Here is a 123017-nt window from a genome sequence, read left to right on the forward strand (position 1 = left end):
GGCTTACAGCTGAACCTTGGTGTAATCCAACTAAGATAGGAAAATCTCTTGTGTCCCCTCCCACTGTGCGCACAATAGTAATTGCTCCTTCATACATGTCTTTCAATACTTGTATGTACCTAATAGATATCCCATTTTGTTCTAACACTCTCCATAAGATATCTTTTAGAACACTATCATAAGCCTTCTCCAAATCAATAAAAACCATGTGTAAATCTTTTCTCATATCTCCATATTTCTTCATCAAGCTTTTAATGAGAAAGATCGCTTCCATAATTGAACGATCGGGCATGAAGCCAAATTGATTGGGAGAGATAGAAGTATCATGACGTAGTTGATGTTCCATAACTCTCTCCCACAACTTTATAGTATGGCTCATGAGTTTAATTCCCCTATAGTTTGAGCAACTATGTATGTCTCCCTTATTTTTATTATACTCATGTAAAATAATATTATACTCATATAAAATAATTGATACCTCTATTAATATGTGACAATTCGTTAAAAAAAAATAATTCATTTCGTCAAATTATGACTTTAGTAATCAATTGTATTAATAATTTATTTTATTAATGTATTGACTTGAATATATTAAAATATATTTTGCTTAATATAAATAAATTTATCATTATGAAAATTTTACATTAAATATTTCTTTCATTATAAATATTATTATTTAAAATCTAAAATTTCAGTTAAAAATTTTAATTCTTTTAGAAAAATACTACATGTGTAATTTGATTTGATTTATTTTAATAATTATTTATAAAATATTTTAAGTTACAAATTACAATAATATATTATTATTGTTGTTTAAGACATTGTTAATTATATAATTATATTAATACAATACTAATTAAGTCTTAACTCAATCCTTGTTGAATCTTAAATTTTTAAATTTTCATATTCATTGGTCCAATTATTATGTCAAATTTAAAAATCTTGATTAGAATAAATTCTTAGCAAAAGCTAGATATCTCTTAAAATTTTTGTTATAATTACAAGTAATCTTGAGCGTTGTTATATCAAGAATCGAAAATAGATCATCATCAAATATTAAATTTGTTTATTCAAATTTAATGGCACTTCACAAATTATCATATTGGAAAAAGAAAATACTTCTTATATAAAATTAATATGACTATAAAATTCAAAATTTGATTAATAAAAGATCAAAATCCATTTGCCAATAACTAAAGATACAATAAATTATTCCATAGAATATATGGCTATTTTATGAAATTCTCAATATATTCCATAGATTATGGGAGAAAAAAAAAACATATTATAGTTACAATCATTTTAGATTTATAAAATAATTATTTTAGTTATTGTGCTTGCTTTTGCAATATGGAACCCAATTTTATATTATCTTGTTTGTCAAACAAAGCATGTCAATGAATTTTCTATGAACTTACATCAACCCTTCATGCAATATTCATGTAACAAATATATATTCTTTCCTTGTATAAAAATAGACTTATTTTAATATTTTTTAAAAAATATAATTAATATTATTGAAATAATAAATTTTATTTCTTTTCTAATATATATTTTTAATAGGTGTAAATATATATAAATTAAGATTCATTTAATGCATTATATTGGTATAAAAAATTACAATTTTAATAATAAATACATCAATTATAAAAATTGTAGCTTTTATACTAGGAGTGCATTAAGTGAATCCTTGAAACTGCAAAGAGTGTATTAGATGAATCTTATTTGGTATATATTTGCACCCATTAAAAAAAGTTCCAATACATCATTCACTCAATTAAAAATTAAATAATTTATATTATAAAATTATTTTTAAAATTAATGAACTTTATTTTTTCAATTTATATTAAATAAGGACATATTAATAAATTAATAAATAAACAATTATTTTTAAAAAAAGTGATTTTTAATTAAAAAAAATGAGCTTATTGATGGATGAAGTATATAATAACCCATGCTTCAAATCATTTTTTTAACAGTATTTTAAGCTCATTCTAATCAAAGTAAACTTTAAATATTAATTTTTTTTTTAAATATGGCGATTAAAAGTAGAAAATAACTTAGTTTATCATAGAAAAAATTCTTGAATAATATTTGTTCATATATTATGTAAAAAACAAAAATAAAGCCTCAGTGGTACTATAATTTCCTTATTTTTTTAATTAATTTTTTTAATTAATACTAAGAATCTTAAAAAATTAAAAAAAGGGCAGTAACTGACATGAACTCTACTTGTTGAGGAAAGTTTACATATACCGTTACATATATTTATTGTCTAAATTGATGACATCATATAGGCTAATTTTCAATGACAGATTCAAGAAGAATTAGCAGGGGTGATCAACCCCTTAAAATTTTAAATTTTAATTGGAAGTAGGTTGAATATGAATATATTTTTAATAAATTCTCATATTTTATTCATTAAAAAAAATTTTATTATAATTTTAAAATATTTATACTTCTTTATTAACCCAATTAAATAAAAAAAATTAATTTGTCTATATTCTAAAAAATTTTAAAAAAATTGGCACAACTAAAATAAAAAATTAATGGCTTATATTTTTTGAAATTTTTTAGGTAATAAAAATAAATTATAAAAATGCTCAAATTGTGAGTGAAATATATTAAAAGACATCTAAATTTAAATGTTATATTTATTATTGACTTCTTATATTTAATGTAAAATAATTGGTGTCTGGCCCTAAATTTAAATTTTACATCTGTCATTGCTCACTCATAGTTGCTTGAAAATCATCTTTTAAATTTTTAAAATTTTAATTGGAAGTTGGTTGAATATGAGTATATTTTTAATATACTCTCATATTTAGTCCATTGAAAAAAATTTTCAGTATAAGTTTAAAATGTTTATACTTGTTTATTAACCAAATTAAATAAAAAAAATTTAATCAGTCTATATTCTAAAAAATTTTAAAAGAAAAATTTTTGGCCCAACTAAAATAAAAAATTAATGACTTGCATTTTTTGAATTTTCTTTTAAGTAATAAAAATAAATTATAAAAATATTCAAATTGTAAGTAAAATATATTAAAAAAATAACTAAATTTAAATATTATATTTATTGTTGGCTTCTTATATTTAAATGCAAAACAAATTGTGTTTATCACTGGCTCCTTAAGTTTAAATCTTGCATTTGTCATTGCTCATCTTGATATTCATGATTGATTGAAAATTATTTTATCCATCAATTAAGTTAAGACAAAAATCTTCAAGAAACTTGATAGACACAATTGTTTGAAAATTATATTGCCTACAAGGAAGGATTTTCAACAAATTGGGAAGATAATTCTTTTTAAAAGTTAAGAAATCCCACTCAGAGTATAGAAACAAAAGCTATATAAAACTCTCACTACCGTGGAAAAAGAACTAAACAAATACATGAAAAAATCTATGAATATAAAATAATTATCTTTATTAATTAAAATAAATAAATAGAAAAAGACAAAGGGTAGCCCTCTTGCAAAGAGAAAGGAAAATGGGACGTCTATAAAAGAAGCAATTGTTTAACATGAGTGCCACTTTTAAATCTACATCTCAGGTGCCTCTATGGCCTCAAATTTTATTTACATTTTACAATCATATAGTCTGATCATATTAAATATGAGATTTTATTTCTATTTAATTATTATTCCTTTCAAAGTTATTGTGTATTTACAAATCTAATAAAATATAGTATTGATTATCTTCTTATTAATTACTATCATATAAATTCACTATATCGTTATATCTAATATTAAATTATTTGGTTATATGTAATATTCCATCTATAGTCTGATCATATTAAATATGAGATTTTATTTCTATTTAATTATTATTGTAACACCCCTATATGCATAATCTAATATATTTCATTGTTTCGGTGACCGGTGTCGGTCCAGACAATTAAGAGGATTAGAACTATGTTTAAGACTCCTAGAAAAGCCTTGAATAAAAATTAATAGTGATTACCAGTTAGTTAAGTATAAACAAGAAAAACAAAGCATAAAAAGTTAAATGAGCCGAGGGTCACAGCGATGGGTGACCTTCATGGGAAGTGACTGCGAGGTCAGTCCTAACCTTACTTTTGAACGGGAAATTGTGACACTGCGGTCCTAAGGACTATTGCGAACCTAGTGGAAAAAAGAAAATCATAGAAAATAGTTGATAAGTAGGTCAAATAATTAGGTCAGGACTCCGGAAGAAATACTGGATTATTTGCAAACCAGATCAAACCAGCAAGGGGCAATTTGGTCAATTCAACCCTAGAGGTGACTCCTGACCTAACTATCCAATAAAATAGGAGAAATGAAAATTTCAGAATAGAAAATTAAATTAAAGACACAAGGAAAAATAAAAGAAAAAGAAAAAGAAAAAGAAAAGAAAATGAAATTAAGGACATCATGTTGTGACCGCACCCATGACATCATAAATAAAAATTATTTAATTATAATTTGACGAAGTCAAAAATAAGACATAAAAACATGAAATTAAAAAATAATTTTTTCATTTCGTTCAACCTCATGGACGGCACCATCTCCATTCTCTCTCTCTTGTTTTTTTTGTCCTCCATTAAAGCTTGATTTCAAGCTTTTCAAACCCCCAAATTAGCCATAAAATCCCTCAAATTTTTAAATAAACCTTGCTCTTGCAACTTGAGAAGGAGAATTGAAGAAGAAATTTTGAAGAAAAGAGAAAGGATTTGAAGATTTGAAAAGTGCCAAGTGAGGTTAGTATTTATTCTTCAATTTCTCTTTATCTTATGATTTAAATACTTAAGTGAAGTTGGAATTTGATGAAAAATTGAAATTAAATGACAAGAAAATGGACCATATGGAATTTGGCCAGCCTTGTGAACTTGAGGAAATGGTGTGTTTCATGTTAATTAATCATGCAATTAAGTTCAATTGAGTATGTATGTGTGAATACCACACTTTGATTGCATGAATTGAGCAATTTAGAAAATTAGGATTCTTGAGTTCTTGAAGTTGGAGGAAAAATTGGAGGAAATAGTCAATTGATGTAAATAATTTTAATGGACGTTATAAATGGTCAATTAGGACCATTTGTGATGTGTTTGAATTGGTAGGAACAAAATACAATTTGGATTGGAGTGGGGTCCTAATCTGGCAGTTTGACCTAGATCTCTTTCAAGGATCAAAATTGAAATTTTACCAATCCAATTGGTGTGAGGCTAATTGGGAATGAAAATAAATATATAATGACACATTTTTCATGTAGAAACTATGCCCAGAAAATTGCATTAACATAGTGAACAATTAGGTCAAACCCAAGTGTTGTGCACTGCCACTATACAAAAATGACCAATCATAACTTGGGCTAGACAGGTCCAAATGACCTGATTTTTGTAGCATTGGAAAGGTATGACATAGCACTACAACTTTCATAAAGAAACACCAACCCAAATTCTGCCCATAACCAAGTGAAATTACCACCGAAAGTTAGTTGTCCAAAACTGCCATAACCAATAAAGTGCTCAAAAATTCTGGATAACACCAATCCAGCCAGCCTTAGGAAAATAGCCATAACTTGGGCTACAAAACTCCAAATGGAGTGATTCAAAAAGAGAATTAAATATAACACAATAAGAAATAACTTTGATGAAGAACACTTAGCTAAATTTCCACAATAACTAGACCAATGAAACAGTGCAAAATAGGGCACCAAAACTGAAAAATTGAGTTTTATCTTAGGAGACCTAGAAATTAAAATGACAATCTAAACCAATAAATTAGGCATCCAAAATATGGTATGTGGGTGTAATTGGAATTCACATACTTATTAAGCATAAGAAAGTCAACAATTTGACCGGAATAGTACCATGAATAGTAATTCTGAAATGCAAAGTTTAGAAAATACCAATTTAGGCCTATGTAGAGATACAATTAAATAAGTATGAAATAAATTATTAGATTTATTAGATTTATTATGAGATAAGATACTAAAATACTATAAATTGCGTGTTTCAACTAAAGAAGACCTGGAAAAGGATAAGGCAAATTGAGTCAAGGCCTAGAGGTGACTCACATCAGATTTGTGCATAAAAATTTTTAAATTATAGTTTTCACAATGAAAATTGATTTGTTATACATTGTGAATGTGTTTTGTTCATTATGAATTTCGAGAATGTTGTGTTGCCTATTTTACAATGGAAATTTGGAATGAAAATTATTTATTAATTTGTATGAATAATATGGTTTTGAATTTAGTTTTGACCTTGGGAATTTTATTTGAGAATTTGTGTGTTGCCTACTTTAGAAATAGAGATTTGAAATGAAGTTTGTTTGATTGTTGTATCAATTATATTTGAACATTATAGTTTTAAATTGATTTTGATTCACACTTGGCATGACAGTCCCTTACTGTGTTCCTCCTCCACTTGTGGGGTTAAGTTTGATATTTTAACATTTTCCTCCCTCTCTGGCTTGCCAGTCTGAGGTGAGTTTGGATGAGTACTCATTAGCTAGCTAGCCACTTCCCTCATTGATTTCGATTAGTGGGGTGAGTTTACCTTGTCATAGTGTACAACATGGTATGTTTGGAAATTTTGTGTCATGGCCTAAGTTGTGTTATTGATTGGTAACACTGTGTTTATTAAATTGTTTGATCAAATTTGTATTATATTGAGCTTTAAAAATTGTGAAATATTTAAATTGTGATTTGTTATAAATGTGATTTAGAAATTGTGAAATATAATTGTGTAATATTTAAATTATGATTTGACAATAAATGGTTTATGTTCAGCTTTTTAAATTTTATTGTAAACCACTTAGTAAAATTTACTCAGTGATGGCTTTATTTTGCTGTCGTAGATAGGGAAAAGGACATAACAGTAAAGTGAGCTGCTGCAGAAATAGGGGAGCACAGTTTGAAGATTTTGTATGGGTATTTATTTATACCCTTGTAAATTTGACTTGATGTAAATAATCTTTTGTTCATATGTATCTAAGTAGTTAGATGAGCAGTTGTGCATTAAAGTTTGTAATAATGTTTTTTTTTTTATTTTCCTTTTGTAAATTAAGACTTGTGTAGGTAAATTTAATTTAATGCAATGTTTATGAATTTATTGAATTATTTTGAAAAAAATTTTGAGTTATAAATTTTGAATTAAAATTTGGTTGAATTGTATTGATTTGAGAATATATCGGCGGTTGGGGTTGAGAAATGAAATTATTGGAAGTGTTTTCATAGGTTTTGAAGAACTAGTTTTTCTCAATTATAGACGGCATTCTGCCGAAATTTTTATAAAATTTGCAGAAACTTTAAGTTGATTGAAAATTTGATATGTGGTCTAACTTCAAATAAAAGTTTTTTAATTCCTACCAAAAGTGCTTGCCACCTTCAAAAGAAGTAAAATTGTTTTAAAATCCTTTGTAGTGTATTTAATGGGTTATCAGTAGGCGAAGTTCTATAATTCATTAAATATACTAGGGGATCATGTTATGCTTTACAAAGGGGTAAGGTGTGACAATTATTCCTTTGAAAGTTATTGTGTATTTACAAATATAATAAAATATAGTATTGATTATCATCTTATTAATTACTATCATATAAATTCACTATATCGTTATATCTAATATTAAATTATTTGGTTATATGTAATATTCCATTTATATTCTGTATGACTTAAATTAGGTATTTCATCGATTAAGGGTTTTTTTTTTTTAATTCTAACATAGTGTAAATTAAAACTATAATAATGATGGGTACAATTCATCTCCGCCTAAGTAGTTTGTGCTTAGCCGGTCCCAAGTCCGAATAAAGGAGGAGAGTTACGATAGGTGACAACCAGCGTAAAAATTTTGTCACACCTCATGATATGGATTCAAATGATATAAACGTTGGGGCGTTCTCTACTTACGACGTGCTACATCGAAGCCCATATATAGTGAGAAATATGCAAGGGTGTAGGGCATTCACCGAAAGCGACACGCCATGCCAGCATCCGGGTTTGGTGTTAAATGAGCAAGGGTTCCCACATCATGGACGAGTGTGGGTAAAGAAGTTAGTCCATAGGATAGATAGTAAAACAAAACACAAAATAGGCATAGAGAATAATAGAAAATATCATAGAAGGAGATCAATTAGGAAGGAACAGGATAGGAGGAGAATCAAGGTTGATACTTGAAATGTTGGATCACTTACAGGAAAATTAATGGAGCTTGTGGATACCTTGAAAAGGAGAAGGGTGAATATTACTTACATTCAGGAGACTAAATGGGTAGGAGACAAAAGCAAGGAAGTGGGTAATTTAGGGTACAAACTGTGATTTATCAGAAAGGAGAGAAACAAGAACGAAGTGGGAATAATCATAGACAGGACATTGAAAGATGCTGTAATAGCTATGAAAAGAGTAGGAGATAGAATTATACCAGTAAAGCTAGTACTAGAAGGAGAAACAATAAATGCAGTTAATGCTTATTCCCCACAAATAGGACTAGATAGTGAGAGTAAACAAAGGTACCGAATGAAGAGAATGTTTTCATCGGTGGAGATTTGAATGGACATGTAGGAAGTGATATGCAAGGTTATGAGAATATCCATGGAGGTTTTGGTTTTGGCAGACGAAATGAGGAGGAAAAAAGTATCCTGGATTTTACTGTGGCATACTACTTAATATTAGCAAATACCTACTTTATAAAAAGAGAGTCACATTTAGTGACTTTTAAAAGTGGGCAACATAGAAGCCAAATTGACTTCCTATTAACTAGGAAGACAAATAAAACTATATGCAAAGATTGCAAGGTCATTTTAGGAGAGGCTTTAACAAGTCAACATCGGTTAGTAGTCTTAGATGTTAAATTTAGGAACAATTCAAATAAGGTTAGAAGAAATAGTGTAGCTCAAACAAGATGGTGGGACTTCAAAGGAGTAAAGCAAGTGAAGTTCAAAAATGAGCTTCTTGAGTCCGAAGCATGGAAGCTGGATATGGAGGCCAATGATATGTGGATACAAATGACATCAAAGATTAGAGAAGTAGCTAGAAAAGTACTTGGAGAGTCTAGAGGACATGGACCACCCTCAAAAGAGAGATAATGATGGAATGAGGAAGTACAAAAGGCAATGAAAAGAAAGAGAGAATGGTATAAGAAATTACCTAAGTGTGATAATAATGAGGCATACGAACAGTATAAGATAGCAAACAAAGAGGCAAAAAAGGTAGTTAGTCAAGCAAGAGCGCAGGAATTTGAAAAGTTATATAAGAAACTTGAAACTAAAGAAGGGGAGAAAAATATTTATAGATTAGCAAGGAGGAGAGAAAAGAAATGTCAAGATCTTAATCAAGTTAGGTGCATTAAAGATAAAGAAGGAAAAGTGTTGGTGAAAGATGAGGACATTAAAGAAATATGGAGAAATTATTTTGTTGATCTCTTTAACAATAGTCAAAGTGGTAATAGCGTGAATATAGACTACAGAGAAGTAGAAAAGAATGTGAATTATACTAGAAGGATTAGATCTTTAGAAGTAAAGAAAACACTTAATAGAATGAAAGTGGGTAAAGCCTGTAGACCCGATGGAATACCAATTGAAGTATGGAAGTATTTGGGAGATATGGAAGTGGCACGGTTAACTAAATTATTTAATAAGATTCTAAACTCAAAGAAAATACTTGATAAATGGAGGAGAAGTATTTTAATACCTATTTTTAAAAATAAGGGAGACATACAGAGTTGCTCAAACTACAGGGGAATTAAACTCATGAGCCATATTATGAAGTTGTGGGAGAGAGTTGTGGAACATCGACTACGTCATGACACTTCTATCTCTCTCAATCAATTTGGCTTCATGCCCAGTCATTCAACTATGGATGCGATCTTTCTCATTAGAAGCTTGATGGAGAAATATAGAGATGTGAAGAAAGATCTACACATGGTTTTTATCGATTTAGAGAAGGCTTATGATAGTGTTCCAAGAGATATCTTATGGAGAGTCTTAGAATAAAAGAGGATATCTATTAAATACATACAAGTATTAAAAGATATGTATGAAGAAGCAACTATTATTGTGCGCACAGTGAGACGGGACACAAGAGATTTTTCTATTTCAATTGGATTACACCAAGGTTCAGCTGCAAGCCCTTACCTTTTTACATTAGTTTTAGATGAATTGATGAAACATATACAAGAGAGTATTCCTTGGTGTATGATGTTTGCAGATGATATAATTCTAATAGATGAGATGCGAAAAGGAGTTAATAGAAAGCTAGAGCTTTAGAGAATTACTATAGAGTCAAAGGGTTTTAAGTTAAGTAGAATGAAGACATAACAAATGCATTGCAAGTTCAGTGAACGCCGAACTGGTGATAGGGAAAGAGTTAGTTTCGATGGAGTGGTACTACCCCAAAGTAATCACTTCAAATATCTTGGCTCAAATCTTCAAGTAGATGGAGAATGTAAGGAGGATGTTAGTTATAGGATTAAAGCCGGATGATTGAAGTGAAGAAGTACTACGGAAGTTTTATGTGATCGTAAGATTCCCAATAAGTTGAAAAGAAAATTTTACCATACAGCCATACGACCAACCATGTTATATGGTAGTGAGTGTTGGGCACTGAAGGAGTCATATGTGACTAAGATAAGTGTCACGACCCAACCTATGGGCCGGACCGGCACTAGGACCTGGGCCAGCCTAAAGCCCCCGAGGCCCGTAGTAAGCCTAACTGTTCATTTACCCAATTCTAAGGCCCATTTGAGCCCAATTTCAAGAAAACAAATGGACAGAGTCCGGCCATAAAATGGACTTTCCAACAGGGAGTTTTCGACTCACCAGACCTGTAAACACAATATATAGTCAATTGGGGAGCTCAGCTCATCCTCCACATACTCATCAGCATAAAAATAAATGGGAGCTCAGCTCCCTCATCCAATCCATCAAACATGCATAGCATATTAAGTTTACAGGTCCCAAATAATAATTTAGTTTACAGACCCAAATCAAATAAACATTTCTAACACATGCGGAATTTCTAAGATTTAACCAGTTTATACAAACATTAGTAATCGACCTGCGAGGGAGAAAGCAGGTTAACCTCAAAAAATATCCTCCTGTGGCCTGTAAAAATTTTTGAACAAGAGTGAGCGTTCGACTCAGAGAGTAAAATATCAATTTTAACCATAATCTCTATAACTATCTAAAACTAATGCACCCTGTAGAGTGAAATGCAACATCAACATCATTTTCAAATCATAACATCAAAAAGGTAATTTGGAGCACTCACACACCCTGTAGTATCAATCATAACATATGGGAGCTGATCCCTATCTGACTCTCTTAAATCCAACCCAGTGTCGTGAATTACTCAAGCTCGGACTTCCACTTAATAACCAAATTGAGGGTCCCAGTGAATTACTCAAGCCGTGACTACCCCTCGAAGGATCGGGTCCCAGTGAATTACTCAAGCCGTGACTGCCCCGTCCTATCCATAGTCCACACCACATCACACGCACGCCAACGCACGCACACTGCTCCAAATTACCACAACAACATCCATGGCACATCAACAGTTATGAATGCAACATAAATCGTGCCTAGAGTTTAACTACATAAATATATGCATATAAGTGATGCATGGGCATGCTTGAACATATAATAATATCGAAATTACAATTAAAATTAATATTCTACTCACAGTACACCGTCGACTATTGTGGTCTTTGGATGCGAGAAAAATAGTGACCTCGATCACCTAATAATTAAATTATAAATTTATTAGTACTAAGTTAAGATAAAACTCTAAAGAGGCAATAGATGACCTAATTCATGCAGAAAATCGTGAGTTTCCCTATACAGGACCTACCCAACCTGCAAAGAGGCTCAAATAACACTTCTAAATTCTCAATTCCCACAATCACATCTCATCAATATCACATGGCCCCTCCTGGGCCCTCCAAATCAGATAATACTCAAAATCTTAAAAATTACGTTTTAGTCCCTATAATCGACATTTTGCAAAAATCCACTCAAACATGCTCTGAAAATTCTAAAATTTTGCCCCGCGGTCCTTAATAATATTATAAGACTATTGCAAAAGGAATTATAATTTTTCGATCATCCACGAATATTTTATGAATTTTATTCTAAATCGATATTCGTCGAAAATGAGCAACTTGGAGTTCGGGTTTACCTATGCCAATTCTGACACCTGGAACGCGTCCAGAACGTCTGAAAATGCTAGGATTGACTGTAATATTGACCGTGTTCTGGGACGGGCCGTCGGGTAGCCGGATCTGGCTGAAAATGCAGTCCCGACGCCGGTGAGCTATCCTCGATCCGATCGCACCTAAATTAAGTCCAAATTTTGTTAATAATTATCATAAAATTATTTTTAAATTTTAGAAATCGAAAAAGTTCGAAAATCTCACCAAGCGATCTGGACCGTCCGATTATCGCCTTTTTCAAACGGTGTCCGATCGGAGCGGGACCAGTCCTATCTCGAAGATCTCGTCGTCCTGAGTCCATCGGTGGCCTCGGATTTCCGATCCGACGGTCGGATCGTCGGAAAAGTGGCCGGAAAGCTACTGCCGTCACTTTCTCTCTCCTCTTTCTCTCTCTTCGAAACTCGCCGGAAACTCCACCATTCCGGGCATGGCTGGTCGGAAAATGGAGCTGGGTTCGTGGGGGGTTGGTGGCACCTTGGATCGCCGGCGTTGGTGGCCGGAATCGGCCGGAAAACGGCCCGCTTCTCTCTCTCTCTCTTCTTTCTTTCCTTCCCTTTCTTCTCTCTCTTTCTCTTCCTCCCTGCTTTCTTTGCCATGGTGTCGCCGCCGACACCGTCGGAGGTGGGGAGTGCCAGTGCCTCGCCGTGGTGCCGAGTCTGAACGAGAGGAGAAGGTGAGGAGAGGGTGACGGGAGAGAAAAAATGGGAAATTTGCGTTTTTTTTTTTTTTTTTTTTTTTTTTTTAACTTCTAATTACACAATTAGTCCCCCAACTTTTCAGGGGTTTACAATTAGGTCCAAAATAATCTTTTATTATGTTAAAATTTGATAAAATTCTAATAATGATAAAAATAAATATAGTATAGGAAAAATTTAATTATTTTATTCTCATTTACCAAATTAACTCTAATTTATTTATTTATTTATTATTATTATTATTGTTTTAAATTTTTTGGGTTGTTACAATAAGAGTTGCAGAAATGAGAATATTAAGGTAGATGAGTGGTCATACTAGACTAAATAAAATCCGTATTGAGAGTATTAGAGAAAATGTAGGAGTAGTGCCAATTGAGGATAAGTTGAGAGAAGGGAGATTGAGGTGGTTTGGTCATGTGAAGCGTAGACATACGGAGGCTCCAGTTAGACAAGCAGAGCATATTAGGTTAGGGGATAGAAAGAAAAAAATAAGTAGACCTAAACTGACTTGGAGGAGAGTAGTACAACATGACCTATAAGCATTACACATTTCCGAGGATTTAACCTAAAATTGTTTAGAATGGAGAAAGAAAATCTATATAGCCTACCCCAAATTCTTGGGATAAAAGCTTGGTTGAGTTGAATGATTGGTACAATTCAAACACAGTTTAAATTTCCCAAGCTTAATCTATTTAAATTATATAATATATATTTATTTTTTCATATATATATATATATATAAATTATTTATTCAATTAATTTAAATTATATAGTAGTCATATAAAATAATTAATAACCATTAGTATGTTGCAATGGAAAAAAAATTTCATTCATTTCATCAATAATCAATTTATAGTTTTATTAATTAACGTATCAATAGTTTTATTATTAATATATTAACTTTATTTATTGAATTTTTTTACTAATTATGAAAGTATAAAATTTACTATACACTTGCTATATATTAAATATATTAAAATATATTTTATTAATATGAATAAATTTATCATTATGAAAGTTTTATTCTTAATATTTCTTCTATTATAAAATTATTATCTAAAATTTCAATTAGAAATTTCAAAATATTTTTTGAAAATATTATATATATAAATTTTAATTTGATTTATTTTAATAATTATTTATAAAATATTTTAAATTGCTAATTAAAATAATACATTATTATTCTTGTTTAAGAGATTATTAATTTTATAATAAATTATTAATTTATATTAATAGTGTACTAATTAAATCTTAACTTAATTCTTATTAAATCTTAAAATTTTAATTCTTTATATTCATCAGTTTAATGAATGAGTCAAATTTAAAAACCTTCATCAAAATAAATTCTTAACTAAAGTTAGGTATCCCTTAAAAAGTTTATTTGTAATTAAAAGAACCTTAGAGTATTGTTACATCAAGAATTAAAAATAGAAAGTCATTAAATGTTAAATTCATTTATTGAAATCTAATTAGCCACACTTCACAAATTATCCACATTGAACAGGAAAATACTTGTATAAAATAATATGGCCTTAAATATATCATCATATTCTTATCAACTTAATAATAGAATTTTTAACAAAATATAAATGGATCTTTTCTATTACACATAAATATATTATGTAAACGGAAAAATAAAAATACCTTTTAATTAATAAAACATGTACAAAATACATACTAAATGATATACTCTTGGGCATACTACTAATAAAAAGTAGTTAAAAATTATAAAAATTTTCATCTACCAATATTAAATATCAAAACTTAATAAATACCCTATAAAATAAAATTATTAATTTTAAATATAAAATAGAATAAAAATAAAAAAGTAAAATAAAATTATTAATTTGGATGGGCTGAAATATTTATTTATATTATGAATTTGAATCATAAAATAAGTCAAGATTAAATCTTTAAAGAGTAATTGCACTTGAATAGTAATTAAAAAAATTAGTCTAAGATAGGGACAACATCAATCCATTTAAGGAGGCAACATTAATTCATATAAATAGATCCTTAAGAAATTTTTTAGGTTTGGAGGGCACATGGCCCAGTTTGCCCCCCTCCCCTCCCCTTTTAAATCCGTCACTGAATACCAAAGAAGTTGATTGTATGTTTTCTTATTGGCGTATATTTTCATTTTTCTTTTTAATTTATCAATTCTGTTAGTTCAAAAATTTCAATGAGATTGATTTTAATAATAATAATAAAATTTTAATAAAATTAATCTAATAATATATAGGATTTATTTGATATTAATTTTGATTGCTTTTAATATGCAAAGGGACCAAGAATTGTATAAGAACAATAATATAATGCTTAAAACATCTTAAGATGATTAGAAGAGACTGAAGATACTTCAAAGTACTTAAAGTTTTAAGGGCTTTTTTTTTTTAATATTTTTAATGTTCTCAAATTTTATGCACATTGATAGAGAGAAAATGACCTATACAAATATATATATATATATATATATATATATATATATATATATATATATATATATATATATATATAGGTTTGGATATGATTTTGTGTAAATAGGCTTATTTTAACTGGGCTTGAACCTCTAATCTTGTGCTTATCAATGATGTCCATAGAAATGCAGGAAAAAGTGGTCTGATTGAAATCAATTGGTGGATACAGATACAATCATGTTGTCAGCAGATTGGTAATTCAGAGTACCTCAAACCATATCTGTTTAAGTAAAGTGAAACACTTTCCTCTTTTTCTTTTTGTTATGAAGTGAGAAAAAGGGAAGACATTCACTTTGGAGCAGAGCATATCCAAATGGAAACCCATGTACATTAGCCGCTTACAGGTAACTGGCTTTGGTGTTTTAAATTGTTCCAACACTAATGCCAAAAAAGTCCTTCTTCTTGTATTGATGATCATGTTTGACGCTCATGCTTGGGAAATTTAATCGTAAATAGAAATTTTGAATGTATTTATTTATTTTTTATAGTGTTGAAAATGCAAACTGGAAACAAATTCGGATGTGTTCAAATAATATACGAATAATAATAATTAAATTTAAAATGAATACATAGAGCAAGTGATAATCGAATTTATTCATTTTTGCATACTTTGGCGGGGAAAGGGTTTGGCTTTTGGGTCGTCTCATCTAGCTGCACACATAGTGTTCGTCGAAATTACTGTCTTAACAGCGTATTAACAAACCCATTTGGTGATCAGGATAATTTTGGAACTGATAAGAACTTACAGAAGCATTGCCCATTAATCCTCTGTAGCCTTTTTGTTTTAACTTATCATGTATGGGGCTAGAGAGACGCTTTTCCTGTGTTGAAGGGGATTGCATACTCTGTCTCGTGATGGCCCCTCAGAAACCTTGAAGAGAAGGATTTTGAATTGGAGAAGATGAGGAAAAAGAAGAATCCCAATACAGACGAGTTATGTGTGAGGTCCCTGAATCAAAATCGTTCCTTGACAAAGCAACTATGCCGATGATTCTCCCTGTTGTTGGTACTGCGCTCTTTGCAAAGCTCCTCATGATGGTATTACCCTTCTTGGCTTTAAATCATGCATGCTTCTTAACTTCAACATTCCCTCCCCTTTTTTAGGAGCTCTTACCCTTATTTGCATATAATCTGATGTTACTTTAATACTATAATTTTACTTTGCTACAATTTTATTGTGTTATGCGCCAAATAAAACCGGCATGTCATTGTTCTTTAGGATTTAGGTTTTGGTAGTCTCTTACAATGCACAATAATTCATGTTTGAGGACCTAAAACTTGAAATCAATTTGCTTAAACACTACCAAGGATATGAGTTGTAGAATTCTACAGGAAAAACCAATTAAATTCTATAATCAGACTGCAACTAAACACTGTACTGTCATTTATAGGTTTGATTTCTATGTCTTAGACATAATCTATGTTATTTTCATGTGTTTTTGTTTCTTTTGTCCCCCTAAACAAATGAAGTGTACATGTTCCCTAGGCATGCATACCATTAAGTTTTTATGTTATGTGCACTGAAAATAGATCTTTCCTTTCTTGCTATTTTGATTTAGTTTTCAGAGTTTTATACTTCATTTGGTGATTTGTTTGATTTAATTTTGTGCAATTGCAGCATGACTCCTCAAAACAAGAAGAAATGATTGAACGCGAAAAAAATAATGCTCCTCCGGGTCAAGGCACTGTTAGGATGCTTACACGTGAGGAATGGGAGGAGATTTGAGAGGTCAGGCCAAGGACTCCTTTTGAATCCAAGCTTGCTCATCCAAATGCAAAAGTAAGGGCAGGGGAACTATTGCACATGGTGAGGCATTTTTCTTTTATTACTTCATCTTCTTTCTAATTGAATTTTGACTATTTTGTAAACCTAACAGTACCCCCTATCTTTGTAAATTTGGAATTTTGACTATTCTGTTTCAAATAGATATACCAAGTCACTGCCATTTTAAACTAACACCGGAATATAATAATGAAAGAAGGCAATCTAGAATGTTGATAGGTGTAACATTTGCAAATGATGGCTATTCCTATGTTTTTGATAGACGTCTTGCCTGGTCTTTTTCCTTTGAGTTGTGTTTACGGACTCTCTCTTCTGGCCTTTCAAGAGATGTAATTAGGTGATTGTATCTGCCTTGAAGCAGGCTTTGAGCATAAGTTTTTGGATATAGCAATCTCACTCTATTTCTTACCCTAGATGTAAATGTCCTACCCTTGCAATAAATTGAGGTGACTGCTTCTTTAACCTGATTTGTTTTGGAACTACTTGGTATCATTCTTTTGTGTCAATACCCTAACAGAGGCTCACTTCTTGCATCACAAGCTTCAATAACTTTACTGATTATCTCAACACTTCATACATGCTTATGTTCCTGTCTTCTTGAGACAGGCAGACAGTGGCCTCCCATGATAGATTTTCTTGTCAGGAATCAGTGCATTAAACAATGTTTGATCTCGTTAATCTGACAATATATACTGCCATCCTTTTTCCAGAAGGAGATTCTGAGAACTGTTCGGCTTTTCATTTTATGCATGCTAAGCTTCATTCTTGGTGCTTTTCCCTTGTTTTCTCATACATTGCCACTGGTGCTAATGTGTGATGCTTTCTTCTTGTCTGCAGCAAGATTTGAAGGATTGGACAGTTGATGTGAGTGCAGATGCATTCACAAGTGTTGAAGAAAGTGTAATGCAATTCATGACTACTTGTGCATCAAAAGTACAGGGATAAAAAGAAAACACTGCCATTATTCTGAGCATCATTCATCAAAGCCTTAATTATTTTTTATTTCTATATACATGATTGCAATGGTTTATGCTTATTATTAGTTAAAGAATGGGTTGAACGCTTTCTTTTACCCTGAAACTTTTCATGAAAAGTCACTTAAAAGTTAAAACATGCACAAGTACCGTACATGCATCCATTAATGTGAGTAAAATTATCTGGCATCCTATTGTCTAGGAACTGTGGATGTGTCCCTTAACAACATTTTACTTGCCAAGGCAAGTTTTAATCCACAGCTACACCTCTCATATTACTGCATAGAAATGTCTTTGGAATCAAACTAGTTATAGAATGCATTGCTTTGTGTATAACAGGACCTGAACATTCACAATTAGCCTACAATATTTGCTTTTCTTAAAAGAACTTTGCAAGGTACATCAACTCATTATGACAATCGCCATATGTTTTATTCACTTTTTATATTTAATTTATAAAGTATTTATAATTATAATTTATTCATTTAATTTTATAATTATATCTTTAATAAGTCAATCACTTTTTATATCTCTCTACTCATTTTCTTTAATTATAAATTGAAAATGAACTTTGCCCCAGGAATCATTATAAAGTTTACCAAATTGTGTTTGTGTTTGTGTTTGTGACTTTGACTATTGACAAATGATTATTAGATTATTGATTCAACATGGGTTTATCATAGCCTATAATTTGGGTGTGAATTAATTTTGGGGGCCATGTGTCTTTATATGTAGACTAATGTTGTCCTATCTGCGATACAATAGGTAGCATTGACTAATCTATATATAACGCAGAAAGTATTTATGTAGTCCTATTATGTTATGTGACACTTTTTTTTTTCTTTTAAGAATTTCTCACATATTACTTTTTATAAATGAGTGAATAAGTTTCTTTTAATTTAATTGTTTAATTTTTTTTAATTATTAAAGAGTTTACTACATATCACCTTCCATAAATGAGTGTATAATTTTTCTTTTATACTAATTATTTAATTATTTTTTTCTTTGTTTTAATAATATTATTGTTGATATTACTACATTAATTTTTATGATTTAAGTTATTATTTTCTTTAAAATTTCATTTTTAAAAATTAAGACTTCTGTGATTAAATACATTGTTTAAAAATTTTTTATATTAATTTTTTTTTATAAATTTATTTATGCAAAATATTATTTGTCACATGTTACCCTTGATAAGGAATAAATGCATATCTCTTTTTTATGCTAATTATTTATTTTTTTTATTTTTCTTTTAATTAGCATTATTATTGATATTACTATCTTATATTTTATGATTTAAATTATTACTTTTTAAAAAAATTTGATTTTTTAAAAATTAAAGCTTTGTAACTAAATGCATTATTTAAAAAATTTTATATTACTTTTTTTTATAAATTTTTTATATAAAAATATTATTTATCATATGTCATCATCCAAAAAATAGAGTGTATAACTCTCTTTTACGCTAATTATTTAATTTTTTCTATTTTTTTAATTATCATTATTATTGACTATCTTAATTAATTTTTTTATGATTTAAATTATTATTTTTCTAAAAATTAATTTTTAAAAAATTAAGATCTTTACAATAAACACATTATTAAAAAAAATTATATTGCCTTTTTTTATAAATTTATTTATATAAAAATATTATATATTAATTTATACTTCACTTTTTATTTTATTTTTAATTAATGAAATATTTTTCCTTTTTATATAAAAAAAATTATTATAAGTTATTCCATATTGATTAAATAATAGATATGAACTTCCCATTTCAAACCTATATATCTTTATTTTTGCACAGAATTTTGCCTCATTGTTACAATATTATCTCCTTAAATACCTCCTATGTTAAAACTATTTACATATAATTAATGTATAATTTACATAATATTATTTAAATAATCCTATATTATTACACTCAAAAAATATTATTTAATTACACGTTCAACTCTCAAAATTTTTACAATTAGTTTTAAACATTACAAAATAGTAAATAATAAAATGTATTAATTGATAATTGATTGTAATTTTTTAAATTGAAGTATTTATTTATTTATTTAAATGGAAAATTTTATATTTATTTATTTTGCCTGTTCCAAAGTTGGTAATTATCGTGCAATCTTAAGAGGAGCTTTCTATAAAAGCAAAAGGAAAAAAATTTTTTTTTTTCTATAATTATAATATTAAATTAATAATAATAAAAAAAATTCCACAGCAGTTGCATACCCCGACAAACAGTATATATATATAGCCATGTCCATGTAAAGACAATAGCAAATGGGCTCTCAGGAAGTTCTTTGTTGCACTGTAAGCTGCTGTTTGCTGTTTGCTGTTTGCTTCTGCTCTCAAAATTTAAGGTAAAGCTAAGTTAAGCATATATTCATTTCATTTCACGCTTATGCTCCCTGCTGTTTCATCTGGGAAAGTGAGTGAATGTCTGCTTGATCTTGGGATATCTTTCATTCTTCCTCCTTTGGTATGTGTTTATTTTCTTTAATATTTTAGTTTTTCTTTAAATTATTTAAGTTATATTTAAAGATATCACTATAGAATTCCACTATTTGATTTTATAATTGCCTGTTTGACATTCAAGTTGGGTGCTAAAACTGTTTTTCAATAAAAAAATAAAAATCACCATTTTAGATGTTATTAAAAAAAATTTTAAAAAAATTATTTTATTATTTTAATATTTTTATAATTAAAATTTATAAAATTTAATTTTAAATTATTTTTTAATGCTCTCAAACTAATTTATTTAAAAAAAAGTGAAATTTTAACCGTTATTCCAACAATAATGTTAAATATTTGTGCATTGCGCAATATTTTTAAAATTATACTTTTTAATAATTTTATTTTTTAATTTATTTTAAGATATATAATTTTTAAATTTTTATAATAAAATAAATATAAAAAATTTAACAAACATTAAAAAGAAAATTTATAAAAATTTAAAAATTAAACAGAAAATAATTAAGTAAACATAAAATTTGAGATAACAATGTCTATAATAAAAATATTAAAAAAATAAAATGAAAATTAAATAATTAACATAAAAAATAATATTTACTATAATTATAAAATATAACTATCTCTATATGATAAAAAAAATTTATTTACATGATAACATCATAAAAAAAAATCTGCTTTATATAAATAGATAAATTAATAAAATAAAGTAACTATCTTTATTATAATATTAATTGTTATTCAATTATCATAATTATTATTATTATTTAAAATTAAAAAATAATTTAACTTAATATTATAATTATAGCTAAAATTTAATAAAAACATAAAACTATATCTTTATGAATTTAATTTAATATTTTCACGATTATATATTTAATGACTATCATGATGATGCTTTTATATTTTTTTAATTTTGTTCATTTGTTTTATATTTAAATTATATATGTTAATTAATTTAATTTTTCATAGAAAATAGATTCCAAAAAGTGATAAGAAATTAAAAATATGTAAAGATTACAAATAAAGTATTAAAACTATAAATTTTAATAGTCAAATTGTATAAATAAATGTTAAAAATAATTTTAATAAAAAATAAATAATAAAATTTAAATTAAATATATAAAAAAAATTAATTTCTATTGAATTTGTATATAACACAAGTTAATTTTCTTGATAACATGCTGGTAATATTTAACTTACTGAAAATTTAAGGGTAATTTTTAATAATATTCCCTCAAATTTGAAAATTATTTTACTTTTGTCTCTCACCTTTACCTAGTTACTACAAAATTTTTAAATTTTAATTTTATTTTATAAAAATATTTCTAAAAAATAAAATTATCATTTTACCTCTCTCAAAAAAAAAATCATCATTTTTCTCTTTTTTCTTTCTTTTTTTTCATTTTTATCTTTATGATAAAATTAATTAATAATTATTTATTAATAAAATTATTTATTTTAATTAATTATTAATTAAAAGATAAATCTGTAACAACCCAAAATAATAATAATAATAATAATAATAATAAATTTCATTACATTAAAATTATTGCAGTAATTTATTTTACATTTTTTTTACTTTCTCATAATTAAACTAAATATAAAATTATATTAAATAAATTATAAACATACATCATAAATTTACATTCTTAAAACTATTTTTTTTTAAATTACTTTTTTGGAAAAATAATTTTTCATAAAAAATTCAATTTCGGCAACTAAATTTCTATAAGTATATAAAAATAAAAGTATTTGTGCATTAAATTAATGCGAAATTGGAAAAGAAAATAACCTATGAGAACAAGAAATTTATAGAATCAAATCGCCAGTTCATAGTTTCTTTATTAGCAAATGTTACCCTAATTATCTAAAAAATAAAATATTTTTTAATTAGCTCATAATTTTCTATTTAAATGTAAATAAGTCTAATTTTTCTAAAATAATTAAAATGTTGAAATTTGTAATTTTTAATAATAAAATAATAATATATTTTTATTAAAAATTATTATTTTTATATAAAAATATAAATGTAATTAGAAAATTGTTATTTTAATTTTTTTTGTTAAAAATTATGCTTATTTAAATTTTAAAAAAAATATTATGAATTAATTGAGGAAAAATTTAAAGATGAATAGGTCAATTTTTTTTTTTCATTTAAAAAATTTCCCCTTTTGACTAATATGGTTTCAAGCCTCAATGCCAAGCCGTTCTGCATTTTCTAAAGGCGAAAATTATCTTTATATTTTAATAAAATTAATTATTTAATTTTTTATTTTTAAAATTATATTATTTAATTTTTATATTTTATATTTTTAAATTATTTAATTTTTCTATTAAAATTTAATGAGATAAAACATAAAAATTAAATAATATATTAAATTACTTATTTTTAGGAGTTCCATATTTTTAGAGATTGAAATAACTATTTATCAATTAATAAAATATATTATTATTTTTAAATATAATAATTAATTTATTAAATATTTTTATTTTAAAATTTTATATAAAAAATTAATTACCAAGACAATTAATAAAGGTTGACGGCAGTTAAAATAATTAACTACTGCTAGAAGGTTAAAAGGTCAGATACTGCCAAACAGAGTCAAATAGATAGTTTGGTTAAAATGAAGGACTAAAATGGTAATGTATCCTTTCCATTCACAGCTAACGTCCTCCAGCTTCAAAATACAACAGACGCTGCCCCAAAGCTTTTGCTGCGAAATCCCGGTTGGAGGATGGAGGGTTTGGTTTCACCTAAGGTTTCCCTCAGGACTACTTTCTATCATGGGCCAAACTTCTCAATCAGACGCCCAATGAACCTTTCTAAATTGAATCGTTTCTCTGTTGCTTCCATTCGAGCTCAACAGGTTAGTTTACAGACATTTGTTTCATTGCTTAATTCTTTTGTTAAACCTTGAAATTTTTTGGGATGAATGAATAGGTTTTTGATAACTGATTGGATTTTGTAGCCGGAGACCAAGGATGGTGCGGCTATGGTGTCCGCCGTGAGGGAGGAGGCAAATGCCCTCCAAATGAAGGAGTGGGAAGTGGATATGCTCCAAAACGAGGTGGCTTCTAGTCAGGGGATTAGAATTAGGAGGCGTCCACCGACAGGGCCACCTTTGCACTACGTTGGACCCTTTGAGTTTCGCATACAGAACGAGGGAAATACCCCCAGGAATATCCTCGAGAAAATCATATGGCATAAGGACATGGAAGTCTCCCAAGTAATTCTTCTTAAAGTTTTGTTCTTTTTTTCCCCTTTTTGTAAAATTATCTTTTGGAGATGATGTTGATTTTTTTTTGTTCATTTTTGTTGCAGTTAAAAGAGAGAAGGCCTCTCCACGCGCTGAAGAAATCTCTCGAGAATGCTCCGCCTTCTAGAGATTTTACTGGAGCTCTGAAGGAGGCTAATCTTCGAACTGGCCTTCCTGGGTTGATTGCTGAAGTGAAGAAGGCTTCTCCTAGCAGAGGAATCCTAAGAGAGGACTTTGATCCGGTAAATATTCTTTTTTATTTTTGGGTTGCTCCTGTAATTGCATTTTTTATAATTTTGTTGGGCTAATTTTGATATCATGGGTTTTCAACAAGAACTTGACCCCAAACCAATATTTAATCTTTACAGATATTGCCTTAAGTTTGATCTCACCTGCTTACATTATTCTCATACCCCATAAATTCTTTTTGTGGAAACATCTTGGGCTGTTTTCTTATGCTGGTTCCTGCTTTTGTTGCCATTTTATCTGGCGTTAGTAAATGGCTTACGATTTTACTCATCTCTATCATGTTTACTTCACCTCACTTAGTATGCATGAGTCCTTTCAAACTCATCTCATAAATTTTCTGGCTCTGTATTAATGATGCAAGAACTTCTTAATGAGCAAGGAAAAGTTTGAATTTGAATTATTGCTCCCACCTCTTTCCCCCAAATCCCTAGCGATCTCCCCCTTCCTCAACACACACACAAAAGAGACCCCTAGATTAAGGCCTTCATATCTTGCATTTCGATCCATACTCATATCTTGGCTCTATTAAGTTGGATGCAACAGCACTGCAGCTGGCTTCAGGAATCCGGAGTATGAATAGACTTAAATTAGGGCTTTTGTCTATGAGTATGCCACCTTTGTGGTTCCCTATTTTGTTTTTTTATATTTTCTGAGTATGATTAATTTATTTTATTGCAATGCTGCTTCTTTTCCAACAAATCCTTCTATGCTGAAATTTCATACCAGAAATTGAACTGATTTTTTGCACATGGCTTGACTAGGTGGTGATCATTCAGTTCTTTTCCTTTTGAATAGTTATGTTTTTGAATTGTTATGTTATTCCATCATGAATCTGATTGTTTCTTATTATAGGTTGAAATTGCACAATCTTATGAGAGAGGTGGCGCTGCATGTCTCAGTGTTTTGACTGATGAAAAGTATTTTAAGGTAAACATGCCATCACCTGGACATTCTTTTCTTGTGCATGCATCGTGTTTTTCTTTTCTTTTCTTTTCATTTTATTTGTCGAATATTCAGATAACATAGCAAATTCAACTTGGTAACTTCTTCTGACTTGCTTTTGTTTTATAATTAAGGGGAGCTTTGAAAATCTGGAGGCAATAAGGCAGGCAGGAGTAAAGGTCTGAATTTTTTTTATATGTGTACAATTTGTTCCAAATGCTTTGTTTATTGATGGAAATTGTAAAATATAATTCTAATGCTAATTGTAAAATATAATTCTAATGCTATCAATTGATGCAGTGCCCACTACTGTGCAAAGAATTTGTTATAGATGCGTGGCAGATCTACTATGCCCGAATTAAAGGTGCAGATGCGATTCTTTTAATTGCTGCTGTATTGCCTGATCTTGACATCAGATACATGGTCAAAATCTGCAAAATGCTTGGTTTGGCAGCACTTGTTGAGGTTTGAACAATGCTTCTTTTGTCATCATTAAGTTTCCCCATTGATTTTTGTAGAACATATTTAAAGTTGCTTTTTGTTTTTTCCCTTTCCTTTCTTACTTTCAAATTTATTAAGAACTGGGTGCTTTTTACTAAAACTACTGGCTTCTGTTTTATGAAAAACATCTTTAGCTGATTTTCAATTTCTGTCTAATTATGAACTTGATAGTTGTTCTCGCTTTTTATTAAAATGTTGGGGAAATTAAACTGTGTATCAATTTAATGCAAAAACCAAATTTATTCTGGATCTCATAAGCACATATGTTGACTTTAGCTGTGGGTTTGGAGGTGGCTTAAGAAAAATTGTTACCTATAATGACCATTTTTAAGTAAAATTGTCATATGCAAAGACAACTTTGCATGTGGAAAATTGTTACCTCATGGTGATTTTCATTGCTCATGCAAATCAACAGCCCATATTAAGCTGGTCTTTTGCATTGTAATCCTAGCAATTGCCTGCATGTGGCCCAGTTGGACAAAGAAGATACTATAACTGCAAAAGTCACTTGTCATTAGGCTAAACACGGTCCTTAATGAATTCAAAAGACCATGCCTCATCTTTTGTTAATAGTATTAAGTACAATTTCTTTTTTTTAGCGTTAAAAAAAAAATTCTAACTCAAGTTCTACCGTTCTAGAAATAAGATATGATAGTTGTTGGTTGCCATTTGTACTGTTCAGAGAAATTGCCATGCATCAAATTAACTTGGCCAGGGTGAATAGGCAAATATCACAACCCAAATTGTTGCTTGGGATGATAGTTTGTTGCTGGAATTGTCATCCTACTAGGAATTATCTTGCAAGAACTTGTCATCCTAATTAATGACTTCAAATGCTTTGTAATCTCCTGATTGGCTTGATCTATTGGCTCCAGCCAACACCACGTGGTAAAAAAATACTGATGTTGAGCAAGCTTTGATACCAATTGATGTAGAATCAGGGGAACAAGGGGAAACAAACTCTCAAAGGGTAGACAAACACATTCACAAAAGGTAGAAAACACATTTTCTATAGAAACAAATTCTCAAAAAAAGAAGAAATGCAAATCCTTAAATCTTATTAATTGTCAACAATCAACATCAATATCATAATAATCTCTAATAAAATACCTAGAAGAGACAGGTATTTACAATAGAATGTTAATTCTATTACTACTAGGATTTGGAATCCTTAAACAAGAAAACCCTAATCAAATATTAATTACGAATACTAAACCAATATGAAGTACGAATGCTAAAATAAACTCATACTTCCTAAATAAAGTGAAATACTTGTTCCTAATTGAATTTCCTAAATAATAGAGATATAAAATTCCTAATTTTACAATGAACCATTAAATTAACATAATTGCTACACTAATTTTTTTTTTTTTTTAAATTCTAAACTAAGTCTTCTTGGACTGCATTAAATATCCTAGATTTGATGCATCATTTTGAGAAGATAAAAAGGGTGATAATTAGAGAAATTTAAAACTAAGCCTTGATTTGTGCTTCTACACATTGGCATAGCTTGTCTATGTTGATACTGAGTTTTAGTTTGACAATATTTTGTCATAAGTTTTACTTAGTTTGTGGCTCCAGTCATCTTATATTCTGTCCACCATGACAAGTTTCTTAGTTCCATAACAACAAAAATTAAGTCTTAATCCCAAATTAATTGGGGTCGGCAAGTTTCTTAGTTCCACCAAAATAAAAAAAATTATTTACTCATTGTTTGGAGTATGACCACTACTGTTGCTTCTGCTGTTTATCCATAGGTGCACGATGAGAGGGAAATGGATCGTGTGCTTGGAATAGAGGGGATTGAGCTAATTGGTATCAACAATCGAAATCTTGGTAAGCTTTTTCTGCATCTGTAAATTGGCTTTTTGTTATGGAAGTTGTGATCTCACTTGCAGCTTCTTTTACTTCTGCTTGTACTCAGAAACATTTGAGGTTGATATCAGTAACACAAGGAAGCTTCTTGAAGGAGAGCGAGGTCAACTTATCCGACAAAAAGACATAATTGTAAGTGTGTATTTACAGGATGAATTGGTATTCACTAAAATTGATGTGCTATTCCTTTGCACATGACCTTCTTGTGGTTAGAGCAAGAATGTGCACTCAATTGCTCACATGATCTCATGAACTACTGTTTTTCTTGTCTTGTTGGATTTTCAGGTAGTTGGGGAATCTGGGCTGTTTACTCCTGATGACATTGCTTATGTACAAGAAGCTGGTGTGAAAGCAGTAAGCTCCACAAACTCAAAACTTTGCTAGATAAGAAGTTCTGCTCATAGAAGCAATGGATCCCTCATTTGAAACCAAAATGCATTTCTTTGCCGTTTCATGCACTTCGTGAAAACATATGAATTTGAACTGATAATAATATCTTATCCATGCCAAACCTCAACTGCAGAAATTCCACTAGAATTTTGCATGAACATAATAATGAACTACGAAATCTATGTTGCAAAGTTCATAATGGATCCATGTCTTGTTTTTGTATTTCAGGTTTTGGTTGGGGAGTCAATTGTGAAACAAAGTGACCCTGGCAAGGGAATAACTGGACTTTTTGGTAAAGAAATTTCATTGAGTTGAAAATAGGAAGTTTATACAGCATCCTTACTGTGACTGGCATAGAGTGAAGCCAAATTCAGGCACCCATTCCTGCATCTTTGTCTCCGGCCTTCCCTTCATTTTCTTTCTACAGTTAAGATTCCCAAAAATGAACTATTAGCAAAGCTTGCTTTCTTTTATCTAAAAAAATGTTGTGTTTTCTCTAAACTCGGTATAAAAAGCTAGTGATATTGAAATAGAATTCTGAATGGTAGTGCAATGATTTAATATATTAAATTATGTATTCCAGTGTGAAAGAAAATTAATCTTTTTTTTTATTGATTACCCTTTGATTAAGGTTTAAATTTATAATTCTATAATTTGATGATAACTCTAATATTATTAAATTAAAATTCATTGGTAATAATCCCTCCTATTAAGCATGAGAAAGTTATTTTTCCTCTAATGAGAAAAGGAGGAAATTTATTAAATGAAAAAAATTACAAGGTTCACAACCCATAAACAATAGACTTAATTACATGACTCCAATTCAAGTCCAAAAAAAGGCAGAACTCAAAGCCCCAAAACATAAAACCCGAAACCTTTCCATTAGCAATCAGCAGAGATGACCATCTACTGGCAGAGAAAATCCAAAGGGGAAATCACATCCTTGCTTGAGAACAAGCCATGAAGGGAAGATCCAACAGTACCAAACTAGATGCAAACTCCTTGGTTAGAGCTTAGTCTCCTCAAACCAAACTAACCACCCCAAAGGAACGAGGGAGTCATGCAACAAAGCCACAGTATTGTAAAAGTTTTATGATCGACAATCAATTTTCACTGAAGTGAAAAGTGATGAGTTACTACTTTAATTTTAAAAAAAAATTAAAAAAAATCTATTTATTTTGAAAAATTTTGAAAAAATTGTTTATCACTTCTCATCTAGAGATCTAGATTCAGAGTCCTTATACGTGTGAGGAGAGTTTGATGTGCCATTATACTAAGATCTTGAATTTTCAAGGTACCACTACGTCGGAGACCAATCGCAAAGCTAACACGTCTATAGAGATATACATGTTCAAATCTTTGATAACCCTCAAACATTCCTCGATGACTGAAATCTTTTCATTTTCCATCTTTTCCTTCCCTTTATCTACCCTGAACGACCTATACATCATTTCTCTCATCAATGGGTATTATGAGCCAGTGAGCTGTGGAGTTGATATAAGAGGCATGACTGTTGGGTTAGAGACCGAGATATAATATTCAATATATAGAAAAGTCTGATTATAAGACAAATTGATTGGATGAGACATGATTGGGAAAAATGAAATATTTGCTTGAGACATTAGAGTATTAAGGGTGGCTTAGGTAATAGTAGCAACAGTCTAATCAATGTTAACTTGATTTGCACTCGGAGGACGAAAAGCAAAGGATGACAAGGTTTGGTCTTGAGATCGCTGGGCACTCGCATCTCCGATCATTGTTGGTGGGACACTTTCAGAAGTATTTGGATCACGATGAGGAATTGTTGTTTCTTTGTTCATCAATTTAAACACTTGCTCTTTTAATTCTAAAACTTGTCCTTGTAAGTTTTGAGCCTGTCTTGCTCTTCCATCATTATCTTTCTTACACAAACGCGGGTTAAGTAAACTCTCATTATATGCTAGACTGTTTTATCATATTTCCTTTAAATCTAGTAATATTAAGAATTTTTCCTGAATAAAAACATGCATGTGTTAATTCAATATATTATCAGCTTAGCTGTCATGTCATTTTTTGCAAAAGGGTTATTTGAATCATTAATACAATGGCATCTTTCAACAGTTGAACCATATGATGAATGAAAAGAACATATATGCGTCCATGATACTTGTTATTCATTCATTCTCTCCAATCAGAATATTAGAGCAAAAGCTTGAAATTCCATTGTATTAATAATCATCACTTTAGTTGCTCATAATTTGGAAATAAAGAAAAGCAAGCTAAGGCCTAGGCTCTGGGAGACTTTGCAAGATCCTATGGCACTTCTTCAAATATTCATACAACCTCTCCTCTATCTACATTCTCCTTTAGTTCTAGATAGTGGCGTCAGGCGTGATGCTCTTTTTCAGCTTTTTCTTAGGCACATTCTTTCAAACTGTCAGCGATCAACTGAGATTGTCCATCATATTTAATCTGTTTCTCATGCAGTTCATGTTTATATTTGTCCACTAACATCATTTGATGATTAAGTTCTTCTTACAACATGTTATTCTGTAACCCAGCTTCTTTTACTTTCCTTTGAAGAACTGATTTCCCTCTCTCCCACTGACATTTACCTTCTTTGTATTCCGTTTTGATTGCCCACATTTCATCTCTAAACCTCTTTCTTTACATTCTTTCTAGCTTGCTGGGAATCTTGTATTAATTTATCTCTTTCTGCCTTTAGTTGCTTAATTTGATCCTGCAACTATTGGTTTTCATGATCTAATTTTTGAAAATAAACATCTTGTCTGGCTTTGACTTCCTCAAAATAATCTTCAACAATGTTTTCACGGGGAGTTTTATTCTCAGGACCCATCAAACTAGGAACATCATATCCTATATCTCTCTTTTTCCTCTGCATGGGATAACCTTCTGTTATGCTGGGCCCTCTAGTTTCGCCGTTTAGGATGACTTTTTCCCATGATTGATGTATCTTTTTTAGCTCATCTTTCTTTCCCTCTTCCTTATAATAAAAATGCATTTCAGAAAACCCTTTCGTTTGAGGAATGAACTGAGTTGAAACAAATTGACGCATAACCAACGCAGTTGAGTAGCCACTACATCCGGTAACTCCCATCAAGGGCATAAATTGAAAATTGTTAGTTTTGAACATACATGGTTCATTTGAGCGCCACAACTTCTTCCGACAATAAATTGTGCTGTTAAAACTCAAAATCCTTTCTATCCACTTGTTTTCATCCTGGTCTTCTTGCTTCAGGCTTAGTTGTACCATATTATCAATAATTGATTGGTCAGAAAACCAAGTTAATGTCCTTGTCTCTTGCGGCAAAATGTGACTCAGCAACCATAGATACAACAACTGACAACATCCATTCAAACTACCATTTCCTTTTGTTCGGCAGTAAGATAACGTTAACAAGGTCTTTCCAAGGATGGCTGGAATGGGGTTTATTTTATGAACTTCCATGCTGTGAAATAATTTTAATACAGTATGGCTGAACCTATCGCGCGGTCCTGAAAGCAGAATTAATCCATAAATACCCAAAGCTAAGACCTTCATTGCTGATTCGAACTTTCCTTTCTCCATGTGATCCTGAAAGATTTGCTCCATATATTTCCAAGACCATCCATGGGATTCACACCTATTAGCTTCCCTTTCTTTCACTGCTTGGGATGGAATATCCATTACATAAGCAAATTGCTTCCAAGTTCTCTTGTTATCCAAATGCAAATAGACCAAATTTGGAGCTTTATAAGGAATTTGGAGTAGTGTCTGATATTCCTCTATGGCAGGGGTTGTATCAATGTCATTAAAGGACAAGACTATATCTGGGAATCCATAGAGAAATCACTGCCTTCAAAGCTGTATCATGAATTCTGACCTTTAAAATAGTTGCAATCTTCCCATAATTGGCCTCAAATGCTACTTGTGAATACTTCGAAAGCATATCCCAACAACTGGTTAGACTTGCTAGGTTCACTGGTCTTATCTCACTCTTTGGGCCATCAAATGGATGAGATGCCCCAATATCAACATTAATAGTTCCTTCAATGGCCTGTTAAGATTCTGTGATCCAAATTAGTTCATTCCATCATTGGAGATTCTGTTCCTTTAGTGAGGTTTCATGGGCCGACGGGCTTGAAGATGCCATTATAATGACTCTCGTTCACCCTTTGCAAACAAATGACTTGTAATGCCTGAATTTAAAAAAAAAAAAAAAAAATATATATATATATATATATATATATATATATATATATATATATACATACATTACAAAATAATTGATAAAAGTATATAAAAGAGTCTTGTTATTGAGACTTCGTGAAAATCTATTCTCACAAGAGTTAATATCAATGCATGTACTACCATCATTATTTAACTCGAGTAACTTTGAGCCATACTATCAAGTTTGAAGACTATTTAGACATCTATCAAAGTAGGAAGATGTTTAGACCACTTTAGATAGTAGAGCTCAAAACCACTTAAAAAAAATTATGTGAGAGTGCCTTAGTATTCGTTGCTCGGACTACAAGTCAGGAGGTGTCACACCTCTATCCATGATTGAAGTGATGACAAATAAAAATAAGGGAGAAAAAAGTATGTCCCTTTTTTCATAATAGGAAGACCTGTCTAATTTTAATGACATGCTATCTAATGGGATTGTTTTATCCTTGAAAGTGGATAAAAAAAACTTTTGATTATTGTGTAGGATTTTGGCTTTGGGGCTTTTGATTATTGTCAGTACACCATAATACTGACAGGGAGACCTAAGGGTATCACAGTATATGAAACAAGTTACAACCTGAGTAAAAGTCCTCGCGAATATTGATGGGGAAATCCACACGACCTTCTCCTACTTCCTAGAGGGTAAAGGAAATAGCCCAAGTATAGAGCTCAAGTGTGTAAGGACATTATATAAGTGATAGGTATGTGAAGGACAAACCAAGTGATAGGCGTATGAAGGGACATACCAACCACTTCCCTTTCAGGGGGAACCATAACTATACACAACCAATCACAACCCAAAAGCAAGCATCCAAACAATAATCATACAACAAAATAATTGCTAATAAAGAAAGGTAACATAAAACAAAGAAAATCATAGCAAAAATTTATGCAATTTATTTTGAAAACTAAGCACAATTTAGTAAATTTGATCAAACACAAGAAACAGTCATATTTTATAAGTTAAAGTCCACAATTATTGGCATTATTTTATAGGGACACAAGATTAAATTCACCCTTAGACTTCTGGATCAGAAGTCTTGGTTTCTAATCCCCAATGGAGTCACCAAGTTATTGCAAAAGTTTTGTACTCGTCAAGCAATTCTCACCAAAGTAGAAAGTGAAAAGTCACCATTTTAATTTTGAATAAAATTAAAGAAAACCTAATTACTTTGAAGAATTTTAGAAAAAATTATTTACCACTTCTAATCTAGAGATTCAAATTCGGCATCCTTGTACGTGTGAGCAAGGTGTTAGGCACCCTATATCATCCCTAAAAGAGTAAGTGGATTTAATAGCGTGCTCAAAATAAATTAATATCAATAATCTTAAATGGAGTTTAAATTATGATGTTAATTTCTTGTGTTTGTTCAGAAAAAAAAAGGGTAAAATGCATCAATTTAGGAACACTTTTAAAATGAATTATTATGAATTTAGGGTTACATCCTTCCCAATTAGTGGCCTAATTCAGAAGAATGTGTCAATTAATACTTAAAGAGTTTAACATGTTAATTGGTGGCCCCCTTAAGGTCTCATCATGGGTAAAACCAATGATCTTAAATTCATAATAATTCAAATTTTTAAAATTATGACCAATAATTTTAAAAAAATATATGTTTTTACTAGCAGAAAATTTGACAAAGTATCCCTCGTAAATTGAACGTTTTCCAAATTCAATCAAAACATAACCTGTATAGAACTGCAGTCCTAGCCCATACAAATATTTCACATTAAATATCAATCGAAAATCCAATTCAGGTTCTACTAAGTTGATCTTAGGTTTTAACTCGAGGTACTTTAATAGAAAAGGGAGCACAAGTTACCTTATAGTTTTATGGGTAGATCATTTCAATTGAAAAAAAAAAAAAATCAATCAACATGTAGCATCACATAAGTAATTATTAAGTCTATGATTTTTATTTGTAAATTCTATTAATATGAATTTTAATTTAATCTATCCCAAGTTAGTGGAAAAATTTGGGATAGACCATAAATTATTGCTTGGAGAGCCGAATTAACCAATGGGTGGTCTCCCTTAACCAAGTTGAGTCTCATCATTAACAATAATTGATGAACAGTTAAAATTCATATTAATTTTATTCATTGAGAAAATGAAATTATTGGTAATCAAAATAAAATTAAAAATTAGATCAAAATTTGATAAATTAAATAAAAATTGATAAATCAAATTAATAGGAATCTCAATTTAATCTGTCCCAAATCAGTGGCCTAATTTAAGATAGACCAACAATTATTGTCTGAAGAGTTTAATTGATTAATGGGTAGCCCCCTTAACCCATTAGAGTCTCATCATTAACAATAACTAATAAACACCTAAAATCCAAATTAATTTGATTTATTGAGAAAATAAAATTATTGGTAATCGAAATAAAACTCAATGATTAAATCAAAATTAAACTAAAATTGATAATTAAGTTAATAGGGATCTCAATTTAATCTATCCCAAATTAATGGTTTAATTTAAGATAGACCACAATTATTGTCTAAAGAGTCTAATTGATTAATGTGTGACCCCCTTAACCATTAGAGTCTCATCGTTAATAATAACCAATGAACAATTTAAAAACCAAACTAATTTAATTTAAAGGAAAATAAAATAAACTAATGAAATTTAACTTTTATTCTTTATGTACTGCTTTAAAAAAAAAAAAAAAAAAAAAAAAAAAAAAAACTTCATGTTATAAATCTACAAAAATTAGACTACATAAAATAAAACTAGGGGCCTTGCATAAGAGAACCTATCACACCCAAGGGTTTAAATGCAATCATACTTATTCACTGCACCTACAAATCTTAGCAAATCTATCATTGAACCTTAGATGAAAGGTCAATTAACTAGATTCTAAGAAAACTGTTTACATTTGAAACAACCATAAGAATTAGACTTTGAGCTATGTATACAAAACTTGTTCAAACCTTTAATGACAGAAAAGAGTAGCATAATAGAATACATATTTCATTTTTTGGCAAACAGATATTCCATTGAGAGATGTCACAACCTTCAAGCTCAAATAAAATCAAATAAACCATTATATCAAACCTTCAAGCTCAAAAAAGGGAGAGAAATACAAGCTTCAAGCTCAAATAAACCATTCTAAATAAAATCAAATATGCCAGGCCAAATCTAATATCTGAATGAAATGCCCATGACAAATTTCTGGTGAATGCATGAAAGAATGCTAACAAAACAAGCTGTGAAGCCATTATATCGTAAAAAAAATAAAGAACAAATTTAGTTCAATTGACAGATAAATACTCATAGAAGAATGCAGATTCACAAACCTATTATCAGCAATCAATCCAAAACACGTTCATAGTGAGACAAAGACTAAAAGTACAACCAACAAAACAGACGCAGGAGTAAAAAGAAGCCCAATTTCTCAAAAGTAAAACAAGGCCAATGATAAATCCACCCAATTTATGCCACAAAAGGACCAACAGTAGTCCCAGTTGCCAATATTAAAAAAAAAAATGAAATAGAATAGACAAATCAACAAACAATAAAACTTAACTGAAACAGATACCAGCTAAAACCATTTCAATAAATAATGAATGGGAACCTCTGTTAGCAGCATACAAAATAAAAAGTAAAGTATGTGACAGAAATGCATTTCCTGTACAATAGAGGCCCAAGTTACAATTGATTCAATCCAAACAGAGGAAATAAACTCCACAGATTGAAAAGTTAATGCTAACCAACAAATGAAGCTTGATCCTATAAGCAACAAATCAAGGTTGTTCAGAAACCACATAAATGTCAGTTTTCAATATCAACAAAGAGAGGGATAAAACTATTCTACAAAGAAAACTTATTCTACTTCATTTTCATTAACTATAACTAGTCTAAACTTGAGAAAAACAAAGGTATGGTCATTGATCAACGGAGAAAACAAATCCCATTTTTACGAGATATTCAAATACTACATTTGTAGAAATGTAGTTGAACAAACAGGTATAGTTCACCTATCCAGGAACCAAGAATCAACAAAGATGGATCAAAACATTATTATTTTTTTTAATCAATAAACCAACGGCTAGAAAACTCCACCAAAATAACATTTTAGATCAACAAATTAATTAATCAGAAAATGAAGACCCCCAATAAAATCATAGGGCTTGGGCTGAACCATTCAATCAAGTATTGAACATATGCACACCGAAAAGTCCAATCACACCATTTAGCAAGAAATCAATCACCAAAAACCCATTAGGAAACCATTCATCAATTAAATAACAGTACCAGTATTTTAAGGCAAATATAAAAGGAAAAGCACAAGGTTCAATCATTACCCACGTTATTCTGAATTTCAAACGAGAGAAGGGAGGAATCAGTTGGCCGAAATGGAACTGTAGGGACGGAAGGTGCTGCAAAGTTAGATTAATATGAGACCCTGCTTGTGATAAGAGTGAGAGGAGCTAAGCGAGCAGTGGCGCTAGCGAGATATTGTGTGGATTCTGCTTGGCCTGAGAATATGGTGAAGCGACCTGCGTGAGTCTTTGCAGGTATGGGGATTGTGGATTCTGTGTCGTGTAGAGTGAGGTAATTTCCACAATGAAGCCCAAAATAGAGAAAGTGTTGATCCTGTTGCGGACAATGAAAATGAGTAAACTGAAAACGGAGAAAATTTGGTTGGGGAAATGCAGTGTATCATCTAGAGATAGAAAGAGGAGGTGAGACCAAAGTAGCGTCGTGGGTAGAGGACCCTGTTCTGGCCGAACGATAAGGAAAAGTAATGGTGAAATTGGATTCACTTTGTCAGGTGGGTGGGTTTTGTTAAACCAGGAAAGAAGGCAGTCTCTATGAAACGGCTGAAGAAAATGTGTTTCAGAAGTACTCTCTTTTTTTTACCCTAAAATGAAGGGTTAGAATTTAAGAAAAAGATGGAGATTGGAATAAAAAAAAATAAATTTTATTTTTATTTTTTTTTAAATATTAAATCTAATGGTAACAAAAAATAAAGAGATTAAGAATGAAGGGTTTTGATTAAATTAAGATTATCTTGTTTTTTTTTGTTTCTTTTTGATCAAATGGTCAAGAATTTATCCTTATAAATAAATCAAGGGTTGAGATTAAATTTTATAAAATTAGGGGTTATGATTGATTTGGGACTTTTTTTTAATTAAATTATATTAATTTTAATCTAAAGTTAAAAATTAAATCTCTAAGAGAAATTAAGGATTAGGATTGATTTAGGACTTTTTTTATTTTATTACTTTTTAATTCTAAAGGTCTAGATATATTTTTACAAAATTATTTTAACTACCTCTTAATTTAAGAGTCTAAAATTGAACCTTAAGAAAATGAATGGCTAAAATCACTTTATACTAATTTTTATCATTTTCATCTTTTGGTTTAAATTTATTCTTACAAAAAAGAAATGAATGGATTGAATTAATTTATACAAATTCACTTTAACCAATTTTAATCCAATGAGTGAAAATAAATCCTTAGAAAAATTAAAGGTTATGATTGATTTGTATCAAATTTGTTTTTATTCTCCTAAATCTAATGGTTAAGAAATAAAGTTAAAATGAAATTAAGAGTATGGATTAAAAGCAATAATTTTGTCATCTTTCTAATTTTTTAAAAATAAAATCATAAATCTAATGATTGAAAATAAATCTTTATAAAATTGATGGTCAAGATTAAAAACTTTTTTCATTCATTTTTTTAAAATTAAATTAAAAAAAATAGAGTTAAGATGAAAGCGGAATGAAAATCTAATAAAAAAAATTAAATAAGTTAGAGAATTAAAAATTAAAATTAAAACTAAAATCAAAATATGAAATAAATTTGAAAATTAAATTAAAATAAAAGTAAAGAGTGCAAATAACAATTCAATTAATAAAATTATATTTTTATTTTTCATTAACTTTTTCAACTTTTTAATTTTGAAAATTTTTTAAAAGGCCCAAATAAAAGATGGTGTTTTTACATGGAAACTGCAAAGGGAAGGACCAGTGTCGAATAAGACTGGGAAATAGCAATGATACGAACGATGCCCAAACCATCCATCAACACCTCCATAACGCCAACTAACAGGAAAGACCCCAAAATCACAAGGGAAGCATTACTATTGATCTTAGTGTTCTTTAATCCACATGCATTAATCGCAAATAGATCCAAACAAAACCCCACAACAGAGGGGCACTTAAACTCTATGGATGGAGACTAAACAAAACAAATCTGTAAGTAAAATGAAACAAGCGAAAGGAAAAATATATACAAAACATGAATTAAAAGTAGGGCCGAGCAGAATTCGATTTAAATTGAAAAATCAAATCAAATTGAGTCAATTCGGTTTAATCGGTTTGATTCGGTTTTAATTTATAAAAATTTCGGTTCGATTCGGTTTTGAATAGAAAAAAATCGGTTAAACCGAACCGAACCGAATAGTGATTTATATAATCAAATCGAACCGAATCGATTTTTGAATTAATTTATTTTTATGAAAAATTTATGAATTATATTTAATTATATATATATTAATTGTTTAATTTCAATGATTAATGGTTATTAAGTTCAAACCAAAGTTAACATTAGACCAAATAACTTGAAAATCAAGTCTAAATTAAAAAATAATAAAAAATCAAACCGATCGATTTAAATCGAACCGAATCAAAATAAAGTGATTCAATTTTATTCAATTTTTCATCAATTTCAGTTCGGTTCAGTTTTTAAAATTGACGGTTCGATTTTTATAATTTAATTCGATTCGATTTGAATCGATTGCTCACCCTTAATTAAAAGGAGAGATAGGTGGGAGGATCATGACCAAGAGGCCGAATCTTCCCCCAAATTTGAAAATCAGAAGCTTAAAGTTAAAGATAGAAGCGAAAGAAAAGTGAAATTTTAGGTTTGATTTTTCAAATCATATTTACTCCTTTGCAAGGGATGTGATACTAAGAAATTCTATTTCTTAAAAAAAAAATTATATTTATATTATGCTTAATTAGAAATAATAAAAATTTAAAGCAATGAATGTACATTAATTTTCTTTTGATTTTTAAAGTATTTGAAGTGACGCTTTACTCGAAATAGTCCAAAGCTTGCATGGGGACGAAACAGAGGACTTGCCGCACAAATTCAAATTTATCATTTTAGACTGTAACGTCTTTATTTTTATTTTTAATATATAAAATAATATAAAAATATTAATAAATTTTAATTCAGGGAAATTATTTCTTATAAGTCTCAATCAAAATTAACTATATAAGGAAAATTAAAAATGTATAAATGATCTCATTTCCAGAAAAGAATTTACAGTAAATTTTTTTTTTCATATTTGAATTTTTTTTTTATTCTAAGGCTTGTTTAAACGAAAGCAAATTATTTTACAAGTTTTGTGCTATAAATTTGCTTATATGACTGGCAAAATAATTTAGTGATATCGTAAAATCCGTAAGTGCATAGATCCTATATTAATATAAAGATATATGATTATTTATATTTACGATTGTAGGTAAGAAGTAAATTAAGAGCAATAAAAATTAAGCTTAAAAATGTAAATGCAACTGAGTATAGCGAGCTAAATCAACCAAGTATCAATTAATAAAAGGATGATTTCAGAGTTTGGCAGTTATACTCTAATTAATTGGGTATTTTTCCAATTAAATTAATGAATAAATAATTGCATATTCATACTTTCGTGATTCGTGATTTAATTAAAACTTACTAAGTTTTGTGATTAATTTGTAAAAACCCTTTTACAAATTCCTATCTCTAGATCTAAAATTGTAAGTTCTAAACCTTGATTTTCCATCATTAATTTTTACCTTTTAGTTCATAAGTCAATTGTTAGTAGTATGTCCTAGAGCATATCATTTAGTATGTATCTTGTATATATTTTATTAATAAAAGGCAATTTTACTTTTCCGTTTACATAATGCATTTATGTGTAATAGAAAAGGCCCATTGATATTTTGTTAGAAATTCTATTCTTAAGTTGTTAAGAATATGAGTGACAGTATTTTTAGCACAAAGTATCATAAATTAGTTCACAATCGATGATACTTCACAATAAGGACATAACTTATCCAGAAAGATTGTAATCATATTTGTTCTCGAGGTATTTATATGAGATATAAATAAGATAGAATGGTGAGTCTCATGCCATATAACAAACATGATAGGCACTTATACATGATAAGTAAGCCGAACCAGTGACGCGTATGACAAGCTCATGGAGTTTACTCTTATCAATGCATTGTCATGTATCATATCAGTGCGTATAATCTTTAGACCTGAGATAACACAGTTATCTTGTATATAGGTGGTTTGAGTTTGATACTGCTTTTCATACTTGTACTGTGTATGGGTATATGGGCATGTGTTGTCTCCTACTAGTTATATATGGAGGTAAGTATTGATCAAGATGGAATCTGTTACCCTAAGTAAATAAGGACAAAGTCTTATATTCATTTAATTATTCTTGATGTTTCAAGTTCCTGGCCAGGACAAACAAATTTAGTCAGAAAAGAGTTTCTGACAAGAAAATCTAATTAATCAAGAACTGAAATTAAAAGAGAACATAATATTCATAGCAAATGGGGTTTGACATAAATCATGACTCCAGCTCGAATTGGGATTTTGTAACAGAGAGATTCTAGTGCATAGTAACATATGATTAAATGTTCATTTAAGGTATTCCTTGTTACTTATTGGGTGGTCATGGCACGCTATGCTAGGTGTCAACCATGGTCTATGAGATGCCTAAAATGATTTAGAGAAATCATTTATGGTAAGAAATAGTTCTGATAATATTAAGAGTTAATATCATATCTCATTGTCAATTAGTGATGAGCCTAGTGAGTCACACACATACACAAAGATAATCACCAAGTAAAATGTGATTTAATTGATTAATTAAAGAGTTTAATTAATTAATTAAATAGGTTTGGTTTACAATAAGATTGCAAAGTCTCTAGCATTACTTGAAATCAAATCTAGGTTATTGGATGTATAGTATAAGTTAAATTTATATTTAAAGTGTTTAAATATGAATTTAATTGTGAGAAATTAATTAATAGAGATTAATTAATTGATTTATATTTGATATAAATTGATTAGAAGATGAGAAATAATAATTTTGAGTTGAGAACTCAAAATTACAATATAAGGGTAATTTGGTCATTTCACATGGTGACATGTGGCACCATGAGATGATGACATGTGGCATCATATAAGTTTGCCATTTGTCTTCCTATAATGCAAGGTGATCAAAGTCAAGATTAAGTTTAGCTTTGACACTTGGCTTCATGTGATCAAGTTAATTAAAAATAAGATGTAATATGGTGGTGACATATGGCATAGGGTTTAAGTGATTACTGGAACTAATTATATAAAGAGATGTTATAAGAAAAAAAAATTAGCCACTCTCTCCATTCTCTCAATGTGTGGCGGCACCTATTTCTCCCTCTCTTCTCTTTATCTTTTCTCATCAATTTAAAGAGAATCACTCCATTCCCTTTTAATTAAAATTGCTAGAAATTATTTCTAATATTCTATACACACATATAACCTCTCTAAAGGTAAGAACCCAATTTATAATTGGTTGGCAAAGGCTTGAGAAGCAAATTGGGGGCTGCCCATTGGTGATCTTGGTATGGACAAGCTAGAGGGACAACACTTGAGGTCCTAGGTGCTTCATAAAGGTGCCAATCACATCGATAGTGCATCAAAGAGATTAGTGCACTAACTCATCTTTAAAACTAGGGTTTAAATGAATTAATTTATTAATTCATAATCTTGAATGACAAACATAGATCCTAATACATATTAAAAGTGTTTTAATATGCAATTGAGCATTGAAATTAATTAGGTACATAAAAGATATGGTATGATGCATGTAACTCTAGAAGAAAATTTTTGAAATTCAATGCTCTAATGAACAATTTTCATGCTTCCACTACTACAATTAGTATCAGAGCCACTATATTTGCCATTAAAGATTTAATATGAGATTTAATTATGTGATTTAATCAAAATTTGATTGATTCAAGGCTGTTTGGATCACTATAGGTAGCGGTTTGTTTGTATGCTCCATGGGTGCGCATGGATTTGGGCCCTTCTAAGTGTGCGCATGATTATGGGTTTCATTCTGCAATTATTGTATGATCTAAGGCCCATAATTAGACCAATACTTAATTAAATTATTTAATTAAGAATTTTAATCACACAATTGATTTTTTATTCAATTGTTTGAATGAGATTCTTGAATTTTTAAATTTGTTTGAATGAGATTCAAATATGAATTTTTTAATTGAATATGAGATATTCAATTTAATTTTAGTATGTATGTTTTATTTAATTTTTAAATGGTAATATGCATGATGGATGATCATGGACAATAAAAAACCAATGTGATTGAATTTATTTCTTTTATTTTTCTTTGGGTTGTAAAATAATTAATTTTATTTTTAGTGGCATGTATTATAAGTGTTGTAATAATTTGGGTTATAATTTTATTTATTTAAGGACTTTAAAGTTCATATTCTTGTAAATTTACCTTGGTATGCCAATGATTACTATGTAATTAGATTGCAAAAAGATCAAAGAGATCAAGAGCATTGGTGGGACTAGTGGTAGAAATTCAAGATCAAGTGTTGATTATATATTCCTTCAGTAACTCTTGTAAAATGAATGAATGAAATACACTTAGGAATGCCCTGATTCAATTCTTGGTGACTCAGAATTGAATCCCTTAGAAAGTCCATGATCATACCATATTTATTGTTTATCCATGTATGCATGAGATGTATGAGAATGTATACAAGTATATAATATATGTATGCTAATTGAATAATGTGCAAAGTGAGACTATAATAGTAATTAAGCTGACCACTAAATCTTCCAAACAAATGATTAAGTTGGAAATTGTATAATTAAAGTAATTATATCATGGGCCCTCTATTAAGGCAATTATTTTAAGAAATCTTAAATACTTGCATTTGATGCATTTAATTTAATAGATTTTGTTAAGAATAATTGTTAAGTATGAGATGTTGTAAATATGTAAATAAGTTGATGCCCAATAATAGATGTGCCTGAGGACATTAAAGTTATTTGCATGTTTACTGGCTTAATGGGATTAACTTAACTAATGTAAGATGAATTAATAATGGATGTGCTTGAAATTTTGAGCATTTGAACCTCACATGAGATGTGATAGGCAAGGAGTTGCTCACTTATAGTTTATTGTGATTCCAATAATAGATGTGCTTGAGGATGATCAATAAGACTATAAAAATTCAATCACCCATTAGAAATCCATCCAACTAGGATTTCCGTTTCCTACTTTGGAAGTGTAGGATTCACCAAGTTAGTTGGAGGACCTATTTGATTAAAAGACTATAATCATTTTGGTTAATTACTTGATACATTTACTAATTAATCTAGTTATTTTCTGTAGTTATTCTTCTGATAATAATTAGCACACAATAACCATCACCATCCAATATTCTTGCGAGCATACTTGATCACAATAGGTTGACAGGACCTAATCTTTCTGATTGGCTAAGAAATTTAAAACTTATCATGAACCTAGAACATATTAGATATGTTATAGACTCAAATGTTCCTGGTCCCTTACCTCTAGAGGCCACTCAAGAGGAACATGACACTTTGGATAAGTGAAAGGACCATGATATGAGAGCCAAGTGTTACATGCTTGCTTCTATGAGTAATGAGTTACAGAAGTAGTATGAGAACATGCAGAGTGCAAGTGAGATCCTCGTTCAACTACAAGAGTTGTATGGTGAGCATAGCAGGAATGTTAGGTATGAGATATCTAGGCAGCTATTTCGAATGAGGATGTCTGAGGGACAGAATGTTGAGAATCATATCCATAAGATGATTCAGCTTATAGAGCAGCTGGAACGTCTTGACTTTAACATGGATTTCCAACTGTAGACGAATTTGATCCTTCAGTCCTTACCTGAATCATTTGGAAATTTTGTGATAAATTTTCATATGACTAAGTAGAAATACACTTTGGTTGGTTTACTTAATATGCTTGTTATTGCCAAAAAGAATATGCTGGGCAATAAAGGAAAAAAGGTAGCTTTGATTGCATCTTCTTCTGCTAGAAAGTCCAACAAGAAGAAGGGTAATAAGAAAAAGAAACCTCAAGTTCTAGGACCTTCCAAGAAGATAGCCAAATAAAAAGGGAAGACCAAAGCTGATGGAGGCAAAGGAAAGTGTTTTCACCGCCAGAAGGATGGGCATTGGAAAAGGAACTACCCAGAGTATCTTACTTATTTGAAGGACAAGAAGGATACACCTTCAGAAGGTATGTCTATATCTTATTATTTAGATACTGATGATGCTCATAGTTCATCTATATCTTGGGTTTTAGATACTGGTGCTAGTTCTCACATTTCTTATGATATGCAGAAACTAGCAAATAGTAGCAGCTTGCATGCTCGAGATGCTAGACTCTAAATTGGTAATGGCTCAACTGTTGAAGCTTTAGCCATAGGATCTAAATCTTTTTATATGTGTGGACATGTTTTGTGTTTGAATAATATTTTGTATGTGCCTGATGCTTTTAAGAATATCATTTCTATATCTAGTTTGACTAGAAATGGTTATGAATTTCAGTTCACAGATAATGTTTGCAATATTTATTTTGGAAATAAATATGTTGGCTCAGGTTATATGCATGACGGTCTTTATTATTTGGATAATAATGATAAACACAAAATGAATGCAAGCAATCTAAAATAATGCAATGCCATGATGAAAATCAATTCAAGTTCAAAATATATTTGACACTTAAGATTAGGTCATGTTGCAGAAGATAGGATTGCAAAACTGGAGAAAATGAAGATTTTATCCTCATTGGGTTCTGAACCTACTCCAACTTGTGAATCCTAGCTCAGGGTAAAATGACTAGATCATCCTTTGTTAGACAAAGACTAAGAGCTGAAAATATTTTAGAGCTAATACATAGTGATGTATGTGGTCCATTTAAGGAAATGGCTAGAGGCGGTTTTCATTACTTTATTACCTTTACTGATGATAAATCAATGTTTGGGTATTTGTATTTGATGAAATACAAACATGAATCCTTTAAAAAGTTCAAAGAATTTAAACCTGAAGTAGAAAATCAAATAGGAAAAAGTATTTAAACTCTTCGATCAGATCATGGAGATGAATACTTAAGTACTGAATTTGATGAATACTTGAAAGAGCATGGCATTGTTTCCCAAATGACTCCTCCAAGAACGCCACAACTGAATGGTGTATCTGAAAGGAGAAATCGTATCCTATTAGATATGGTACGTAGTATGATGAGCTATACTGATATGCCAATCTCCTTTTAGGGATTTGCATTAGAATCAGGATTGCATATTCTTAATAGGATTCCATCAAAATCAGTTTCTTCCACACCTTATGAGATATAGTATGGAAGAAAACTAAGTCTTAAGTCTGTTAAGATTTGGGGTTGTCCATCTTATATTAAAAGTTGAACACTGATAAATTGAAAACTAAATCAGAAAAGGATCGATTTGTTGGATATCTAAAAGAGAGTTTTGGATATTATTTTTATTTCCTACATCACAAAAAGTTATGGTAAGCAAAGATGCCATATTTCTTGAACAACAGTTTATTCAAGAAGGTGGCAAAGGCAGGCAAATAGAGTTAGAATTGGAGAATTCTGATCAACTAACAGATCAAATGGATATAGATCCATCTAGTCAACTACACCTATTGATAAAACATCTACAATAATTTCTCGCAGATCAATCAGGATATCTCACCCACCAATGAGATATGGTTTCCTTCATGAAGATGAACAAGAGTTGTTTACTCATGAAGAAGTAGATCATAGAGATGATCCACTTACCTATAAAGAAGCTATATCAGATATAGACTCTTCAAAATGGATTGATGCTATGAAATCCGAGATTGATTCCATGTATAAGAATCAAGTTTGGGATCTTGTTGACCCACTTGAAGGTATTGTACCTAAAGGGAATAAATAGGTTTTCAAGAAGAAAATTAGTTCTGATGGAAAGGTAGAGTCATGGTTTATGTCAAACCCCATTTGCTATGAATATTATGTTCTCTTTTAATTCCAGTTCTTGATTAAAAAGATTTTTCTCATCAGAAACTCTTTTCTGATTAAATCTATCTGTCCTAGCCAGGAACTTGAAACATCAAGAACAATTAAATGAACATAGAATTTTATCCCTATTTACTTAGAGGAACAGATTCCATCTTGATCAACACCTACCTCCATATATAACTAGTAGGAGCCAACACATGCCCATATACCCATACACAGTACATGTATGAAAGCAGTATCAAACTCAAACCACCTATATACAAGATAACTGTGCTATCTCAGGTTTAAAGATTATATGCACTGATATGATTTATGACAATACATTGATAAGAGTAAACTCCATCTGGTTGTCATAAGTGTCACTGGTTCGACCTACTTATCATGTATAAGTGCCTATCATGTTTGTCATATGGAATGAGACTCACCATTCCATCTTATTTATATTTCATATAAATACCTTGGGAACAAACATGAATACAATCTTTCTGGATAAGTCATGTCCTTATTGTGAAGTATTCTCGATTGTGAACCTATTTATAATACTTTGTACTAGAAATACTGTCACTCATATTCTTAACAACTTAAGAATAGAATTTCTAACAAAATATCAATGGACCCTTTCTATTACACATAAATATATTATGTAAACTGAAAAGTGGAAATGCCTTTTATTAATAAAAACATGTACAAGATACATATTAAATGTCACACCTTACCCCTCTGTAAGGCATAACATGATCCCCTAGAATACCCAATGAACTACCGAACTTCACCTACAGATAATTCATTAAGTACACTATAAGGGATTTTAAACAATTTTCTTACATTTTGGAAGTGGTGAGCATTTTGGTAGGAATTAAAATCATTTATTCAAAGCTTAAAAAACTAGTAAAAATTTTTATCCATTTTTATTTTTCCACAAATTTTATAAAAATTTCGGCAGAGTGCCGTCTGTATTTTGAGAAAACAGTTCTTCAAATACCTGAGAAAAATACTTCCAATAAATTCTCCATAACTCCCAACCTCCAAATAATCTCAAGTCAACACAATTCAATTCATTCCACAATTCAACCAAAAATTTATCAACTTAAAATATTTTATAACTCCATCCACAGTGCATATAGTATGAAATTCACAAATACAAATCTTAATTTACAAAAGAAAATCCAAAACTAATATTATTATAATTTATTATACAACTGCTCAACTTTACATTGATACATAAAACATTATAATATTTATATCAAAATTAACTACAAGGGTATAAAACAATATCCGTACAAAAAGATCAGTATAGTCCTCAATTTCAATAGCAGCTCACTCTGCTGCTTTCTCCTTGCTCTTATCTGCGACAGCGAAATAAGCTATCGCTGAGTATAAAAATACTCAGTGGTGCACAATAAAATTTTAAAATACAATACATAAATCATTCATTGACAAAACACAATTTAAATGTTGCACAATTATATTTCACAAATTATCAAAACTCATTATAGCAAAATTTTTTTTTGGGTTAAATAATTTAATAAACACAGTGTTGCCAATTCATACACAACTTAAGCCATGACACAAAATTTTCGATCAATGCCGCGTTGTACACCACGACAAAGCAATCTACAACTCCACTAATTGAAATCAATGAGGGAGGTGGCTAGCTAGCTAATGAGTACTCATTCGATCTACAACCTCAACTGGTAAACCAGAGAGGGAGGAAAAATAATCGATCTCACCTCATAAATGGAGGAGGAATAATAAGACACTGTCATGCTAAGTGTGAATAAAAAAAATCTATTTCAAATAATTTATTCAAATATTGCATACAAAAATCATATCAATTCCCAAAGTTATATTTTCATTCACAAAGTGGCAACACAAAAGTTTTTAAACTCATAATGCGTACTAAATCAGTTTTTCAAGAATAAAATGCTTAAATAGGGTTTATTGTGCACAAACTTGACGTGAGTCGCCTTTAGGCCTTGACTCAGTCTTTTGGACTTCCCGAGCCTTTTTCAGCTGAAACACACAGTTTCACAGTGTTTCAGTACCATAACTTAGCATAAATCCAAAAATAAATTCAAATTCACTTTTATCTAGCTTATATCTGCTAAACTTGATGTTCTTCAAAATTTATGTTTTGGGGTTACTATTTACTACACTATTCAAGTCAATTTGTTGACTTTCTAAGGCTTAATAGGTATGGGAACTCCAACTTCACCCACATACCACATTTTAGTTACCAAACTTGTTGGTTTTGGTCATTTTCTCAAAACTTAAGTCCTTTAGGCAAAATTGCAAATTTTCAGTTTTAGTGTCTTAGGTTGCACTGTTCCATTGGTTATTTTGCTGTTAGAATTGGGCTATGGTTTCTTCATAGAAAATGTTCCCTATTGTCTTAAGTTTATTCTCATTTTTGAATCACTCTAATTGGAGTTTTGTAGCTCAAGTTATAGCCATTTGAACCATGGTTACCGGATTGGACTTAACCCAGATTTTCTGGGCAAATTTTGGTTCTGGTAGTTTTAGGTCACCAACTTTGGGTGGCCAAATGACTTGGTTAATTGCATAATTTGGGTTTGTGTTCTTCATGAAAGTTTTAGGTCTATATCTCAACTGTTCACTGGTAAAATTTCAGGTCATTTAGACCTGCCTAGCTTAAGTTATGGCCAAATGAATTGTTCATTTGGTAATTTTGTATAGGGCTGACTGAGAATTTCCGGATTTGATCAATTTATTCACTAGGTTTTGGTCACTTTTTGGGCACGATTCCTAAACGAAAAATGTGTCATTTTATGTCTATTTTCATTCCCAATTGGTCTCATACCAATTTGACTTGTAAATTTTCAATTTTGGTCTCTCAAAGGGACCTTGGTCCAACTGCCTGCAGCATGACCACATTAAATCCGAATTTGCTTTTGGTTCAAACACTTCTAACACACTTCATTTGGTCACAAATGACCATTTCTCACTTCAAACTAGGTCAAAGACATCATTTACCAATTTCTCACATTTTGTTTCCCAAACCCTAGGTGTCCAAAACCCTAACTCACTAAATTGTTGCATTTAACCAAATCTAAGCATCTCAATCTCACTACCACATTCATACAAGCTTGCCTAACACAGTAAATTCAATCAAAACACAAGCATATGCATAGTAACCCTAGCTGGCTGAATTTTCAGTTTGGTCCTCCACAAATATTTTTACTTCATTTCTTTAGTTTCTAAGTTCATTTAAGTAACTAAACATGCATTCAAAATAGAAATTGAAGGTTAGAATACCAACCTTAGGTGAAGCCTTTGATCTTCACTTTTTGTTCCAATTTCTCACTTTTTCTTTCCTCTATTCTTCCTTTCTATGGTAATTTAGAAGTTTTCTAGGGTTCAAGGTTAAAATTTATAGGAAAGATTCAAGTTATTCAAGCTTGAATAACTCATCAATGGTGGACAATCATGGAGTTTAGGGAGAGAGAGAGGGTTTCGGCTAGCTTGAAAAAGAAGAAGGAAAAATGATTTTTGTTTCTTTATTTTGTATATTTATCCTCTAATTGACTTAGTCAAATTATCAAGTAAATAAAATTTATTTATGACCTCATGTATGATGTCACCATGATGATGTCACTACCTTTTAATTTTTTCATTTTCCTTTTTTTTTTCTATTTATTTTTCTATTAGTTCTTTAATTTAATTCCCGACTCTGAAATTTTCTTTTCTCCGATTTTGTTTGATAGTTAGGTCAGGAGTCAGCTCTTGGGGTCAATTAACCAAATTGCCCCTCGCCGATTCAATCCGATTTGCAAATAATTCAATATTTCTTTCGGCTTCCTAACCTAATTATTTGACTGGCTTAACAACCTTTTTCCATGATTTTCTCTTTTCCACTGTGTTTGTAATAGTCTTAAGGACCGCGACGTCACATTTTATGATTCGAAATTTGAGTTTAAATCGACTTCCCAGTCCTTTCCGAGCAGTTCACCCATCGTTATGACTTTCGGCTTGTTTAACTTCTTATGTTCTGTTTTTCTTATTTATACTTAACTAATTGGCAATTATTAATTATTTGTGTTTATAGCTTATCTAGTTGTCTTAAGTGTGGTTTTAATCCCCTTAATTATCCGGACCGACTCCGGTCACAGGAATAGTGAAATGTACCAGGCTATACAAATAGGGGTGTTACACTAAATGATATGCTCTAGGGCATACTATTAATAGCCCATTGGTGATCTTGGTGTGGACAAGATAGAGGGACAACACTTGGGGTCTTAGGTGCTTCCTAAAGGTGCCAATCACATCGATAGTGCATCAAAGAGGTTAGTGTTCTAACTCCTCTTTTAAACTAGGGTTTAAATGAATTACTTTGTTAATTCATAATCTTGAATGGCAAATATAGATCCTAATACATATTAAAAGTGTTTTAATATGCAATTGAGTATTGCAATTAATTAGGCACATAAAAGATGTGGTATGATGCATGTAATCCTAGAAGAAAATTTTTGAAATTCAATGCTCTAATGAACAATTTTCATGCTTCCGCTCCTTCATCAATAATTTAAAACATAACTTTGTGAGGCATAACACAAAGTATTTAAACAAGTCTTAAGGAATAGAATAAGCACAATTGCCTATTTCATTAAACAAAATTAGATTAATACCATTGATTAAAATAAAGTATTACATCTCAAATTCTGAAATTTATATAAATCTATTTACTCATGTTCAAATTATAAAAGAAACTATGTAGAAAATGACTATAAACATGAAAATATGTTAAATAATCGAAAAACCTAGATAGAGAGAATCAATCTAGACACTGAAATCTAGACTGAATCTCTTCGGTGTAATAGAAAAATGGAGGATCTCTTGTTGCCATTCTTCCCTTTCAAAGAAAATACAAAATCGTTCTCAAAATTTCTCTTTCTTTCCAAACTTAGCAAAAACTATGATAGCGATACTTATATACGACCAATTTGTAACCTACGTTAAACACATAGTATAAGAAGAATTATAAAGAGCAGAAATCGTGCATCTAGGTCAATAATTATAGTTAATTTACATGACTTATGTAAATTTTACATGACCTATGTGTGTATATGGCTCAACTAAATATTTAGGCTTTGGCAAAGCATAAGGGATGTAATCTTTGCATAGGGCTGGTATAACTTGAGATGTCACCACTCGTGTATTTTCTTGTGTTTCTACGTGGCTTCTTTTTGTGTAAGCTAAACCGAAGATTACACTACTTGTATGACTAGAAGCATTACTTTTGTTATGCTAACTTTGACATTTACATGACCATAAACACGATTATGTTAAACTTGTTTGATTTTCTACTTCACTAAAACCTAAAAATTTACACTGTTTTTAAGCTTTTTAACCTTTATATCAATATGTAATTATTCTTTTACTGCTCTCAGCATCTTTTAACCTTAGTTTAATATGAAAATGTAACAAAAACACAATTAATTGTGAAAAATATGTTTAAAACATGTCCTAAAGCCTTATACAATATGATTGCATCATTTGACTTATGAAGAAGTCAAGGCTCTCATTTCCTTGATTGAATGAGAAGTATTTCAGTTACTCTAGCCTAGTTGAATTACTTCCCAAAAAGTGAATACTTCAAAAGGTAAACCATTTAAACCAAACAAGGTCTTTGCAAAAAGTCATAATGAAAAAAGAATTTAATGAGGGCAAATTATTCACTGTAAATAAGTTCAAAATTTTCATATATTTTTAATATTTTTTTTCAATACACCATACATTTTCAATATTTAATCCTTATCAGTGATGGACGCAACATACACATGTAGAGATATCAACGCTAGACATAATGTCTTTTACATTTAAACTTAGGAGGCCAGGTATGAACATAACATTTAAACTTAATTGTCTTTTAATATATTTTACTCACAATTTGATTACTTTTAAAATTTATTTTTATTATTTGAAAGAAAATTTTAAAAATTATAAGTCACTAATTTTTTTTTTTATTTTAATTTAATCAATTAAAAAAGTAAATTTTAAAATTCTGGAATATGGATTTATTAAATTTTTTTAAATTGAGACAAATATCCAACATTTAAATTTTGATAGATTTTTTTAGAATCAAAAATAAAAATTAATTAAATATGTATTTATATTTAATATATTTTCAATTAAATATTAAAATTTTAATAGTGAGTTGTTAGTTGCTTTTTGTAAGAATGATAATATATTGGATATTTATGAGTATTTAATTGGAACAAACTCTAATAATATATATTTGAGTAATATATAATTAAATTTGAGATGAATTTAGATCATTTTAAATTTGAGTTTTACTCATAAATTTTTGTATATAAATAATTAATTAAATATAAAATATATATTTTTTATAATAATATTTATTAATTTTTATATATTATATTTTAAATAATAAAATTTAAATATTTTATAAAATTATTAAAATTTTAAAATATAAATCATTAATAAAAAAATGTTTGATATAAAATTTTGATCAAAATATATAAAATTAAATAAATTTAAATTTTTTTAAATAAATAATAATAATCTTATTTCTTATAAGATTAAAAATTATCAATCGAATTTGAGTACGTACCGACCTTTTATTATCTTTTACCATAAAATATTTTTAAAATGATAGAATATTTAATTTCCTCTCAACCCTTTGTCTGCAGAGGACAGGGAAGTCAAAAATCGAAGTTGGAAAGGGAAACAACGTCGAGTACAGTGCCACTCTCGATGTCACTAGCGAACCTCAACTCCGGCGCCCCTCATTCGCTGTCCGATTACGACGTCGAGTACCGCGCCAAGGCCGACGACGCGTGGTACAGCGTCCGTACTGTGCTCGATGGAGAGAAACTGTCGGTGAAGTATTACGACTTCGGCGATGATCAAGACAGCGTTTTCGAGCCGCAATACATCAAGTCTGAACAGGAGATTGAAGAGTTCAAGAATCGATTCAGGCCGGTTTCTGTTCAGTTGCAAGATCGCGAGTGCAAAAATTTGGCCGAGGGTGCGGTCGTTTGTGCTTCTCACTCCTTCTCTGTCTTGGACATCCGCTTCCACGACGCCGTTGTCGATGATGTAAGTGCACTATATTTAAAAGCTCAGTGAAGAAAACATTGCGTTAAAATTTCTGAGTTTTTCATTCTCTCAGATGCCAATTTCCTTTCTGCTTCCTTTTGTGATTTGTGAAAATGAAGGATAAGATAGAGCTAGATAGGAAGAAAGCTTTGAGAAGCAAGAGAACAGTTGAAATCACAGTGATGAGTGAAGTCCGCCGTGAAGGTTATTATTATTATTATTATAAATGTATTTTTATGGTTATATTATTTTTAGTGAAACCAAATTATGAATTAGGCTGTTGTTGTTTACATGGTATGAATGTCTTAGATGCTTATGGAAGTAACTTGAAGGGTCTATTAATGAAGAAATATTTTGCGGTGTGGTTGCTTCTGGATGTGTGTGGTGAGCCGGGTATGGGGTCAGCTTATCTATATACCCATTTTTTTTAAAGGAAATATTTGAATTTGATATTAATGAAAGTAACATAAGGGTCTAAATGGAGGTGGATGAGAATTAAATTTTTATATCCATTAACTTCCAAGTCCAAATACAAGGATGGAATGTAAAATTTTTTAATGTTTTACACCATTAACATCCTTTTTTTTTTAAAAAAAATCCCCAACAACATATGATTTCATCACCTTCCTTTACCTTTGTTAATTTCTTTTTTCATCAACTCTACTGCAATTTTTATGATTTTCCTGTTGAAACACAAATCTAAATTATCCTTCATTCCAAATGCACAACTATCCAAATGGATCCTTATGGGCTTTCAAATTTAGCATTCGTTCTCCTAGAGATTGGTGAGGGACATACTTACTGTGTGTTTTTTATTGTAATTGTTATTACTTTTTTTCTATTTTTGTGTTTTCCCTTTTGTGAATTGTGTAAATGGGGCAATTTTATCAGGTGATTTACAAGGATCATTCTTTTGTCAATGGAGAAGAGCAATGCATGTGCACCTTTGTGGTTATTTGGCTACATGGTCCATTTGCTGGGTGTTTGGCTAACAAGAAAGTTGAGAATATATGCATTGTTCAGTCTAACGCACAGCTTGATCCTAACGTATCCACTTTTTTGAAGATAGTAAAGGAAAAACTTGAAAGTGCTGCTTATAATAATTATGGCACAATTCATAAAGACATTACCAGCTTGCCTATGAAGCTTGAGTCACCTTGTGCACAGCACTTTTCTCAGGCAAGTGTTTCTCATTTAGGATGTTCCAGAATTTTTTTGTCCAATTACAAAACAACTTTTGCTCGCATCTTCTTATGATGTTTTATTTACCTGTTTATAGGAAACAAATTGTGCCAGCCAATCTGCAAGTAATAGATGGACATATAAAGGTACTGCTAAAACTATTTATTTCTATATAAAATGTGTTTTTAACAGAATGCTAAAATTCAACTAATTAGGCTTTTCCTGGTTTTTTCCCTTACCATTCAAATTAGGAAGGAAGATATCTTTGTTTGAGTAGGCATTAATGTTGTATTTTGCTTTCTTGGGTCACGTCTTCATTGGCCTTTCTTGGTGTCTTCATAGCACCTCAAATAAAATAGTTCTGTCTTCTTTATGGGTTCCAACCACCTATATAACAGCTTACACTAGATTTGGGTTTTGTGAAGGCTAGAGTGGTTGGAATTTAGGAGGACAATTAGTGTTCAAAGGGGATAGGCTTAAGAAGTAGATTTAAACAAGAACAAGAGGGTTATGGGGCTGCTTGAAGTGCTGCTTAGATACTGTGATCCGTGAAAGATGTAAAATAAAAGGGTTTAGGCTTCATTCCTGAACTTCATTAGGCATCATACCCAAAATTCCATGGGCATCACAGCTAGGGTTGAATTGCATCACACTACTTGAATCATAACTAAGACTCTAAAATAAAAATATACTTCTAAAAACGTCTGGACAGATATTCCAGCAAAGCTGAAAAATTACAAAATTTGCTCTGAGGCTTGGAAGTAATAGATCAGCAGCTAATTTTTTTTTAATCACAGATAAATAAAACCTATATCAAAACTGAACCACAATCCTAAGCTTATTGAGTATTTGAATTTGAATTTTCTTGGATTCCCTGTCTACATCATTTACTCTTACACGTGTTTTAGTTTGCTCAAATACATTTATTTCTTCTTCTATATGTCATGATAGTACATGGACTAACATCCCCCCACTTTATCTTCATCCTTTGTTTATAGAGATTGAGAGGATTTGTAATCATGCTCAAAGAATTAAAGAAGAATCTGACATCGGAGGGATTGAAAACCATTATGTTGTGTTGATTGACAATATGGATAAGGACTTATCCCCTTCAACAATTATGGAATTTATACATAGGCAAACTTCAATCTCAGTTCGAGCATTTGTTTTTCCAAGTTTGTCGTCAGAGACATACACTAATGGGGCCATTGTGTTGGACTCTGAGAAGGATCTTCAGAAATTATGTGAATTTTTGGATAGTCCCAATCACATTATCTTGTCATGGAGAGGGAGGTACATAATGTGACATATACTTTCATAGCTTTAAAACATGCTCTACAATATGATGCATTTGGGACACATGCATTCTTTTTCACATTCGGGTGAGATCTATTATCCATACTTTCAAATGGATCCCACATGCTTATGAATGTAAATTGCACTATTTTCCTCATGCACGAGGTGCACTCCATAATTTCTCCTATTGTAGTATAATTCTGTTAATCACTGTTGATTTTACTTCATCGTATTTTCTATTTTCACCTTTCTTGTGTCCCATTAATTGATATATTGCTTTTCAAATCCTTATGTGCTGCATGTTAACTAATTGTGAATGAGAGCTTTTAGTTATCAATCCCTAAGACTTAGCCAAATTTATTCTTTAAGTTAGGGTGGCACTGTTTGCCATCTACTTGATTAGAGTTGAGTAGTTTTCGGTTTAACTGAAAAACCAAACTGAACCAATTCAGTTCAATCTATTTGGTTTTTCAATATGGACAGTTCAATTTGGTTTGTGATTTTAGGGAATTTCAGTTTTTGGTTCGGTTCTTTTTTTGCGCAAAAAACAGACAAAAGCAAATTGATCAAATGATAAAACTCTATCATTTTAACCTCCGATATATACAAGGTAACCCTTTCCCCCTCAACTATTCTCCCCTCCTGCAGACCAGAGTGATCTTCAAATCCCTCCAACAGACAATCCTTCTCCATCTTGCATGCATCGATCTTGGCTCCCTCCTACAAATGACCTTTCTTGGCCATCAAACCTCCTTGCTAGTCGCCATTGCATAGTCAGCCATCGAAGCTCCGGGGTTTGCAATCGAACCTTTTCTTCTTTCCTTGACCATTGAACCTCCTCCCACATTTCGAACCTCCTCGCCATCAAACAATCATTGTTCTTTGGCCTCGCTCCTCCTTTGCAATCCTCGGCCATCAAATCTCCTTGCCATCATAGTAGGTCACCTCTATTCCCCTTTGCTCATTTTGATGTTGCTGACTCCCTCCCATCGATGCCTTCCATTGATCTTGCCGTGTAACGGAATCATGGGCCATGGCTTCACACGGTCTCCTCAAGTCCTCGTTAGTTGAAATGTTGATTTGAGCTTTTATTCTGCTTTGTTATGCTTTGAGTTAATTGATTGTTCTACTGTGTTTGTATCTAATTGATTTGGTTTTGTTCTGCTAAGTTAATTGATTGGGTTCCTAGTGATGAATTGAGGATTGGGTTAATTGATGAATTAATTGAGTTAATTGATTGGATTCCTGTTAATGAAGGATTTGGGGGAAGTTTTGCTTAGGATTTTGACAAAGCTTTCTCTATAACACGGATTGAAGATTGTTTGGTTAACCGATTGACTGAACTGAATCAAACTTATTTTTTTTTTTAATTCTTTTTACACAAATAAGTTTTTCGGTTTTGGTTCAGTTCGAGATTGAACCGACCGTTTGCTCAACCCTATACTTAATGACACCAAATTCCACATTGATTAGCATTTTGGAATCTAGGGAGCTTATGCCTTGTAAGACTAAGCACACCCCTTTTCTTTCAAGGGTTCTTTGCTAAAAGGATAAATGACCCTTAAGGAGAAGGGATGCCAACTAGTCTTATATGATACAATTCCCCTTGCCTCGCATCTTGAGGGGTCAATAGTTTTATCCTGTGAGAAAATGACGATCAAGTGAGAAGGGATATATTTGGCCTTATATGGTACAAGCCCCCTTGTTTGTCAATCAGGGATTTAGCATCATCAATAGCTCTCTAATCAAGGGGATATTTAAAAGAGGGGTTGGAGCTCAACCATTCCCATAGATAATGACATTTGATGATTGATCAATTATATACTGGATTAAATTATGACCTGCTTAATGGGTGTACATGGTTTGGTATGGGATTGTGAAATCCCAGTGATGTAGCAGCAAGAGTTTAAGACAATTAGATATCAACAGTTAGGGCTAAAGTAGGGTTAATTGTGATTAGAACAAGAAAAGATAAATAGTGTTTACTTAAAAAAAAAAACATTGTTAATATGTTTACCAACAACCTTATTAAAAGTAAATAAAATCCCAAATTTAATAGAAAACTAAATAAAAATTCAAAACCAAATAGGACTTCAGATGCCCCTGCATTAATGTCCTTGAGTTAGAGAAAAAATTGGCTTTGACAAGTAAGGTTGGACATTATGTAGCTGCACAACCATAGTTGTAATGGCGCAAGGCACGGATGGATTTTAGGGCCGAGGTTGTTACGATCCTACATTGCTAAGGAACAATCTTGGTTATAGGTTAATAAGTCCTTAGATACCCTCCCTTTGTAAGCTGGTTTTCAAGGGTGAGTTAAACTTGGGTGGCTTATCCTCATGTGGTGTAACCTTAGCAATTTGTGGTGCTTAACAGTTCATATCAATTGGTATTAGAGTTAGCCTCATCTTATGAGACCTGACACTTGGAGTGGTGACTCATGGAGTGATAGTCTAGATCCATTGTGTAAGGACAAGTGGTCCGATGTGTAGGGTGTTAGCATGGCCGTGACCAACAAGAACGTTGGTTCTTCAAGCGTGGGGTATTGTTACAATCCCACGTCGCTAAGGAACAATCTTGATGAGAGGTTAATAAGTCCTTAGACACCCCTCCCCTTGCAAGCTAGTTTTCAAGGGTAAGTTTTTCTTAAGTGGCTTATTCTCACGTGGTGTAACCTTAGCGATTCATGGTGCTTAGTGGTTTATATCACAGGTTTAAGCTTGAATGAAGCGAGGCTAGAAAAAATAACCATGGTAATCCCCCAAACTGATCTGAATAGAAATTTAGGGATTGTGTGGTTTAGGGTTTTGGTTCAAATGGAACAATTGTTAAGGTACACAAATATAGGTAACCTTTAATAGGCAATCTTTTTGATGGGGAATAATATTTATTGTTATAAATATATGTAACAGATGTAATATGTCTAATTATCAATAATTATAATCTTTAAATAGTATATGATATTTATAATGATACTAACGTAACTATATTATTATATTTAGACTTGGCCAAGAGCTGATTCAGGACCAGAACAGAACCCATTCAACTTGGAAAGTTCAAAACCGGATTGAACAAAACCATCTTTGAATTGGAACCTGAACTGTCTGATTTGAATCTAAATTAAAATCAATTTTAAAAAAAAAATTTAACTGTTGGATTTGATCAAACCACTAGAATCTAACCGGAGCCAAAACTGCGAGGCAGTTGTCATTAACCTAAAAATGTATACTTCTATATCTTTGATAACAGAAGGAAAGATAATATACTATACTGAAAAGAACAAAAGTTTTACTGATTTGATAGTATCCATATAGCTTTACAAAACATTCTGAAGCTGGATATGCCTTTTTGTTTACCTTTTTTCAGGCATTTTAGCTTTGATTATCTGAAAAAACTAGTGTTAATCAGTTCATTCACTGTCTATAGGCCATGGGTGATAGCTAAAAAGTTGTCCAGGCACGAAACATATGTGGTGCCTTCAGGAACCTTGATGCCCAAATATCAGGTGAGCTTTTTTTTTTTTTTTTTTTTTTTTAAAATAAAATGTCTGATTTCTCTTGATTCTTCATTAGAGGAAATGAACTTTTAAGTATCGTGTAGTTCAATTTTTATAATGTCATGCTCGCTAGTACTAAAACTGGAGTTCTGTTTTTGTTTGTTGTGTCGATTTTTGCATTGAGATTTTGTGGAACAATTTACAGCATATAAAGGCTGGGATTACCAATGATTTAAAAGTTGTCTATCCCGGATCTGAAGAATACAGGACTGCAAAGCGGTTAAGGGATTTGTTTATGGAGTTTTCTGAGCATCAACAACAATTACACAAGAGGCTAGCTTTAGAGGAGCAAAAGATATTGCAGCCATCACTGACAGCGTAGTTGCAAGAGAGAGATGTTAAGTTTTTGCATATGCTGCTCCTGTGTACAGTATGTGCATCCTTCCTCATCACATTAGTAAATCTGTAAATGAAATATACTCTATGCAATTCTGGACATAGAAATTTATTTTTGGGGGGTTTCATTTTTGATCTTGGCGAATGCATTAGGCCCCTTAGTTTTGTTCATTTGTCTGGGGAAACAAAATTTTCAAACAGTCTGCACGAAATCACATGCTAATAGGTAGAAAAATAAGATGGAAAACAGGACACTGGAGCATACACAACTGTAGAAATCTGGTTAGCTGAATGGTATTTTTTCAATTATATAATTGATCATGTTGCTTGTATTGTTGCAAGATTTTTTTTTTAATCCTCTCTCACTAGCTGATTGGGCAAACTTTGTAGTCCTGTAGATGATGCTAGTACCGAAAGTCACTAGAATTGTTACGAGTACTTTTAGTTTCCACGAGTTACTTGACCTTGTGTTGTGTGGGAATAGTAAAAATAGTTGCTTCTTGTTGCTTAATTGGGGATCAAAGGGTAAAAGAAATGCCATTGGGCAGCCAGAAATAACTTGAAGGATAATTTATTTATTAATGTTGTTCCATTTAATATTTTTAAATTGATAAATATGTATTCTTTTGTAATTTTATCTATTTTTATTTTTAATATTTATTGATTAATTGATTTGCTTTTAATTATAAATTTTGGCCTTGTTTCGGTAATAACTTTTAATGTAGCGTTAGTGTTTTAACTAGTGTCAAAACACTACTTCTTTTAATGCTAGTGTTTAGAGGTTGAAAAAATTATTTATAAAAAGTTAAACTTCCTTTTTTTGAAAATTGAGGGAGTATTTTGACTAGGGCAACATCATGACATTACTATTTTTACATTTAATATTTAATTCAATAACTATTTTTATCGAATATTTCTACTTTAAATCACTATATAAATAGTTAATCACTAACAGTTAATATCTGACAGTTAGTAGCATAATTGATAGCTGCTAAAATAATTAACAATTAATTTTGTAAAATGGTAATTATATTGTATTATTATTATTATTATTATTATTATTATTATTATTATTATTATTATTATTATTATTATTACTACTACTGTTCTAATAAATACATAAATTACTATAAAAAATATATTTATAAAATCTCACACGAAATATGTGAGAAATATTATAAGATTTAAAAAAAAAATAATACAGTCAGATATTATTGTTAATTTTAATTGATTTTAAAGTTTTTTTTAATAGGAAGTTATTTGTATTTTTATGCAAAACAAAAAAAAAATGCATGCATGGGAATCAAATGCAGCATCAGGTTATTTAAATTTGCAGAAGCGGCGTCGTTTGGAAGTGAAAATTATATGCTCCTAAAATTAGATGCGTCTGACTGGTTTATACCAAACTGAAACGAACTTTTAGAAAACCCTAATGGAAACTATTTTTTTATTTTTTATTTTTTAATGACCTAAAGAAAAAAAAAATCCTTAGATTCTCTAATAACTTAAAATGGCATTTTCATCTGAACTCAAAATTTATAAATAAAAAATACAATCAGATATATCGACAAAAGAGAGATGGTTGTGTAGGAGATAGAGAAGTGGGTATTGAGATATGTTGCTGTGGCAATAATGGCGGTGCTATAGAGGATAGAAAGGCTTTGCGGGATTAGATTTGTGATACAGTGTGTTTCTCATGAAGTAAAGAAGGGAGGGGATACTCTTCACATCTCTCTCGTCGTCACAGAGGCCGATTCCGACCAAGGGTTGATCTCATGGTACATATGCATGTTCTGTATTCTTTTTTACCTTTATTTTTTCCTATTGGAAAGCTATATCATGGGTATATCTATTTGATACATTTGTGAACATTAATTTAGTTTAATGATAATGGTATGGGTGCATATATGGGTCTGAGCCCTCTGAATGATGGTAGCAATCACCTTATTATCCATTATGAATTTAGCATTTAGGACCAAGGAGACGCAAGATCTTGAATTTCATTCATGTTTGATCTCATGGGAAAATCTAATGTACAAGAAGTTATTTGGACGTTGTGCTCTTTGTTTCCAATATCGACTGATTTCACTTGAATTCGCTATTTGTGTTATCAGATATAGGGACCTTGTGGTGAAACCTTCATGATTTTCATGACAAAACCAGTGAAACTTTTGAGTTTGTTGTGCACGAGAAAGGGCTTTATCATTTCTGTTTCGCAAACAAATCTCATCTTGTAACCATTTCGATCTGCATCTTGGACATGCAAAAGATGGTGAGAGCTCATTTTCTGTTTGGTTGTATCATTTTTTTTTTTTTTTTATAACTGTTGAAGGCTCAATGGTCGTCTGTATTACAAGCCAGAAGCATCATGTATCATCCTTGATAGCTTTCACTGACCAAAGGGAGGAGGGCTGGGGGTCATGGCCTTTGCAATATGGTCATTTCATTTAATACATGATACATCGCCATACAGATTTTATGCTTCGACACTTCTTCAATCCTTGCTAATAAGTGCTTCTTCAATCCGTGATAAAGTGTCCTTATCTTATGAACTTTATCATCAAGGGTTCAAATGTGCTCATCTTATCAACCTTTTGTCAAGGATGAAGCACCTTATTATTTATGATAAAATTTTATTCATTTGGGTTAAGAATGGCAATGGAGAGGGAAGAGATGAGACAGATTTTGACCCTGCCATTCCCATCCTATCACGAGTAGGGGCAAGAATAGGGAAGAAAAAAAATTAGCCTGTGTAAAGCATGATAGAGCTGCATACATCAATCCTCACAAGAGAGCCCACAAGTGTAGAGCCCACCAGTGTAGAAAGCTTTGAGCATAAAGTCACCGTTTAATACCATTTCAGCTTGTTGCGGCTATTGTACCATAGCTGCACATGCCGTGGGGTCAAATGCCCAGTATAACGTCTAAATCTTGGGTTCCACAAGGCACCAAATTAGGATCAGTTCTCAGTATCTCACATAAGAAAAGGAGAGTTTCATTATATATAGACAAATGGATACACATGAAAATCACATCACCCTAAACAAACACAAAATAAAATGCCACAACAGCTTTTAACTCCATTGAATGGAGAAAATAACCCACCAGCGTACACAAACACTAAACCACACTGTTCTTTCATCACATTTTCCCCCAACCCCACATCGTCGTAAAGAGTCGCCACAAACAAATTCCAGCACGACCCATCATAGCTTCTTAATACAGCTCCTGTCTTCTGGATTTATATCCTAGGGCCAGGTGTAGATAAATGATACTCTCCAATGACTGCTCTTACAAGGCAAGAGCCACCTCTTTATTCTGCTTGAGCAGATTGCATGCAGCAAAACCATTTTTTCTGCAAACCAATAATGCATTTTGAAATAGAAAGTGTCATAGGATGCTAGCCAACAAGAATTTTTTGCCCTAATGAATTTGTAGAAAGAGAAACACGAATAGAAGTGGTGAAGAAAGAAATGGTATTCAATAGAAGCAACAGACAGGTAATAATAACACCAACTGAAGAAAAGATCAAGGGAGATCATCTGAAAGCATTTTTGCTGTGGCAAAAAATCAGTGCAAAAATGCAGACAGACATGGAATGGTTTTCCTTCTTCCCCCCTTTTCCAGTAAGTAGAGATACCTTAAGAGTCAAGAGTCATAAAGGATTGCTGGTTAACACCATAATGCATAGGAAATGCAGGACATATCCTCCAAAAAAAGTTAGGCTATCATATGAGTGATCAAAGACCAGGACAGCAAACTGAGAGTGCGAGAGGAAGATAACATTGCAAAAAAATTTTATTTGTTATAAAACAAGATATAAATTCGAATAAAAAGGTGTTTAGTAGTGTAAACCAAGCAAAGGATAAAGCTTTATTGACAGAAAATGAGGTCATCACCAACAATTTTTAAATGACCAATGCAATTCCAATTTATCACCAAACATGAAGTCAACAGATCAGCAGACGACAAATTTTGAATTTGGAAATCATTTATCATTAGCCTAATAGAGAAATCAGGAGGCATACATTAAAAGTGTTGTGCATAATTTTTTTTTAAATAGATCATTAATTAAGAGTAAAAAGTAATGCTTATCAACAGAAATCTATTTACCTCCACACATGAAGGCATGGAACTGATAGTGTGAAACAGAAATACTTGCAGGATGATGCTGGCAAGGTATTTAAAAGGCTACTAATTTAAGGTTTAAGCAAGGTTTCAACTTACAGGCTGAGGCTTTCCAAGTGTAGCAGTGTCAGACTTAAATCCAGAGCTATCCCTAGCTGGTGAGTCTGGCTTTCCACCTGACTTTTTCTCATTCCTAGCCTTGTTGAAGATGACTGTGAATCCCTCAGCTGATGCTGGGTCATTGACATCCCATTCACCAAACTTAGGCAACGGCTGATCCTTTTCCTGGAAGATTAAAAATTCACTTGAAAGGACAGTAATCTCAGATGAAGGCAGCCAAAGAATGATAAATGGCACTTGGCATGGCAAACACCGTAACATGCATTCCAAACAAGCTAGTGATAGTATTCTAATTAATGCTCCAAGGATTTTTGCGTGCCATAAAGATACATATATAAATAATAGCATATTGAGTGAAATTTTGATTAATTTACATATACATTCTATCTTTTAAGATATGGGAACTCAAGCTGGCATCAAATCATAACTAGTACATACTGATATCATAGGCCTGCTTAAAAAATCACCTTAGAACTGAACATAAAATTTACTATAATCAGAGCCATTAGAAAAAAGTAGCCTCGGCCATTTGTTCAATGAAGATGTGGTGCATTTGAGAAAAACCAATAAAGGCAATTGAGAAAAGCTAGAAGATTTTATGGTTGGAACCTCATCATTAGCTATTACTTGTGAATTATTAGAAAGTTTCAAGCAAAAAATAGTGGACATCCATTGAAGACAGAATCATTTTTACTAGGAAGCTTTTTGCTCTTGACCAACTCAAATAGCAATGAAAGATACAACCCAAAAAAACTTTCCGATAAAGCGAAAAATCGAGAGATCTTTGGGTTTTAAATGTCCAACTGGACTTAAAGATTCAAGATAGAATACAAAACACGAAAGAGAGAAAAGAAGAACTGAGCATACAGTAGAGATAATAATGAAGAAAGGACAGAGAGAGACTAAGAAGAGAGAGATATGACCCAACTTTCAAGGATACTTATTTAGTTGCTGTGGCAGAAATCTAATACACCTTAGCCAAAATCTGACAAAATGGCCTTTTAAAAACACGATGCAAAATTCAGTGATTTGTGTGAAAATTTGAAAATAAGTATTGATGTGTGAAATTTACCACATGGTTAGTGTATAACAAACTCTCATGCAAACTCCTTTTTTCCGACCCTCCTACAACTGTTACTAGTTTGACTATAAATTTCCTATTCAACTTGTAACAACTTCCTCCTAGTCTCTTACAAATGGCATCTAGGATGACAACGTTAACAATAACTGTAACGAATTTTCTCCCTTTTCCTTTAAGAGTAATAGTCTTAACCAGTATCAAAATCTAGCATGCAAGTTCAGTTCACCCATAGATGTCAATCTGTATGATTGGCACAGTGTTGTCAAATTTGGAGCATATATGACCCAGTCTAGGATGTTCATGTGATACTGAGCATAGACTCAAAGATGCCTTGTAGAAGTTAGTGTTCATAAGAGAAAATAGTTTGCTAGAGTTCAATATAAAAAAACAATTCACTAACTGAGTACTGATCCCATAGAAGGAATAGAATAGAGTACAATGATTCAGTTCTTCAGCACCAAAAAAATATTCTCTACCTATGCTTCCCAGTATGAAGCTAGAGCCTGTTGCTTGATAGCACAATACTCACAAAGCAACTACAGGTTTGCAACTATTATATGAATCTTCAAAACCATAACAGATAAAAGACATTTTTTACATTTTAGTTGAACCAAGTAAATAAATTATATGGTGGCCAATAAAGAGTGAGTTGATTTAAGCACAGTACTTAATTGTTTTTTATTGCACTAGTACTTGGAAATTTTACAAATAGAACATTGTCTCATCATATCATGTAGTTAAATTGACTTCCATATTTGTGTGGCAGCAAGGAAAACTAAGGGCGTAAAGCTCCATCTAAGAGATTCACTTCAAATTGAACAGATTCAACATTCAAATCCATTTTGGTTCTATTATTTTAGAAGATAAATAAAGAAAAACACCCTTTTGAATGAACTTCTAGTAAGTGTAAGAAAAGAAACAGACTGCACCAGTGAGAATCAACAAATTGAAGTAAATTCATCAACAAGTGACTGAATGGTAAGAACTAAAAATATCTAATAAAACATCATTTCTTCAATGAATTTCGAGAATATGGAATATGGAAGCCCACAATTAAATGAGCTCAAAGTGATTCATTTCTTTTGAATTATCAAAAAAAAAAAAAAAATACAATCATGGAATACAAGAAGAGAGGGGGATAGAGGGAAAAATCTAACATGCAGCTCTAACATAAGGGATTCTAACAAGAATCAGGGACAGCCAGATATGGCAAGAAGAAAACAGATTCAATTATGGCCATAAATGAACATCAAACAAGAGGAAAAACTATATATAAGAGGTAAAAAGAACCCACCCATAAAGAGCCCAATTGCAGAGAAAGAAAGAAAGAAATCATTACAAAATTTAAAATTTAATAGCGAAGGAGACGGATGAAAGTGCAAGCTTTGAACTAAAATCGAAATCATAATATATCAAGCCCCTGAGAACCAAACCAACACAAATTTGAACTTAACCAAATTAAAAAAAAAAGAAAAAGCGATAGTTCATATTGGTCCAATCTCAAATCAAACACCAGCATAGATAAAAATCATATAAGAGAAGAAGACATACCGCCATGATTAGGAGATAGAAAGAGAAATTCGACTCAACTCTCCTCCTTAGCTTGTGATTACGGTGGAGGAGGAGGTGGCGGGGGCAGAGATAGAGAGAAGGAGAGGGGTAAATGTGGGTCAATTGGGTTTGGGCCAAGAAGAAAGAGGCTCATAGATATTATAAAAGGAAGAAGTGTGGGGGCCAACTAGTTTGAACGGCTAAACGCTGTTTGCTTTTTTTCTTCCAGCTTGGAAAATCCCTCTTTTTTACACCACTGTAGCATGTAGGTCCAGTAGGTGTTTGACAAAAGTCCCCTACAAGTGCAAGCCCCATTTCTTCCTCACTTTCCTTAATCAATAGCCCCACCTCACCTCAGTCACATCACACATCTCATGCTTTTTAATTCTGCACTGTAACTGTGCAAGATTCTGTAGGCCTTTCAATTCATTTTTTGTTTTTGCTTTTTGGGTCAATCTTGGTGGATATTGCTTGGTTGGAGAATCACCTGGGTTGTAACAATATCTCATCTTTTATTATTTACTACTAGCAATTAAAAAGGGACCAATAGATCAGGACTAGTGGGTGTGTTATCCATCACTGGCAGTATTGGCATTCACGCACATGAATGAGTTGAAGACTTAGAGATGTCTTTATTATCAAGTCATATTTCAAGTAATATCTCATATTTATTTTTGTTGATACATTTTACCTGAATAATATTAAAATAATACATAGTAATATTGATCAGATTCTAATTTAATGATTTAATAAAAAAATAAATGTTTTTAATTTTAATTATAAATTGTATATATTATATATTAGGATAATATTTGTATCTACCTATTATAAAATTATATATATATATATTGAATGCAGTTTGGGAGCCAGTGCCACCCCAGATAACCAAGCACATGACATGTAAGCAAAATATGGGAACCTTGGCTCAAGAATTGATTTCTTAGTTTAATAATTATTAAATTAAATATTTATATAAAAATTTACATAAAATTAATTAAAATGCATAATTAATATATCTAAAAAAGTTGCAAGTGGGTAAATACAGCCATCAATTTATTAGTTGTTCTGGTGATGGAATATGGATACAGCAAACACCATATCTCATATCTCCTTGAATTTTTCTATGTACGATTGTAGGACCACCTAACCTAGTGCAAATAATCTAGGTTGTAGCATAGTTGAAAATTGGGTTACTCGTTTCTGATTTACCCATATTCTCCTGGTGACTGCCTGATGTGATATGCAAGAGCATACAAATCAGGATCTCTTTTGTCGAATCGAACCGAAAGATAACCATTTCTGTGAGTGGTATGCCTAGTTTTTGCATTGCGACTTGTGCTGCCATTACAATAATTAATTTGTCCAAATGGATCGATTATTGCCTTTGTATTACATTTTGAAATCAAGCTTCTAATCTTGAGATTGCCTTCAAAAAATAATACCAAAAGATAATGAAAAGCAGGTAATAGAATCTGATTAGTCAGTTGGACCAAACAATAAGTGATTTAATTGATCACTTGTAACTAATAGGTTGCTCTGGAACCTGAGTGACCTAATTTCTTTTTCTTTTCCTTCACCAGTAATTATAAAATTTCTTAACAAGACGAAGAGATCTTATGTTGGGATCTAATGATTCTCGCAAACAAACTAAGGGAGAGGGACTGAATAACATTGAGGATATATTTTATCTCCAAAGCTAAATACACTTCTAGTTTATTAAAAAAGGAAGCAAAAATTGAAAATGGAAAACTAAGTAAAATTGCACAACATTGAAATTTGACAGCCATGGAAATTTTATCGTCCACAAGAGTTCCCACCATCATGCTGAGCCTGAAGGACACAGAGCAAACTGTCACATTGATGAATTAATAAAGACATACACATAGTGATGTTCATTATTATGGTGAACTAGAAATCTTATGTTGTGTGCTCCACATTCAAGTGGGGGTCTTCAAGGTTGCATAAGAAATTAATTCTCATTAATAGACAAGCACAACTTGTGGCAATATCAGTGAGTAATATTTTTGCTATTCACTTTCCGATTCACCACATTGGTTTATTTATTCCATGAAATATTATTTCAAATTGAAAATTTGAAATAAAGCCAAGAATAGCTATTCTATTCTCATCTTATTCCATGCTATTTCATAAACCAAATGAACCCCATCTTCCTATCCAAATTATCAGTAACCAGAAGCAAATATAGTGATGGAGCAATCATTCTTGGGAAAAATGTTTGCAGTAAGTAGATCTAATGAATGATTTTTCACTTGGATATATGCATGATTGTAATGCGCATGGGACTTGTGACTTACCAAACATCAAAATGCCTACAGAAGCTCTACAACAAGAGCGGATGCACCTCCTCCACCATTGCAAACGCCACCAACACCATATTTCCCATTTTTTTGCCTCAATACCTACAATACCATTACACTTTTAGTAAGAAACAAAAAGACTTGTATATGTGTGTTCACACAGACACACAAAGGGCAATGTACTGACATTCTGACAGCATGACTACCAAATCAGCAAATACTGCACAGTATTAAAATAGAGATCAAGAAAGAAATACCCCCAAAAGTGAGACCAAGATACGAGCGCCACTGCAACCTAGTGGATGACCCAAGGATACCGCTCCACCATGTACATTAACCTTTTCCTGTAAACAGCTTAAAAGAAGTGCTTCAACAACAAAAACTGAAATAGACTAATTCCAAAGCCAATAGTAACTGAATTGGGAGGCAAAGAGAGAGAAAGAACTAATGAAATGATAAATGCATCTCATCCTGAGCAATTAAACAACATATTTCACATGTCAATTTCTCAAAATGCACCCTCAGTTGAACACACTAGCACAGATAGAAGTAGCCTAAATTGCAGTACTCACTGGATTAAGTCCAAGCAGTTTCTGATTTGCAAGAGCTACAACCTGCATGTAAAAACATCATAAATTAAGATCTTTAACCCCTAGACGGATGAGCAAATCAGATGATGAATATGCATGAAATCTTACAGCAAAGGCTTCATTTATTTCATAGTAATCAACTTGAGAAGCATCCAAGCCCGCATTTGATACAGCTTTAGGTACTGCCAGTGCTGGAGCTGTTGTAAATAACTCTGGTGCCTGCACAATGAGTTGTAAGTGATCACCAATCAGTATCAGCTTGATGCTTGACACTCAAAAGACAAAGGAATAAATTGAATGATATCAAGACAGTGATTTTTCCATTTTAGGTATGTGGAGCCAGTCTAGCTTCATTTTTAGATTCACATGTTTGCATGAATTACCTGAGCAGCATCAGCGTATCCTGTGATCTTTGCAATCACTTGCAAACCAAGCTTAAGAGCAGTCTCTCCACTCACCAGAACCAAAGCAGCAGCACCATCACTGTTAATGAAGGCAATTTCACATTCAATAAAAAGTTAGGCCCATATCTTTATAAGACTAGCACAACTAAAATGAAAACCACTCAATAGACTTGCATGGAATGGAAAACTGAACTGCTTATAATTAGGAATAACCCATATTTTCACCCCTGAACTTTATGTGCTTTGGCTATTAAACTCTCCCAATGAAATCATTTTATATTGAATTGCTATTCTTTTTTGGTTTGGTGCTATTGAGTCTAATATTGCTGGCTAAGCAAAATTGGTCTATTGATAGTCAAATCAGCAATCACTTCATTGACCACATCATTTAAGAATTGACAGGTCATATGAATCTTTTTTTCTTTAGTCCACTTCTTTTCTTTTCTTTTTTTCAATATAATAAAATATCAAATTTTCAAAATAAAAGATTCATCTATGATTTCTTTTTTTTTTTTGCTATTTCAGAATTTAAAAATAAAATAAAATAAAATAATATCTAAAAAATATAGTTTCTAGTTCTAATGACATCTTTCTCTGCTCATATGAATTATTATGAATTTGACATAATCAAGGGTAAAAAAATTGTCATTTTTTATAGACATCATTTTACTTTATTCTTTTATTTAGAAAATCTGATATCTTGTTATTTTGGAGCAAAAAAAAAAAAAGAATGTCATTTGCCACATCAGCTCTTAGACGATGTGACCAGTATTGCCATCCATGATATGGAAACAAAGTTTGACTCATTTTTCAAGATCAACAAAATTTTATTCAAGAAATTCATAAGAAATTTGGAGGGATCAACAGCAAAAATAAGTAAATTTCAGGAGTTAAAATAAGGATTATTACCTTATAATTACAATTATAACTAATTGGAGGTTACATGCAAATTGCCAAAATTATAAAATAGCAACAAATATCTCAGCATCATTTGAAGAAGAGCAGGTAAAATAAGGTTTGCAAAGATTAAGATATTTAACGACATTTAAGAGGTATTTAACCTCTGGTAAAGTGATTATAATGCCCAGTTGGATCTTATATAGTGTTTTACTGTATTCATAAGAGTAAAGAATATTAAGGAAATTGAAAGTACAGAATAATAAACCTTATGCTAGAGGCATTGCCAGCGGTAACTGTGCCTCCATTCTCTTTGAAACTTGGTCGGAGTTTCCTCAATTTTACAGGGTCAAACTGGCAAAACACAACAGCAAAACACAACAACAAAATAGAAGAATGTAACAGCAGAGCAAGTTAAATGGCGTTAATTGATTTTACATCTAACAGAAGGTCCATTTGCGACCAGCAACCCCTAAGATAAAAGAAGGGTATGCATCTTGATAAGGTATTCTTGTAATCTTTTACCCATTCATCAATATTATCAAGAAGCAACTCACGGACTTTAGACGAAGGCAAGAAATAAGAATGAATGTGTGTCATTGATATGGAATATAAGTAAAAATATAACATATACCTTCCCTAAGCCTTCATCCTTATCAACAATCGTTGAAGGTTTTCCCCTTCCCCCAGAAACTTCAACCTGCACAGTTCTAGATTGAGATGAACAATATTCACAACAAAAAGCAAAGTGTAGATTAACTTAGGTGTCCAACCGGAACAATTTCCCATGCAAAGGCACCACTGTCTTGGGCAGCAATACCACGCTCAAAACTGTGAATAGCATAGTTATCCTGCCAGAATCACCAATATATTTGTTAAAACAAAAATAAATAAACAACCATGAAGTTTGGATTTAAAGATGAATGAGGAAAATACTGAGTTTTGTGTATTCTATCTGGAAAAGAAAATAATCAACAGTGATAGCCTACTGATTAGTTCTTGCTCCAATGCATTTCCGATAAGCTTATGCCTCTGGCATTGGCACTGTCTTTACTGGAGCATCCTCTAACTATAGATAAGCCTCTAGGCTGTCCTTAATGCCAGAGGACTGGTGGCTTATGAAAAGCTTGGGCAAAAGTAGCATTCAACTTAGCCTAATCTCAAACAAGCTGGAGTTTAATTACAAATTTTGTTTTATTTATATTTAGAATTTGTACGAGCTGTTTGTAATTTTTTACTGCTTCAGCTCAGCTCATATTGTTTTAGGGCTACCTCTCCTATTATCTATGCCCGCTATTTGAATCCACCAATGTATCCATATTTCTATGTTGGACATGACAAATTATCTTAAGTGATGCTTTACCAACGTATAATCCTAAGTTTGCACCACCTACACCTTTCTATCAGTCCTCTAAAAAATGCAAAAAAGAAAATTAGCATTGTGAAAGTTGTATATTCACAAAAGTGAACAGAAAGGAAGCTGAAAACAAGCCACAGATCAAGCTGCATGAAAATTTCCAACTAAAATTGGGGTTCATCAGGTCAAACAAAGATACTTTACAATACAAACACCGGTATATATAAGTGAACACCAAATATTATAGAAAAAGGTAAATATATTAGTAATTTAGATAATTTTTCGTTCCAATTAGTTCCATAATAGTCCTGTTTTAAACACAATTTTATGATTAATTTGTAAATTGGCACCTGTTATATTCGGAACCCAAAAAGGAATTCATTGGCAACCTTGCATTTTAATTCTATGGAATCAATATTTGTAGAATAATTCAACTCAACTAAACTAAGCTTTTATCTCAAAAATTTGAGATAGGCTATATGGATTCTCTTTCTCCACTCTAAACAATTTTGGGTTAAATCCTCATAAATGTGTAATGCTTCTGGTCAATATTCCTAGAATAAATTCTATCAAAATTGATGGAAGGTTCAAATTAAGTCCACACCACTTAAATTGCAAAAATTGATCAAACTAAAATACTCCCACCGGCACAAACTCATTGCTTGAAATTCATTGCCAATTGGATTGTTTACTGTAAATTCATTTGCAAGTAAATTTTACTGTAGAATTCATTACCAAATGAAATGAATTCTTGTTGAGTTTCTTCTATACATATTGTTAAAATGAGGAAAAGTGGTAACCAAAATACCTCATGGATCAATGAGATTAATGGAATGGATGCAAGAAATGCAATACCTGATCCTCTCTTGTTATTGAATGATTATCTGCACATATTTCAGCACAACTTCCCATGCCAACATCATTATAAACATCCCACAACCCATCTTTCAGCATTCCATCAACTACTGAATCATGTCCAAGTCGTGATCCCTTCCTGCTTACAATAATTGAATTAGAAGATAACCAATTAGTTTTTCTTTTCCATAAAAAAGGTAGAAATATCAATAAGAATTACACTAACCTTGCTTCTGCCAGGTATTTAGGTGCATTAGACATGCTTTCCATGCCTCCAGCAACAACAACATCATTGATTCCTAGCTGGATACTCTGGGCTGCAAGCATAGTTGCTGAAAAATTCCAAAAAGAAAAAAGAGACACCAACACGTTTTAATCATGTTTCTGAAAAATAAAAATTAGGAGAACAATCAAGAAAATAACATTAAAAATCATGCGTGCACCTTTCATCCCTGAAGCACAAACTTTGTTAACAGTGGTGCAGACCACTGAATTAGGAATTCCCGCACCTAAAGCAGCCTGTCTAGCAGGAGCCTGCCCTAAATTTGCACTGAGAACGTTGCCAAAGAAAACTTCTTGTACAAGTGATGGATCAACATTGGCCCTTTTAAGAGCAGCTACAAATTTACCAAAAAGAACATTTAGGAAAAATAAACAGAAAATCTTATTGAAACGTAATTTACCCAACATCACAAAAGACACCATAGTTCATGTTTTGACCTTCAATAGCTATAGATCCCAGCTTGGTGGCAGGTAAAGTAGATAGTAAACCAAGAAATCCACCCAATGGTGTGCGGGCAACACCAACAATGCAAACATCTGTAGAAAATATAAACCAAGGTATTTGAACAAACTAGTCAACATGGAAAATATGAAAATTTTAACTAAGTTCATAAATTTATTTAGTGACAGATCTCTTAATTATTACATAATTCACCCACCCATCTAACCAGCTCCCCACAGATCACACCAGAAGTGACTCAGTTTTTTAATTGTATTCATCATATACTGGGCCATCCATGATAGTAGTTCACCTAATTAGCATAAATTTTTAGATTTATCAAACTATAGAAAATACAGCACCTCTGGGCTTTATCTCTGCTGCTGCTACTGGGGCCATGGATTACTGCAAATACAAATCTATAACCATTACAAAACTAATTAGTCTTTGCTTAATATAAGCCAATTACTGCAAATTTGCACTCAGAAATGACAGCATATCTGCCACTAATTTATAGCAAAAGCATTAGAGTTGACATTAATTAGCAAATGAGATCTTAATCCCGTGCTTCGCTTTTACTCTCCAAAGCTTAAGCTCTCTTTTCTTTCACGCTCTTGAACAGTTACTAACAAATAGCAGAAAAAAAAAATCTAACAGTACGAATCACTTCCTTAATCATGCATTTTAAGATAGCTTTCGTTGCAGAAGAGGAAAAAAAAGGGGTACTGAGTGAAAAACACGATCGAAGAGATTCAAACTTGCTATCTTACAAGTTTTCTCGGCACCAAAACAGTAAAGGAAAAAACCAGTCGCAGTGCAAGAGAAAAGCAAGATACATCAAGAATCAAGGATAGGTGAGCATCCTCAGATCAGAAACAGAGGAATAGCATACAGGGCCAAAGGAAATGTAGACAAATTTCGAAGAAATCGATGAGAACAAAGGAAAAACGGAGAGAGCATATACCTGTGTGTGTGGTGGTGATAGGAAGAAGAGTAGGTGATGAAGAAGTTGAAGTGGAGAAAGATGGGCTTTGGTTGCAAATGAAATCTGAAGTGTGAGTTGGTGTATATGCTATTTATAGAGAGAGACGGAAATGTAGAGATTCACGCAGAGCTGGGAAGTGCGGCGCAAACTGCCAAGCAAAAGCACAAGCCACAGTGCCACACTCGCGCCCACGCCCATTTCTCTGTTTTGGTTGTTGAAAAGAATCTCGTTTGAGTCATTTATTATATGAAAATTTTAAATTGAAAATATGGTTAGAGACATTTGTTTAAGAAGAAAAATAAACAAAATAAGGGGAAATAGTAAAAAAAATTTAAACTTTTTAATTTTTAGTAATTATATTTTAAACCTTTCAAATAATAGGATGATTTAATTTTTAGTAATTTTAAATTTAATTTAAACTCAATTTGGAGTTTAAATATTAACAGTGATTCTATAAGGAGAGAGTGATTTTTCTAATGTATAAATAAAAGTTGTAATTACATAAATTTTTAATTTATGGTAAATATTAAAAAGTTTAAATTTTTTATTTTATCGTTTCCTAAAAAATAATGAAAATATGCAAACATTAAAAAGTCAAATTATAAAAAAAAAATCAAATTTTTAGGTGAATTATTAATTTTGGTCAATATTTTTTTGAATTTTGATTTAATTTTTATTTATTTTAGCTAAATTTTAAAATTAAGGTTTTGAAAAATTGATGTCACAGAATGACATAGTTAAAATATTATTATTTTAGATAATATCAATGATATAATGATGATTGATTAAAATATTTATTATTAATGTGATAAAAATATTATTATTATTTTATATATTTTGTTGGTGTTATATAAACCTTGATAATAAAAATGTTAAATATTTTTTTATTTTTATTAATTTTATTCAATTTTATTTAGAGAGAGAAAACAGTAAATGAGAGATATTCTCTTTCTAAAAATTATTTATGTAATTTAGTGTAATAAAAAGTAATTTATTACTTTCCTAAAGAGAGAACCTCTCTCCTCACCTTCTACTCATCTCTCTCTTTCTCTTTATTTATCTATCTATTCTTCTCTTTAAAAAAAAATAATTTAAAAAAAAATATATTTTAAAAATAATAAATTATACTAATAAATTAATTTTATCAGAGAGATGAGTGAAATGTGCGGGACAAAAGTCTCTTTCTAAAAACAAAACATGTAATTTTTACCAGTGGCGATATATATATATATATATATATTTTTTTTTTTTTTGAATTTTTATTTTTCAAGAATATTATCTATTTTTATATGCGATATTTTATACAAATTAATGCTTAAAATTTTAGATTTATTTAATATAATTTTTTAAGATTGATAGAATATAGTAGATGAACTCAAAATATTATAATACTTATGATAATGGTGATTCCCATTAATAGAAAAGATACTATATTATTAAAAAATTTTACAACTTATAATTTTAGTATTAAGTTGAAATTATTAATATTATGAAATTAATTTTATTATTATATTTTAAACTTCAAAGATAGATTTTATTGTAAAAATTATATTACTATTTTGAAAATTAATCATTTTTTAAAATAAAAATACATATAATAATTATTTGTTTTAAAAATATAAAAAACCATAATAGCATTTATGAGTTATACAATAAGATATAACGTTTGTTTTCATAATTTTTATTCTACGGAGTTATGAAATTTTAAATTTAAATTTTAAAAAATTAATTATATGAAAAAAATTTAATAAAACTAAAACTATATTAATACTTAATGGGATCAAATCTAATAAAACAATAATTTTCAAATAAGGACTCAATTGTCAAATATTAAGAAGTCTAAGGTTGTTAATAATTTTTATCCATTTTCTGTTTTTAAGGCAGGCAAGCACCTTAACCACCAAGGATAAAATTGGAATTGAACTTTGCAAAGGGTCCAAAACGCAGCATATTGGATAGATTAATTCTCAAAATTACAATTTTGTGCATGGATACAAGATGTAGCATCTTTATTTTTTTTAATTATTATCTTACAAAATAAATTTTATTAAGAGAACATTTTTTAAAAATATTTCACATTTTTTTCTATCAGGTTATCCTTTATTAATTCATTCAAGATACGTGATTGTAGGGGTGTGCAAACGGTCGGTTCGGTTCCGAACCGAACTGATAAAACTAAAAACTGAAAATAAAAAATTTTAAAAACTGAACCAAACCGATTGATAAGAGAAAATCGAATCGAATCGAACCGATAAAACCGAAAACTGAAAATCAAAAATTTTAAAAACTGAACCAAACCGATTGATAAGAGAAAACCGAATCGAATAGAACCGATAAATATCGGTTTGATTTAGTTTTAAACCGATCAAACCGAAATTTATAAAATATCATATTTTTAACATTAAATATAAATAATAACAACATAAAAACAAAAAAAAAATTAGAAATCAATACTCAAAATCTTAAGGTTCGGTTCGATTTTTTTTATTTCGATTCGGTTCGATTCAATTTTTTTTATTTTCTATATATATTAATAATTTAGGTTCGGTTTGAGTTTTTTGATTTTTTATAAAATAACCGAATCGAACCGAACCGAACCGATCCGATTAACTAAATTTATCAAAATTATAAATCGAACTGAACCGATTGAATTTTAAAACCAAATCAATTGAACCGAATTCAATCGATTCGATTCAACTTTTCGGTTTAAACCAAAAACTGCTCTCCCCTGCGTGATTGTCTCTCTTAATAATATCATATTTGAGGATCGAATATGAGTTTTTCTTTAAACGTTCATGCACATGGTCTTGCAATGCTTTAATTATTATTATTTCACATTTTTTATATTTAATATATTTTTTTTCTTTAAATTGAAAGTGTTGTCTCGTAGAATTTGTCAACCAATTTTGTCGTCCATTTAAAATGTCCTTATCAAACGCAAAACAAATTGGAAATAAATACTGTCAAGCACTTTATTAAAAAAAAAAAAAAAATCACTTAATGCTTAACTGCCCAACTCCTCCTTCTCACCTACCTAATTGTTTAAAGAATATCGATATTCTTTGATTTTTGTTATTATTATTATTATTATCAATAAATTAACTAGTTAAAATAAGGATTTCTTTTAAAATCTCAAAAATTAACATGTAAATTTATATATAAAATAAGAAAATTTCACAAATTAATTTATATTTTAATGTATAATTAGCAACACTCAATGGATTCCAATTACAATTTACTAACAAAATTCTAACCACTGTTCTCTGAAAAATTCTAATTAACAGAAAAATACGGTATCATTAAATAATTTTTATATTAAAAAAAGTGTCAAAATTTGAGGTTTAAGTTACAATTATTAATAATATAAGAGAATAATTATTTTTTTTATAAAAATTATTTTAAATTTGAAGTACTAAATACATATGTAAGATTTAATTTATTTTGTAAAAAATAATTTATATATTGAAAATATTTTTTATAAAATTTATTTAAAAAATTTTTTTATTATTATTTGTTACAATCTTAAATTAATGATATATATTTATATCCTTCATGAATAAATATTTTTTATATTTTAATAAAATTATAAAAATTCATAAAATAATTTTTTTAAAAGAAGTCATTTTTCTTAAAAATAACTTAATTTTTTCTTTAATCAGAAAAATATTTTTCATTGATTAATTTTTTTAAGTGTCATAAAAGTTAAAAAATAAAAAAATTTTCACAAAACAAACCGGGTTTAAGTAGGCGTGAGCATTCGGTTTGAATCGAACTAAATTGAATTAAATTATAAAAACTGAATTTTAAATTTTAGAAATCGAACCGAATCAAAATGGGTGAAAAATCGAATCAAACCGAATCGCTTTATTTCGGTTCAGCTTAGTTTAAACCAATCGGTTTTGATTTTTGATTGATTTTTTAATTTAGACTTGATTTTCAAGTTATTTGGTCTAATTTTGATTTTGGTTTGAACCTAATAACCATTAATCAATGAAATTAAACAATTAATATATATAAAATTAAATATAATTCATAAATTTCCCATACAAATAAATCAATTTAAAAATAGATTCAGTTCGATTTAGTTCAATTTGAATATATAAATTACTATTCGGTTCGATTCAGTTCGGTTTAACTGATTTTTTTTTCTCTTCAAAACCGAACCGAAATAATCAAAATTTTTATAATGTAAAACTGAACCGAACCGAACCGATTGAATTTTAAAACCGAAATGATTGAATCAAATTGATTCAGTTCGATTCGATTTTTTGGTTTGAATTGAATTCTACTCAGCTTTAAGCCTCACATAATTTATTGCGCATATTTAGGTGTAATAGGTTAGGAATTTAAATTTAAAATTTTAATTAAAAAAATAGAAATGCTTATTTTCAATTTTATTATTTTGTAGTGACCAAAATGAAAAATAAGCTGTTACTACTTAAAAATTATTATTTTTTTTCTAATTAAATTATATCTAAATATAAATTATTAATTGTCTATGTCCAATTATGTTGTACTTGTTTATTAATGGATTATTAAATTTTCTATTTAAAAAAAAAATCATAATGAACAATAGGCAGTGGTCAACTAAAATGATATTAATATGGTTAATGTTTGATTGCCAGAAAATTATTGTGGGCAACTGTACCAACCACCTACACCATCCTTCTCAATCTTAAAAAAATCTTGTCTTGTGATTCAACTCCTTAATCTTCATGTTAAAGTCACCTCTTTGACAATTTTTATTTTATTTTCCCCTCTCTCTTAAAATAATTTATTTACTAAAAACATTTTTAATAAAATAATTTATTTTCTCTCCCTCTTGAAAATTATTAATTTATTTGTGAAGAACATTTTTTGGTGAATGTAATTTATTTCCTTTCTCTCAAAAAACTAATTTATTTTTTATTATTTAATTATAATGAAAATCAATTGATTGAAAAAGTTTTTTTTTTTTTTCAAAATATAAGAATATGAAAATGTTAAAAATTAAATAAAAATATCCTTCAACTAATAAAAGAAATGTAATATAATTAAATGAAAGTTCAATTTCTTTTATTAGTATGTTTCTGTGTGATGGATATTTCATTCTAATACTCTATTAAGCCTTAAAAAAGGCCATTAATTTTTCTAGACTTGATTCCTCATGAACTTAAATTTTAAAACACAATATGCATGATAAAATTTATTATTAAATTCAAAGAGATTACTGAACAAATTACGTATTAATTTCATATAAGTGATTGAGTTACTATATACATCAAAATAACTAACCAAGTCAATGTTGCTAACTACCACTTATATTTACCATTTCATTTTATACTTCCTTGATGTAGGATTTATCATTTCAACACTCCCCCTTTAGTGCAACTATACAGTTATCACTTGACAATTAGTTTATATTTTTAATCTAATACGGGTCTAATTATACAACTTTGTGGGTAGTTGAAACCCATAACTTAATCCAAACTCTGTTACCATATTAAGTTTAAATATAGTATTGAGTAAATTATATATTAATTCATTTTAATTTGAGCTTATATATTTAGCCAAATCAATATTACAATCTAACAATTTATATTTACCTTTTCATTTTTACACTTTCCTGATGTGAAATTCATAATTCCAATATCAACATATAAAATAAGTAATACCCATATATTTATATTTTGAATCTATAATAAATCATGTTTTAGTATTTTTCTTTCTGATCAATAATAAAAAAAATGGTGAAGAGAGGACTAAGACATGGTCAAAAGTTAAATGATCAAAAAACAATATTATATATATAGAAGTATTTGGTAATAATCTACTGCCTTAAGAAACAATGTCCCTTTGACTCTCTCAGTGTTGATACTTTCGAAGCCAAATTTGAACTGATCAATGAAAATGACATTTGATCATGACAAATATTTTTGTATTAATTAAAATCTCTATATTATTAGTATAAGGTCAAATTTGAATAAGTTTTAATTAGAGATGATAAATTTTAATTTGATTTATTTATTAAACACAATTCTATGTAATGTAATTTATATAGATTTTGATATAAATTTTTATTAGAATTAGAAATTTGTGATTGAGTGATATTAAAGTCCTCTTTGTCTAAGAGTGCTCATACTAGGATTCTAATTACAGTGATTATTTCGAGATCTTTGTCTTTTATTGATCCGAATATCAATTGAGGATATACTTGAAAATGGAATCCAAACATCGAAGGAGTATACACTAGGAGAGTAATGTTTGCCCGAGCGTCCAAGCATCCTGTTTAAGCACCTTGCAGTTACTCAGACCGGATACTCAACTATCCATTACTCACATTCGAGTATTATTTGGTCTTCCTCCATCTTTAACTAATGATTTTTCCCTTTTAACTATGTTGCATATACACATGCATATCATGTATGCATGCAAAAGAATTGTTTTGCTTGAAAATTATACAATTGAATGACTATAAATCGAATACCATGTACTGTTGTGTATGTGAGCTATATTTCGATTTCATGGGTCAGAAATCATATCATCTTCTCAAATTTATCAAGTTTCTTCACTCTTTGCATTGACCTTAGAAGCAGTGTCAAGAAAACTCCTGCATTTTCATACATTTTAGAGTTAAGAGCCATAAAGTTTTAAAAGAAAAATGAGAACTTAATTTTGAATTCTAGAAGGCTGTAACACAATAATATTACGCTCGGAAGGTTCTAATGCAAGGAAATGCTTACCTGCACCAATGAAAGATCCATTTGCAATAACTTCACTCCCTTGACTGCTAAAGGTTATCCCAAGATTTAGTAGGGTACCTCCCAAGACAGTGTACATAGTTGCCATTTGTAGGATTGTTGCTTTTCTAGCTGCTCTTTCGGACTGGTAAAGGATCACAAGGCAAATCTTAAAATAAGCAAAAAATATTTCATGTGCTGAAAAGCATGATCCTTCTTGTCTTTTTCCATTTTAAGCTGAACCAAAATTTTCTAAATGAATCAAACATGTATTCTGCAGATATTAGGGGATTATTACCTCAAGCACGCGAACTCGAAGTTTTAAATCTCCTGATTCAAGTTGCTTCACAAACTCTTCTATCCGTTGAACTCTGGAAGGCATGGACATGGTAGAACTTCTTGCCTGAAAACACATATAATAGAAGTGCTCTCAATAAATGCATCATCTACATTCTATTGTATTTTTGTTAAGGGGTTTCTGATGGAACTACAGTCAGGAGGGAAATGAAGCTACAAAATGAATATAAAGCAAATGGCAATACATCATTCGCTTGTTTCCTTATTTCTTCCACCAGTCGTGTTCCTGAATGCCGCTTGGTTCTTAGATCTAAAAGTTCCTGCAAGTGGAGCAAAACATGAGTGAATTAAAAAAGGGCCCCATCAACGTACAGGGAAAAGCTTGTCGTGTCCAAAGGAGCCAGGCAGACATATGAAACCTGAGCATAAGGGGCAGCAATCTTCACAAAGGAAAAATTTGGATCAAGAATGTAGCCGATACCTGTATTAAGAAAAAAAAAAGCAAGACAACGATGTAATTGTTGTTATTTCTTGTAAGGCTCACAAAAATACAAGAATCTATAGAACTTTTGCCAGGGATGTATTCATTGACATAAAACAGTCCAGTTACTCAAAGTTCAAATTGGCAAAAATGGTGATATTCTGTAACTATAATTTGGAAATGAATGTTTCTTTTCCTTTTTCTATTGAGAGAGGGTTGGGTTTATTGGCTCTTATGGTCCTAACAGAAAGCAGAAAGAGAACCTTCAAGCGTTGAAAATGCTCTTATAACAAATGTAAAGGTTGATGGAAACCGAAAAGGCTGATCCACAGCGATTGCAAATAAATCCTGCACAAAAAAATGTGAGAAAAATAAAAATCCCAGGTTCATCAATCATAAATCGTTGAACTTGCATTTGGATGGAAGAATTTGAAATGTAAGATCTGAATTTGATAATGCTTAGGCATATTTCAAAAAAAAAAAAAAAAAAAAAAGAAGAAGAAGAAGAGTATACTTAAGTGTGAACTTGAAACATCATGTAAAAAGGTGTCATTTGAAATTCACTTCAAATGAGTTCTTAGTTCATAAATTTAATTTTTATTTATGAATTTGACTAATTAAACAATGAGTCAACTTTCACTTAAAAAATTTAAACAAAAATCAAATCCAAATTTCTTATTTCAAAATATTGCATTCAAACATAGCATAAGGGATCATATAAAATGACCAGGGTAAAATGAATTATATTATGCTTCCTCCAGATAATAAAACTACAATATGAAACTAACAACGATGGCAGATTATCCAACTTACATAAAATAGAAATTAATGATTTCAGTCAATCTAATAGAAAATGACTTATCAAGTTCCTCATTTTCTCCCTCCAATTGTTCATTTGGGCCAGTTACTGAAGGGCCACAATGGTAATCACAGGGTTGTTTTTGGAGAAGGTTGGAGAGAAGGATATTGGGGTAGGGAACTGGGATAAGAAGTGGAATGATTCTTGTTTACTTGGACAGGCACCCAAGAAAAGAAAAGTGATCTTTTTTTCTCCTGGGCCCTACCTAACCAATTAGATAATTATAGCCTTTTCCAGTTACTATTCTTCCCACCAAAAATGTAAAATGCCATCCCTTCTTTCAAATAAGAAGTAAAGAAATAGTTTCCCTTCCTGCTTCCCATTCTCCTACCAAACATAGCATAAAGGTGCTAAATGATTTTTAAGCTTTGATGCCGCATACCTCCCCAATTGCAGCCAAGGTCTGTTGCTGATCAGGTGTCTGGCTCAACAAATTGTCCAAGAAGAACTGTACAGATCTCCTTACCTAGCAAAGTACCAAAATAAAATTACTAGCAACAATTAATAATGTCAAGCATTTCAAAAATTCATATAAGTCACTAAGCAACCATTTTCCTCAAATATTGGTTATTTTGTATGGCACCTACGGATGACAAATCTCCAGTGGGCTGAAGTGCTTCAAGATCTATGAGGCTTTGCATAACCTGCAGGGCTGATACTTGTCAGTTACACCAATAAAGAAAGGAGAAGAAACTTCATGCATTAAAACTTTTCTAGTGACTTCAACACAAGTTTCTGAAAGTGCTTATCCTTAACCAAGAAATGACTGATCAGTTGGGGATTAGGATGGAGCATTCAGGCTTCCATAAATTTGAGAATGTGCCTATAAGCATTTAGACAGAGATGAATGCTTTATTTGATACTAGAAATTCTATGCAATTGACAGCTTAGTGCAATGCATTTCCTCTGATGTCAAAGACAGCATTGATGGAATGGATAACCTGCAAATGAAGGTGACGCTGGAAACCAGAGCTGGTAGAAATTTGCAGAAAATGGAAGTTGCTATATAATTCTGATTGATGTTGCATCTTTAGTTACTGATCTGCAGTAAGTTCTAATAAAGCAGCTATAATTTCATAAAACTGGTGCCAGTCCAGTTTAAATATGCAAGTTCTAACTCTAGAGACTTGTTCCTTGTAGCTTTGTGTAATGTTCAAGGGTTTATAGAAGGCTTGCCTCTACTTTAGTCGCTTCTGGAATGAACGAAATCATTTGTCCACAAAAAGGAACCAAAGAAATGATCTTTAAAACATATCTCATGATATCATATTCTGCTGCCCAGTGATTTAAGACTCTTTTACTATTGACACCTGTAGTTTTCATCCTTTTACATTGATTTTGATTATTTTTGGTTTAAGTGAAGCTAAGCACAGGGCACCATTATCAGGCTCTGCTTTTTAGCATACTGATTATTCACAGGAAGTTGTGAATCAAAACTCCAGAAACTAATTTTATTTTCGCAACTATCTAGTTTTGATTCACTGACATGCTATAAATCATTAAAATGTCCACCTGAAACTCCTTGTTGTCAATGTTGCAAGAAATTCCTTCCATTAGTTTAAGGATACTGCTAACAGTTGAAGGACTACATAAGTGACACAGTATGGTTGAGAATAAAACACAGTCGTGTCATATAAATACGTGTATATATATGTATTTGTATCATATAAAATATTAATACCATGACAGAAAAAAAAAATACAAAAAAGGTTGTAACTAGCATGCGAGAAACTTCAGTTTTTCATCCTATAAATCAATATAGAGTCAGAAAAATTCAAAAGTAACAGTATCAAGAGATGGAATATGAACCTTTTTCGCGTCTTTCTCATAAACTGCATAGAAAAGTTCAAGCAGCCTCTCTCGAGTAAAAGGCTTGATCTCTCCCATCATACCAAAGTCATAATAGATGATTGCTTGATCCATATCAATGGCAAGATTTCCAGGATGAGGATCCGCATGAAAGAAACCAGTTTTTAAAATCTGAATTATTTTGTAAATTCAGAAATTGTTACAAAGTATTCAGGATAATTAACAATATCATCAAATGGTAATCCAAAGAAAGAGTTACACAGGGAAAATCACTGAGATTAGTTGAAAGTTATATTAATGCCATATACCTGAATCAAGTATGCCTCAATTATTCGTGACGAAATTTGAGCACGATTATATCCTCTTGAAGCCAACATATCTAGTTGATTTATCTTAACACCTGCATACAAAAGTCAATAATGATATGCCACATATTACCACCTCAAAACAATTGCTGAAGTTCTATAATGTATAATGGATATCATCTAGAAGTTAAAGAAAAATATAGTTTAGCTTGAAACCTGGTACATACTCCAATGTCAGCACCTTTGTGGCAGTATAATCCCAAAATACCAGCTACAAAGGGACAAAATAGATTGTCAATTAAGCATTGGTCATATGGCAGAACTTTCAAAGTACGATCCACCTTCACCAACTAATACGTATTCATGACTGCAGAAATGGAGGTGCAAGAGAAAAAAAAAAAATTGCAAAGGCTATAGCAAAAAACATACAGGTACTCGGACCCACTTCACATTCCGAAAATCTCGGCGGAATCTGTCAGCATTTTTGCCTTCATTAATATAATCAATCTCTTGGTACAAAATCCTGAAATCAACACAAGAGTTAGGATGAATAGAGAGAAATATGTACTCATCATATAAAGACTAAAAAACAAAATTGCCGTCCTTCAGAATCCATTTGATGAATCTTAAAACTTATCACATGGAAGGACAGACAAATACAATAGGGAGACCAGTGAACATTACACTTTAACATAAAAATGATGAAATGCCAGGCACATCTGCACTAGAACATAGGATGCATGCTGCACGCATCTTTAATTGTGTACTATTGTTAATATATCAATGCTCTGTAATTAAGATCTTTAGAATTTAATGTGACATCTGGTAGATGCTTGTCACTTACTTGGCACATTCTTCATATATACCAATCCAATCTCTAGATGGACCGCCAAAAGTTTCACTTCTCTGAAAATATTCAGCAACTATCTTCAAATTACCTGGATGGCAGGGGCAGAAAATTAGAGAGACAACCAAAATCAATGATTTTGACAGGAATGCTTACTCTCCATGGAAAATATGAAAAACATTTAACCTAGACTAATCTATAATGCTGGAATACTTCAAATCAATTAAACTATATGTGGATGATTGGGAGCATACAGTACAAAATATCAAATTTAGCTCAAGAATAAACATTTTCTTCCCACTGGCATATCATGCAAGTAAGATTCATATCCACTGAACCTTTTTGCATTACAAAAAAAAAAAGGTCAGTAAGATTAAAATGGCAAAAAATATATGATACTCACGCAGATCAATGTCAAAAAGCTTCTTGAGACCAGGCCTTTGAACTTTCACAACTACTTTCTCTCCATTATGTAGGATAGCACGGTGCACCTAAAGATGCAAAAAAGATTCTGATCAGGAAAAAAAAAGACCTATTTTTAACAAAGATATTACTCAAAGAAAATAGTTTCAAAGTCTCAAGGCTCAATCGTTTCCAGTTGTTAAGAGTTATGGAGCCAATATCAAATTGGTGCACCTAAAGGAACATTCGTATTAGTTATTCTTCTTAGTGCTTCTTTTAATATCACACGACACGAATCATGATATCATCATATTTTAAAAACAAATAAATGCAGAATTAAAATTAAGAAAGTTTTTTATGGTGAGCTCAATTTTTGACCAAGAAAGTCCAACAACTAAACATAAATCAAACACCTGACCAAGACTAGCTGCCGCAATTGGTTGGTCCTCAAACTCCTTGAACAGCACATTGATGGGAGCTCCCAGTTCACTCTCAATGAAGCTTCTTGCCTTCTTTGGAGAGAAGGCAGGGACCCTATCCTGGATTATGATATAAGAACCATACAAAATTTATATGAAAAAAAAAAATGCTAACAAAAAATAAATGTATGGAACTGCTGTGATATTAACAAAGAAATATGATTATTACATGAGATGCCTAAGCCAATTTGAATGAATAAAGACTAAGATCATAAGATACCTGCAACTTGGCAAGCTCATCCACAAACTCCCGTGGAAATAGATCTGACCTTGTTGAAGATAACTGTCCGAGTTTGATAAAAGTTGGACCTAGCTGCAATACTTGCTCTCGTAGCCATGAAGCAGTTTTTCGCCTTCGAATTTTCTGAATAGAAATGAAAATAGAAACAAAAGCTAAAACAAAGATACTCATCCCAAGCAAACAAAAACATATATAATGGAGCAGAACTATAGCAGAACATTGTAAATGCGCATAGCAGTAACATTATATGCTAGTCTTAAAAAACTATATGAAAACTCACCTGCTTCTGTTCTTTGAAGCGTCCCAAATATGCCCATTTTTCATTGTCAAACAGAACACGAACACGCAAAGAAAGAACGAAGGACCATACATCAATAGTCCTCTGCCAGTTGTTATAATTCTCATTTGCCCAACTGAAACCTTCATCTGTGGGCAAAACCTTTGAATCCTCCAATGGTGGAAGTTTGTCTGTCTGTCTATATCTTGATGTCTTAACAAGTGCAGCACCAGGTCCTCTCTTAATTATGTTTGCTCCATTAACAACCTGCTTTGTATCATTAACTTGCTTTGAACCACTGACTATCTTTACTTCTTTACCATTGGGCGTCTTCCTCTTCACCACCTCACTGGCAGGTACCATCTTAATCGGCCGTCCATTGCCATTGGCACCTATCCTTGAGGCTGGTGATTCGTTTTGTCGCATTTCCACTTGAAACCTTGAATTCCTTGAATGTGGATGGCATATTTGTTTCTCAAACTCTGCAAATGGATTAGGAATTGAACTGGAGAAACTGAGATTGTCCAATGTCCTTCCTTGATTCATTAAATCAACATTGCGACAATTATAGCTGTATGAAGCTAGTATTGCCGCCATTCAAGCAAAGAGACACCTGTAGATTCCCAATTTCAATAAGAATTAGATTAATGACAAGCCAAATATTGTACCTCAAATACAACTGATCCAAAAATAGCTTTAAAGCCAAGCAAATCACAACCCTTTTGCAAGAAACACACGAAAATGACCATAGAAACATCTCTACTAATCACATGTCAGACACAGACAAGAGTATCTCAACAAGCAAAAAACAAAGGCTAGGCAGGACAAAAGAAAACTTGGGGAAAAAAACAGTAACCAAAACCCAGTAGCTCAACATGGATCAATCTCAGTACCCAAAAATAAACAAGAATGAACAAAAATACTACCGTAATAAACCAAACAAAATTAAAAAAATATTCTTTTTCCACAACCTTCTCTGAAACCAAACAAAAGCCAGATGGGAAAAATAGTAAATATATAAAACAATACATACCGGCCAATAAAGAATCAGATAAAGTTGCAGACTTGAGGGGTACTGATAGATGGGCGTGAGACTTGTTATAATCAACTCAAATGTGATTTTTGAATAAAGAATTAGTTGTTCACTGTTCCTGGCGAACTAATTAGCGAGGAAACAAAGAGCGGGGTGTAGAAAGTCTTGGCGTGTACTCGTGGTTTCCAATTTCAAGTTTTCAAGGCATTGTTTGGATATTTTGCGGGCAATTTTTTGGGTTGCAAACGGTAAAAAGAAAAACTAAAAACTGAATCAATTTAGCATCTTCAACCACCACCACAATCGAAGGTTGCTCTCCCGTTATGCCACGTGTAAGGTGTGGGATATTTCTTCTTCATGGGCTTTGATCCACTCACGATTATTGTACCTAAAATTAGGTCACTGGCGCAGTGAGCCAACCATATATTTCCATGCAGGGGTGGCCATGGGCTTTTTGGGCCTCAAACCTACTGAAATTGACTCAACTAAAATCTGATATTAGATGTGACAGTGGAATCGATTAAATATATTTTTAAATCAATTTGTGTTTATCAATTAATTTTCTTCTTTAAATAATTTTAAAGAATAATCTTTAAATTTTTGAATACAGTGAAAGCAACAATGATAAAATATCAATTATATATTATAAAATTAAATAATATCTCAGGAATTTATTTTTTAAATTGTATTTTTTTATGATTTAAATTTTTCTTTGCATAATATTTAATAATTTATTTTATATATTTAATTTTATTTAAATATAACATATTAAAAAATAAATCCATTTCTTATTTTTATGACCTATTTTATCTCTATTAAAGTTATATCAATTAAAATAGTATGATCTAAATTTATGAGAAGAAAAAAAATATTCACTAAAAAAAATTCAAATTAGCAATCAATCAAATCGGTTGCTAATCTATTAAAATCTATTACTAATTAATTTAGCAATCGATTTATTAATCTATTCAGTGACTGTATTTAAACTGGTTGCAAATAAAAATCAATAACCAAATCGATTGCTAAATTAATTAAATTCTAAAAAATAAAATTTCTAGTAAGAAACTATCTGTTATGGCTAACAACCAATTTAGTAACCGAAATCGGTCATTAATAGCAATAAAAAATATAATTGGTTGCAAAAATTTTGATGTATTTAATTTTATAATTTTGTAGCTATTTTATAAATTGGTTGCTATTTATAACTGATTTAGTAATGAAAAGTGAGCTGCTAATTTAAAAAAATTATAAAAAAGTAAAATTTCAAATAATAAATAAAAAAATTCAAATAAATATATTTTTCAAAAAATGCTAAAATAATAAATTATTAATGAAAGATTAGTACTAAAAATTAATATAAAAATATTATTAAAAAATTACTAGTAATAACTGTTAACAAAAATACTAACAAAAAATTAAATATAAAAAGAAATTTATAAGACAAATTATTAAAAAAATTGCCATATATATATTATAAAAAAATTACTAAAAATTAATCCTATAAATAATTTACTGACAAAAAATATATCTGCATAAAAATGAAGAAAATAGGTGAGAAAAAAAAATGATGAATAAAAAAATAGATAAAAAAGAAAAAGATAATGAAGAAAATATATTAAAAAGAAAACGATGATGAATAAAATAGAATAGATTGAAAAGGATGATGAAGAAAATAAAAGAAAGGAAAATGAGTTGTAGGAAAAGAAAATGAGTAATGGTTTATATAAGTAAATTAAATTTAATTTAAGAATTCGGCAAAAACATTTGGGGGGAAATTTGGTAACTGATTCGCATTCGATTGCTAACAATAAATGATTTCAATTGACTGCACAAATAGGTTGCTGTTAGTAACCGATTCACAAATCAGTTACAAATAAGAAAAAATGGTTAAGAATTTTTGGGAGGAAAATTTTGTAACCGTTTCTGTGACACCCTTTACTCGTCTACAGTATAGCCGAGTAAGATATGTCACACAGTGTACCGAAACACCTTATTTTATCTCAATCATTTTTATTCTTCCTTAATTTATTTTTTTATCATAGTTATGAAGTACAATATATTTCATTTAAGTCATTTATTGAAATTATAATTTATTTAAGGTTTCGCAAATTTTATAGAAAATCCGGCAGAGTGCCGGCTAAAAATAGATAAAACAGTTCTTCGGAACCTGTGAAAAACACTTCCAAAATTTTGTATCAATCCCAAACTCCATTTCATCAACAAAATCTCAATATTTCTCAAATATACTCCCATTGCTCATTCATTCATTTCATATGATATTCATATAAAAGTCATAAATAAATATTCACTTTTTCATTCATAAACACAGTTTCCATTATTTACATCAATACCCAAAATACATTACATAAGTCTTAATTACATATGAGAAAATAAAAGTTAATTACAAAATACCCAAAATGAAACCTAGTGTCCTACCAATGCACTAACATCGGTCAGATGACACGGACACTATGCAGAGCTGCAGAAGGTCTCACCCAGTCTGTGGTCTACTGGGCTCTCGGTCGGTCTCTCCAGAACCTACGCGTGGCAAAAAGCAATGCGCTAAGCAATAATACTTAGTGGTGCCAATAATAGAATAAAAAAAATAATAGAAAATAAATATGCAGAAAATGTATTGATGTCTTATGCAGAAAAATTTTCGATAATTATTTGTAGTCTTTTTTATTTTATACTTGTTATATCCATTATTTCATTTAATTTATCCACTTTCATTTTTTTTGGTTGCCCAAGTAACTTATACTGGATGACTGGACTGGATAAACGGGTAAACTGGCACTGGGTATTAAGTATCTCGGGCCGTCACACCATTGGTTACATATGTATCTCCCGATGTGCAACAGAACAGCTAATAAGCTGTAATAACATTAGGCACAAGGCCAATTCTCAACACAATGTCAGAATGGCTAAAAGCCATAAAATCACATAATGGCATAGTGCCATGTGCAGTACTGCTAATTGAACCCTATTGGCATGCCAACCTATCCAAACCAATCTTGCTAGGTGTACTAGGGCATGTTACACTTTTAAATTATACAATTCTTGAAATTGAAGTTTCATTGTTACTATTCATTTCATTAATCAACTAAAATGTTGACTTTTTCATAGACAATAGGTATATTGGTTCTAATATCCCCAACATACCACATTTTGCATTCTAAAGTTGTTGGTATTGGTTGCCAATACCATTTCAAGCCTCATATTTACTGTTCCATTGGTCATTTGTACAGTAGGAATTTGGCAAAATTGTCTTCATGAAAGTTGTTCCTTATTATGTCTAGTTACATTTCCTTTTCTGAATCACTCCATTTGGAGTTTTTTAACTCAAGTTATGGCCTAAACACCATAACTGGCCAGATTGGACAGAATCCAAAATTCTGGGCAAACTGGTTCTGCCAGATTTGGTAACCTAAATTTGGTTGGTAATTTGACTAGGTTATGGTCAGAATTTAGATTTATGTTCTTCATGAAAGTTGTAGGTATATATCTCAGCTCTCTGCTGGTAAAATTTCAGGTCAATTGGACCTTTCTACATTGAGTTATGACCAAATAAATAGACACTGTTTATTTCATCATTTTGCCCAGGCAGAATGCAAGTCACCCGGATTAGGGCAATTTTTATGCCAACTTGGTTTGGTTTTCTGGGTAGGGTTTCTTTACCAAAGTGGTGCCATTATGTGTCTAATTTCATATCCAATTGGCCTTGCACCAATTGAACCTCTACAACTCTATTTATAGCTGCCTAAACCTGCTGGACTTACATCCAGACCTGCAGGGCAGCCAAGGCAGCTCACCCAAATTCAAATACCAAGCCACAACTCACTTCATTTCTTCATCATACAAAGCCAGATGGTCACTAACTAACCATTTAAACTTTCATTCACCAACACATGAGCAAACCCTAGGTTTCTCCCAAACCCTAACTCCACAATTTCAAAATTTGTTCCATTTTCATATTTTCTAGTTTAGATTAATGTTGTAACAAAGAATATAAGAGAAAAATAAACAAAAGTGGCACTAACCTTCACTTAGTCACTTTCTAAGACTTAAAAACTTTACTTTCTTCCTTTCAAATTACTGCTCAAGGCTTGCTCTAGCGGTAGGGATAATTTTTAATGATGGCAAGTTAGGGTTTTGAGGTAGTTTAAGGTGGGAATTGAAGCTTTGATAAGCTTTCAATGGTGGTTTGGGTGTGGAAGGTGTTTCGGCTGGTTTGGGTGAGGGAGATGAATCTAATTGCTTTTGTTTATTTTTGTCTCAATTATCCCTTTTTAATAGTTTAGCTTAATTGTAATTGGTGGGGAAAGGGTTGATGACATCATGTGATGTCAAAATTGTCATTTAATCTCATTTTCTTTCCTTTTCTTCTCTACTCATTTTCAATTTAATTTTTAGCAATATTTATTCACATTTTATGTCATAATAATTATTTACTTAACTGGACAAGTCGGCCAAAAATCACCTCTGAAGGCGAAATGACTAAAATGTCCTCCGTTTGGCTTAACAGAATAAAATTGTCTGTACTGATTAAAAAATTTTTCTAAGCATTTTCTTGGCATTCTAATGCCATAGGAACCTCAATGACCCTTCTCTGGAGTCCCAAAAATTATTTTATGAATTTTTCCCTGGTCTAGGGCTCCTAGTTGCGAGGACTGCAACTTCCCACTGGATTACCCATTGCCAGGGCATCGGCTCATTTAACTTGGTTGTATTTTATTTCTAAAATTTTTCCTAAACTTTTCTTATTAATATTTGAGTTAATTATGATTCCTCACTTTAGTTTAAATATTTTTCCGGACGTTCTAGTTGTCCAGACCGACACTGGTCACCAGAACAGTAGAATGTACGAAGTTGCTATAGGGAGGGTGTTACAGTTTCGCAATTGGCTATAAAAATTGGTTTTTACTAGCAACCAATGTAACACCTTCACTGTAGCAATTCTATACATTCTACTATTTCGGTGACCGGTGTAGGTCTGGATAGCTAGAACGTCTGGAAAAATATTTAGACTAAAGTGAAAAGTCATAAATAACTCAAATAATAATAAGAAAAATTTAGAAAAAACTTTAAAAATAAAATACAACCAAGTTAAATGAGCCGGTGCCCTAGCGATGGGTAACCCAGTGGGAAGTTGCAGTCTTCGCAACTAGAAGCCCTAAACCCGGGAGAAAATTCATAAAATAATTTTTGAGACTCCAGAGAAGAGTCATTGAGGTTTCTATGGCATTAGAATGCCAAAAAAAGGTTTAGAAAAATTTTTCGATTAGTACAGACGATTTTGGCTTAATAAGCCAAACAGAGGGCATTTTGGTCATTTCGTCTTCAGAGATGATTTTTGGCCGACTTGTCCAGTTAAGTAAATAATTATTATGATCTAAAATATGAATAAATATTGCTAAAAATTATGTTGAAAATGAGTAAAAAAGAAAAGAAAAGAAAAAAAAAATGAATTAAATGGGACTTATGTCATCACCATGATGTCATTAAAATGCCCTCCACCAATCACAACTCAACAAGCTATTATAAATCAAATAACAAGGGATAAATTGAGACAAAAATAAAAACACAAATATGCTCCTTCATGCCCAAACCAGCCGGCAACATAGGAAAAGTGAGAGAATAGAGAAAACCTCCATGGAAGCCTTGATCCCAAGCTTGCTTTCCGCCCAAAACCACCATAAAACCTCATCCTCCCTTCATAAAAATTTATCCTCACACCTAGAGCAAGACTTGGACAGCCAAAGAAAAGAGAGAAAGTGGAGTTGGCATGCTTGGGAATTTCTTCAATGGAGGTCAGTGCATATTAACCTTTAAATCTTGTTTATTCCTTGAAAGTTAGCTTAAATATGAGCAAATGATTAAGAGATTGAAAGAAATCATGTATAAAAGTGAGAGGTAAAATTTGGGCAGCACTAATAAGAGGAGGAATTGATGTGTTTTGTTGAATTAAAACTTGAATACAAGCTTTATATATATATATATATCCTTATATATCTAAGCATATAAAGCTTAGATATATATATATATATATATATATATATATATATGATTGATAACCTTGGTTGGTATGAATTTACATGAGAGTTGATTTTGGAAATTGGAGTTAGGGTTTGAGTTAATTTTTTTACCTTGGTGATATGGCTTGAGATTGATATTGTTGAGGCTGTTTGTTGATCATTTGAAGTGTTATGAGTAATAAATTGTAGTTGGGAGTGAGGAGGATGGAATATTGGAAGTGATGTTTCATGTGCAGGAAATTCAGACCTATGAGTCCAGGGTTTTGTTTGACCTATAACTGAAGTTGTGTGACTCCAATTGGTATAAGGCCAATTGGAAGTGAAACTAGACTCAAAATACCCCATTTTTCATGAAGAAACTATGCCCAAATTCTGTCCAAATCTTGACCAACTTACTGTCCCAATATGGAAATCCAAACACTGAATCCAGAAAATTGACCAAATGAATAGTACATGTTCATTTGGCCATAACTTTCTCTAGACAGGTCCACATGACCTGATTTTTATGTCATTGGAAAAATTAGACATAGGATTACAACTTTCATTAAGAACACCAAGCCCAGAAATGCCTCTAATCAAATGAAATTGCTAGCCCAAGTGAGGTCACCAAACTGACCAGAACCATTCTGCCCAGAATTTCCTGGACTAAAGCCCACCCGACCAGTTTTGGCAAAATGGCCATAACTTGGTCTATAAAAATCCAAATGCAATGAAACTAATGGAAAAAGTTTTATAAGACATAGACCTACAATATTGGTCTTTTGGCCAAAACCCAGAACCCAAAGAAATTAGGTCAAATGCTTAAAAGAACTTAGTACATCCAAACTTGGAAATTTATCCAATTTCATCTGACCCCAAATTAGTCTTTATAGCATATCTTTCACTAGAAAACTCCATTTAGGATGAGCCATACCTTTTTATAAACCTAAGACACAGGGATCTAATTTTATTTTAGAAACCTTCCTCAAATTATGAATGTAAGAACCCTAAAAATCCACTTGCAGTCACTGACCTGAACTGGAACCCGGAAGACATAGGGTACTAGAGTCTAAGCCAATTAAATTTGTATAATTAATTCTACAAAACTTGAAAAATTTTAATTAAAATTTTTGAGTGACTATAAGACATAAGGCAACAAATTATATGGAGGACTCTAAGTCTAAAAGTAACTACAACATGTCCAATTAAATTGGAAAAAGGTAATGCCAAAATCTGCCTAATTAAAGAGACAGAATTAGGAAATGAACCAGTTATGGTTATTTGGCCATAACTTGGGTTGTGTAGGTTCAATTGGTACAAAGCCAATTGGACATGAAACTAGACACATAATGGCACAACTTTGATGAAGGAACCTTGTCCAGAAACTAAACTTAGGATGCCCTAAAAATTGACCAAATCCGGGTAGCACCAATTCTGCCTGGGCAAAATGACCAAATGAACAGTGTTCATTCATTTGGTCATAACTCACTGTAGAAATGTCCAATTGACCTGAAGTTTGTATCAAGAGAAAGCTTAGACAATTTAGAACAACTTTCATAAAGAACACAAACTTAAATTCTGAACCTAACCAATTCAAATTGCTAGTCCAAGTTAGGATACCAAATCTGGCAGAACCAAATTGCCTAGAAATTCTGGGTACAAGTCAATCCGGCCAGTTATGGTAAAATAACCATAACTTGAGCTACAAAACTCCAAATGGAGTGATTCAAAAAGGGAATTAAAGAAGACACAATAAGGAACAACTTTGATGAAGGAAAGTTAGCCTAGTTTCCACTGTAAAATTGTCTAATGAAACAGTGAACTTAGGTAATCAAAACTGAAAATTTAGAAATGCATCTAGGAGACTTTAAATTGCAATTGGCAATTAATACTAGCAAATGTAAAACTCAAAATGTGGGATCTTGGTGTAATTAGAATTAACATATCCATTAAGTATAAAAAAGTCAACATTTTGGTTGATTAGTAAGGTAAATAGTAATCAAAATGATTAGCAAATTAAGATAAAGACCTAGAACCAATTCTAAGCTTAAATGCTTAGATTTGTATGACAAAATGTGGACTATGCATCTTAGTCCAAATTGTTAAAGGAAAATTAAGGCCATAAATTTGAAATCCATGAAATGTTTATGGATTGCTTGAAACATGAAAAGTAAGTCACCTAATTGATGTGAATAAATAGTTAGGGCTTATATGCCCATCACAAATAGAATTCATAAAATATTAGTAATTCAACTTGAAATATAAAATTTGTAATTACGTAAGTAGATTTTTGAATGTATAAATGAGAAAGGAAAAATGTTTTGAATACAATGGTACATGTGAACCATTGTTTTGAATTGTGATCAATATGAATGATATAATGAATAAATAAATGAATCATATTAATGTATGAATGAGACATTAGTTGTCATTATTGTAGAAAGGAAAAGTGCTTTGAGTACAATGGTATAAAAGGATAATTGATGTGAATTGTGATCATATAAATGATCAAATGAATGTATAAATTATAATTAAAATTTATCATGGAATAATAAAGTCATAAAACACAATATATTAATATTGAATGATAGAATGTGCCCTTGTATTACTTAGACATGTGTATCAAATTGGATAGATTGGCATGCCAATAGGGTATTATTTTAGCAGTATTACGAAAGATTTTATGCCTGTATTCATGGCTTTATGCCCACACTCATGGCTTTATGCCCGCATTCATGGCTTTATGCCCGCACTTATGGCTTTTATGCCCGATTATGTGTTATCATAGCTTTTTAGCCATACTGACTGCATACGTTGTTGAAGTTTTGGGTCCCATGGTATGACGGCCCGAGGCACAGCGGTGTCCAGTGCCAACGACCCGTTATCCAGTTTAGTCAGCCTGTCATAGGTTACTTGGGCAGTCTAATTTATTAAAATAAGTTACGAATATTAGAAATTAAAAATGCTAGAAAGCAAATAAATGAGTAAGAAGTTCTGAAATAAATTAGATTAGCTCCAAAAATTTGATTCTTAGAATGGTCTGAAGTAAATTAAATTAGTTCTAAAAATTTTAAATATTACAAAATGATTGTAAACAACTTAGAAAGTATCAAGGAAGTGATAAAAAGACTAGTAGAAGAGTTATAACTTAAATAATATTACAAATGTGACTTACATAAGAATATAAGTATAAGTTTAAATTTTAGATTAGTAGTATCTGGTACATTATTAATGCAAATTTCTGAACTGAGCACCTCCAAAGAAGAACATGGCAGGATAGAGGATAGTTAATATTAGAAACTAAATTAATTATAAATCTAAAATATTCGAACTATGGTTTATTTCTACCTTTATTTGTATACATTATTTCCTTGTTATATTATTGCACCACCAAGCAGCAATGCTTAGCGCGATTGATTTGTTTCCTCGCGCAGGGACTGAAGTTAAATCTCAGCGAATACTAAACTGAGATTTTGGAGTTCTGATCTGCCAGATTGATCAAGGTTGTCGCCTCCTCAGCAATGCATGTAGATAGGGCCCATATAGATCATATTATGTATTTTGTACATATAATTAATTATTACTTGTAATGTAAACTATGAATTTTATGTTGAAATATAGATTATGGAACTATAATTAATTGATAGATCATGTAAATTATGAAATTATGTAATTATTTTGTAAATTATGTAAATTAAGGAAATTTGAAAATTTTGCTTATGTAATTTGAGAATGTTTACATATGAATTGAGTATGAATGGATTTGTACAAATGAGTATGTGAATTACGAGAATTGAATGTGAGATGAATATGATGAGCATGAATGATGTTTTTATTGTAAAATATTATTAAAAATTTCAAGCAGATGAATAGTAAAATATGTCAACTGATAAAAAAATAGGAGAAACTCCGCTGGTTTCTCCGTAGAAAAATAATTGATATTAAAATATAACGAGATCAAATTATTAAAGAAATAAAGTAAGATAAGATAGGGTGCTCTGGCACCGAATGTAGCACGCCTTGCTCGGCTACACTGTAGTCGGGTGAGGGGTGTCACAACCAATCCATAAATCAATTGCTCATAGCAACTAATTTTTACAACCAATTGTATATCAATTGCTAACTTTGGAACCATTTAAAATAATTTTAAACAGTTGCTAACCATAATTTTAAGATTTTCCTAATATTATTTAACAATCGATTTAGCAATCAATTATAAATCAGTCATTAATAGCAGTCAATTTAGTAACTAATTCTTGAATCGGTTGTTAAATTTTAAAAATTTACTATTTTACTTAAAAAAACCAAAATTAAAAATCAATTGCTAGTAGCAATCAATTTCAGTTAGTTGGAAAACCGATTGCAAAACTGATTATTTTTTGTAGCATTCAATGTCTATGAAGTAGTAGATGTTTTCTAAAAATGAAGATAAGCAGGTTCGGTTGCTTAATGGAATTGAGGATTTATATGGAGGAGTTGTAGAAATAAAAGAATATATGAATTCCCACATTTTTATTCCTTTACTTGGAGGATTTACCTAATAGGTTTGAGATTAGGAAATAGTGCAAAATATAATGACTAGAGCAATCCTTCCGTTTTGTACTAGCTTTTAAAGAAAAGTTAGGCTTTGTCCATTTCTCCTATATAGTGTTAGAGTTTATCTTACATTGATATTAATCCAGATATTTATCGTAAGGAGATATGTTATCCTACATTAATTTAAGTAATAAAATAATATTAAATGTAAAAACTTGGGCGTTCCTCTCCCTTTGAATTACCTCTAATCTATTTTTTACGCACTTTCGTTTCACAACGGAAGCATAAGGTACTTCCAAAATCATCTACACATTTATTTGTCCTATACCATTTGATTGTGTTGCAATTTCAATCATTATTTTTGCTTTGTTAATTTTATTATGCATTTTTTTTTAGGAAAAGAGGGTGTTTGGATTAAAAGTCAAATTTCTAATTTTATCAATCCTGTAGTAAATAAATTACAATAACATATGTTGCAATGCAATTTGGCATTTGATATAGAAGTATTAGATATAATTTCTGAGCCAGAACGGATTTATTATTTATTTTTTTTAAGGGGAGACTAGAGGGACTAATTAATTAAAAAATTATGTATTTGCTTATTAATCTTTATACCTTGTAATCATGTTCTGCTAATTTTGCAGGAAGGATTTGGTATCATCTTATTGAACTAGATTACTTGATGTTAGTGCATTGGCTAAAGGAGATTAAAGTAGTCAAAATGTCTAAACTATTCCTACAGCACCATTCTCCACTCTCCACTATTTTAGTTGCTATTTTATCTCTTTTGTTAGTTTCTTTTTTTTTTTAAATTTTTGAATAAGTCATCTATTTTATTGGAGATTTAGTTACGACTCCTTTTGTATTTAAAGATCATTTGCTTTAATAAAATTAAAAAGTATACATTATTCCAAAACTCTTTATCCTTTTATGGTATCAGATCATTCCAACCACTCAAACAAGTAATTGATCCTGACAATTTTTTTTTTTCAACTGTCATGGGCTTTGCAAACTCAAACACTCAACCAACTATACTAAACCCAAACACTTCAATGTTTTCAGCTGATTCAACCTCTCAATTAACCCAGTTCAACCCTACATCTCAACTCCCCATCAAATTAACAAGCAGCGCTAACTTTGTGACTTGAAAAGCACAAGTCTCATCACTCATGCATGGACATGATCTATACTCGTACCTTGATGGTTACTCTTCTCCCCCACCAAAGACAATCATAAAGAACAACAGAGAGGTTGGTAACCCATTCTACAAAATCTGGTTTTGTTAAGATCAACTGAAATGCAATGCCTTAATGACATCAGTTGATCCTATTATTGCCTCTACCATTACTGTAACAGCTACCCTAAAATTGCTTGGGATGTACTTCACACATTATTTGCCAACAAATCTCCAGCCCGAATATTTAGCCTTTGTGATTCTCTCAGCAAAGTTTATAAAGATGACAAATCTATTGCCGAGTACTTATGTGACATTAGATCTCTTGTTAATGAAATCTCTGTAGCTAGAGCAACTATCTCTAATAAAGAGTTAGTTGTAAAAATTTTGAGTGGACTATGTTCAGAATACAAAGAAATTTCAACTGCCATTCGCTTGAGATTCTCCAATCTCCTATGAAGAACCAAACGTGGGAATTGGTACCCATAGACCCAACCAAAAATGTTGTTGATTGCAAATGGTTATTTAGAATTAAACGCAAACTAGATGGCATTATTGAGCAATACAAAGCAAGATTGGTTGCAGAGGGGTTCACACAGAGGTCGGGACTGTACTGCCACTTTACATTCAACGCAATTATCAAGCCAACAACAATTCGACTGGTTCTCACTCTTGCAGTCCAAAAACAATGGCCTATCCATCAACTAGACGTCAATAATGCTTTTCTTCAAGGTCATTTAGAAGAAGAAGTCTTTATGCACCAACCTCTGAAGTTTGAATGTCTTGATCAACCTAATCATATTTGCAAACTCAAAAAGGCCATTTATGGATTTAAACAGGCACCACGAGCATGGTACAATGAACTCAAGGATTTTCTGGTACACATGGGATTTTTCAAGTCATAATCTGACACTTCTTTATTTATTATGCAACCCTTTGGTATTACTGTGCATATCCTTGTTTATGTAGATAACATCATTGTCACTGGCTGCAACTCAACCATTATCAACCAGGTAATTGATTCTATATCCCAAAGGTTTTCGATGAAAGATCTAGGTGTTATCAACTATTTTTTAGGAGTAGAGTGCTTCACAAAGATGATGGTCTGATTCTTTCATCATGGACATTTTGAATGATACAAATATCCAAGATAGCAAAGGAGTGTTCACCCCAATAAGTTCTAATGTTTCCCTCTCCATTGATGAAGATTCACCGTTTGTTGACTCTACTGAGTATTGGCGAATAATTGGCAAGCTACAGTATCTCTCTTTTACTAGGCTTAATATATCATTTGCTGTCAACAAATTATCACAATTTATGCACTCTCCCAAAAAGACACATTGGCAAGTTGCAAAAAGACTCCTGCAGTGTCTCAAACAAACAACAACATATGGGTTAAAGATAGAACACCACAATGCATCAACTCTATATGTCTACTCAGATTCTGATTGGGCTGGTAATCCCTCTGATTGAAACTCCACTACTGGTTATATCTTATACTATGGAAACACTCCTATCAGTTGGTCTTCTAAAAAGCAATGTGTAGTTGCTAGATCCCCAATCGAGGGTGAGTATCGTGCAGTGGCTAGTGCTTTAGCTGAAACTAATTGGGTGATGAATCTTCTCTATGAGCTTTATGTTTCCCTTCCAAGCACACCAATTATTTACTGTGATAATGTGGGAGTAACATATTGTCACACCTTATCCCTTTGTAAGGCATAACATGATCCCTTAGAAAACCTAATGAACTACCGAATTTCACCTACTAATAACTCATTAAGTACCCTACAAGAGATTTTAAAACAATTTTCTTCCTTTTAAAAGTGGTGAGCATTTTCTAATAGGTATTAAACATTTAGTTAGAGTTTGAAAACTAGTTAAGATTTTTGTCCCATTTTATTTTTTTGCAAATTTTATAAAAATTTCGGCAGAGTGCCGTCTGTATTTTGAGAAAGCAGTTCTTCAAATACCTATAAAAAGCACTCCCAAAGTTTTATCTCAACCACTTCATCAATTCCACAACCATCCCAACCAATTTCAACATCATTTCTCAATTTCCAAAATTCAACAATCATCAAAATACCATTAATCAATTTCATTCAATTTAAAACAAAATACTTCCATTCATATTTCATTAAAGATAAAACAATTTATATACATTATTACAAAAATTTACATTATGAGAAATCCAAACCAAAATTTATCACAAACTTTATACAACTTTATACCACTTTATACAACTGCTCATAAATAATTTTACATGTCCATACAGTTACATACATTAAAATAGTTTTTACAATCAGGGTATAAAATATACCCGATAGAACTTCAGGATAGGTCGCTCCACAATCCTCAATGGCTTACTCTGCTGTTCCTCTAGTCTCTATATCTGCGACAGCAATAACAGCCATCGCTGAGTACTAGGACTCAGTGGTACACAACATACTAAAATAATCTTTATGCATAATTTAAATCATACTTATTCAAAAGTTAAACTGAATATGAAAAATAAATACAAAACATGATTTATATGCATTTAATTCAAACAATTTCATTTCGAAAGTCTTAAAACACATTTCCTAAAAACACACAGTTATATCATGCCATTCGAAACAAATATTATCTCAATAGCCATAGGCTAAGGAGAAATCACATCACAAGGCTAGCTAGCTCAAATATATGGGAATCTATTCTTTTTCTTCTTCTACTGGCACACACCTCAACACTTCAGCCAGAGAAGGAATCAAAATTCGAAACTGATTTCCCCCACTAGTCATGCTAGTGAGGTGTTCAAATATATGGTCATTACACTATGATTTCAAAACTTATCTTAACAATATACTAAACATTTAATGCTATTTCAAATATATACAAGTAACTTTCAACAATTTGAAACAAAAGCATAATAAATATTTCAATACAATTATGTCACAATTCAATATTTCAATTCATTCAAAACAATGTGCAAAAGAAAATTTACAGAAATTTTATGTTGTGCACAAACCTTAAGCGAGTCGCCTCTTGGCCTTGACTCGATCCCTCGGGTTCTTTACCGGTATTCTTTTCCACTGAAACACACAGTTTCACAATGTTTCAGTATCATAACTCATTATAAATCCAAAAATAAATTCAAATTCACTTATACCTAGCTTTAATATTCTAAACTTGACGTTCTTTAAATTTTGTATTTCAGGGTTACTATTCACGATACTATTCAAGTCAATTTTTTGACTTTCTAAGGCTTAATAGGTATGGGAATTCCAACTATACTCACATACCACATTTTGGTCACCAATTTTGTTGGTTTTGAATATTTTCTCAAAACTTAAGTCTTTTAGGTAAATTTGCAAATTTTCAATTTTGGTGCTTATATTGCATTGTTTCATTGGTTATTTTACTGTTAGAATTTGATAAAATTTTCTTCATAGAAAATATTCCCTATTGTCTTAACTTTATTCTCCTTTTTGAATCACCCCAATTGGAGTTTTGTAACTCAAGTTATAGCCATTTGAATCATGGCTGCCAGATTGGACTTAACCCAGATTTCTGGGCAAATTCTGATTCTGGCAGTTTTAGGTCACCAATTTTGGGTGACTAAATGACTTGGTTAAGGGCATAATTTGGGTTTATGTTCTTCATCAAAGTTTTAGGTCTATATCTCAGCTTTCAACTGGTAAAATTTCAGGTCATTTTGACCTGCCTAGCCCAAGTTATGGCCAAATGAATAAACACTATTTATTTGATCATTTTTGTACAAGTCAGATTGCCTAAGTTCGGATTTGGTCAATTTGTTCACTAGGTTTTGGTCACTTTTTGGGCATGATTCCTAAATGAAAAATGTGTCATTTTGTGTCTAGTTTCATTCTCAATTGGCCTCACACCAATTGGGCTTGTAAATTTTTAGTTTTGGTCCCTGAAAGGGACCTTGGTCCTACTATCTGCATACTGCCCACATTCAATCTGAATCTCCTCTCACTTCCAACACTTCCAACATACCTCAATTGGTAAAAAATGACCATTTCTCACCTCAAATAAAGTCAAACACACCATTTAACACATTCTCAAATTTTTCCTCCTAAAACCCTAGGTGCCAAATCCTAATTACCCTAATTGTTACATTTCACTAAATCTAAGCATACCAACATCACTCTATCACTCAATTAAGCTTCCTTACATAATTAATTGAGCTAAAACACTTCAACATCTCCTAACCCTATGGCTGCCAAATTCTCACTCCCATTATTCAAGCATAGTTTTCTTTATTTCTAATGAAATTTCATCACATTTAAACTTAAATTCATGCATTTGATAAAAATCTAAGCTTGAAGTTACACTTATCTCAATTTGTGAATTTACTAGTTCTTCAATTCTCCACTTTCCTCTTCCTTTTTGTTCACAAGATACTTATCAAGATCCAAGAATAAGATTTACTTAAAGGAGTTAGGAAATTTATAGAATAAAATCAAGCTTTTAAAAGCTTAAGATGGGTGTTAACGGTGGAAAGGAATGAGAGAATTGAGAGAGAAAGGAAGGGACGGCAAGGAGAAGATGAGAGGATAAAAAAATTATTTTTCTTTTTAATTTTAACTTTATTTATGTCACAATTATCTCTAATTTTTATAATTTACAAATTTAAAGTGATTAGGTCATGCATGATGTCATACTCCTATTTTCTTTTCTTTCCTTTTTCCTTTACTTTTCTATTAGTTCTTTAATTTAATTCCTGATTCTGAAATTTTCTTTTCTCCGATTTTATTTGACAGTTAGGTCAGGAGTCAGCTCTCGGGGTCAATTGACCAAATTGGCCCTCGCCGGTTCGACCCAGTTTGCAAATAATTCAATATTTCTTCTGGATCCCTGACCTAATTATTTGACTGGCTTAATAATTCCTTTTCGTGATTTTCTCTTTTCCACTGTGTTCGCAATAGTCCTAAGGACCGCAGCGTCACATTTTACGGTTCGAAATTTGAGTTTAAATCGACTTCGTAATCCTTCCCGAGAAGGTCACCCATCGCTATGACTCTCGGCTCATTTAACCTCTTATGTTCTGTTTTTCTTATTTATACTTAACCATTTGACAATTACTAATTATTTGTGTTTAGGGTTTATCTAGTTGTCTTAGATGTGGTTCTAATCCCCTCAATTATCCGGATCGACACCGGTCACCGAAACAATGAAATATACCAGACTATACAAATAGGGGTGTTGCACATATCTTTGTCAAAATCCAGTTTTCCATAGCAGGATGAAACACATCACCATTGACTTCCACTATGTTCGAGAACAAGTTCAATAAAAACTAGTTGATGTCCAACACATTCATGCGGCTGACCAAGTTGCAAACACTCTAACTAAGCCTCTTCCTAATTCAGTTTTCACCAGCATTTTTCCATGTTAGCTGTTGTTGACACAACCTTTAACTCGAGGGGGCATAAAAGAGACTGAAGCAGTCAAAATATTTGAACTATTCCTATGGCACAATTCTCCACTCTCCACTATTTTAGTTGCTATTTTATCTCTTTTATTAGTTTCTTTTGGTTTTTGAATTTTTGAATAAGTCATCTATTTTATTAAGATTATTTGCTTCAATAAAATTTAAAAGTACACATTATTCCAAACTCTTTATCCTTTTATTGGCTACATAATAATCCTTATACTCTTCCAATAAATGCTTCCCATTGAGTGGGTATTGGAGCATTCATAGTAAATAACAATAGAGAAGTACTTAAATGTTTTTTCATTTAACTTCAGCTCCTCTTTTCTAATTTTATTTAATGAAGGTTTCCCATGAAGAAAAAAAAATCCTCTTCATCTAGCTAGGAATATATATATAAATATATATATATTAGAGCATTCATAGTAAATAACAATAGAGAAGTACTTAAATGTTTTTTCATTTAACTTCAGCTCCTCTTTTCTAATTTTATTTAATGAAGGTTTCTCATGAAGAAAAAAAAATCCTCTTCATCTAGCTAGGAATATATATATATATATATATATATATATATATATATATATATATATATATATATATCATAACAATAATTTCTTTTGGAGAAAAATTCATTTTTTATCAATAACAAGTAATTTCCAAGTAAGAATTAACTTGGCAATAGCCACTCCAATTTCAGAATAAATTGAGACCCAATACGCCAATGAATTTAATAATTTAGGCCATTCATTTTGGTTCTTATAATATGTATTCATTAGAATCCTTTTAAATTAAAGATTCATAACAATTTGGAGAAATTATTAAACTGTTAATTTTTTTTCAAAAAAAGATATGTGCTTGATGCTTGCTAATTTTACAAGTTTTCTTTGGTTTTCTCATTAAAATATGATATTTTTTATAATATTAATATAATAAAATATTTTTAAATCAATAATGATGATTTTTTTTTATATTTCTTATTATTAAATGTAAAAATAATTTAAATAATTATTAAATGTAAAATAATGTTTTATTATTTTATTTATAAAAATTCCTAGTTTGGTTTCAAGTGTGATTGAAATTAAGCCAGCAGTGAGGTATGTAATTGTTAGAATCTAAGTGAAATTGGAATTAAGATATTAGATAAAATAGGAAATTTAATAGAATTTAAATTAGGAAGTTTAGTAGAATATAAATTAGGAAGTTTAATAATTAGAAGGATTAGGTTTTAGTGGTCCATATATATAAGTAGTTGATTGGCCGTTATATTGTAGAAAACTCACGAAGTGGAGAGGTGTGCTGATTTTCGTTAGTTTTATTTGAGTAATTTTGAGGGCTAGAAAAATAATTAATGATTGTATAATATTTTTCTTTCATTTTAACTTTATTGGTAGAGTAGATTTACGATGAACTATATTAAATTTTGTGTTTTTTAATTTGTATGAGTGTGATTTTCACAATAAGTGGTACCAGAGCTATGGTATAAGATTGTAAACACAAAATTTGAGATGGAGCCATTTAATGGGAAAAATAATTTTAGTCTGTGGTAAAGCACCATGAAGGATATCCTTATGCAATAATAATTATTTAAAGCATTGAACAAAAAGCAACAAGTGACTATGAGAGATGATGATTGGGAGGAGTTTTAACAAAGGGTGACTATTATGATTAGATTAACGTTAGTCCATGATGTAAAGTATAATGTTTTAAATGAGACTTCGCTAATTATTTTATGGAAGAAATTGGAGAGCCTATACATGTCAAAGTCACTTACAACTCGTTTGTACTTGAAGAATGAGTTATACCAACTCATAATGGATGAAAGTACTGATGTAAGAGATCACCTTACTGTTTTCAATAAATCAGTTACCCAATTGGATAATGTTGGTGTGAAGGTTGATGAAGAAGATAAAGCCCTCTTACTTTTTAACCTCTCTCCCACAATCTTATAAAAGTTGGGAAGGAGACATTGAAGGTGGAGGAAATTATTGCAGTTATCTTGAATGATAAAAAACTTAAAAAGATAGATAGTAGTGATGAAGGTGGAACTTTTGTTGCTGGTTCTAGTCGTGATAGAAGCGATTTACATGGAAACAATTGGAGAAGGAATAGTAGATCAAGCTCAAGATTACGAGTAGACCTTAAAGATAGAGAATGTCACTACTGTCATGAGAAAGGCCACATTCAATACCATTGTATGAAGATGAAGGAAGATCTTATAAGGTTTAAACAATTCAAGAAGAGTCGCAGAAAAGAAAAAGAAGAAATTGTTACAATTGCAATTGATGATGGTGTTGATAGTGAATGTTTGAATGTGGATGATGATAATAAAAAAACAAAAGATTCATTACAAGATGAGTGATTAATGTACTTTGCTTACCCATTCCATATTCACTCAGAGAAGGGGTGGTTCAATGTGATTAAAGAAAAGAAAGAAGAAAAAGTGAAACTAGCCAATTGATAGAAGGTGGAAGTTGAAGGTATTGGTAAAGTAAAGATCAAGTTGCATGGTGATCGGATGGAATTGTTCGATGAAATGAGGTACAATCCTAAATTTGAAAGGAACTTAATATTCTTGGGTAAACTAGATTTTTTGGGTATAGGTATTTTATTCATGGTGGAGTCATTAGAGTTAGCCGAGGTGCTCTCGTGATCACGAAGGGCAATAAGATTGATGCAAAGAATCTCTACAAATTGGAAGAAAGCATATTTATTGGAAGAATGCAAGTGGAGATAAGAGGTAACATCAACAATTGAAAGTGCAAAGAAGTACTTAAGAGAAAATTGACTTTTGAAGAAGTATTGAAAACTATTTTACTTGGAGGTGGAGATTATTAGAATCTAAGTTGAGTTGAAATTATGAGATTAGATAAAATAGGAAGTTTAATAGAATTTAAATTAAAAAAATTAGTAGAATTTAAATTAGAAAGTTTAATAATTAGAAGTTCTAAAAGGACTAGGCTTTAATAACCTATATATATGAGTAGTTGGTTGGCTATTATATACGACATAGAGCTCACGAAGTAAAAAGGTGCACTGATTTTTATAAGTTTTGTTTAAGTGATTTTGAGAGTTAAAAAATAATTAATGATTATATAATTATTTTTCCTTCTTGGTTGATTTATTGATGGCATGGGTTTACGTCGAATCACATTAAATTTTATATTTTTTAATTTATATGAGTGTAATTTTCAGAATAATTTGTAGTGCATAATTTATAGTGATTAAGCAATTTGTAAGTGATAATGAATTTATTTATAAAGTAGACTTTTGCTGAATATTTTAAATTTTAAATTTTAAATTTGTTTCATAATAACAAATAATTGTAACTGATTTCTTGGTTCACAATGGGAATTTTCTAGAATAAATGTATGTTTCTTTTCAATTGCTCTATGCTTCTTGGCAGTTTCTTACTCTGGTCCTTGCAGTCAAATCTTTTCTTCCTTCTAAAATTGGGTTTGGAGTAAAGTTCTTGTCATTTCAGCATGGTTTTAGAATTACAAAAAAGATTACGTTGAGAGTTGTTGTCCCATATTAATTTAGTGTATGTCATTTATGTTATATATAAAATTTAAATTTTTTTTTAAATTAATTTTTTAGACAAAGTTAAATTCAGTTATTTTCTCTGTTTTGATATTAAAAAAATAGGATGAAAATATTCTAAAATCTTTAAATTTTGTCATTATTCACTAAAATCTTTAAATTTTGTCATTATTCACTAAAGTTAAGTCATAAATTTTAATAATTACATTAGTTAGCTTCTAAAATTTGATTTCACTAAACAAAATGATTACTTCAATTTTTTTTTTCATATATTACGTTAATTATGTAAGTCCAATTAGATATTTTTTATTCTTATAATAGTACCATTCTGTCTGCTCTTTCTTATCTCACTCCCCTCTCCCTATATCTCTCTTCATTTCTGCCTTCCCTCCATCTCTCTCTTCTTCATTACTACCTCACTTCTTCTCTTATTTCCAATCCTTGCAAACCCTAATATAAGTAAAGTTAAAATCTCACTACTAAGTAATTAAATGTAAGAACAGAGAATTAATATTCTTACCTAAAGTATCATTTTTGGATGATCAGCAGAAGGGATCAGTTTTCTCACCGAGAGAATGATATAATTTAATTGAGTAACAAATACATAAATTGAAAAAAAAAATTGATGGCATTCTTAATTTATATTATGATCTATTCGATTTTTATAATTTTATTTTTGAACTGACTCCATCGAGTTACACATATACAATAGAGTGTTTAATGTCGATTTTTCATTAAGGTTTAAGTAAATGCATAAAAGAAATTAATTATTACTTTATTATTATTATTATTATTATTATTATTATTATTATTATTATTATTATTATTTTAAGAGAGATTAAGGATTGGAGATTTAAATTTAAGTTTGTTAAGTGAGTAATATATTTTCAACTACTGAAAACTAGGCGAGCCTCAATTTATCCCTCTTAACACATTATTAGGGAATTGCCTATGCTAATACATTTGGCTATTAATAATTTTAATTTATATATTTTTCTTTAATTTTAATATATAAAAATAATATAATGTTTTAAATTTTTTATTAATTATTTTAAATTTTATATTTATTAGTTTTATCTCTCAAATTTTTTAATAAAAATTTTATAATAAAAATAATTAAAATCTATTTATATATAATATAGATATAAATATATCTATATAATTAATATATGTTAATATATTATAAGTTATCTTGTAATAATAGTTACTTATTATAATATTAATAGGATAACTATTAAGTAATTTATAAATTAAATATAATAGAGAATACCATATGATAATATTATAAAAAAGAATTTCATGTGTCAGATGAAAATTGTTTGTACTAATGCACATGATTATTAATAATTTTAATCTATATATAAATATTTTAATTTTAATATATAAAAATAATATAATTTTTATATTTTTACTAACTATTTCAAATTTTATTTTTATTATTTTTATATTTTAAGATTTCATAATAAAAATAATTAAAATCTAATATATAATATAAATATAAATATATTTAATTGATATATATTAATATATTATAAATTATTTTATAATAATAATTATTTATTATAATGTTAATAGAATAACTATTATAAAAAAAATATTATATATTAATTATATAATAATATTATAAAAAAATATTATATAATATTTTTTTAAGAACACCTTTCCACTTTATATAAATATATAAATTTAGAACAAACAAATTATTTTAATGGGGTTAAAAGAAAGAGTTGATCTTTCGTTTCTCTGGCCTTTGAAATGATGAGGCCAAAAAAGTGGAGCTTACGAACTCTTTCTGGGCTTCTTGAGCTTGAAGAGAGGAAACGAAATGGCCATTTATTGGGTTGAGTGGGCATATCATGAACATATAATCAAGCTATAAATTTATATTAGGCTCTTTTCACAAAGTGGGTTGGATTTAGTTTTAACAAAAACAAGCCTAACCCATTATCCTAACGTACAATCAGACGGCAGATCAGACAAAAAAACAAAAAAAAATCAGATGACAGATCCATTTATATGCGTCAAGAACTCGGGTGATTATGAATCACACGTCCTCTATTAAAATTACTTATATTTATTCCATAAAAAAATAAAACAAAATGGGACATCCAACCTTACCAATTTACACTGCTAGCTAGCAATTGTGTGAATTCTATATATTTATCCTTCAAGAATTAAGCAAACAAAATCATTATCTGCATTAATCACAAACTTTTCAATCCATCAATTTTCTGATTTAAGAGATTCGTCTGATTGCCAGAAAGTATGATATATTATTGGTTCTATTGGTAGATGAAAAATTTTTCTTCCATCCAATCTATATATGTGATCATATATTTCGAAGACTTTGAAGGCAAATGGTATAGTGATGAGTAAATTTTATGGTGGGTTTTTAAGGGGACCATATGCATGTGACATGAAAGGGTTATTGAAGTGGTTGAGAATTTCCTAGAAAATGCAGTAGTGATGGAGAAGTTACGTCCTATTGAGGAAAGAGTTGAGGCCGAGTTCCAAGTAGTTGTGGAGTTTCTTGGTTAGAGTCTTACGTAGATATTGTCTCGATAAATGGATCTCTTTTTCTATGGATAGAATTAATTCACGATCGTATCAGGAGTGATATTTAAATAAAGTCTTTTCAATAAAAGCAATTATAAAATTCAATCCATCAACCTAACTACTTTGTAATGTAAAAGTCTTGATGGAATACAATCACAGTCATGAAGGAAAAAACCAGGGGACAGGAATTGTCAATGAAAACAGCAATTGATATTGGAAAAAAAAATGAAAATTAAATATAATCATTAAACTTGACAAAACTGCAAAGAAAAATAAAATCAATTTCTCTGGTTGCATTCCATGCAAGTTTCGTTGATAGGAGTCTTAATTAATTGTTTGTAAGCTTCCCTTGCCATTGCATTTAATTCTTCCTTTAAGAGATCACTAAGTCAGTCTTCCTTTATTACTGATTCAAATACCTGTTGCCACGAAACAACCATTCAAGTAAAAATTGGAAAACAACTCCAATACCATTGGGCTAATACCCGTTTATGTTAATTCTTAAGAGTTGAAATTAACTTAATTAATATGAGAGAAAGTAAATTCTTAGATGAGCTAATCTTAAGATTAGGAATAGAGTTAAGTTACCAAATTAATTAAGCAAAAAAATCCTTAAGTATTTTTAACACGTTCCAAGTAAATTAGTCACTTATTTTTAGGATTGAGTATTCAATTTATCAATTTACATTTCTAGCTAATAAAATTTTTTTAAACCCTTAAAATAATAATCACTGAATCAAAATTTTTATAGAAAATTGAATATAATACAAATCAAAAAATTTGATAAGGTATTGAATTATATGATAGTAATTTCAAATTATAAATAAAAATATAATTATAAGTATTTGTTATTAATAAAAATTCAATAAAAGTTAGTACATATATTATTAATATTTTTTTTTACTTATTTCAATTATTATGTGTTTCAAGTGACAATTAAAATTTCCAATAATCACTAATAGAATTGAATCAATAACTAAGACTCTACTTGTTTCGTAGAAAATAATTTGTATATAGAAAACATTTTCAATAGAAAAAATATATATATTTTTAAATATTTTTCATAAAAGTATTTTTTAGTATTTGGTTATAATATTAAATTAATGGCATGTATTTATCTTATGTATATATAAGTGCTTTCACATTTTAATAATTATCAAAGTATAAAAAATAAAAAATAATTTTTTCTTTTAAAAAGAGAAGTCATTTTCCTTAAAAATGGCTTAGTGCCCGTTTGGTATCATATTTGAAGGATCAAAACTATTTTTTGAACAAAAGCACCATTTAAATGCTGTTGAAAAAAGTAGTTTGAAAAAAATTGTTTTATTATTTTAGTATTTTTATAACTTAAACTTATTAAATTTAATTTTAAATTATTTATTAATACTTTCTGACTAGTATATTTAAAAAAATAATTTTCTCAACAGTAGTTCTAACAGCAAAACCAAATAGCCTCTTAATTTTTCATTTGAATAAGAAAATATTTTTTTTACCCATTTTTTCTGAATTCCTCAAACGCTAAAAAATACAAAAAATATTTATGAAGAAAATATTTTTCGTGAAACAAATTGTCACGATCCAAAATTTTGTATCGTGATCGGCGCATAATTTAAGTATTCTTAAATCATGTAAGCCTTATCAGAGTATCTTTAATAAATATATTGTCACTTACTAACTCCAAAAAATGGATAAAATCCAAATAAACAAAACATTAAATAAACAATATAAATATCCTATAAGTAAACTGCAGAGTCTTTATAGATTTCAATTAAAAACTCAAATTATTCAATAAACTAAACTAATTATTAGCCCGAGGAAATATGAATTCGGGCATACCATGAGAACAAATAAAAGATTATCCCTCTCCAGAAAATGGGTTGAATATTTGGATCAGCTGCAGAATTCTACTGATCTGAAACAGATAACAAACAGAGAAAACGTGGTTTGAGCTAATACTCGGTAAATGATAATTATAGCACATAACGGAATAGGAACATGCAGATACTTGATTAATTTTACAACAAATTTTCTATTCAATAAAATTATGCTCACGCTATTAAAATCATTAATAAAATAATTTCATAAAACATATATATAAAATAAATTTATTCAATAAAATTTTATGGTACAGTACACCAGGGTGATGATACCTCATATCACCAAAGGCCAGATGGTAAGCGCACAACCAGATATTAGACACATTCCTCTTTCTTCATAGATATCAATGCATATGATACTAATGCAAACTATAAATTGCAATGATGCATGACTCAACAATGCAACCTAATATCGTGATAGTCTACACGGTGGGGCCCAATAACAGATACAGATACTGAGCACAGGTACCAATTCAAAACAGAAAATCAATTTGTACAAATCAAACAAAATCAACAAAAAAATTTCAGATAGCAAATAATATCTGATAGTATAATTCCAACAGTTTATTTCAATAATTTCAGAGAGTCAATAAGAAAAAATCATTCTCAAATCAATTCTGTATAACACATCGGTGAATTTTATAGTAAGATATCAATAAATATAAAGACATTAAAGGCCTGTTCTAGGAATTCTAATAGCTCTAATGCAGAGATAATTGACAAAATCAATTATTTAATCAAAATCGGAATAAAATTCAATAATAAAATAAAACTTTAGAAAATTACATGTAAAATAATTATTAAAATACTGATTTAAAATTTCATTTAATAACAAATTTAATGGTAAGAAATTTTAAGAGGGACTAAAACGATGTCATGTACTATAATTACACCTCACCTGGAACCTCCAAGACAATAGTTATTTTTAATGGAAGAGAGGCAATTTTAACTGACAGATTGAATATTTGAATCTCATACACACCCAAAATATAAAAGAAAAATATTAATTAATAATAAAATAAAATAACTTTAATGTATATATACAGTCTAGTTGTAACAATTCAAGAAAAAAAAAATCAAATTCACTCGTTGTTGAACAAAAAAAGAGAATTTTTACCTTGAAAATAGAATCCAAGGTGATGAATAGAGAAATAAGAATTTATGGATTTTCTGCGTACATCAGATTATAAATCGTAAATATATATATATATATATATATATATATATATATATATATAGACACACACAATAATAAAAGATGATGAAAATACCTGTTGAGAGTATTTGATAGAAAAAATGAGGTGATAAATAAATTTTGAGAGTAAAGTTTAGCAGAAAGAGATGATTAGGGTATATATATTTCAACAGTTCTATTAGGTATAGAATGTGATAAGAGTTATTATTAAACTGAGTTGTTCAGATTACAAATATATATTTAATTTTAAAAATAATATATATATAAAATTAAATAAGCAGGCCATCCAATAAAAAATTTTTTCTTTTTTTTTTAAAAAAATATACTAAATTATTGTTAGCTAATTAAAATAAATAAATAAATAAATAAATAAATAAAATATTGAGTTTCCACACAAATAGAGCTTAAATTACTATTTTTTTATTTTTAAAAATTAGGAGGATGAATATATTAGTGAGATTCGAATAATAGCGTCAAATTAGCCTTACCTTTATTACTAAACTTGGCTACTAATAATTTTCGTATGTAAATAATTTTAATTTATATATATTTTTATAATTTTTATTAATTATTTTATATTTTATTTTTATTATTTTTTGTATTGACTAAACTTTTTATCCTCAAACCTTTCAATGAAGATTTCATAATAAAAATATTAAAATTATAGTATTGATTAAAGATATAAAATCATTTCAAATTAATTCAATTATACAATCATTTTCATCATTTTAAATATCAAAATTTTGTATATTCTCTTAATATATTGAAAAAATATAATATATTTAAATATTATCTTTATTTACTAACATTAATATTATTCTTAAATAAAATTATAATTTATAAGAGGGTAACAATTAAATAATTTATATATATATATATATAATCGAGAAATTAATAACTTAATTATATTTTAAAATAATTGTATAACTAATTAATAAAAAGTAAAGAAAATTTAATGAAATTAAATAAATTATATTTTATAAATAAATTGTCACTTGACATAATTTTATAATCTATATATATATATAAGTATTAATTAACTTAATTTTTATTAAAATAATTGAATTTAGTTGATTTGAATGGATTTTTCGATTGCATAATGTATATTCAATTTGTCCGTCCACCTTAAATGCAGAATTGGCTATGGAACGGGGGCATTTGAAGTCTCTATTTTTTTTTTATATAATTCTACATAATTTAAAATTGCAAAAATATCATTGACTTCTCTACCTAAATTAATTAAAAAATTTATTTTTTAAGTCATCATTTCTCCTCTCAACTCTCATAATATTTTTTTATTTCACTCTTTTATTTTTTTTCTTTTATTTTATTCATTCTTTTTTTTTTCATTTTCATTTTATTTTTTCTTATATATATATATATATCATTTTTTTTCTTTTATTATATTATTTTCTTGATCATATTATTAAATTATCAAGAAAACGAGTGAAACCGAGCTCATACGTTGCTAAAGGTATATTAGTTTTACTCTAATTTTTTTTTAAAAGAAAATGATAATTTTGAGCATTATAGAGAAAATTAATTTTGTCAAATTAGTTGGATATATATATATATATATACTAGTTGCTACAATAAATAATATATCATTAATTTCAAGTAACAAAGTTTCCAGGTATCGTAGATGCCTCTTGACTTGGACACTTGTCATTGCTGTCAGTCGCGGAGCTATTATTTTCTGGTTGAAGGGGCCACAAGGTCAATATCAATGCTATAAAAAATAATATAATATACAAATATATAAATCTTCTTTTTTTACAATAAATAAATATAAATCTTATACAACCATCAAATTTATCAAAAATTATTGTTGAAATCTTTTTTTTTTATAAATATGCAAAGCTAATTTTTTTAAATATTACATCATATTCAGTTTTTATACTAATTAAATATTTATAAGAATAATCGTTTATTCATTCATTAAATTATATGAATCACATAAGATTTTTTGAAAGAAAAAACTTCCAAAATTAAAATAGATAAAAAAAACTTAATATCTACACAATACAGTCCCATTTCAATAATAAAATTAATCTATTATAATGAATTTTTTTGCCAAATTTTATTTTACACACCGATAAAAGTATTATTATTATTATTATTATTATTAATTTTTCAAACAACTAGCTTTTTTTTTTAAAAAAAAACAAAGCAACTAGCTTTTCATAAGGAAATTAATTCTTAAAATTAGATATTAAAATTCATAATAAGGCAACTTAGATTAATATTAAAAAGATATGCTTTTAATTACTAAAAGCTAGGCAAGACTCATTTATCCCTCTTTGAGACATTATTTGGGACAAAATAATTACTGTAATGGGGTTAAAAGATTTTCAAGAAACAGTTGATCTTTCGTTTCTTAGGCCTTTAAAATGAGGAGGCAAAAAAAGTGGAGCTGACGAACTCTTTCTGGGCTTCTAGAGCTTGAGTAGGGGAAAGGAAATGGCCATTTATTGGGTTGAGTTGGCATAGCATCAACATATAATTAAGCTATAAATTTAAATTAGGCATTTTTCACAAAGTGGGTTGGATTTAATTTTAACCAAATTAGCCTAACGTACATATTCATTTATATATGTTTCAATAACTCCGTGATTATCAATCACACGTCCTCTGTTAAAATTACTTATATCTATTCCATAACAAAATAAAACAAAATGGGACATCTAACCATTTGTATTTACATTGCTAGTTAACAATTATGTGAATTCTATATATTTATCCTTCAAGAATTAAGCAAACAAAATCATTATCTGCATTGATCACAAAGTTTTCAATCCATCAATTTTCTGATTTAAGAGATTCATCTGATTGCCAGAAAGTATGATATATTATTGGTTCTATTGGTAGATGAAAATTTTTTCTTGCATCCAATCTATATATATGATCATATATTTCGAAGACTTCGAAGGCAAATGGTATAGTGATGAGTAAATTTTATGGTGGGGTTTTAAGGGGACCATATGCACGTGACACGAAAGGGTTATTGAAGTGATTGAGAATTTCCTAGAAAATGCAGTAGTGATGGAGAAGTTACGTCCTATTGAGGAAGAGGTGAGGCCGAGTTCCAAGTAGTTGTGGAGTTTCTTGGTTAGAGTCTTAGGTAGATATTGTCTCAATAAATGGATCTCTTTTTCTATGGATAGAATTAATTCCCAATCGTATCAGGAGTGATGTTTAAATAAAGTCTTTCCCATAAAGGCAATAATAAAATTCAATCCATCAACCTAACTACCTTGTAATGTAAAAGTCTTGATGGAATACAATCACAGTCATAAACGAAAAAGTCAGGGGACAGGAATTGTCAATGAAAACAGCAATTGATATTGGAAAAAAAAATGAAAATTAAACATAATCATTAAACTTGACAAAACTGCAAAGAAAAATAAAATCAATTTCTCTGGTTGCATTCCATGCAAGTTTCGTTGATAGGAGTCTTAATTAATTGTTTGTAAGCTTCCCTTGCCATTGCATATAATTCTTCCTTTAAGAGATCACTAAGTCAGTCTTCCTTTATTACTGATTCAAATACCTGTTGCCACGAAACAACCATTCACGTAAAAATTGGAAAACAAATCCAATACCATTGGGCTAATGCCCGTTTATGTTAATTCTTAAGAGTTGAAATTAACTTGATTAATATGAGAGAAAGTAAATTCTTAGATGAGCTAATCTTAAGATTAGGAATAAGGTTAAGTTACCAAATTAAACTCAACTCAACTCAACTCAACTAAGCCTTTATCCCAATAATTTGGAGTCGGCTATATGTATTCGCTTTCTACACTCTAAATGATTTTTTGTTAAATCCTCAGAAATGTGTAATGCTTCTAGGTCATTTGTACTACTTTTCTCTAAGTCAATTTAAGTCTACTCTTTTTTTTCTTTCTATCCTCTAACTTAATGTGCTTTACTTGTCTAACTGGAGCCTCCGTATGTCTATTCTTCACATGACCAAACCACCTCAATCTCTCTTATCTCAACTTATCTTCAATTGGCACCACTCCTACCTTTTCTCTAATACTCTCATTACGGACTTTATCTAGTCTAGTATGACCACTCATCCACCTTAACATTCTCATCTCTGCAGCTCTTATCTTAGACGCATATGACTCTTTCAGTGCCCAACACTCACTACCATATAACATAGCCGGTCGTATAGCTGTACGGTAAAATTTTCCTTTTAACTTATTGGGAATCTAATGATTACATAAAACTCCCGTGGCAAGTCTCCACTTCAACCATCCAGCTTTAATCCTATGACTAACATCCTCCTCACATCCCCTATCTACTTGAAGGACTGAGCCTAGATATTTAAAGTGATTATTTTGGGACAGTACCACTCCATTCAAACTAACTCCTTCTCTATCACCAGTTTGGCCTTCACTGAACTTGCAATGCATGTATTCTGTCTTCGTTTTACTTAACTTAAAACCTTTTGACTCTAGAGTACTTCTCCAAAGCTCTAGCATTCTATTAACTCCTTCTCGTGTCTCATCTATCAGAATAATATCATCCGTAAACATCATGCACCAAGGAATACTCTCTTGTATATGTTTCGTCAATTCATCTAAAACTAATGTAAAAAGGTAAGGGCATATGGCTAATCCTCGGTGTAATCCAATTGATATCAAAAAATCTCTTGTGTCCCCTCCCACTGTGGGCACAATAGTAGTTGCTCCTTCATACATATCTTTCAATACTTGTATGTACCTAATAGATACCCTCTTTTATTCTAACACATTCCATAAGAAATCTCTTGGAACACTATCATAAGCCTTCTCCAAATCAATAAAAACCATGTGTAGATCTTTCTTTACATCTCTATATTTCTCCATCAAGCTTCTAATGAGAAAGATTGCTTTCATAGTTGAACGACCGAGCATGAAACCAAATTGATTGAGAGAGATAGAAGTATCATGACGTAGTCGATGCTCCACAACTCTCTTCCACAACTTCATAGTATGGCTCATGAGTTTAATTCTCCTATAGTTTGAGCAACTATGTATGTCTCCCTTATTTTTAAAAATAGGTACTAAAATACTCATGCTCCATTCATCAGACATTTTCTTTGAATTTAGAATCTTATTAAATAATTTAGTTAACCATGCCACTCCCATATCTCCCAAACACTTCCACATTTTAATTGGTATTTCATCGGGTCCACAGGCTTTACCCACTTTCATTTTCTTAAGTGCTTCCTTTACTTCTAACGATCTAATTCTTCTAGTATAATTCACATTCTTTTTTATTGTTCTATAGTCTATATTCATGCTATTACCATTTTGACTATTATTAAAGAGATCATTAAAATAATTTATCCATCTTTCTTTAATGTCCTCATCTTTCACCAACACTTTTCCTTCTTTATCCTTAATGCACCTAACTTGATTGAGATCTTGACATTTCCTTTCTCTCCTCCTTGCTAATCTATAAATATCTTTCTCCCCTTCTTTAGTTCCAAGTTTTTCATATAACTTTTCAAAGGCCTGTGCTTTTACTTGACTAACTGCCTTTTTTGCCTCTTTCTTTGCTATCTTGTACTGTTCATATGCCTCATTATTATCACATTTAGGTAATTTCTTATACCATTTCCTTTTTCTCTTCACTGCCTTTTGTACTTCCTCATTCCATCACCATCTCTCTTTTGAGAGTGGTCCATGTCCTTTAGACCCTCCAAGTACTTTTCTAGCTACTTCTCTAATATTTGATGCCATCTGTATCCACATATCATTGGCCTCCATATCCAGCTTCCATACTTCGAACTTGAAAAACTCATTTTTGAACTTCACTTGCTTTACTCCTTTGAACTCCCACCACTTTGTTCGAGCTACACTATTTCTTCTGACCTTACTTGAATTGTTCCTAAACTTGACATCCAAGACCACCAACCGATATTGACTTGTTAAAGCTTCTCCTGGAATGACCTTGTAATCATTGCATAGAGCTCTATTTGTCTTCCTAGTTAAGAGGAAGTCGATTTGGCTTCTATGTTGCCCACTTTTGAAAGTCACTAAATGTGACTCTCTTTTTATAAAGTAGGTATTTGCTAGTATTAGGTCGTATGCCATAGCAAAATCCATGATGCTTTTTCCGCCCTCATTTCGATTGCCAAAACCAAAACCTCCATGAACATTCTCATAACCTTATCTATTACTTCTTACATGTCCATTCAAATCTCCACCAATGAAAATATTCTCTTTATTCAGTATGCTTTGCATTAAATCATCTATATCTTCCTAAAACCTTTGTTTACTCTCACTGTCTAGTCCTATTTGTGGGGCATAAGCACTAACAATATTTATTATTTCTCCTTCTAGTACTAACTTTACTAGTATAATTCTATCTCCTACTCTTTTTATAGTTATTACTGCGTCTTTCAATGCCCTGTCTATGATTATGCCTACTCCGTTCTTGTTTCTCTCATTTCCGTTAAATCACGGTTTGTACCCTGAATTAACCACTTCCTTACTTTTCTCTCCTACCCATTTAGTCTCCTGAATGTAAGCAATATTTACCCTTCTCCTTTCCAAGGTATCCACAAGTTCCATTAATTTTCCTGTAAGTGATCCAACATTCCAAGTACCAACCCTAATCCTCCTCCTATCCTGCTCCTTCCTAATTGTTCTCCTTTTGTGATATCTTCTATTGTTTTCTATGTCTATCTTGTGTTCTGTTCCACTATCTGTTCTAATATCTGTCCTATGGACTAATTTCTTTACCCACACCCGTCCATGATGTGGGAAACCTTGCTCACTTAACACCACACCCGGGCGCCTGCGTGGAGCGTCGCTTTCGATGAACGCCCTACACCCTTGCATATTTCTCACTACACCCGGGCTCCGATGTAGCGCGTCATAAATAGAGGACGCCCCAACATTTTTATCATTTGAATCCATATCATAAGGTGTGACGAAATTTTTACGCTGGTTCTCACCTACCGCAACCCTCCTCCTTTATCCGGACTTGGGATCGACTAAGCGCAAACCACTTAGGCGGAGTTTAAGTTACCAAATTAATTTAGCAAAAAAAGTCTTTAAGTATTTTTAACACTTTCCAAGTAAATTAGTTACTTATTTTTAGGATTGAGTATTCAATTTATCAATTTACATTTCTAGCTAATAAATTTTTTTTAAACCCTTAAAATAATAATCACTGAATCAAAATTTTTATAGAAAATTGAATATAATACAAATCAAAAAATTTGATAAGGTATTGAATTATATGATAGTAATTTCAAATTATAAATAAATATATAATTATAAGTATTTGTTATTAATAAAAATTCAATAAAACTTAGTACATATATCATTAATAATTTTTTTTACTTATTTCAATTATTATGTATTTCAAGTGACAATTAAAATTTCCAATAATCACTTATAGAATTGAATCAATGACTAAGACTCTGCTTGTTTCGTATAAAATAATTTGTATATAGAAAATATTTTCAATAAAAAATATATATTTTTTAAAATATTTTTCATAAAAATATTTTTCGCTATTTGATTATAATGTTAAATTAATGGCATGTATTTATATCATGTATATATAAGTATTTTTACATTTTAATAATTATCAAAATATACAAAATAGAAAATAACTTTTTCTTTTAAAAAAGAAATTATTTTCTTAAAAAATGCCTTAGTGCATGTTTGATATTGCATTTGAAGGGTCAAGATTATTTTTCTGGATACAAACACCAATTAAATACTGTTGAAAAAAGTAATTTGAAAAAAAATATTTTGTTATTTTTGTATTCTTATAACTAAAATTTATCTAATTTAATTTTAAATTATTTTTTAATACTTTCTAATTAGTATATTTGAAAAAATAATTTTTTCAATTGTAATTTTAACAGTAATGTGAAACAAGCTTTTAATTTTTCGTTTGAATAAGAAAATATTTTTTTTTACCCATTTTTTTTTGAATACCTCGAATACTAAAAAATTAAAAAAATTTTATGAAGAAAATATTTTTCTTAAAATAAATAGAGCTTAAATTAATTTTTTTTTAATTTTAAATATTAGGAGGATGAATATATTAGTGAGATTCGAATATTAGCGTCTAATTAGCCTCACCTTTATTATTAAACTTGGCTACTAATAATTTTCGTATGTAAATAATTTTAATTTATATATATTTTAATAATTTTTATTAATTATTTTATATTTTATTTTTATTACTTTTTGTATTGACTAAACTTTTTATCCTCAAACTTTTCAATGAAAATTTCGTAATAAAAATATTAAAATTATAGTATTGATTAAAGATACAAAATCATTTCAAATTGTTTCAATTATATAATTACTTTCATCAATTTAAATATCAAAAATTTATATATTCTCTTAATATATTAAAAAATATAATGCATTC

The 123017-nt window shown here is 30.4% G+C and overlaps 6 protein-coding genes, 1 long non-coding RNA gene and 1 pseudogene across 14 annotated transcripts; 4 read left to right on the top strand and 4 right to left on the bottom strand.

Annotated features, from left to right (window-relative positions):
• The first annotated feature begins 15522 nt into the window (after window positions 1-15522).
• On the top strand, window positions 15523-18138 carry LOC110647341 (uncharacterized; annotated as a pseudogene).
• Window positions 18139-23208: 5070 nt separating this feature from the next.
• Window positions 23209-28386, top strand: LOC110647346 (indole-3-glycerol phosphate synthase, chloroplastic). The gene is made up of 10 exons (XM_021801127.2): window positions 23209-23444; window positions 23547-23804; window positions 23900-24076; window positions 24936-25010; window positions 25160-25204; window positions 25326-25490; window positions 27284-27362; window positions 27451-27533; window positions 27687-27755; window positions 28020-28386. The coding sequence occupies exons 1-10, from the start codon at window positions 23313-23315 to the stop codon at window positions 28104-28106; spliced, it is 1170 nt and encodes a 389-aa protein (XP_021656819.2). The 5' UTR covers window positions 23209-23312; the 3' UTR covers window positions 28107-28386.
• A 1583-nt stretch (window positions 28387-29969) lies between these two features.
• On the bottom strand, window positions 29970-36877 carry LOC110647347 (uncharacterized). 2 transcript variants are annotated; one of them, XM_021801128.2, is made up of 2 exons: window positions 36317-36877; window positions 29970-31970 (listed from the first exon to the last, which is right to left on the bottom strand). In XM_021801128.2, exon 2 carries the CDS (start codon window positions 31456-31458, stop codon window positions 30517-30519), a length of 942 nt encoding a protein of 313 aa, XP_021656820.2. In that variant the 5' UTR covers window positions 31459-31970; window positions 36317-36877; the 3' UTR covers window positions 29970-30516. The 2 variants fall into 2 exon arrangements, with proteins under 2 accessions (XP_021656820.2, XP_058005948.1); XM_058149965.1 differs by having other exon boundaries at window positions 36313-36877.
• Window positions 36878-52713: 15836 nt separating this feature from the next.
• Window positions 52714-59873, top strand: LOC110647344 (uncharacterized). 2 transcript variants are annotated; one of them, XM_021801124.2, is made up of 6 exons: window positions 52714-53174; window positions 54066-54353; window positions 54454-54502; window positions 55355-55649; window positions 59079-59157; window positions 59333-59873. In XM_021801124.2, exons 1-6 carry the CDS (start codon window positions 52725-52727, stop codon window positions 59528-59530), a joined length of 1359 nt encoding a protein of 452 aa, XP_021656816.2. In that variant the 5' UTR covers window positions 52714-52724; the 3' UTR covers window positions 59531-59873. The 2 variants fall into 2 exon arrangements, with proteins under 2 accessions (XP_021656816.2, XP_021656817.2); XM_021801125.2 differs by having other exon boundaries at window positions 52715-53174; window positions 59354-59873.
• Window positions 59874-60769: 896 nt separating this feature from the next.
• Window positions 60770-61882, top strand: LOC131181509 (uncharacterized). The gene is made up of 2 exons (XR_009150038.1): window positions 60770-61322; window positions 61659-61882. It is a non-coding gene; the product is annotated as an uncharacterized LOC131181509 (long non-coding RNA).
• Window positions 61883-62523: 641 nt separating this feature from the next.
• On the bottom strand, window positions 62524-66580 carry LOC110647343 (protein NOI4). The gene is made up of 3 exons (XM_021801122.2): window positions 66425-66580; window positions 63772-63957; window positions 62524-62899 (listed from the first exon to the last, which is right to left on the bottom strand). The coding sequence occupies exons 1-3, from the start codon at window positions 66428-66430 to the stop codon at window positions 62858-62860; spliced, it is 234 nt and encodes a 77-aa protein (XP_021656814.1). The 5' UTR covers window positions 66431-66580; the 3' UTR covers window positions 62524-62857.
• Window positions 66581-68086: 1506 nt separating this feature from the next.
• Window positions 68087-74697, bottom strand: LOC110647342 (acetyl-CoA acetyltransferase 2). Of its 6 annotated transcripts, none has more exons than XM_058149967.1 (15): window positions 74534-74697; window positions 73929-73972; window positions 73566-73664; window positions 73289-73462; window positions 73072-73177; window positions 72846-72984; window positions 71407-71484; window positions 71268-71333; window positions 70902-70987; window positions 69716-69815; window positions 69441-69551; window positions 69315-69356; window positions 69000-69086; window positions 68740-68844; window positions 68087-68254 (listed from the first exon to the last, which is right to left on the bottom strand). In XM_058149967.1, exons 2-14 carry the CDS (start codon window positions 73963-73965, stop codon window positions 68755-68757), a joined length of 1215 nt encoding a protein of 404 aa, XP_058005950.1. In that variant the 5' UTR covers window positions 73966-73972; window positions 74534-74697; the 3' UTR covers window positions 68087-68254; window positions 68740-68754. The 6 variants fall into 6 exon arrangements, with proteins under 6 accessions (XP_058005950.1, XP_058005949.1, XP_021656811.2 ...); XM_058149966.1 differs by having other exon boundaries at window positions 73929-73986; XM_021801119.2 differs by having other exon boundaries at window positions 73929-73971; window positions 74531-74697.
• A 5980-nt stretch (window positions 74698-80677) lies between these two features.
• LOC110647345 (protein ACTIVITY OF BC1 COMPLEX KINASE 7, chloroplastic) lies at window positions 80678-88547 on the bottom strand. The gene is made up of 18 exons (XM_021801126.2): window positions 88301-88547; window positions 87271-87880; window positions 86970-87113; window positions 86684-86809; window positions 86272-86359; window positions 85866-85959; window positions 85451-85544; window positions 85238-85292; window positions 85025-85116; window positions 84717-84887; window positions 83495-83551; window positions 83290-83373; window positions 82312-82396; window positions 81987-82048; window positions 81813-81887; window positions 81569-81673; window positions 81274-81415; window positions 80678-81140 (listed from the first exon to the last, which is right to left on the bottom strand). Exons 2-18 carry the CDS (start codon window positions 87862-87864, stop codon window positions 81067-81069), a joined length of 2142 nt encoding a protein of 713 aa, XP_021656818.2. The 5' UTR covers window positions 87865-87880; window positions 88301-88547; the 3' UTR covers window positions 80678-81066.
• Window positions 88548-123017: the final 34470 nt, after the last annotated feature.

This window comes from Hevea brasiliensis, chromosome 7 (genome assembly GCF_030052815.1).
Source record: "Hevea brasiliensis isolate MT/VB/25A 57/8 chromosome 7, ASM3005281v1, whole genome shotgun sequence".
In the NCBI taxonomy this organism is placed as follows: domain Eukaryota; kingdom Viridiplantae; phylum Streptophyta; class Magnoliopsida; order Malpighiales; family Euphorbiaceae; genus Hevea; species Hevea brasiliensis.

Excerpts from the sequence above, each read along its gene's own strand:
- LOC110647346 (XM_021801127.2), top strand. The coding sequence starts at position 23,313 with ATGGAGGGTTTGGTTTCACCTAAGGTTTCCCTCAGGACTACTTTCTAT. Across the intron at positions 25,491-27,283 it reads GTTTGGCAGCACTTGTTGAG|GTGCACGATGAGAGGGAAAT; the intron begins GTTTGAACAATG and ends GTTTATCCATAG. Across the intron at positions 27,534-27,686 it reads TCCGACAAAAAGACATAATT|GTAGTTGGGGAATCTGGGCT; the intron begins GTAAGTGTGTAT and ends TTGGATTTTCAG.
- LOC110647345 (XM_021801126.2), bottom strand. The coding sequence starts at position 87,864 with ATGGCGGCAATACTAGCTTCATACAGCTATAATTGTCGCAATGTTGAT. Across the intron at positions 83,552-84,716 it reads ATGAGAAAGACGCGAAAAAG|GTTATGCAAAGCCTCATAGA; the intron begins GTTCATATTCCA and ends TCAGCCCTGCAG. Across the intron at positions 82,397-83,289 it reads CCTTGGCTGCAATTGGGGAG|GATTTATTTGCAATCGCTGT; the intron begins GTATGCGGCATC and ends TTTTTTGTGCAG.
- LOC110647342 (XM_058149967.1), bottom strand. The coding sequence starts at position 73,965 with ATGGCCCCAGTAGCAGCAGCAGAGATAAAGCCCAGAG. Across the intron at positions 71,334-71,406 it reads TTGCATGGGAAATTGTTCCG|GTTGAAGTTTCTGGGGGAAG; the intron begins GTTGGACACCTA and ends AGAACTGTGCAG. Across the intron at positions 70,988-71,267 it reads AGGATGAAGGCTTAGGGAAG|TTTGACCCTGTAAAATTGAG; the intron begins GTATATGTTATA and ends GTGTTTTGCCAG.
- LOC110647347 (XM_021801128.2), bottom strand. The coding sequence starts at position 31,458 with ATGGATATTCCATCCCAAGCAGTGAAAGAAAGGGAAGCTAATAGGTGT.
- LOC110647343 (XM_021801122.2), bottom strand. Across the intron at positions 62,900-63,771 it reads CACTTGGAAAGCCTCAGCCT|AAAAAATGGTTTTGCTGCAT; the intron begins GTAAGTTGAAAC and ends ATTGGTTTGCAG.
- LOC110647344 (XM_021801124.2), top strand. The coding sequence starts at position 52,725 with ATGATAGAATATTTAATTTCCTCTCAACCCTTTGTCTGCAGAGGACAG. Across the intron at positions 55,650-59,078 it reads ATCTTGTCATGGAGAGGGAG|GCCATGGGTGATAGCTAAAA; the intron begins GTACATAATGTG and ends CACTGTCTATAG. Across the intron at positions 59,158-59,332 it reads CCTTGATGCCCAAATATCAG|ATTTTGTGGAACAATTTACA; the intron begins GTGAGCTTTTTT and ends TTTTGCATTGAG.